Source organism: Ornithodoros turicata, unplaced genomic scaffold (assembly GCF_037126465.1).
Source record: "Ornithodoros turicata isolate Travis unplaced genomic scaffold, ASM3712646v1 Chromosome99, whole genome shotgun sequence".
Lineage (NCBI taxonomy): Eukaryota > Metazoa > Arthropoda > Arachnida > Ixodida > Argasidae > Ornithodoros > Ornithodoros turicata.
The window spans coordinates 369,659-495,311 of NW_026999399.1; the positions used below are offsets into that span (position 1 = coordinate 369,659).

The 125,653-nt window shown below is 44.7% G+C and overlaps 1 protein-coding gene and 2 long non-coding RNA genes across 4 annotated transcripts; all 3 read right to left on the reverse strand.

Moving 5' to 3' along the window:
* Positions 1-26,935: 26,935 nt before the first annotated feature.
* On the reverse strand, positions 26,936-27,704 carry LOC135374684 (uncharacterized). The gene is made up of 2 exons (XR_010417070.1): positions 27,537-27,704; positions 26,936-27,415 (listed from the first exon to the last, which is right to left on the reverse strand). It is a non-coding gene; the product is annotated as an uncharacterized LOC135374684 (long non-coding RNA).
* A 9,442-nt stretch (positions 27,705-37,146) lies between these two features.
* LOC135374696 (uncharacterized) lies at positions 37,147-95,931 on the reverse strand. 2 transcript variants are annotated; one of them, XM_064607614.1, is made up of 10 exons: positions 95,598-95,931; positions 88,629-88,691; positions 87,455-87,606; positions 87,131-87,171; positions 74,405-74,522; positions 66,220-66,291; positions 65,082-65,211; positions 62,310-62,411; positions 57,994-58,026; positions 37,147-39,221 (listed from the first exon to the last, which is right to left on the reverse strand). In XM_064607614.1, the coding sequence occupies exons 1-10, from the start codon at positions 95,778-95,780 to the stop codon at positions 39,102-39,104; spliced, it is 1,014 nt and encodes a 337-aa protein (XP_064463684.1). In that variant the 5' UTR covers positions 95,781-95,931; the 3' UTR covers positions 37,147-39,101. The 2 variants fall into 2 exon arrangements, with proteins under 2 accessions (XP_064463684.1, XP_064463685.1); XM_064607615.1 differs by lacking the exon at positions 62,310-62,411.
* Positions 95,932-114,832: 18,901 nt separating this feature from the next.
* Positions 114,833-121,461, reverse strand: LOC135374681 (uncharacterized). The gene is made up of 3 exons (XR_010417069.1): positions 121,405-121,461; positions 121,308-121,334; positions 114,833-114,913 (listed from the first exon to the last, which is right to left on the reverse strand). It is a non-coding gene; the product is annotated as an uncharacterized LOC135374681 (long non-coding RNA).
* Positions 121,462-125,653: the final 4,192 nt, after the last annotated feature.

The following is a 125,653-nucleotide window of genomic DNA, read 5'->3' on the forward strand; positions in this document are numbered from 1 at the left end:
CCTCCCACTCCACCACCACCGCCACCACCACCACCACCACCAATTTGTATGTGAAAGTCAGACACAAATAATTGGTCCCGGGGGTAAGACATGCGACCACGCATCGTGCACACACATCTTACATAAAATGAGCAATACCGCAGAGAGTGACAGTAGTGACATACTGCGCTCAAGCGGAACCCACTTATACACAACCCTATGCCGGGGCCATGATGGGCCTTCTCGCACCCCGAAAGATTTGCAGTTAGAGGCTCCTATCATGCACACCAAAAGCATAATGATAAGTACTTTCAGGGTCATTATGCTGGTACCAAAACGGTTGTGCGGGGATCGCAAGATACCACAAAAGCGTCGTTCTTTATCATCGTCTATGGTGAAACGACAGTTCACTAAATCACGGAACGCTGGCGCCTCGTCAGTTTTTCAAATTTATTTCTCGATTCGCACGAAATGTTTCTCTCACTAGAGGGGTTCCTTGCCCTAAAGAGGTTATTGTCTGCAATTGAGCTGATTGTAGTGATATGACATGTGTAGGGAGGCAAAGTAAACTCTCCCTAATCAGAACGTGAGTACCTAAACAAATGCACTGATTGATTGATTGATTGATTGGGGCTTGTGGCGAAAAAGTGACAAAAGCCATAGAGCGCCAAAAAACAGTGGGCATATGGAGAAATCAATATGAGAGTAAAAATAAATTTAATGCTATGAATTTTGAGGTCACGCAAACATTATCGACTCAACATTACAAAATCCCTCTCCCTCTGCAGAAGTCCTTTAAAGGGTACCACACGACTTAAACAAATTGGGAGGAAGTAGAGTAGACAGGGTTTATGTGTCAAGTCGCTTGTTGAGTAATGTAGAAAATATTCAGATGATTGAGACCAATGACATCTCTGATCATAAAGGAGTTTTAATTGAGTTAGCAAAGGCGGGTCTTCCAGGCTCCCGACACTCCTGCCGCACGAACACCAAATTACTGCAGTGTCCAGAAATGCGTGCGGACACACATACCTTAATTCAGAGAGCGGACCGGGAGAGTGACGGTGCATATGATTGGTGGGTGAAACTCAAAGATGACATGTGGAACTGCGTGAGAGCAGGGGGCCAGATACAGGCCCATGAGAAACGTTTCACATACAAAGTTCAGGCACATCTGCATCAATTTCAGCAAACCGGCACTGGGTTTGTTCCCGGTCTGGCATTTTCTTCTGTAAGGTACTCGGCGGTGACGAATAAAGGTGAGAAGGAAGCTTTGCGCTCGCGAACGCTCCTTTCCAAACATCTTTCTTTGGCGCAGCCTCCAATGGAGGCTGTAATGGAAGACGAAAGCAGGATGACTGACACGAGACCAGGGTGGCTTAGCCTTGCCGGTGGTGCTCGACAAGTGCCTTGCATTGACAAGTCGCGGATTTACGTCGAGGTGTTGCACACTTCCAAACACCCAGCGTGCGCATTAGTACAGTACTCTCTGCGATGTGCCACCAGGTGATTCGTTCAGAGCCTTAGGTTTCGGCTAAGGTCTGAAGTCCTGCCTTGTCAATACAATACCAGTTTTGACGTCGTAAGACTTCAGGACTCCAGCTTCAGGACGCTGACACCCAGTTAGGGGCTGTCAGCGATTTTTATACAGCTATCCGGGAGTTGGAGTCCGGTCCCCCAGTCCCTTTAGTGCTGACGAAGCTGTCCTGACGTCGAATCATTGCGGGCTGGCTATATGCCCACCGCGTCAGAGTTCAGTAGAGTTCAGCGCCGTCTTCATATCCACGCGGTGTCCTTGCTCGTCTTCACGGATGTGTGAAATGGCCGAGCACTGTTTTAGGCGTTGCCACGTTCCCCTTTTGTCGTGGCATAGGTTAACGCAAGTATTTGAGCTCTCGACTTTTTCCTGGACCACTGTGCGGTTCCTAGAACCGTTGCCGGTTTCGCGAACTTAGCGCGAACGATTGGCTTCGTTAATTACGGTGGTAAACTTTCAAATTTGTATCCGTAGTTACCGGCTGGCTTTCGGTGACCCAGACTTCGGAGACGCAGCTATATTCCGGGCTGTTAGAACAGGTCTTCGTAGTCAAATCGCCAGTGATAAAGCACTGTACGGCCTTCGGAGTGCTCTTGCCGTTGGCTGACGTCTACTCGACTTTTCCGTCATGTTCAAGGTGAGTGGCAAGTCATGTTGTAGGCAGCTTGCTAGGACTGTCCTCCGCAGCGACTCCCCTGTGTTTCATAGTCCTCCTGCTTGATGACAATACACTTGTCATCCTGGGGATTGATGCGCCCAATCTTGATGTCAATATATTAATTGCGCACTGGGGGCCATACAATACATTACCTGCCGTGCTCGTCGGCAGTATCGCGTGTTGTGCAGTTTTCACTATAGAAGAAATTTTCGCTTAAAAATGTGGCTTTGCAGCGCTGTTTCCGGGAAGGTTCTTTCTCAAAAATCTCCGAAATTTGTATTGGCAGCAAGCCTCAGGTATCAAGTAGGCAATTCATTATACCAAATCATTCTTATTGGTAATTTATGTTATTGGTTTGTCATCTTCCCAACAGTTTGATTAACATCTTTGGGGCAAAGGAAGCCTTTCTTGCTCACGGAATTTCGGTGTTTCACGGAATTGTGCAAGCACCACCAGTTAACTCAGGCGTCGTCGTCGACGTCGTCGTCATCGCGTTCCGCTAGGCGAGCAGCGGTCACGAACTTTGTTAATCTAAACGCATCCGTCACACCAGCAAAGTTGGATGAGTGGCACTGATAATATGTAGCAGTCGCCAGGACCTAATTTCGTGTTTGCGGTGATTGCCGCGGTAACAGTCCCATCCTACAGTCACGTCACCCGGCTGTCCCTTCTGCGAGTAGAGGGAGTCAGCAGAACATGCTTTCAGTTTGTGTTTGTTGCCGGGTGCCCTGTGGCACCGTGTAGCAGGCCTCAATAGCCTGACGGATGTTGAGTGGAGCACAGTTCGTGGTCTGTACCCCCTCCCTGTCTCGCAGCGGGATAGGCGGCATTTTGCGCTCTTGGTGGTCAAAATCAACTACCAAGTGTGGATTTCACGCTGTCGACGAGTGCACGCGCAGGAGAGCCGCAGTGTGCAGAAGGTGATTCGGCTAGTTAACGCCGGTATTCGCAAAGTTCTTTGCAGGGAGCGTGCGGTGCTTGGAGGAGTTGAGTTTCACCGTCGCTGGATGACCTCTGACATCCTCTTCAGGGTGGACAATGGCAAGTTCCATGTTAACCTATGAGGTGTCCACATCCTCGTGTTGTTCTCCCACTTGCAGCTTTCCAGCGTCATGGACTGTTGCATGGCGAAACGGACACGTATAGTAATCTCTGAACAGCCTTAGTCTCTGGGCGAGAGTTGATATTCAGAATGTTGTTCGAGTCCATTTGAGATGCTGCAGGAAGCCTGCCCCTGTGGCCGGCCTTCCATTTGATGCCAATACACTTACAGTTGGCAATACAAAATCCAAATATGCTCTGGTCTCCCTTCAAATCCGCGTATTGATCTTTCGATCTTTCGCGGTGGAGGGAGGCGAAAGGGAGCTGGTCCTTCATATTTCGAGAAGGGCCCCTTGATAACGCGGTCCGGCCCCGGGTGGGCCGTGTCTTAGAATGCGCGGCCCATAAAAACTGTCGTCGGGGCAGCATCGCTTGCGGTGTTGTTTCCGGGAAGATTTTTCCTAAAAATCCAAATCGATCCTCTTGGCCCCTTGGGGCCCCTTGATAACGCGGTCCGCCTCCGTGTCTTGGAATGCAGTGTCTTTACGGGCCGTGTCTTGGAATGCGGGGCCCGTAAAACGGTCGTCGGGGCAGCATCGCTTGGTGGTGTTTCCGGGAAGATTTTTTCCTAAAATCCATCCATCAATCCATCTGTCCTTCATATTTGGAGAAGGGCCCCTTGATAACGCGGTCCGCGCCTGGGTGGGCCGTGTCTTTGAACGCGCAGCCGATAACAAGGTCGTCGGGGCAGTACCGCTTGCGATGCTGTTCTGGGAAGATCTTTTCTTAGATCCATCTGTATGTATCTCATTGAAATTAATTTCGTTGCATAATGTAAAAACCCCGAGACTAGGGAACACGAAGGGACAGACACAACACGAAGTCTTTTTGCTATTTTTTCATTAATTATGTGTCTCATTATTGAGATTAACACCTGTATATAGCCTGTACATTTAATTTTTTCGTCGTAACATATATTGGCCTCACCTGTCTTTCACGTTCACACATGTTAATTAGCACAGTAGTTTTAAAAAGACATGTCTTCGTACCACCTGTAATTACGCCACCCACTGAATAAATTTTTCCCAAACGAATTTGAGTGAATTCGGCACGCTCTTCATATTGGTGGGGTAAAAAAGTGACCTTTACTGGGCAACTTTCCGAGTTCAGTTCGCAAATATTTACATAATTAAACTTGGAGTACATGACATTCACATTAGGAAGTGGCAAAAACCTAATGAGAACAAATGTTGTTGACCGCATGATTGTACACTCTTAAAAATGAACTTTACCACATAGCACGCTCCTAGCCAACCATCATCCCGAATGACAACGTTCTCGCCCTAGATTTGTTGTAAACAGGAGGAGGAGCCTATTTTGTGCCGTGCATAATGGCACAAAATAGGCTCCTCCTCCCGTTTTCAACAAATCAGGGGCGAGAACGTTGTCATTCGGGATGATGGTTGGCTAGGAGCGTGCTATGTGGTGAAGTTCATTTTTAAGAGTGTGGCGTAGTTTTTTTATTATAATTCAATGACACGTTTTCTGGGACACCCTGTATATATGTATGTTTTCGTTTGTGTAATTCTGTTCATGATGCGATAGTGTTTTTATTTTGGCGTGTGTGTCCGTGCGTGCGCCAAGGCCAGCCGTGGAATCCCTTCCCGCTCTGGTGAAGAAGGTTCCTAGTGTCTGTGTTTCATATTTTCAGCACGTGGATGAGTCACACTTTGAGCCCAAAGCTATGTCTCTCCAAACGGCTGCAACCCTGAAAGATTTGGCCTCTGTAGATGTAAATGGTGTTGCGATTCCATTGGTTTCTTTGGAAACCAACCTCTCCGTAGTTACGGTGTCTAAGGCACGGGTTGGTATGGATAACGCGCACATTGTTTCAGAAAAAAAAAATAGTGCTTTCTTCCAAGTGAAGCAGTGTTTTTGAACCTCCAGCCTTCCTGCCGGACTCCTTTCCGTGTTCCACTGAGGCCAGAAGTCAAATTTCTTGGTGTGACTTTCGATTCCACTGGCATATCTAGCGTAAAGTGGCCACGAGTGTTTAATCGTTGTAGAGCTGTCCTGCGACAGCTTAAGTTTGTCGATTTGCCCATCAATTTTCGCTCTCATCTTCTTGTGGCCTGGTCGCTTATGGTTCATAGGAGTCGTTGCCACGCCGCCACCACTAATTAGTACTGCCATCGCTAGGCACGCGTTCTGTTTTCTCTGGGGCGTTTCCGTGGAGTGGGTCACGATGTCCCGCTTGCACGGTGCACGTGACCAGGGCGTTTATTTTGAGGCACAGGAGAAGGAAATGGGTTCATACGACTAAACAAATTGGGGGAGAGTAGACTTGACAGAGTATATGTGTCAAGTTGCTTGCTGTGTAATGTAGAAAATATTCAGACGATTGAAACCATTCACATCTCTGATCATAAGGGAGTTTTAGTTGACTTAACAGAAGTGGGGCTTCCAGGCTCCCGACACTCCTGGGGCATACACACCAAATCACTTCCTTAGAAAAAAATGTTTTCTTCTCTCTATATACATTCTATAAACGAGACCACTACAAATATTTAGTGTGTCTATTGAGATCCTATACACATTGTTTACACATTTGAATAGAGAACGAACTGATAATTGGCACACCACATTCTATAGAACGTGTATTTATTTTGACAAATGGACAGTCTATAGAAACATACTTCAGCCTGTATAGTAGATACGCAGCGAATATTAAAAATGGCAAGGATTTCTGACTAGAATGGCACGCTAAAAACACTAAAGCATCCTTTTGGCTTGTTGGTGACAGACTTTCATAATCTTAAAGAGCTAAAAACAGGACGAATACAAGACATGCACAACATCGAGCGCCCACTTTCAACAACTTTAATGAAAGGCCACATGGAAGGTGCTTGTAATCCTTGCAACAGGAACTCCCTTTCAGATAATAGAATGCTTTCCGAGCTAACACATATGTTGCCTGCTTTCTTGATCAGGCAGGCCTCCCAGATCTATCGGCTTTTTATGGTTTCCTCATCTCCATTTTATGGAAAACGCCACCACACCCGCACTCCCTCGTGTGTATAAACAAGTTACCTTGTTTACTGTTCTTACAATTATTACGTTCTTTTAAGAGGGTGCGCAGATATCTCTCATTTGCCCTATCTTATGTACCAGTGTCGCATCACGAACGTTACAAAGCACGAAGAAAGCTCGTTCCTTTCTCTAGATTCCTTACCACAGTAAATATAAAAATATAAATTTAAGATGTACATTTCTGAGTAGCTTGTAACATGTGTTCTACTTTAATCTTACTCCTCTTCACGTCTTTTTTTTTCCTTTTCCAAGACGAGAAGCAGCGACGCGAGGCTCTTCTTTATTGGTGCAGGTCAGACGCCGAAGGTTCCAGATGTGTAGTCTGTTTAACATGAAAAAAATGACCACTAATCGCCAAAAATGGAAAGTCACAACAATAGTCAAGGCAATAAAACTTTCAAACTAGCCGACATTTCACGTGTGAACCTTAGAAAACCGATCTCGAATTTCATTGAAATTTAAAAGAGATATTTGGGGACACTGAAGTTACTGTCTGCTGCGAAAATTCCAATTACATCGTGTAGAGTGTTATAGCTTTCACGTACCATTTTGCAAATATAAAAAATATATAATGCTGCTTCTTTTCTCTATCTTCTATACCCTGTTTTGTGAGATACCTGGGCCATTCCACGCCAAGTGATCAGGTGCCGCTCGACCCTCCCCCCTTAGAATTTTATATGATTGTATTTGGTGGCAGTAGAAATGTAGATGAATGGATGATGATGATGGTGGAGTTGTCCGTAGTGCCGTGATCCTATGGTGGTGGGTGGATCCAGATGATGTCAGCAGCAGTCCCGGACGGGTTCGGATGTGGACGTGGTCAAGCGAAGAGTCAGCCGTGGATCGATGAAGACAGCAATTTATTTACATGATGTCTCATAGAGACCAGACTTCAAGTTGAGATCCAGAATCCTTTCACCAAGCCAAGTTTCTTCTTTTAAAGGGAGCGTGGCGTCATGTCCCGCTCACATAGTGACATCACACTAATGACCAATAAACACATCATAAATTGGGGGCAACTCACTTTCCCAAATTAAATATCAATCACATCGCCAGAAACTGACGTGTGAAGGTCCCATCCAATCACGGGTTGTATAACTCCCGCAAATCACACGCAAGTACAAAATTCCAGTGATGGTAGTGAAAGTGTTATGGTTCCCGGGAAAGTGGGGAGGATTAGCAGATACAAAGGTTGGCCACGCTTTTCTTTGGCTGGGAAGTAGGCCGCTTGTTTCCTGCTTCGTGAGTCCACTCCCTAATCCACCAGCTCCGTAACTCTACGGCAAAAGTGACTCCCTATTGACGTCCGCAACTCAATGGGTATTGTGTGTTAACTCTGGCTTTCTTACATTGGGTATTCGCGGAACCTGGCCTTGGCTAAGTGGTGGCATACAGCAACACATGGAATCGTTTACATGTTCGGGGAAGTGACAAAATTAAAATAATCACAACGTGACAGTGGCTCCTTATGACTCCGAAAGGAACAGCACATAAATATTTTCTAATGAAATTGAGATGGGTCAACAGCCCGGAGGGAAGAAAGGGTCGGTACGGGCTTCTACAGCCGGAGTGAATGGCTGCTTTGTTAGAGTTTGGAGGGGATTATGTAAAGGAAGTGATCTTGGCTCCAGACCGGTTACAGAAATGGGAGGTTCACGAACGCGGGGACGAAACGGGACAACCGGCAAGAATTGGCAAGCGTTCCGAAAGATAAGGAGGTTAGTGGTTTTGTGGGGGAACCTCCAGAGCGAGCAAATATTTTTTTAAATATATATATTCGTAATACAAAGTTGTGGCATGCAATAAAGAAAGCAAAAAGCAGTGGCCATGCAGAAGATAACGGATGATAAGGGGGGCACAAGGGAATAGGTGTGAGCATATTTTTTTTTGTGAAGTGTTTCTAGGGTGCCTAGTGATTTGTTGATACCAGACGGGTGAGGAGCGTTGACCTTGCATACGAGATAAAACTCCCTATCACGTCTGTCACGTGTGGACCTGAACCCGGTTTCTAGAATATATAGTGTAATGTTGTCAAAATTGTGACCAGGAACGTTAAAGTGTTCGGCGACTGCTTTGGGGAGTTTGTTGGGCGTGTCGGTTCTGTGTCCGGTAAGGCGGTTGCTCATTTGTTGGCTTTGTGTCACCAATGTATTGCATAGAGCAGTCTCCGCATTCAATGCAGTGTATGACATTGGAGCTTGTGCATGTGAATGCGTGGTTAACGGGGTGGGTGTAATTGCTCATGGTGCTTTTGATGGAGTTAGCGTGTTGAACGTGCTTGCATGTTTTGCAGCGTGGGAGGTTGCAAGGTCATGTTCCAGTGCACTGGGCGTTCGTTTTGCTGATCTTGGCATTGACCAAGGAGTCTGCTAGGTTTTTTGCACGTCGGTATGTAACCTGTATTGGGTGGGTGGATATATTGCGAAGTCGGTCACTGCCTTGCACACGAATCTTTGGAGGACGGGCTCGTGCTTCTGCAGAATGGCTTTGATGTTTGGAAGTACGTTGGAATATCTTGTGATGAAACTTATTTGGCACGCGTCAGGATCTTTTCAGTGTTCCAGAACCTCGTTTCGACCAAGTGTGAGTGCCTTGCGACGGAATTCGGTTAGGAGGGAGTCTGGATAGTCCCTTTCGGCAAGTGTGCTGCAGAGTTCGACAAGCTTCTCATCATAATCTGTGTCGTTTGAACGAATTCTGCTCAGTATTACACTCTGCCCATTACGAATTTCAACTCACATTCGATCGAAACAAGGTTCTTGAACACCGAAAAGATCTTCACACGTGCCAAATAAGCTTCATCACAAGATATTCAAACGCACTTCCAAACATCAAAGCCATTCTACAGAAGCACGAGCCCCTCCTCCAAAGCAGTGACCGATTTAGCAATATATTCACCCACGCAATAACCCAAGGTTACATACCGACGCACAAAAAACCTAGAAGATTCCTTGGACAATGCCAAAATCAGCAGAACGAACACCCAGTACACTGGAACACAACCCTGCAACCTCCCGCGCTGCAAAACATGCAAGCACGTTCAACACGCAAACTCGATCAAAATCACTGTGAGCAATTACACCCACCCCGTTAACCACGCATTCACATGCACAAGCTCCAATGTCATATACTGCATTGAATGCGATGCGCAGACTGCTGTATGCAATACATTGGTGAAAGCGTCCAACAAATGAACAACCGCGTTACCGGACACCTAACCGACATGTCCAACAAACTCCCCAAAGCAGTCACCGAACACTTTAACATCCCTGGTCACAATTTTGACAACATTAAACTATATATTCTAGAAACCAGGTTCAGATCCACACGTGACAGACGTGATAGGGGATCTTATCTCATATACAAGTTCAACACTCTTCACCCGTCTGTTATCAGCAAATTACAAGGCACCCTAGAAACACTTCACAAATAAAATATGCTCATACCTATTCTTTTCTGTCCCCTTTATCATCTGTTATGTTCTGCATGGCCGCTGCTTTTCGCTTTCTTCATTGCATGCCACAACTTTGTATTACAAATATATATTTTAAAAAATTTTGCTCGCTCTGGAGTTTCCCCCACAAAACCACTAACCTCCTTATCTTTCGGAACACTTGCCAATTCTTGCGTGTTGTCCCGTTTCGTCCCTGTGCTCATGACCCTCCCATTTCTGTAACCGGTCTGGAGCCAAGATCACTTTGTTCACACAATCCCCTACCCACTCTAACAAAGCAGCCATTCACTCCGGCCGTAGAATCCTGTGCTGACCCTCTCCTCCCTCCGGGCTGTTGACCCACAATCCGCATGAACATTTAACACGTCACACCCAACCCTTTAAATACCATGTGAATGACGAGCATGGTGCCCAGAAAAAGAACAGTCTCTGTTCGAAATATCGGCGGCTCCTGTCCTGAGGCAACTCCCTTCCTATGGTCATAATTTAGTTTTACAACAGTAATTGCATCGGCAACCTCTTAGAACAGACAAAACAGGAGACACTATGTACTCTTGCTGTTTCAATATTTCTCCTCAATAAAATGAAGAGATGCATACCAACGGCACTGTCTCGTCTGCGTGGGTCAATAGACGGCTTCGGTGACATTCTCCTTACACAAGTTGGATTGCAATTCAAACAGTGATTTTCCAAGTAGCTCATCATCTTGGAACACAGCCCTTAGTAAGTTGTGGGCAAAGCTTAGGGCTGCTACCGCACCTATGTATGTAGCCTTTAGGCGTTCTAGTGTGTTGATGCCAACATGTACACCATTCCCAATGCCCTCCTGCAGGTGGAGAAACACACTATTAGCTAACTATATGACTTTGACATTAGGGCAAACCCTGATGCTTGCATTCATCATGCACGAACTCTGTAAACACTACACCATTGATATATTATGTAACTTGTATACAGTGAAGACACATAGAAAACTGAAAAATTTGGACACACTGAGAACGTTTGGAGAAAAGTAGACTCTCATCCGGCATCATGCTGAATGAAATGGTACGCAGTATTCATAAAATCTGGAAAAGTAGGCAAGTTAACCCATTGAAAAGTGTTTCTTGTGTGCAAAGAAGGGTTTTGAGGACTACTGGCTATATGTTAAGGGGGAATCATTTTTTCATAAATCTATGGGCAATTTTCGTCAGCACAAGACACGTGAGCGCTGTAAACTGTCATCTTAAAATTGGTACTTGTGTGTTCTCTTAACTTTTCTCTAGTCAGTGACATATTTGTTAGGGTACAAGGTTGAGCCGTTGATTTTTAATAAATTAAAGTTTGGTGCGTCTCGACCATGTGCTGCCATCTCGATAGAGTGTCGTACACTAAAATATTTGCGAATTCGGGCTCAATACAAATCAGTCCTGGAATTCTACATGTGCCATTGACAAGTGTAAAGCAATGAGAACAGGCGTGTACTTTTGTTTTTACGATATTTTATGCTGTTTCTGAGCGGTGTGCGAACAAACTTTCTCTATTGTCTTGCGCAGAAGTGATTCCCCCTCAATACTAAGTAGGAAACAATACTAACTGCAAAACATACGAAACGAGAGAAATTCACAAAGCATCACCATTCTTGAAAGCTATAATACTAACATGAATGAAAATATAGTAGCAAACAGCACATCGGAAAAGATGTATCTCATGCTGGCGTTTCCTCCTCCTTTTGGCGAAGAAAAGAGGCATATTCTTCGATATTGAAAATTTGTAATATTCGTACAGTCCTAACTGCAATACTGAAGACAAATCGGCCATGAAGCAAAAATTTCAGATTACGTGCATGAAATGACAACTTACCGTGGTGGGGGCCCGACCAAGCTGCTGGCAGTACGGACCCACCTGCGGAGCTTTTTAATCATCTTCACAACAGCATCTGGGTGTAACAGTGCAGGTTAATGTTGCGAGCACTAATCAATGCCGCCATAGAGGGTGTCTCAGTTAAATCCCCAGGCTAGATAATTCGCGAACATGGTGCACCAATCCAAAACCTTTCTTTTTTTACAAGTATCTGTCCGATACCGCCTACAAGCTGTGCACCATGTGAATGAGTGGGAAGCGCTCATTATTTAAATAAAAATTCAAATGAATTTCGTCAAAAAAACATTATTTCTAAAGCAGGGTGCTATCTGTATTGAAATGGGTACTACCCCCTTTGGGACCTGCGGTGGACAACTGTGGGACATTTGTTCCTGTCATTAATTGGTTTCGGTTTACATATTTTTGTCGCAGCTGGTCGCGGAGAAGCACAAAAGGACACCTACTCCACTCACTTTTCCACCAATGAGGTATGTCCTTACACCAATGAATTACACCCTTTTGCACTTCACTGCGACCAGCCGCGACAAAAATATGCAAACCAAAACAAATTAATTACAGCAAGAAATGACCCGCTTCGGTGGCAGAATTTTCTCTAAAAGGTGTCTACTGAAGTTTCCAAAAGCGGTAGTGCCCATTTTAATATCGACAGCGCCCTGCTTTAGAAGTTTTTTTTTCACGACACTGATTAGAATTTTTATTTAAATAATGAGCTCCTCCCACTCATTTACACAGTGCACAGCTTGTAGGTGGTACCAGACAGATACTTCTAAAAAAATAAGTTATTCGACTGGTGCACCCGTTCGCAAGGTATTTAGCCTGGGGACTTAACTGAAACACCCGGTATAGCAGAAGCGAAATAAGTCACAAAAAGAGGTCATACCTCCCTGGGCCTTCTTGTCCTTCAGTTCGTTGTGTGTGCTAGCCAGTTCCTCCCGCAGCTGTACGTTTTCCTGACGCAGTCCATTGTTTTCCTCTTGCAGCTCTGCCAAGCCCTTTTTGAGTTCCTCCATTTCATGGTCATGATCACAGCCCCCTTCATGCTAATGCAAATGACACATTCCAGATAAGCATGTAGCGTGAAATGAAAAACATAGATTAATGTACCTCTTGCGTTTGCCCCTTCATTGTCATTGCCGCCAGTTCTGTGCACCTCGTTTCCATCTTGCGCTGATCGCCTATAAAATAATTAAGAGCTAGAACACTAAGCAAGTTCTGACAGATAACGTATGAGCAGAACTAAGCACTATGCAGTGGTAAATATACAATTCGTGTCTTAATAGCGGTGTGCCGATGACTATCGTGAATATAAAATGCTCCCTGGACAAGAATAACCCTTGGTTCATGCTGCGCCATTTCCTGGCCATGTCAGCCTCAAAGCACTGCATAAAATGCGAAACCAGCAATGCCAACAATATGGCCAAACATGGCAGCCATGCTGGCCTTCACTTATACTTATGCAATGAGGGAAGGAAGAAAAGAACAGTGCATATAACATCAAATGCATGAATATCTCACTTTTTACGTAACAATAGGAACGAAACTGAACTGACCGAAAGCTGGCGATGACTCCTCTCCGTCTTTCCAGACGATGTCGAATGTCTTTCCGACATAGCTCTGAACAAGGTCAGAGTCTCTTGAAAGTGGTCTCGCAGTCTTCACGTCGGTCACACAGACTAACGAATACACATCCCACGTGTCCTCGCTAACCCTTTGACTACCCTTATTAAAATTGATTTTTCCTTTCTTCAGACTTCTTGTGGACTTCTTGTTTCCTGTCTTGACAGTGTGTTGACTTTAACTTCTTGTTGATCAAGTCAACAGGAATTGCTATTGACATCGTTTTTACAATCTCTTGAACTACCTTATGTGTACCTTCTGTGGACAAGGTATATAGATGTCGCTGTTGACAGTTTGTGGACTTTGTATGCGCCTATGTAGGAAGTGCTTATTTCAACCGTTTTTTTTTTACATAGATGAATTCCGTATTATCAATTACTGCATTCTCAGACAGTAATGTTCACAGAGGTCGACCTCAAGGGGGCACCGAGCATCCCATAGGGAGGGGGGAGGGGTATATGTATATAGAGGCATACTGCTCTATTCATTGGGAGACAAGCTGGGTAATATGAGCAATTTCTGGGTATGTTGTAAAAAAACATGTGGGTGTACACCACTCTGGGAGGTGGATAGGTCCGTGTTATCGGCTCTCTAAACAAAGCGGTATTTGGATCTGACCTTATACTTAAATGTAGCAGCTTGAACGCAACCTTGCCACCTTTTAACTACATATTAAAACACTAAATACATTTTCGATGGCTTTGAAAAGACGGTTCCTCGTATTATTTATACTTCAGTTCAGTACACAATATAGTTCCAACTTATACGACCACATCAGGATCATGCGCATGCGACAGGTTTGCTGCACATTTTGATTCTGCGCCTCAGTGCCTCGCCCTCGCCTCATCACGAAGGAGTCATCGCCATTAGCATCATCGGAATGTCGTTGGGACGTTGGGACGGTTGCAACATGTTTCATTTCAGCGTTCGCTCGTCCATTACGGAACAAAGGAGGATATGATTTTGCGTCGTAAGAGGTAAGCTGTGTGATAGAAGTATCATGTGTCATCAAGCTTCATTTATATTCATACGATGACTGTTGTGCAGTAGGTTTTTGCTGTTCGTTTCAAGCAGCGGCTGGGGTCTTCGTCCCGTCAGGTAAGTTACAAGTATCAGTTCGTGGCCGGTGTTGGTTCTGCTAATTTAATTCTCGTTTTTGCAGGCCATAAAAGAACAAAGGAAGATATCATTGTGCGTCGTAAGGGTTAAGCTGTGTGATAGAAGTGTGTTATCAAGCATCACTTGTATTCATACCGTGACTGTTGTGCTGTAGGGTTTTGTATGTTTCGAGCGGCGGCAGCAGTTTTCCGTTCCGTCAGGTAAGTGTACAAGTATCAGTTCGTGGCCGGTGTTGATTGTGAACCAAATTTGTTGTTGCTATGACCATTCTACTCCGTTTTACTCACTTGTGTTTGAACATTACTAATTTGCGATTGAACGCCCTATTTAGACACAGTTCTCTCCAGCGCTTCAGAGACATCGCTTTCGCCGAAACTCACTGAATTTTGAAGTCCACCGTTATCGTGGGTCACCAGAAGAACTCAGACCGCAACCCGTCATTGACTGTCTATTGTGCCACGCGACACTGTGTGGCATAAAGCACGTGTACGTGTGGAATACTTCGCTACTGTGTGCGCGGAATGTTTTGTATGATTGTGTCGACACTGGATACCATTTTCAAGGTATGCATTTTCGGAATAAAATAGATACATATATAGTTTTGCAGTACTTAATTTCGTGTATTTTATGCGTGTTGCGATTGAGTGAACAATAGAACGGAGAAATTCAACTTCGCTAAAGTCACATAAAGTCCACAAAAAGTCTTCACATCATACGGGGATGGCGTTCTTCTTGCTTCAGTAAATCATGTATCTTCCTCGATTAAGAATAATATACCGAGTGCCTCACGTAACGGTCGCCAAGCCTTTTAAAAAAGAACGAAGGTAGCTTAGTGGGTGACGCCGACTCATTGACAGCTGAGTCACAACAAAGTCAACAGAGAAATTGAGATCACATATAACAAGACTTACACATGAAGGTCACACGAAAGTTGTGTAAAGTATATGGAGAGTCTACAGAAAGACCTGTTACCTTCCTGTGTAATTGTCAACAAGACTTAAAGTTCCATAAGTCAACATAAAATCAACATGTCAGGTAAACACAAGGCTAATAGAAAGTCTACTGAATGTCTGTGCTCTCTGTTGACTAAGTTTTGTAGAATGGAAACGAAAGGTCATCAGCCATATTTGTAAGGGTAGAATGTGAGTCATGACAAAGCAGACAGTGGGGCTACCTACACACATAGAACGAAAACAGAAAACGGGAATAGGACCGACAGCGGTAACCGTTCAAAACATGGCGCGGAGTCTGTGACTATCGGATAGAGAAGTGGCAGTCGGAACAACTACGACCTTAGCTAAGCCAATTTTCTTCGCAGCAAGTTCAACGTATCGCCAGTGGAGAATTTAGGGGGGGGGGGGGCGACCACCCCCCATACGGTCGTGTTCCCTATGTAAAAACCCTATCTCCTGGACGATGCTGCGCCGCACTGCACGAAATTTCTTTACGACTACCCCCCCCCCCCCATATCAGACCATTAAATCCACCCCTGCGTATCGCATGAAAGATAGTGATCCCATTTAATAGCATCATGATAATGCTAATAAATATAAGTCATGACGTTACCAGTGTTTTAATTATATTCTGGCGGTTTCTCTTGGTTTCGATGCTGCCGTACGCCGTACTTCTTTCCATTCCAACTGAAGCCAATTCGTTAAGCGCCGGTGTACAACAACTGTTGATGCGCCTTTTCTCGAATCTTTGTGAGAAGAATCATTCTGGCTCGAGGTGTCTGCTAACGACAGTCTTCGACGCAGATACAGAAAGTTTTTGTGGGACGATAGTGAGCCGATACCAGCAAGAACTAAAGTAAGGCAAAAGGAAACGAGCGCGTTCGGCGCGGCAAGACGCGCAAGATGACTCTGACAGCACGGATTCAAGGAGTGATGAGCCCAACGACTTCTCCGAGGATATATAGTTCTCCATTGAATCTGACGATGAAAGTGATGAAGATCATTGGCATTACCCATGCTGAGAACGTAAAAGAGGATGCACGTGAAATATGCGAGACACCTTACGACGAAGACGACGCTCTGCTGCACAATGAGGATGCGTGCTCACTACTTCATTACTCACACGTTAATGCTGTACGCTAATGATTTAATTAGTTGTATACATGTGCATGAAAATACAGGAGGCTCAACTTTTAGTGCTTTCAACTAATGGCGGTTACGCGAAGCGAGTTCTTTTCTCTTTCTTTTTGTTAGTTGACTGGGCTTAACTTGCGTTTTCGTTTTCTTTTTTCCTTTTTTGGGGCATAGGTGGATGAAATTTCACTGCTGGAAGCCGACAGCCATGACCATGACACAGAAAGCTTGTGTTCCGTAGATGTACCTTCTACCTCTGGAAGTGAGGACGACATCTTACTGTACATGATGAGGAAATGCAGGAGGAGCCAGTGGAAAGAAATGATCTGGTATGCTCATTTTCATGAAATTTGTGGCGTAGCTCTGGGAGCTAAAGCAGAGTAAATTTGCATATATCTGGTAGTTCTTTGCTAGCACAGTGTAGTATAACGTTGGGTATTCGAGGCAACCTACACTTGCTGTTTACGGTAGGGTAGAGTGGTGCCTGAGGAGGAACAGAAGTAGGAGATAACATAGAACGAGATATACGAGGAAAAGGACTTGGCGGATACCTAGACCATTTCTAGGTTATTGTTAGGTGTTGTAGCAACACCGGCACCACAGCTACGTCTGACAACATGAAGAGCCCCTCCGTCACTCAGCTTGCCCTGCAACACCAAAATAACAAGAAGGAAAGGAATCATTCATAAACATGAGCAGTTGTAGGCAGCTAAGTTTCTTCACACGGACACGTGTCAGTCATGTCATACAGCTTGTCCAGTCTTAGTACAATGCTATGAGTGTTAGCTAGCAAGTAAGATGCCTGTGCTGCTGTCTGCGTGTTGACAAGGTATATTTCTTGCTGTTTCAATAATGGCAACCTGATAGACATCAGAGTGCTGCTGAAGGGTTATACACACATAATGGTCGAGATAAGCAGTATATTATGTCTTTATTACAGCTTAATGAAGTGCAAGAATTGAAACCAGTTGCTAGAATTACTGGTAACATACGTTTGATGTGACTCTTGTTCGTGTGAGTGCAGGATCACGCGCTGTATGCTGGCTGCAGACTAACAAAAGGGGAAAGCCTGCTTTTGATTATGGGTCACTGCCTACGCCATCACTCAACAAAAGAGGCAACAGAATCCTTGCTCAAGTTGGTGGAGCTACATCTGCTAAATGACACGGCACTTCCAACGTCGAAGTACAGGTTCTTCACGGAGTTCGCAGCAGATAAAGGATGTAAAGTAATGCACTATTACTGCCCAAGCTGCATGTTCTACCATGGTGAAGATGTCAGCAACGAAGCAACATGTCCTAACTGTCAGACATCCAATGATTTAAAAATTCTAACAGACACAGGCTCATTTTTTAATACGTTGAGCCTAAAGGACCAGTTCACGGACCTCCTCCAGCACCAAGAGCTGCATTTTTCGAAGCGAACATGCCTGTCACTTGACGTTGGAGATATGACAACTAGCGCAGCGTACCAGAGCTTCCCTATGCATAAAAGTGGCCTTTCCATTACATGGAGCACAGATGGTGTGCAGCTCTTTAAGTCATCGTCGTACAGTGTTTGGCCCCTGCAGCTTCAGGTGAACGAACTCCCACAGAACGAAAGGTTGAAGCACATGTTACTTGGAGGCCTTTGGTTTCGCAAGAAAAAGCCTGACATAAATGTGTTCTTGAGACCCGTCGTGAAAGTAATGAAAGTAAAGTAATGAATGAACTTTCTACATCCGGTGTGACCTGGACTGATAACTGTGGTGCAGAACGCACGACGAGAGTATTTCGAGGACCCTGTTGCGTGGACACTGTGGCTAGGGCAATGGTGATGAACATGACGCAGTTCAATGGAGAATACGGGTGCGCGTGGTGCCACCATGCTGGTGATGTTTTGAGTAAAGGGAATGGCCATGCACGCGTATATTCTGCTCATTACCAACAGAAGCCTGTTTTGTACCGACGCATCCTTTCGAAGAAATGCATCTGTTGCTGAAGAAACGTGTGAGCCAAAATTTGGCGTAAAAGGTGTAAACATACTATTTGTGTTGTCTTTTTTCGCATTTCCTGGCAGCTTTGTGGTTGACTATATGCATGCTGTGTGCGCTGGCTTTGTCAGATACACAGCAGGCATGTGGTTTGACCATAAAGCAGCGTTTCCATGCCCAGCAAACCCGCGACCCTCTAAGGACATCCTCGCATGATACTGAGGTCCTGGTCCATCATGGATGTCCTAAAAATGTCTTTAATATAATAGATATCTAATAAGATATCTTTAAAAATGTCCGAATTTTATCCAGTGGGATGTCCGAGCAGTATGTCATTGGGACTTCCTGACAACATCCTACCTGGATGTCAAATTTAAATTGAAATGCATGCATATTTTTGTGCTGAAACTATTGCAGCTTCATAGCACATAACACAGTTTTGAACAGTATGTTGGAAAGGCAGGTCCATGGTGATTTTGAGCATCGAACAAAAAAGTATGAAATCATTATTGAAGCGCACATGGCAGGTAACACATCAAACAACCAATATTTCACGAAACCTGTTCCTCATATCATTGTTCATATCATCTGTTCACGAAACCAACATTGCGATGCATGGCCCAAGCTTACCTGAATTGAATGAGAGCGAATTACTTTTGGAATGTAGAAACACACATATTTCATGCTTCACTACACAAAAGTCTCGTACTCTGATAAAGTGCACCTATATAGGTCAAGTGACCAGATGTCCCCGGCTTTTTGTCCATTGTTTCTGTGTCCGAAGTTTGCAATGATCTGCTTGTTGATCTAACAAAAATACAGGGCCTTTATTTTTCTCCTTTACAGCATTTTCTAAAAGGCTGTGAGAGCAGCACAGATGCCGTTTTTGCAATTGAGTTATACGGTCTTGCGGACATCATCTGGAAGAGAGTATATCAACACAAGATGATTTAATACCTAAAATTCATTAATTAACTCTTTAATTAGGGAATTTTGGACAAAAGCGAGATAGCAGAATAGGAGTCGATCCTCGTTCAAAGCCATTCTATGTTTTAAAAATCCAGAAAAGAGCGCGTGCCGTGAAATATTCATCGCTGGATTTTGGTATGCAAAATGAGCAAAACAAAGAACCGCGCCTCAGACCGCATCATCTAAGCCGACGAAGGCTTATGAGGGCCGGAAAGCGGTTTATCTGGCCAGCATATCGGCCAACTCGAATCATCTCTATCGCTCCAAATCACGTGGCCCCTGACATGAACTGAGCGCTGTGCTCTCTGCGTTCCCAGTCACTGCGGTTTCGTGTGAAAATTCAGGGATGGATATTTTAACGCACGTGCGTGTTTCAGGATTTGCTAGACGCGGAATGGCTTTTAACAAGCATAGTCTCTCATTCTGCTATTGCGCTTTTGCCCAAAATCCCCTAATTAAAGAGTTAATTAATGAATTTTATGTACTTAGTCAACTTGTAGTTTTATACATTCTTCGAGAGGATGTCCGCCTGGTCCTATAATTCGATTGCAAAAATGACATCTGTGCTGCGCTCATAGCTTTTTTTATAAAAATTCTGCAAAGCATCAAAATAAACAGCCTGTATAGTACTTGGGCTCGTTGGAAATGTAATCACGCTAAAACTTTGGTATTCAATCTCACGAAGCTTGTCGTCCTCCAGCTCGGGCGTGATTACTTAGTATATGGGCTGTAGTTCCACAATCCGTGATAGCAATTAATAATGTTGAAATGCCTTGCGCTGAGTTGAGGGAAACATTTTGACTGTGAAACTACCCGCCTGCCAACTGCTGCAAAGATAGTGCAAGCATGAAACGGTGGGCCAGCACAAACCCCGCTTACTAAAATAATTGCTTACTACTACTGCTTTGAATTCACAGAGTTCTAGACGCCACATATGTGTGTTCGATGTTGTACATGGCGCTACAGCCCTGTCAGGTCGCACAAAGACGGTGAAAACATATTGACAGACGCACAGTAAAAATATATGTAACAACCTTAAAGATCACAATGGTGGTTACGCTGGGTGATCTCCCCCAGGTGAAAATCTGAACTGGAATCCGAAGTGGTTCCATTTGTATGCCAAAGTGGTTTGAGGTGGAATAAACCGTTTCTGGTTCAGAGTAAAGTGCTTCCACTTGATGGCCAAGTGTTTCCAACTGTTTGTTGGGTCAATATACCAGAAACATTCGCGCAGAGTGCCGAAATCGAACTTTGCACAATTTTCACTTGAGTTTGAAACCGAAACTTTAATGGGCTCGTCGTCGACACGAGGAGCAAGACCGAGCGCCATCTGCATAAGTACGTGTTTTGAAATGTCGTTGCGGTTGGTCGTCTGCACGGAGGAGAAGTAAGGAGAACGAACTCCGGCGAGCCGCCGTTGAGAAAGCGTGGTCTCGATTCCTCGAGTCAAGTTGTTGCCGTGGCGCGGCGCTCGCGCTCCGTCAGGTACTTGCTCCTCTGAAATAAGGTTGCTGTAATGCACTCTTTCAGATGTACTTGTGTGTCCAGTGGAAGCAGAAAAAAATGTTTTGATAAGTAAACACGCTTATCGTGTATCAAGGAACGATCTCTCCGTGAATTTTTCGCCTACAGTTTTTGTTAGTGCAAAGCGAGAAGCTTTTATTTCAGAATGCGGGGAAGCCGCCGTGAAGGGGGCTCCGCGTTGGCTGGACGGCTTGAATGTCTCCGTAAGCGTGGTGCTCTCGCAGTCAAGAAGCTATTCTCTCTCTTTTTTTTTTTGCGATAAAACACGACACCCGAAGAGCACAAAGGTTGTTATCCGACATCGTACAGGATGGTACGCGTATTTACATCACCGCCAACGCACGACCACGAAATGTACATTGATAATGGTTTGCACTGATCAGTATTAGTTCCCGGGAACACCTCGCAGTGTAGGGTAATGATATGTCATTGGGCTGGTTAATCCGCATTTGCATTCTAGCTGTTGCACGAGAGCTTTGTCGCGTATGCACAACGCTTTGGGAAACAGGAGCATTTTGTCGTAATTGTGATGCAGCCGCTGGGATAGAGAGTTACATATTTCGCATGCCACCATACACGAATACACAAAGGTACCAGAACGCACTTCTGTCGCAGGTTTTGCACACGCGCGGTACAGGATTCAGTGCATGCACTTCCTGTTTCTCGAAGACGATTTTCATCTTGGTGTACCGGGGGGGAAGGGGGGTAAATCCCATATCTACTGGAATTAGGGCTTTTTAGCTTTTCTCGCAGGTATGTATTGGTGGTGTTGCAGTGTATTGTTCCTTTTTTTTTGTGGTGGTGGTAAAATATCCGGTGCAACGCTTTGAGAAGCATATGCTTGTACAGAAGTAACTTGAAACTGAACACCAAAGCGATAGTGTATAATGTAGAAGTGTTGTTCAAGATTTCAGTGTTCGTCAACATAAATTCGAGACTAGATCCCGACTTTATTTTGCAGTTCGCAAAAAGCGAGCGATTGGCATGCATGACAAGATATAAGAAACTAAGTGCCAGAACCTTCGAAACCGCACCGTGTCCCATCATCAGAGTGTCCCGCCCCTCCTTGCCCCCACTCACACACACAAAGGTCTCTTAACTGCTTGACACGTATGGAGATAAAACTTTCTCAGTCCCAGCTTATGCAACGACCCACATAACGCGCGATTCCGGAAAGATCGCATCCGGCGACTTTCGATTACACAGCTTCTAACTTTCTTTCTTCCCTCCTGACTTTCTTTCCTCCATACCACTCAAATGCGTGGCTTTTCGGAACAACTTTTGCTTCCTGTTTGGTATATTAGCGTGTTAGCGCAGCGGTCAAAGTACGCGCGCACCTCAGGGAGAAGGGCACGATACCCGAGACGGCCGGGGAGAAGCGACAGAGGATTCCGTCGGAGGCATTCGACACTGCACCTTTCGCAATGTCAGACGTTTGTCTTACGTATTAAAGTTTCGTTTTTTTTTTCTTCTTATTTCCGATTCAATTTTTATCGGACAGGTACGTTCCATCTATGAGATAAAAACGAGGTAGCAGAAACCGAAAAAAAAGAAAAGAAAAAATAATTGTAGCTGACCAGAAAATATTAACTCGTTACTGGAGACACCGTTGTTTATGCTTATCAAACAAACATTCGTTTTGAACGCTTTTTAGTAGAGTATTCGAGCACAAACGGCGCATTGCCGTGCAGGCGATTTCGCGGAGCGAGTACCGGAGGGAACGCGAGCGCCGCGCCGCGGCCAACAATTGACTCGATAAATTGGGACGTCGTTTTTCAGTGGAGTTCGGTCTCCGTACTTCCCCTCCGTCGGGTCGCAGTTTTCGTCTTTCAACTCTTCAAAACGGGCAAAAACGGGAATATTTAGAATATCCGTCGTCAGGCACTGCATTATGTGCAACTGCTTGTGTTACAACTTCTGCACCAGCTCAATCGGAAAAAACTACAAGCGATGCGCAGGACTGCAATTACGCTGGTAAGTAGTAGTGATTCGACATTTATGTACATTTATCTCAATGTGTGGTTCTACTCCCCGTTATTACTATTGTTTAAAATATCGTAAATTCCAGGCTACCTGTTGGGTAAACTCCATGCCCTCCTGCTCATGCTTCTCTCCCATGCGGTTACTATTATTTATCTGAACTTTGTGTAGCCTCCTAGTGCTTGAATTGACTTTGTTATGAATTGTCATGTAGCTGGCAGTTTGTCATACAAATGGAGGAGACTTACAGGATGCTTATGAATCACGCAGAACAAGGGCCAGCGACTGAAGTGAGGTATGTGGCATATGATTGTTGCAGGAAAACATTTACGTGTACTTTTACGAAATGTTTTTCTACAGGTTTTCTCACTGAAACTGAATTCCCAGTTTATCGCTTCAATATGCACCACGTTTATGTAATTTTGTCCTCGGATGAGGCAAGAATATATCCAGTCTCATCTGCCACGAGGTGTCCTTCAGAATCAGGTAGGAACAGCAGCACTCCTTTCTGGCTGTTGTAAACTGTACTTTTTGCACGAAACAGGATTGCAGATACTAAAGTAGCAATGTGGGTAGTTGGTGCTGACGGCTCATCTCAAAGCAGCAACACAGGACAAGGACGACGAGTGAAAAAGCAGTAAGTTCTTATCACTCGTCGTTTCTGTCCTGTGTTACAGCTTCGAGATGAACAGGGCTGCCGACTGTTGGTAAGACCAAATTATCTTCACGTAAAGCAGCATTGCCACTGATGTGAATTTCTTCTTTTTGGTGATAACAATACATTCGGGTACAGGTGTCGTAGTACAGTCGGCTTGCGCTTTTTCTATCATTGACTCCAGACATCATTTATACCCGATTAACTAGCATACACAGGAGTGTTATGAGAATTGATCTGAGAGTTGCCATGTTTTACAGATGCGGAGAAAGATCACTTGCGCCACTCTCACTGCACCGCCGAATTTTATGGCAAGTCGAGTCCTTTCTTTCCACTTATTCGGCTGTCATAATGAACGCCACTTTGCCAGTGCTTCAGTTTTTTTCAGTAAGCAAAGCCAGTAGTCAGTTGTGACGTGGATAGGTGAGCATGCGGATCTGGCTAGTTCTAGCAGAGGGTATTATAGCTGTTGGCATTTCAGTATGGTGAACCCCTTGGCTCGGCCTCACATATGCAGTGCTGTTCTGTGAGGCCCGAAACGTAGCCAGTACTCAACGTGTTGTTTGTGTGGATTATGGCCGTCGCACAAGAGGAAGATTTTGAAGTAGCCTGTGTGTATGTTTCATATGAAATCAGGTTAAAACTTGGGCAGGTTGGTGTGACATACTAAAATCGTATGTTTCCTGGGCGCTGAGGAGCGTGACGTTGCGGGCAACGAGCACGAGCTGTACAATGACTGTGCAGTGAGCTTTATGTGTGGTCTCATCTTGCATCTGACCCAATATGCCATTAAGCGAAACAGAAAACTTTGTGACACTATTATGTTTGAAGTGGACACTGCGATAAAAAGGCGGCTACGCCACGGCAAAGAACGTGCATCAAAGGAATCAAGAACCGCTGCATCTCGCCATTAAATCGAGAACCAGGGAACTGTGTGCGACAGTGCGACTAAGTTAAGTCAAGAGAGAAACATTTTTAAGTGCAATATCAAGAGGTGCCGAAGATGTGTTCCAACATCAACCAGATAAATGTGTGTGACAGTGCGACTAAGTCAAGCCAAGACTGAAACATTTTTAAGTGCAGTATCAAGAGATGCCAAATAATCTGCATCAAAAGAATCGAGAGCTGAATATGTGTCTCAACATTAAATCAAGAGAACCAGGCAACGGTGTGTGACTAAGTCAAGTCAAAGTGAAAAATTTTGAAGTGCAATATCAAGAGTGAAAGTGTTTTCGTATTGCGCAGCATAAAATAAATAACTTTTGGAGTCTTGCTATGTTATGTTGCTTGCCTGTGCTGCAGATAGGCAAACTGATGTGCAAACAGAGTTGAGTAGAACAAACCGATGAACTGACGTACAGGCAAGCTAGTGGACAATCTATGATAAACATGCCTGAGCAGTTGGTGAACACTGAAGACTGCACAGGACAGCTGTCTTGTATAGTGTTTACCCATTGCTCAGGCTTGTTTAACATTTCAGCAAGTCTGTCCACCAGATGCCTGTATCTCTGTCATTTTATCAGCATTAGGGGCACGCCATGAAAGAAAACACAGTATGGGAGAAAGATCCATTTCAGGTCCGTGAAATGTAGTTCGGAACGTTATAAGGACGTTTTGAGGATATCCTGGGATGTGACCTTTGGCACTTTACCGGTAGTCCCACAGACGTCCCAGAGATGATAAGGGATGTCCGAAGGACGTTTCTAATGTCCGGAGCTGAACGTTCTGGGGACGTCCACAGGTCGTTGTTGGTTTACTGGGTATGGCCGCACATCTGCCGAGAGATACTCTACTTTTAACTTGTCAGGTAAGTTGGGCTTATCAAAAGTCAATGCAATGTTCCTGGTGGTGATATATTCACCACTCTGCGGATTTTAATTTTTCTCACGTCGATGACATCCTGGTCCTTTAAGTTTTCTAGGATTTCTTCCACAGGCACGTCAATCAGTTCTGATACTGCGATGACGCCCCTGCAAGTGTTCAGTGTTTTGTGCAAGGAAGCTGAAATCTTTTTACCTATCATCTCATGTGTGTTTAGAATGCGTTCACAGTCTATTTCGTTGGTGCATTTTACGAGAAGGTCGCCAGATCTGATGCGTTTGATTTCAGTAATGTTCTTAGACAGTGATGCCACTGCTTTCTCAATGAAAAAAGGGTGACATCTTTCCCAGTGGTGTGCTTTTCTCTTTCTCTGTATCTGAAGAAGAAAGTACAATGTATTTTGAAGTGAACTGTTTTGTTACTGTCCTGAAGGCTTCGGTCCGTGGACGCTTTGCGGCCACGATCTCAGTAGAAGAAGAATATGAAGCATGTAGGTTTGATCAATGAGTATTCCAAAAACGTCACCCGTATTTCATGCTCATACATAAGGGAAGGTCCCGGAGTTTGACAACCCATCTGCCAGGGCTTGACCAAGACCCCGACTGCCACCGTTCAAGGCTTCTGCCCTTCGCCTTTCATCCCCTCGGCACGGGTACGGATAACACCTTGGGACTGGGGGCTAGGCTCCGTGGTGGCGCCACTCACCAAATATCAGCGTACGCCCTTCTTAGACTTGCCAAGTGAACTAAGTGCTTGTCTGACATTTTTAGCGCTGCTCAACACATTTGCCACCATCGAGCAACTTGTGCTTTCCTCTTTTAGTGCCTATAGGATTAGACACTTCGAACTCGTCAAAATACAATTGTATCACAATTTCGGGGCTTTGTGCGTCCTTTCCAAATACCCTGTGTTGTTTGAAAAGCTCCTCATCACAGAAGTGGCTCCGAGATGCCGTGACTTTCATAGCATACATCGCGAACTCTGGAAATCAACTGGATCAGTTCAAGAATGGGAACATATGCATAGCTATCTGCTTCGCATGTGCCTGGTATCTGCGGCAGCCTGACAGTGGATGGTTCTACAAACCCCAAGCTTCGTTTCCAGTGGTTCTCTCTTTCACGCCTGCTATAAATGATCCTCATTGAGTTTTCACTGACTTCCGAAATTTCATTTTTGTATCTAAATAACTATTCAACCAAATCTTCCGATATCTCACTGATTGTGGACTCTGGAATTTGCCGGGCTTCTTCCACTTGAGCAGGAGAAAGGATAATTGATCAACAGCGCTCCACATGCTTGGTTCTTCGTCAGAGTGTCTTTCATTCCGAATCTCTTCCTCGACGTCGCCTGAATAATCGCTGTCAGCGTAGTCCTGCAAAAACGGTCGACCGCAAAATCTTGTTGTTCAGTGCCAGTGAAGAAATGCTTGTGGTGTCTCCTTGCATGTTTACTGAAGGAAGCATAACGCTTGAAACTTTGTGCGCAGCCCTCGAGACTACATATCCAGCCTTCCTCACTGATGTATACGAAAGCGAAATGGCGAAAAAGGGACTTGACAGATGCCCAAGCTCTTGCATAGCATTTTGTGCAGGTGTATGTATTGACCTCTGAAATTTACAACATAGGTTGTAAAGTTACAACATAATTTGTTGAGTTTCATAATTAACTAACAATTAGTGAAAGTTCCACATGTTAACTTGAACTTCAATAGACACAGGGACTCGCATACTTTGGTACCGGCACAGTCACAGGCACAGTCAGGAACGTCAGAACAGGAGGGGGGGGGCGCAAAGCTCCGGTCTTGCCCCCTCCCCCTTCCACCCACCAACTCCACCCACTGACGCCTATCACTGGAATTGCGAACTCTGCGACTTTCAAAAATCGTCGACGGCACGGCGAAGAAGGTTGATAACTGACATAAGATGCAAGTCCTGGCTTGATGACGATAAGTTTACCTATTAGTACGCTGTGGCGACTTTTTCGGGAGTTTTGATTCAGTATTTGGCACGTTGAGATGTTTCGGACCGCACATGTCGCTGGACGGGTATGCTGTAGCCAGAGAACAGTGACGAAATAGAAATATATGAAGACTAGTATGAGAAATGGTGAAGTAGAGACTCCTTCAGCAGGACAGTACTGCAAGTTAAAGCATGTAGGAAGACCAGCTTACCTGGAGGCAGGTAAATGATGCATTCACACTGGTATAAGCTTGTAACGGGCAACGTTAATTTCAGTCTGGGGACGACGAAGCAGGTAACAGGACGACGGGTCCAGTGTGTTTTTTCCCACCTGTCATCTGCTTCGTCGTCCTCTGTCTAACATCTCCTCTGCATCATGCATGCAGGTTCATGGTAACGAGTATGGCGGGCTAGAATGCTGTGCTTCTGTGCGCCTCGCTTTCCTCTTAGTCTCTCCACAGTCTAATCTGTAGCTTAGTGAAAATATTGTAAAGAAAAACCAAGAGTGTGAACAGGATGACTTCTGCTCTCCTTGTTGCATTATACATGCCGCCTCATTTTGCACAGGTGTTTCACCAGGATCGGCAAGATTTCATTGATCTTGAGCCGGACGAAGTGATTACCAAAAGCTGCAAAAATCAAGATTGCTCACAACTCCCAGATCACTACCGCCACCACGGTAAATTTCGGAATTCGTTTCATAATGTGGCTCTTTTAGTTTATATTGTTTTGAGATTTCATCATTGTAGCATATTACTTGAAGGCCACGTCAGAAGAGCAGCACGCAAGATTTTGAAGACGCAGCACCTCTGATGGTCCCGGGCCGACAGTAAAGCACTATTTCTGAAGCCTATGCACCAATTACTGCATGGTTATCAAAGTGTGCAACTTTTGTCTAAGTATCAGAACAAAGCTTACTTCCGGCAGTTTTATTGTTTTGAGTACCAAGTGTTGACATTTTTCAGGCTTGTAGCTTCCCTCGAGACAGCGCACACGCCGCTGCAGGACCCGGGTGATTATAAAAAATTCGTCCTTCCCGGCTTTGGTAACCAAGGAAGTGTCTTGTCAAAGGGTACTCCCATAAATGGGAAAACAAGACGCCACATCCTTTCAGAGCTGTTTCAAGCGTGTGTCAAAATCGGGTGGTAAGCCACGACAGCTTAGTCTGCCACCGCTGCTAAGTATGCTACTCGTATGCTATCAGCATTATGATTTCTTTTGCTTGTATCTATATCTTTTTACATTAAAAAAAACGCCTTTTTCTGTTCAGGTTTCCGTCTCCATGCCTATACGACAGGGCGCTTGATCTAATTTTGTTGAAGTGCCCCCACTTGATGGATACTATTGGAACTAGAGGGGTACGTTTGTTGTTCCTTATTGAGGAGTCATTTAATAGGACGCTGTCAGATTGATACTTCTGACTGCTGTAGAAGTTACTTACTTTACTTATGCTTCCTGTATCTCGCGAAACTTTGTTTATCTTAGCAATCGTGGAAAGAGAAGCTGAGGCGAAAGTTCAAAAATGAAAGAGCGAAGCTCGATCCAAGTGAGGAGGGAGTGAGGAACATTCGCGAAAAGCATACGCAGAAGACAAATCCCTGCAGAAAAGGAGAAGATGGGCCAGCACCAAAGATTGTGCGCTAAGTATCCCGCATATGTGTGTGTACAAACCCTCTCATTCCCATCGTGTTATATACAGGGTGTCCAAACTAACGCGCACAAACGGTTTAAAAAAAACGATGCGCTCCATGTAAATGAAAACCGCTGGGTGTAAACGCAAGTTGTGTTCCCGAACCACCTCTGATATTCTCATTGCGCATAACTAACTTGCAAACTTTGAAATTTTTCACTGTAGAGCTAAGGTGTAGATTGGAAAGTTGTAGAGAGTGTTGAGAAACCGCCATCGCGACCGTTTCCGTCTATGTACGCCCCCGGTTGGCGTTTTTTCCTGCTGACAAAGAAAGCGCGCGATATACAAGAACGTACATTGTCGCGGTACCCAGGGAGCCTTCACATGCGCCTGTAAAATAGTGAATTCACTCGATCTGTGCAAATGACATCTACAGATAAATTGGGACAGGCGACTGGTAATATTACCCTGCCCTGCAGTGTTCGTTCACGTAAAGCGTCCTGTCTTCGCTAAAGTAACCCCCACTTTCCTTGTGTTGCTTCGGAGTGTTCTGCAATGCATAAAATGAGTTGCTGCGAAGAACGAGGTACGCTCGTTAAATGGGAGCGCGTACCTCTGAATGGCGTCCCCTTCGCAATGCCCTCTGCTCTTTCACTGGGGCACAGCAGAAAACTTCACATAATAACGTGGACGTGGGCCCGGCAGACCCGGTGGGACGGGGCGGCGGGATGCGTTCCCCGGGCGCTTTTGTAAATTTGATTGTGCGGCGCTTACGTGACTCACTGAAATAACAATAAAAAATGCATGGTTCCTCTTGATAAACTTCCTCTTGGAGGGCTAATTTAGATTCAATGTCATGCTAAAAGTCACTTTAGTGCTCCTTTAAACCTGTTGGTGCAGTGTTAGTCGGGGCACCTTGTATAAATAACCACATGCAATGAAGTATGGTACAGCTATTTGTGCCGTCAGTTATCATTCACTTCTACTGAAATTGCGGAATTGTAATTTTCCCCCCACCATCTCCTCCTGAAGTTGTCTGGGCTGTGGTTAAGAGCCTCCTCTCGTTGCACGGAGAGCAACGGCGCGCTAAACTAGACTCGCGTAGGCCAGCAGGAAGAGATAAGAACGATATTTTTCTTGCAAAATGGAGTGACGTCGGCAGGTTCTATCTGGTAACTTAAACGAGCGAGCTTAACTGGACAAATTTCGGGGCTCTGTTGTGATATTTCATGAGGATAAAGCTAAAAAACGGATTAAATCCATATCAGGATGTGACAAAAGCGTAATAAGATTAAATGTCGTGGACCGTGGGCCTTTGCCGAGTGTACGTTTTATTACAACTTTCTGACGTTGTTACCAGGACATTCTGTAGATGCAATTTCAGGCCAGAATTTTTAGTGTACCACTTGTATGCTGCCATTTGCATTGCACCGACTGACACTGTTGCTTGTCTATCGTCTTTTCAAAGGAATAACAAGCAGTCTTCTGGCTGACCTTTCCAGGATCGTTGAATACGTTCTCCCTTGTTACCAATTGAAATCACATACGATCCGTTCGCACCAGTCTGATTTTAATTCACACGAAGCACATAACTTTATTTCAGAACATGGACAACCTTGAAATTGAAGGTGAAAATGGCACCACCATACAGCAACACCAGGAATGGTTACTAACATCAGCGCCCGAGGAAACGGACCACTACAAGGAAAGAATGGTGGTTACAGCAAAGGCAAGGCAAGAACATATCAAGTCCCTGACAGTCCAGGAGACGCTAAACATCTATCCATTCCTCAAGAGTCAGACAGCGGTTAGTATTCCTTGTCACGGGTCCTCAATGAGCTCTTTCCTCAGTTACAACAATGTGTATTCTCTGATTCCAGGCCTTATTGGAGTTCGAAATACAGAGAGGAAACTGGTTATGCCAATCCCGAGTGGGTTGACGACCGTAACAGCCTTCATTAATGAACATGGAAGAGAAGAGGATATCACTAGTGTACAGTATACAGGTAAGCGTAATTCGTTTTGCATAAGTACTACCGTGAGCATTCAGGGAACACCAAGTGTGTGGTAAACGGCCTCGCACACGACTTGTGGCGGCGCCCAGTGCACGATTTGAACAAGAAATCGGTCGACAGCGGCGATGTCGTGTTTTAATGTTACTTTTATGTATTTGCGACCTTCTGCATGGCGGGCACGAAGTCATTTACCCTCCGCTCGGTGTTCACGCTCATAATGCTCACGGTAGGACATCCACAAAAAAGTCATAGTCAGAAGCGCACAAACACACACGGACGAAGGCACGCAGACGAACAACTAGAACAGTGCGCTAGTGTTGTCTTCTGGCCTTCGTCCGTGTGTTTGTGCGCTTGTGATTATGAGTTACCTATACCAACTAGCCCACCGTCTTTCATGGCTGTATTCTATTAGCTTGCACAGCGCATATACTGATGTACGTCTGAGTTTTGACATGGTAGCTACTGACAACATAGTTTCTGAAACATTCAACACTACCCAGTACCAGCTGCGTTATCTATATTCGCCTTTTGTTTTCTGTGCCAAACAAATTGATCTTACCCCACACAGTCATGTCACGGCAGCGAACACAAGCATATTCGTGTGTTGGGACACTTGAACTCTTTCTTTTTCTGACCGCATAGCATGGTATATGCACTTACAATATTTATGCTGAAGTCGTAAATGTAAAACCAATTGCCGGCTCGCTTTATGACTTTCAGATGACACAGTTGCTGCAATTGCGCTGCGCTGTGGAGATAGCATGGATGCACTATTCACTAAGGTGTGTGCTATTTATTTCAAACTTTATTTAGCAATGGAGACCCACAATGTCACCTGCTTTCATTACCATATCTTTCTTTGTGCTATGCTGTGTAATACAATAATTTCAAAGCGACGTCCTACCGCTTCATCCAGTCATCCTGGAGAAACACCGCAGCTACGAGCTCTATGTTGACAGGCAGCTGGTCTGCGCATGTGACGGAGCAGCACAAGCCGTTTCTGCTTTTTTGCTACCTTTTGGATTATTAACATAATCTACCCTATGAAGGCACTTAACACATTAACATTTATTGAGATAGCGCTTGCTGGGCTCTCCGAAACAAAACCAAGGGTAAAATGTTTGGAATTCATTACCTTTGGAAACCATTATATGACAACAAAATAAATATTCTTGTCAAGTTGCCAAATACGTTTTGTAGTTTGTGCTTGCCATCGATCAATGATACATGGTTCGGGCGTGCGTTTTGGTGTTCAAGCAACAGTATAAAATAAGGTACTGCACAAGCATATATCAACGCTGATGCACGTAACAACAAGTGGTTGTCAAGGCACATCCCAAGCATATCTCATGTACACCATGGAACGCCCCATGTTACGTACAGCATGTTACGCACCATTTTGTACGCCCCAAGGGGAATAATGCACACGCTCGAAGAGGTATAATTTATGCACGTCTAAGATGTGCATATATACCTTCGCCAAGATATCGTTTATATACCCTCGGGTATTCATATATCCCTTTGCAAAGGTATAGTTTAAATACCCCTATATATTTATATATACCTTTGTCGAGGTATAATTCATATATATCACCAGAGGTATACTTCCATGAAGGTATAGACAGTATATGCCTTAGGCGGGGGTATAAATTCATGCCAGAAAAGGTGCGAGTTATTGCACGTCCGATTTATACCATTGAAAACCAGAAAACCAAGAAAATGACTTATGGCGTAGATTACTTAGGGAATCTTCGAAGACAGCTACACGTGGCTATTGAATCAGCAACCCATCCTTTCTGCACCCCACACAACCACCAACGTTCCAGGAACATCCTGTGGACGTTCGTTCTGGGACATCTGGACATCCTAGGGATGTCCACAGAAATCCCTATGACGTCTCGTGGACGTCAAATTTACTGCCAAAGTTGCATCCATAGATGTCCCAGGTCAGTCCAGTGGATGTCCTTACTGACGCTTCAAGGATGTTGTACGGTCATCCTAGCCCACCCTCACAAATGTGATTTACAGTGACTATCAACCTATGTATGTTGCCAAATTACATGCTGGCTCCACTGAACTACACCTAGGTTATTCGAGGAAGTATGCTCTAGTATTACACTCCTTATATACAGGACCTCACTTATCCTGAAACAATGCACAATTGCCGATCGGAATACTCCCAGACAATCATGTTTCTGTGTATAATGTTGTAATGTCTGCAATATATGTTTCGCAATATAACTGGTAGTACAAGACACACCAAAAGTCTTTAACGAATGTAGTCAAATTTATTCAGCAAACACATGACATCACATTCCTAGGAATGCCACTATAGCCTTGTGACATACTTCTATAAACTTCATGGAAGTGAGTAAACATCACAGCTTGTGCTAACATGAAGAAATAAATAAATAAAGTTCTTAGAGATTGTAATCATAAGGAACACTTCAATGAAGTAACTGTAACATAGTGCAGAATGAACTGTAGCTTGTTTATCACAGCTCGCTAAACAAAAAAGAAGTTGAAATTATGTGAGCATATAAGAACACATTTACAGATATACACTCTTAAAAAGGATCTTCGCCGCATAGCACGCTCCTAGCCAGCCATATTCTCACATGATATTCTTATCTGCCCTGATTTGTTGAAAATGGGAGGCGTACGCCTTTTTTGTGACACTTATGATGTTCATAATTGTCACAGAAAAGGCGTACGCTTCCCGTTTTCAACAAATCAGGGCAGATAACGATATCGTTCGAGATTATGGTTGGCTAGTAGCGTGCTATGCGGTGAAGTTCATTTCTAAGAGTGTAGGAAAATCACCACCCCATGACGGTACCCTACGTCATTTGCTTCTCTAAAACTCTACAGCCCAAGATAGCATTCTCTCTTTTATTGGTACAGGTGCCGACAAAACTTTATGGAACACGCGACCTGTGTATTTTTTCCTCGGTACGACACCCTAGCGGCAAGCGGAAGCTGGCGAAATCAGTTCAGTTCACTGCCTCAGAGGGGTGGACGACTGCGCTGTTAGCGACACAATGCGGTAGTTTCGGTATGATTACTGTTGTATGTGCCCGAGAAGTGAGCTGGATTTAACTGTTGTGCTCGTCAACAACTCGTGTTGCTACCAAGATTCATCCTTGTTATCACGATGATAGCGGCGAGCTCATTGTCTCAACAATCGTTGAATCACGTGTTGTTGGCGTGCACAACAGTAAAATCCAACTCACATCGCGGGCACATACAACAGTAATCATACCGAAACTACCGCTGTGTGTCGCTAAGAGCGCAGTCGTCCACCCCTCTGAGGCAGTGAACTGGCCTGATTTCGCCAGCTTCCGCTTGCCGCTAGGGTGTCGTACCGAGGAGAAAATACACCGCTCGCGTGTTCCGTAAACTTTTGTCGGGACCTGTACGTGTAACAATACTCCAAATCAAAAATTTCACACAAAAAAGCACAGTAGAAAGGAACACAGGGTGGACACTGTTGAATTTCATTTTATGTTTGCCACGTCTTGGTAGACATACTCCCTTCCGCTCTCGAAAAACATCTCTTACCCGCGTAGCACGCTCTGCGCCAACCATTGCTACGAATGATAGGGTTGTAGCTTCTGATTCGAGGACAGAGCGGTACGTACGCCTTTTTGTGTCAATTCGGATATATGATAATTGACACAAAAATTCGTACGCCCTCCTCTCTCTTGGAATTAGAGGCTAGGCCTATCGTTCGTGGCCATGGTTGGCGCAGAGCGTCTTATGTGGTGAAGTTCTGTCTTTAGAGTGTAACAAAGGAATTTTTCAAATCAACTTTTACGGTACAAGCTTCGCTTGATAGCACGCTCCCGTGCCTAGACAGGCTCCAACTGAATTTTGTCAAAAATTTCAATCCACTATTCACAGAATATCGGCTGAAAACATGATTACAATATTACATCAACAATAATTTGTCTTGAGGAGACTGAAGTAAATCTGACACAAGATTGTTACCAGCACACTCTTAAAAACGAACTTTACCACATAGCCTGCTAATCCCGAATGACAGCGTTCCCGCCCCTGATTTTGTTGAAAACCGGAGGCGTGACCTTTTTTGTATCAATTATGCAATTGATAAGTGGTACAAAAAAGGCGTACGCCTCCCGTTCCCACCAAGTCACGAGCGAGAACGATATCATTCGAGTTGATATGGCACTGATAGCACATGCTTAATGTAAAGCATGTAATCTACACACTCAACGGCCCACTTCCTCAAAGAAGTCAAAATATGCGGTTTTTCATTTACATTTGGCGTGAACGTACCATGTACAGCCGGGCTCGATTCTCTTCTGCCTTGGAAATCACATTGAGTACTTTGTGTTTCAAACTGTTGAACAGCAAACTGTTCGGACGCCATTCATCATCTCACAATCAAGTTGTTGTTCAGCACTCTCTGACGTCGACGAATAAGTTTCCTCAATCTCCTCGGCGACTGGAGGGACTGCTGAGAACACAATTCTCATCACTTTCAATCACCATGTACATAAAGGTCTTGATCTTGATCCCGTGAACAAGACGCACGACACTCGTGTTGCTCGCGTAGCGTATTCAGGGCGTCAGCCGAAATCGCATGGAGCCTTTTTTTTTTCAGCCCGTATAGTGCCTTCATGTACACACACCTTTTACCCTTAACTTTCGGCATCACGGCAACTTCGTGCACATTTAATAAGCCCACCTTCAAACTTGGAACAGCACAACGGAAAGAGCTACTGGAGAAAGCACGCCGGCACAGGCGAGCGGATGATGATGAGGAATGTCGGCGCTATTGTCGATATCCATGACGCTTTCTGCCTTGGTCGCGGCGGTGCAGTTAGTATAGCAGACGACGCTCAGCAGTGGACAGCAGGCAACATTTCTTGCTCTTTGACTCCAGCGAACCTAGCGTGTATTCCGATTTGATACTGTCGCAGTTGTATGCACATTCATTTATGGAGGTATTGAATAAATGAAGCTGGAGTAATATTTCTCGCACGACGCCAATCCAAACTGAACATAGCTGCTAATATGGGCAACAAAATGTTACATTATGTAATTTCAGGCATGTAGTTAATATTACCTGTGACCAGAATGCACCACTGTTAACTGTTAGCATACATAACATAAAACTGTTAGCCTCGTTGTCAATTTCAGGACACGTCCAAAATATATATCTACAGGACATCCAGGGGACGTCCCTCTTGCCACGTCACCCCTGGATGAATGTAGGAAATTTATGGATATTTTTGGATATCCATGGAATGTCACCTGGACATCCATCATGGATCTGGACGTTATGACAAAACATGGATGTCCTTGGGACGTTGATGGTTGTCTGGGACATTCCTTCTCCCCGGAGACTAAGCCTTGGGTACCACTAAAATTTTGTTCCTTGTCTGAGAACTCATCTGTTATTTGCGCCTCGTTGTCTGCTCAGGTCGTCAGTATGAACCAGCTAGTCTGCGCCCTTTCATTATCATCACGGGACGTGCCGGTTGCATTGACCTCAGCTCACTTGCTGATTTGCTAGCACTACCAAACAGTCAAGGTGATAATCAGCCATCAACTCTGATTGATATCGAAGCTTTATTGCAAGGCAATTGCACCAAATACTACACTACGTTTACACAGCTAAGCTTGAAACATTGCTTACAGGGTGGACTTCCTTCGTAGTTGCTTACGTTGAGCGGCAGATCTGAAATACTAAAATGCGCGGCAGTGCACACACGCGTACATTCTTATTGTCCTCTGCCGTTTGTCCTCGGCTTGTCGCCTGTCCTCCTGACTCAGCAACGAAATCACGACAAAGGATGTGGTATATCGAAAATATCTCGTTCCAGAACTGCGTATATTTATTACAAAGCGAGCTTCTCTGTGAAGCTATAGGTCGCTCAGATAAACACACTTCTGATATAGTGAACTAGAATTAGAGGTGTGCTGAGCGATGGATAGTACTCTCGCTACTAGATGGTTCCACATCTGTCTCGATCGCGCGCGACTGAATCACCAGATTTCCGCCGAACTAATCGTCACGTGACAGCTTCTGAGCCATTAGCTCAAGAGTATGTATTCTTTCTTGCATGCGCTGTGTTTCACCTTGACCAGGGCAGAGAGCCCCGCAAATGCCACACATACATGCAGTTTCTGAAATATGTTTTCTGTGCATTATCTGTATGTTAGCTCAACCAGTACGTTAATGTCGGTATGCGCGAGCTTCAATGACAAGAATAAGGCTCACGAAGCCAACTTGGATGTTTTTCAGTCTGCGCGGGGAAGCTGGCAGTTCATCATCCGTATATCACGCATTTAAGGAAGATGGATAGTCTGAGTGAGGCCTCCACTATTTTTGATCATCAGCATACAACATTAACGTTACACAAACAATCTTTAACAAAGTTTAACACCGCATAACTTCATTTAATAACGATCATCACATTTACAACAGAGACAATTGATACATTATCCCATCGCAAACAAACGGCTCAACGGCTGACTACTTATGCTTACTTATGCTTACGGCTTATGTCTATGAAGGTTAAGCATGACCACCTAAAGTATCGTTGACAGAAATAGCTCATCGCGGCGGACGCCGTCAACTCTTCATGACGAAAGATAAACATTGTTATCTGCTAGCAGTGACGGTGCCATGGAGGGACTGCCATCCCCCTCAGCGAGGAGAGCAATATATCGGATGTTTCAGTTAAATTCGCGAACCGGTGCACCAATCGAAGAACTTGTATATTTGTATTCTTATATAATTACATATGTTTATCTTTTTATAAGAATGTTCATTTGTTAAGTATCTGTCTGACCCCTCCTACAAGCTGCGCTGAATGAGTGGGAGGCGGTCATTATTTAAATAAAAATTCAAATGAATTTCACGCGAAAACATTATTCATGGCGCCGTCGCTTTCGATGTGGCTACTACCCCTTTGGCACCTTCAGTGGACATCTTTTAGAGAAAAATCTCCAGCCGAAGCGGGTCACTGCAGTAATTAATCAAAAGAAAAAGAAAAATGTGTTTTTATGTTCACGCGCAACCGTGCAAACGTTCAAGTGCAATGAACCACTCAATAAGTTTGTGAAGGGTACCTGTTATCAGGGCGCAAAACTATTCCACTAGTAAAACCGCGATCTAGCACGTTGAGTCTTCTGACACGGTCACATGAAATAGCTGCTTTGTGAGCTGCACAAGCAAGCTGCTTTGAAACAAAAAAAAAAAAAAACTTCTACACTGAAAATAGCCACACACTGGAACACTGAGGTCGTCGTAGTTCGAAAACAAAAAAAAACGCTTTGTGTGCGGCAATCGCATTTTGTCAAAGATCACGTGCCCGGCTTGAATCGAGGGGTACACGCCTGCAATGCTTCGCATAGACCACTAACACTAGTCCACCTTACTGCTGACGTCATCCGAGGAGAACACAGGTTTCCAAGCGGACGATAATGCTGGTGGGTGACGTCATAGTATCCTGCTCCGGACGAAACACCCTAGTACGGAACTTGCGGAACGGAACGTTTTTTTTCTTTTGCTCTTCGCATTTCGGTCATCATCATTGTCATTGTCATCATTTACGAATTAACTACCAGCGCAAAAAGCATTAGTTTGTTGTATTCGGCATCGAGAAGTGCTCCGTGTTCGGTGTGATGCTCACCTTTACAAAAAAAAAAAAAAAGAAATCCTTGCGGAGTCTCCCTTTAACCTAACCCAACCGAACCAGGTGTACAAGTGACAAGTGTTATTGCGTATTTAAAACGCGTAATGTGTCATGGTTATCTCTGTCCTGTCGTTCGCCTTGACATTCGCAAACCAAATTTAAAACCATCCGGATAACCTACACTTGCAAAGTAGTTTGACGGCACTCAGAGCGCGTGATGTAGGATAACCATCCAAGAATCAGCCGCGTTTTGAGTTGCCTCCAACTTTACGCAACCTCACGTTATAGCTCTTGTAGCACAGTTTGAACAATTATCGCACAAGTGGCAAATGAGCATCAATCTGTTATAGAGTGACATATTGAACAGCAATATTGAACACAAGACAGCGGCAGCAGCCACTTAGTCGAATCGAAGTACCAAGCACGACACGACCAGGTAATCTGGAGCAGATGAACGTCATGTCATGGATATTTAGCACAGGCATCCATTTCGTCGTAATGGCTGTCTGGTAGGTTCCAGTTACGACGGGACAGCGCTTTTATCTCGCTGTATTTCTTTCCACATTTCTTCAAGAAGCACAGCTGTAGGAAAAAAAGGAGAAACGATTATTGTTTAGCACGGAAAGTAGAGCGACTTTGTCCATTATGACATTCCGGTGACCTGTGACAATTCGTGCGGAAGCCAGACGGGGAGGTACCTTAATGATAGGCTTATGTAACATGCTACATCTCTAAAATCAGGGACAGAAAACAATTTGGCGCTGCACTCAGGAGCATCTGGCTACTGACCTATATTAGGGAGCACTCGGGTTTTCGCCAGACAGAGAGATCAGTGCACTAGAGCGATATTCGAATCTCTCGATGCGTGACAGAAAAGAAAGCTGTCAGTGCACTTTGCATTGAGCTTCAACTACGGGAGATTGCCTATCTAGAGGCTTCTCCTGTGTAGCCAATGTGCCCTGTATTCCCTTGTTCCCTCCCATTACCCTTTTATTTTCCTGCGGTGCACAGCATAAACTTCAGCTGTTACTCAGCGCCTATGTTGTGTCGTCGATGGTTGCTGCGCTGTGTTGTTGCGTTCATTAAACAGATCGCACCATGGACGTACACATAGATGAACGCCTGTGTCTGAATCCAAATCGCGGTCCAATAACGTGAATCGTATGAGAGTTATTCAACTTTAGACCCATCGTCAGTTCAGCTGAGTCGTTGAAATGAAAGCATCGGCACGCGAATTCTCTTTGTTTTTTCCTTTGCAAAAATAAACATACATGTGATATACGTAGAACTGTACATGAAGACATGCGACGTTGTCCAAACTCACTTGGATAGCCAATGACTTTCCCGTCGTGTATTGTGCGCTATTTGAGTACAAAATGCATCTCCGCGGCTATATGAATCATGAACCTTCGAACGTTTTTCTGTTTCGTGCCACGCAACCAGGGATTGTGACGGGAAACAGATGCTGAAACTATGAACGGTATCTACCTGAATTTCATCGGAAACAAAAATAGAAACAGAAACGATAATGGTTTCGTTACTAACACCAGAAACCGAAACAGAAACAAAAATGTATTTTCATTCGTCTTACCAAAATCGGGAACAGAAACGAGAACGGAGCCCGACACCGAAAGAGCTGAGGCACAAAAACAACCGAAATACATCCTGCAGGAACGGAAATCGTTACCAATATTTAATCACCAATGAATGAAAACAGTAACGAATACAATAAGCGGGGAACTTCGAGGGACAAAAAATGGAAGACTGGCTAGTCGCTGACGGCCGGTAATGACAAAAGCGGCAGTCCAGATTATATCAACATTTGACCAAGATTGATAGTGATGGATAAAGGTATGGAACAGCAGGCGTTTTATGAAAGGCATTAGCTCGGTAATAGGTAGTACGAGCTTGTCTTGGTAGAGCGACTGATTTTCAGTGAGAGACTTCAGTGGCAAAGCGTTCCACCGAACTTGCGTAAGATTAATGTAGAAAATGAAAACTAACTTCTTGTTAACACAATCATCCGTGATCGAAGCCATAAAATGACGTAAATTCGTCACGTTAAACTCGCATATATTGCTAATCAGCCTTAGATGGTGTTCCGCGGCGAGGAGAAAAATGTACAAGATAAGGAACAAGTCAAGCGCGCGAAAATTCTATTCTGCTCCGAAAAGGAGGTGAACACAACAGTGAGTACTGAACTGTACAAAATAGATGCCGCAGGGAATCGGAACCGACTGAATATGGAACCATCTTGCCCTGTAATAGAGTGGAACTCCTGTCGACCGCGCCATGTCAGGCACACAAAAAATTAATGACGGTGTCGCCCAGCTGGTCGCGTGATGACACAGTGGTGGTCCAGATGATATCTTCATTTGGCCAGGTCATATATCGATGAATAAAGGTGTGAACAGCAGGCGTGCTACCATAGCCGACTTTTATTCAAGTTAGACGTTATAGAAGATAGCATTAAGACTTTAGGTTCGTAAAGGGTCGAATTAAAGAGCTAGTACATGTCGATGCGTCGATTCTGGCCTATGAAGTCTAGTGGCCTAGTTCATCGCTTTTATGAACGCCACGGTGAAAGTGATGAAATGTCAGAGGCAGTGATGACGACGATGATGATGCTCACACAATGTTCTTTTCAGTAACAATCACTGCACATAACGGCAAAGGTGGCTTTCTTGAAGGCCAGCTAAACCATACGGATAGAGGTTAGAAGGAAAGGCGGGGAGGAAGACCAAAAGAGGAACTGAGGAAGGAGCTGGACGGAGCTCTAATTTCTCTGTGGGTGGCCGCAGGAAGGCATACCGAATCAGTCGAGGGAACGTAGCGTATTTTTAGCTGGTGAAAGCAGGCGCAATTTCGAAACCAATTGGCAACGCTTGCTCCGAGCTTCCATTGGCTACAGATTTTGTCACAGTGTGCTTCAGTCGAGGATCGTAGCCAAGGCTAGTTGAGGCAGTTGCGTTGGTGTGGCGGTGGTGGGGCAGTTTGGGATGTGGCATCCACCCATCGAGATTCAAACTTGTTCGACCGCGATCTGGCGGTAGTGGATGGTTCTCCTGATCATTTTCGAACTTCAGTTTCGCTGAGCCTCTCATTTTTTTTATATTCAGCCTCATCTTCTTAGTATTTCTCTGAAATATATTGAGCAACCAGGCTGTACTGAAAAAGTTGTTACATGTATTGCGCGTGTTCTCAGCAGGCAACCAAGGTCCCACGAACGTCCTCGGGAAGCACAGAATATTGACCCACAAAGGCGAAGCATTGCCAGGATTTTCCCATATTGGCTGAAACTTGACACAAAGGCTCCATATTGCCATGATAGGCAAGCCTGAGCGATCAAGACACGTAAACAAACACTAACACGAGGGCTCAAAACCAGCAAGACGTTTAATATATAATAACGAACTTCAAGAACATGTAGATGGTGCGTGGGAAGACAGAGAGATGGGGAATATGGAATTGAGGACAAAGTGAGTTGAAGGAAGGTCAGAGGAGCCGCTTGAAGGCCGGGTGGATAGATACAGACGACACACTAATACAATTGTCCACACTCTGTATGGCCAATGCTTCTCTCAAAAGACGTTTTCGCCTGTCTCGTTCCCACGCCAGCACCGCCGTCTGGGACCATAGCGGTTGACCAAAGGCGTTAAACGATCTAACCTGAAGTTGTTCCTAGAGAGGAGATGGACCCCCATCTCCTTCGACATAGCCTTCAAATTATGTGATATCTTGTGGTAGTACGGAACTACTACATTTTTTTCTCTCTTTTTCTTCCATTAAACATTTCGGGCGAACTTCAAACTGTGCAAGTAAATTGTGCTGGATTAGCTTAATCTCATAGCCTGCTCTTTGTAACTTGGCGGTCTGTAGCTTGACAGCACTGAACACGATTTGGAGTAAGACTTGGTCAGGGCACTGGTTATCAAGGAATTTATCAAACTATTTTTCACCAACTTAGAATGGCAACTCCTTCTTGGCAGAAGGGGTTTTTTACTTGAAGCACCATATTGCCAGCAGTGTAAGGTCAAATATAAAAACTTCAATTTCCCGTCGGTATGATGCTCACACTTTTGGCATACCCAAGAATTTTCCGATTGGCAACGTTGTCAAGAAGAAGAATTCGCTTCTCTTCGGTCAGTCCTCCGTCGCTCGGTTCGCAAACCTGCTGTGAAACGCCGTGAAGAGCACGTCCATTCATCAACTCTCTCCGTCAATCCTGCAAGTGTGCATCTGTCGTCGCACCTCACAGACCTTCTCTCCAAAACGCCAAAGTTCTGCCTTAAGAGGGCATACCAGCTCTCCGTCCCAATGTATTTCCTATGGAACATATCTTATGCTTTTTCTCGGTAACTATCGCGCAGATTTTGACGCGGGTGATTTCACAATAAAGAGGAAGACGGGATGAACAGAATAATGTTATTAGGTTTCTCATACATGTCGTATGTATTTTACGGCGACGTCATGAACATGAAAAAAATACACAATTTTCCCCCTGACTCTTTGGACAGGTTTTTATTAAACTTCTATAGCCATTTCAAAAAAAAAAAAAAAACGTTCCATTTACTTTCTCCCGATATGTTTCAGGAATTGATAGATCGTTTTTATAAAAAAGCATGAAATGTGAGTACGCAAAATCACCAACTAAAAGTCCAGTGAACGGCATCGTTCTGACGAGACAGCAAAACCGCGCGGACCGTATCCTTCCGCCGAGCAAGCGTGCGCGTGCGCACCGGACGGCACTGCTGGCTCCTCTCTCCTCATTACTTTCCTGGACCGCTGACTTAGGGCATGACCTTGGAGACCAGAACAAAAGCTTACTTAGCTGCTCGTAAAGGGATTATCGTCTGAGTCGGCATTGTCGCCAACAACCACAGGCCAACAACCGTCTTCTTTTTTCGGTGCGCGTATAGAGAATTGAGATGAGTTTATTAGCTTCACATGAAACGTCAATTTGCCCGATTTTGCCGGGTTTGTGCTTACTCAGACAACTGTCTCATAAGGCTAACGAGAATCTGCCGTATTTACGATTAGTGGAAGGCCGACTTTACAAATATTCCAGTAACGTTCAACATGACTGCCCTGTAATATGAGAGAACTGATGCTCTGAGGCTGGAACAACATAGTAAGGACAAACACACACAAAGCCTCAATTTGCCTATGAAATTAACGATGAAAGATGGAAGTCACTGAAAAGGTTAGCCAGCTGTAGGAGTAGGTGAAGAAGATGTGGGTTCGACCCCTACAGCTGGCTAACCTTTTCAGTGACTTCCATCTTTCATTGCCCTGTAATGTTCGTAATATTGAAACAGCGATCAAGAGGATTATACACAAATAAATGTTCCTCAGGATAACTGCATTTAGAACTGCAGGTTTCTTTGTTCTTCTCTTTCTTTCTTTTATTGATAGATTTATTTTCATTTTTATCTTATTATTTTTTCGTCAACGCTCCACGTGAACCAATAAGAAAAATCGATCAAGCGACCGCTGCACAATTATTTCCGCCCAGGCAATGGGCAACAGTCTTTTCCGGAACCCAAATTCACGTTCGCGAAAGAAGGAAAACCAACGACAATGCTCGATTGCTTGGTACGATGATATGCCGTGTTTAAAAGTCCGACATCACTATTTACCACACAAACTCAACAACTTTCGATGAAAAAATGGCTAGGAAGCAAGCGAGCTGGTGAAGATGATGCATGATGTAAAACCCTGAGACTAGGGGACGCGAAGGGACAGACACGAACAGCTGTTTTTGAGACTTCGTGTTTGTGTCTGTCCCTTCGTGTTCCCTAGTTTTTCGGGGTTTTACATCATGCATGAAATTTCGATGTCTGTCCAAGTCATTTTAGCGAACGAGAGCCACACTTTTGGCTGCTTAGGCTTAGCGGGGCGGACGCGACGGAACACCACATTAGGTAGTTGATTATTAGATTAGTAAAAGTTCGGTGTTTGCATTTTCATGTTCATGTTGTTTATTTTTCAACGGGGACTTCGATCACGTTATTTGAGATACGGCCAATGTTTCGATACCGGTTCCCTGGATTTTTCATCTTTCGACACTTCTTGCTGGTTCCGCGTTGGATGACCCAAAACCTGTACCCGTCGTTCTTTGCACCGCAAACAAAGGAAAGCCTTCTGAGGAAGATCAGGAAAAGCTCCGGGTCACTGGGGATTCGCCACTGAACTAGTGACTCTACGCTGAACCAGCTGAACGAAAGGTCTGGTGTAATGTGAAGTACCCTGCGAAAACCAAGGAGTACTGAAGTTTCCGGGTAATAATCAGCGCATTATGAGACGGAATTTGTGCTCCGAGACCTCCTCGCGTACATGAAGACGGAGTTCAAAGAGTTTTAGGAGCTTCCTTCTTCTCCTTTTTTATTTCTTTTTCTTTTTTTTGAATAGCTGTTGCTAAATGCAATGCATTTATTTAGACTGACTCAGTGTAAGTATTGAGCCTATAAAAGGCCGAAAATCATAACGTCGAACTATCAGAAATCCGAAAATCAGAAGGCTGAAAACGGAAAGGCCAAAGAGACACGGGGTGAGCACTCTAGTGAATGACCACTGAATGGGATAGTGTTGATTATGAAGTTTATAAGTTTTGTGGCTATTGTATTAGAAATCAAATAACTGGAATGCATAGCATTTCGTGCTCGCAAATAGACTAGCCAGCGAAGATGAAAAACAATAATGTACAACTTGTTTACTACGAAAAGAAAGTGCGTGGTGGGTAAAGTGCGGATAATTGTGCACTAAAAGCCCCTGAAATATAGATGCAAACCTAAATAGTCGATGAAGCACATCACAGCCGACCGAGTGTTATCGTTCGCTTTGCGGATTTGTTGAAATTAGGAGACATAGAGTTCTTTTTTTTTTCGTTTTTTTTCACGTATTAATGAATAATTACATCTACATTCCATTCAACGAACAACATTAAATGGATATAGTTCGCTGCATTAGTTCGCTAGCCATATCGTTCGCTGGATGCTTGTATTTCTCTACTGTCGGTGAGACACAGGTTTTACAGTTGTCCTTACATCTTTTTCTGTGCCGATGTTTATGGGTTATAAAAGCTCTACACCCACTTATTCAGTTGTTTCATTGCCCTTACAACTCCGCTTCTGCTGAAAATACTGTACATCAACATCAGTGTCTGGCTACCACCAACAACAAAAAAAGAACTATATATGAAAATACTAGTATTCCGGTCAGTGGCGTAGCTACGGGGAGGCTACGGGGGGCCCGAGCCCCCTAACTGCCACTAGCCGACCCACGCAAATAGTGCAAATCCGAGGAGAAAATAACATATGGGGGAGGGGGGGGGGCTAGCGTGACGATCGCGAAAGTTCTTACAGTTCATGGCGTCTATCCAAGCGGCACACTTGAATCGTTTCTAAAGTATGAGCTTTTCAAAATCCTTCCAATCTCGTGACACCACCTCATTGGACATCACAGTATAATCGTATTGTGAATAAGTCCGACCATACCCACGTTCAGCGAGCGTGAAGTCAGAGCCTCAGGATAGTGGGCATATGCGTTTACTTTCGTTGGTACGAATACAGAAGGTCATTGCGCTCAGTATTCTGTAGCACTCCTCTTTATAACAGAACGCGGCTACCATTTTCCCAACATATCTGCCAGAAATAAGTAGAAGGCAGCAGGACCTTGGAAAATCACTAGTGATGAATCACCTCGTGTCATAGTCAATATTTATTTGCTGATGGAGAATCGCTTCCTAATCTTACCGCGTTGTCAGTACTCAGCAAAATTTGCGAGAGAGGAACAGAAAGAACAGATGTAATCGGCACAATGCAAGCGGCGCAGCGGGTGCATTTATGTTCCTTGTTCAATGGTTTTACTATGCGTTAGCATCAATGATAATTTAAAAAATCCCGTCTCCCAACTTAAATAAATAATGTGATAGAGCTTGGTCGGCTATGATCCGTTTCCTCAGCTGTTCACAACGGCGCTCCTGTAATTTCCGGGATACGGCGAAATCGTCCCCAGTGGGAACCTAGTTTAGAACCGGGTCCTAGGTTAGTTTTCAGAGGTTTGGTTAGTTTAGGCTTGTTTTTGACAGTCCACCGTCCACAGTCCATCGCATCCTCCTCATCACATTATAACTGGATATTCCGAAATCCTAAGCTGTTATTTGAAGAAAAGTAATTGATAACGTACAAACATGAGTAAGAAACAACGTAAACAACATAACAGCATTTGATCGAACGCCGTTTGGTCGAACGCAGTTTGATCGAAGGCGTTTGAGCGACGCCGTTTGTTCGAAAGATGATTCTTCGAAGGGAGTTCGAAGCTCGCAGCGTGTCCTTACCACCTCTGTTTCTGTAACTCCTGACTCGAACATACGGAGCAGGCAATAAGTGTTCTCTCCTTCTTTGTTTGTTTGTTTCTTGCTTCTTCTTTTTTTCAGCTAAAGAGAGGAGGCCACTGGTTATTTGCGGACCTTTGTCATTCACTAACAGCACAGCCTTCTCGCTTTTTACTCTCTCCCATCCGAAAGGAAACTAAATTGAATGGAACAATGCGGAAGTATCCCGTGAAATTGTAACGGGACCCATTACTTCAGTCCCCACTTCACCTCCAGCAATGCGGTAGAGTATCGCGCCCGGCGATGAAACTCCCGGCCCATCATCCTGAAATAAAGTTGTTGTTATTGTATCCCGCGAACAAGTGGGACGCATACCGAAGAAAATGTCTTCAAGTTGGGAGCAGCCAATAGTCTGTGCTTCTTCTGGGCACCCTTTTCACTGCTGACGACAGGGAACGATGATAGTGATATGTACACGAAAGGCACCCGAAGTCTGAATGCTAAGAAGGAAATTTCGCCATTGTATAAAAAAAAGATATTCTATTAACAGCCATATAATACTTTAGTTCAATCTTGTTTAGAGTATGCATCTGCTCCCAAAAGAACCAATAAAAAATCAAACGACCGCTGCCGTTTCGATCAAACGGTGTTCGATCAGATTGTCTTGGACGAAATGCCCCGCGTTCGATCAAACGGCTTTCGTTCTTGCGGAGAAGATTTCTCTGGGCTTTTCCTGGGGATGGTTCTTCCCGGGGACATTTTTTCCGGGGAGGAAAATCCGGCATCTCGGGCAAGCTTTGAATATAGGAAACGACTTCTCGGTGATCATTCCTTCATTTGGCAACTAGCGCTCATATTCATCTCTGGAAACGCCAATTTTGTAATTGCATCTGTGTTGCCCTACAAGAATAGTGATTTTCCTGTCCCACATGATAAGGAGACCGAACTGCACTTTTTGCAACACTCAAACAAGAACCTGTTATGTTGTCAGGTGACCATTGTTAATATCTTTCTAGTCTGTGTCCTTTTATTTTTTGTCGAATCGTTCCTCTTGGCGTCCAGAAAAAAAAAGTCTGTTGGGAATATCGCGACTCCCTCTGGGAGGCCTCGCCGCTCGACCTTTCCGTATCTTCCTTGGTTGGCTCGACCTGAAGCCTTTATCGCCCTTCGCCTTCTTTGTACGGTTTTGCAAACTGGCACACCAAGGCGAGAAGAAGGGAGTCCCCTGTTACTGGGGGTTGTCGACTGACATCATTTTGCTAAGCCGATGTAATGTGAAAGAAAAACAAGAGGGAACATAGGGGAACGGATTACTGAAGTTTTCGGGTAAAGAAGTCTATTCTGCGATGAAAATTTTGAAAAGTATTTTGCACCAACGCCCTGTAAATGAATTCAAATATTTGATAATGCTTACTTACCAGAAATATACATACCAAAATGTCATTTTTGCATGAATAATAGAGTTATTATCAAGGTAAATTGCATGTAAGCGAGTACAAAAAAAAAAAAAGGGAATACTGTTTCGAGCACTAGATTTTCGTGACTTGCACTGTAAGTGCTGCGTGTTTATGGCCTAATTTACAGCCGCTGGTACATCCAGTTGAGAGCCTCCGAGATACCAACATCTTGGGCGAGCGTTGATAGCATATGAAAATACCTTTCCTTGGCCATTTCCTCATTTCTTAATTGGCAATCGCCTTGTCCTCAGACTCACTGCTGGCAACATTCGTTTATAATACCATCTGTGTGTGTACTGCCCATATTGTCATCCGTACTATCCGATCACACTTGTACGTCGGCATACAGTAAGTATGCACTAGTAAAACAATACGAAGAGCAACTAAAAATTACAGACAACATACACAACAACAACAACAAAATAAAGTACTTATATAGCAATAGGAGACACGCAAAAAGACGTGAATGTCTCGAATCGAACTGCGGGCCTTTCGTGTCAAAGTCCGACACTTTACCTCTCGGCAAAGAGCGCAAAGGGTGCGCGCCGCCTTAAACTCGCGACGTGAACCACGCACAATGGGGATTATTTCGCAGTCGGAGGCGAACGGCGTGATAAGGACGTCGACCGTGGCACCATCTAGAATCGAGAAAATCGTGAATCGGAGTTGTTCCCCGACTGGTATGGCCTCCTAATGTGAAACCTTCAAAGTTCGATTTCATCTCCGACGTGGACCTCATAGCTGCAATGTGGTTCCCAAACACATGCTTTCATTGAAAATTCGATTGCCAAGCTTTCCCAATGCACGGGTCCCGGCTACTGTGTCAAAATCCCGTTCTGTGGTCGCGGCACAGGAAGAGTTGCAGGCTAAAAACCTCGTCTTGCTTCAAACTGACAAATCTGGCCGTTTTGGTGTTCTCCCGAGAGAAGAGTTCTCAAAAAAGCGATCGGATGCGGTTGACGAGCTGTTAGTGCCTTTCATTGGGAACCTTCGAACATTGAAAAGGGATGTTTCGAATATTTTGAATGAAAACGAAATGTCAACCTTGGTAAAGAATATCAAAGGAACTGCGTCTTGCGCGTTCTCTTCAAAATTTTTGTTGAAGGACCATAAACCCAATCTACCCCTTAGAATTGTACTTAATGAAAATAGCACTTGGCAGAAGTTCGTATCAGCGTTCATCCAGAAATCATTGTCAGTTTTAAATGTACCCAACCCCTTAACTCTGAGAAACTCCGAAGAATTTGTCAAAATGCTTTTGCCATTTCATGGTTCTGAAATGTTCCCGATATCGTTGGATGTCAAAGATCTGTACTATTCTCTTAAAGGGATAGTCGCATCCGGAAGCGTGTTCCGGAACTAATATGGTCATGTTCCCTGTCGTGCATAATGTACGACGGCAAATTTTCTCCGCACAAATCCACTTGGTTGACTCAGAAACGATTTTTAAATGTTCGCGCTTCCGGCGCGCACGGCGATCCCCGCAAGGCGCCGACACTGGATGACGTCACCCGGATAAACCAACCATCAGGAGGCGCTCCTTCCCGCCGCAGATTCTGTGTGTGTCTGAGCGTGCGGCTGCCCCTTTTTCTTGTTGTCTTGTCGCGTTTGCTTTGAAGTACTTTGAACCATAGCGTGTGGCCTAGGATTTCACGCCGTTGACGTGCGATGTCACAGCCAGGAAACCGGTGCTACGTGCTCGGGTGCAGAAAGACTAACGCGAATCCCGAGCTTACATTTCACCGACCTCGCAATGGCGAAACGAAACGAAAGTGGGAGGCAGCGATCGCCAGCCACTACTGTGGTGTGTTCCAAGGATTGAATGTTTCACGGGTCTGTTCCTGTCATTTCGCCGACGACGCCTATTTTGGTGAAGAAGATATTGCAAGTTCGGCTTGGGCTACGGCAGAAACAGAAGCGGCTGAAGATTGACGCCGTGCCTACCACCCCTACCACATTCGATCAGGAACAAGGGCAGGAACCAGTAACGGAGGTAAGTGACAATTTTGCGTGGTCACAGCTATACGCTGCGATGAAAAATATCAGTTGTCACAGTAAACATAATCGCGAACACCTGGCCTCGCCGCCGATTGTAACGTCACAGTCACACCGGCTACTAATGTACACAAATTATTACAATGATTGCAGCATCCTGACGCAATAGTACGCGTACTCTAGAGAAAAAAGATTGGTGTGTTGTTGCTGTGCTAATTGTTGCCAGTATTATGCAGGAGTAACGTAACACTCCCACATGACAGCATTATTCTAATCTTATTGCAGCTAGTGGATGTTTCTACAGTTCATAGTGTAAGCCTGATGGTAGCATTCAGGGATGTGAAAGCATCGCAATCTGTGTTTGGCTACGTCCGAGACACTTGCATCAGTATTCTACTGCAGCCTTGTTGCTAATTTCTGGCTCTATTTCAGGCGGCTGCAAGCACGTCAATGGAATCAAGTGGATTTGGTATGTTTTGTCAAGCCACGAAAATATTGCAATTCTTTTTGCACGTCCCACAAAATAATGGATATGTACGAGCCCTGAAAATTGTAGAGTTCTGTAAAAGGAATCTTGTGTGATGCGGCTGCCAGCGTTTATAACGTAATGTCGACAGGAAAATAACTGTGCCAGTGAAATAGGGACCGCAAAGGGGAAGATTTATTTGCATAGTCATTTTTATATTTGTTATTGTACCTGCTAGGCCCTCAACATATTCTTTTGAGTGTTAACACTCAGGGCCATATTTCAGATGTAGAGGTCATGGCTGAAGCAAGTACTGGGGACCCACTTCACGGCGCATCTCACAAGGGGGTTGTCATCCCCTGATTCCAGGAAGAGGAACACAATGGACACAGACTTGCATAGCGTATTAGTACACCAGATATGGACCTGCCAACATGAACCCTCCTAACATCCCTGTGGCAGCGTACCTGTAACCGCCCAGACTTCACACCACATTAATGTAGAACCACAGCACAACATAATAAAATAGCTTATGTTTATTTGCCTCCCATACATAATGGGAGGCAAATAAACCTATGCTATTTCGTTATTCCCATTCCATCATACTCCACTGTACAATAAATCGATACAATTATAGGGTCATTCTTTATTCCCGTCACTACACCGCATTAGTGCAGTACAGTCTGGATTTGATGCCAGAGCTAATATTGCCACGTGTAGTAGTTTTTGCTGTACAGACGGGTAGACAGTCTGTTGACTGCAACTGGAGATACAGAGTGACAAGACAAAACATCCCCCACACTGCAATTACGAAAAGACGAAAATTGCTGCAAGACAAAAATTTTGCTGACATAGGCACATTTTGTGTAAATGAGCCCTTGGTCCCATCGTTGGTCCTTGCCTCCCATCAGAGGTTTTGGAGGATACTACAGGTGTGTGGTGTACGAATAGGTTTATCCGTACACCAGACACCAATAGCATCCTCCTAAACCTCTGATGGGAGGCAAGGGGGATGACCAAGGGCTCATTTACACAAAGTGTGCCTATGTCAGCAAAATTTTTGTCTTGCCACTACATGTCTCCAGTTCCAGCCATCAGTATGCACCAGCTTGTCTCTCTTGTCAAGACACCCTTGCTTCGACTGTCCTAACGCTGATAGCCTTGATAGGACGTAAATGGGAACTCCCTCCTGATGGCTCGGACAACGCATCCAGGAACCTGTCGTCTGTTCCTTGGACGAAGGTATCCCCAGACCCATCTCGTGAATGACGAGTATGCCGTGAACCTCAGGGAGCTGGAAAAGACAAATCCACATGAGATTTCTTTTTGTTTAGCATTATATCTTGTGGGCATTTGCATACCTGCCAAATCTCCCACAGTGTTGGGAAGACAATGGCCAGAACAGAAGAACAGACACTATCCCAACCTTGGAGTTCAAAGTCTGTGCATTCCTTTCTTAGTTCCGGGGTCTCCCGCATTTTGAATGTGGAAGGTTGGCAGGTGTGCAACATAGTACAACAGAAAAATGGTCCGCCTCTTTCAGGATGAACCCGATTCCAACAGCTAACTCCCTCCTGAACCAGCTTCCCTCCAATTCCGGCAAAATCCAATTTCTCCCAAAATATATTACTCTTACATTCTTCAGTAACATGCCCCCCCCCCCCCCCTTTATTGGCACCTCAAATGCTTCTGCTTTCAGACTTGTAAGACTATCCTTCAGAATTCTCACTGGATATCTGTCAATCAGAGTTTTGTATTGCCAATCAGGACATGGCTAACTGGCATAATTGAGAGCATATCAAGACTAGCTGAGGCGACTGTGTTGCTTCACTTTTCCTAATGGAATTGTTGGACCAGCATTCTGGTCGTTCCACGGCTGTCGGCCACGCTTATGATTTATGGGGGACAAACTTGTGTAGGCCAAAAAGCTGCTGAGAATAGCCGCCCCTTTTGTATACAACCCCTGTCCACTTTAGGTTCGACAATTTGCGTAACCAACAACACCCGACTAGCACCCGAGTTTACCCTTCCGAATCTTGATGGGAGGTCATTTAAACCGAAAAAATCATTACGGTCGTAATCATAGCAAACGGAAGAGCACTGCAGCAGGCTTACCTGTGGTCCTGGGGATTGAGTCGCCTAAAATGTTGATCATAGCGGCAGAATTGAGGCGCGTACACCACTAGAAGCTCCCTACGGAGGCAGATGTCCCTGAGTAATGGGTGTTGTGTTATGCACTGCACGGCGGCACTGTTGCACATTTCTACCACCCTGGCAACAGAATGGCAACACAGGCGCTCGTCGGGCTCCTGTGGGTCGCAGACTCCACACAGACACCTGCCGACAACAATTTCAACATTCTAAACTGTTTCGCACATCCGACGGCAACCATGCAAAGAGATACGTCACCTGAAAATGTCATCCCGCGGGTTAGCCGCAGCCACATCTCGTGCATGGTCGGCGGGTTCCAGAGGCATTGGGTCCGTAGAGTATAGGTCATCATCCAGCATTAACTCGTCGCCGCTACCGCTTACATGTTCGTCAGAATCTCCCCCAGACAGAGAAACATCACTCTCGTTTTCAGACTCCATGTTTGCTACCTTCGCCTTCGCTTCGCGATCGCCAAACAGGCGCGCGGCTCGCATTTACCCAGGGCGCGCGCTGATTGGCTTTATCCGGGTGACGTTTGCTCCCACTTTTAGAGAGCGAGGGCGCAAGGATTCCCGTTTCCTTTTCATCGGATTGCGCGAAAAGTACGCCGCGGATCGAAATGGTATTTTCGGGCCCATTTCAGTGCTCGGCAAGGAATTAGAATTCGCATTAGTTTCGAAATTGACCTCGGAGAATGCGACTGTCCCTTTAAAAAACCTTTGCTGTGAAACGCGTTTTGGATCTTTTGGTACGTTTCCAGTCTCACGCTGGCATAGCTATAAGTGATATTTTGGAATTGCTGAATTTGTACTTGAATTCTAATGTAACTTGCATAGATGGCGTTTTATACACCCAAAAGGATTGTGTTTTCACAGGTTAGTCTGTTTGCACCATTCCTATCTGAAATCTATTTAGGCTGCCTCGACTTTCATTTACGTGCTTTTGTAAATTCGTCTTTGCCTGACGCTGTTTTGGTGGCTAGATACGTTGATGGTCTGATATTTATGTCTCGTTCCCGATCCTGCTTGGTAGAACTGCAACGTGTGGCTCGTGAATCGTCCCCCAAATTAACATTTACGGAAGAGCATCCTGCCGACGGGAAATTGAAGGTTTTAGATTTGACATTACACTTCAAAGGTGGGTTATGCTGGCACTATGATGCTTCAACTAAAAAAACCTTTCTGCCTAGAAGGAGTTGCCATTCTAAGTTGGTGAAAAATAGTTTGATAAATTCCTTGATAACCAGTGCCCTGACCAAGTCTTGCTTAAATTTTGTGTTCAGTGCATTCAAGCTACAGACCGCCAAGTTACAAAGAGCAGGATATGAGTTTAAGCTAATCCAGCACAATTTACTTGCACAGTTTCATGCTCGCCCGAAAGGTTTAACGGAAGAAAAAGAGAAAAACGAAAACATGGCAGTAGGTCCGTACTACCACAAGATATCACATAATTTGAAGGCTATGTCGAATGAGATGGGGGTCCGTCTCCTCTTTAGGAACAACTTCAGGTTAGATCGTTTAACGCCTTTTTCGAAACCAGAGCCTGGATGTAATGCTGAACACAGAACCATCAAATTTGCTCCACGTGCAAAAAATGTTGTGTATAGAATTCCGTTAGCTTGTGGCTTTGTATACATAGGTCAAACGTCTCAAGGTTTTAACCAAAGGTTGGGCCAGCATAAAAACAGCCCAGATTCAAATTTGTCGGGCCACCTAAGGCTCTGTAATAATTGTCAACCCCTATGGTCGCAGACAGCGGTGCTGGCGTGGGAACCAGACAGGCGAAAACGTCTTTTGAGAGACGCATTGGCCATACAGAGTGTGGGCAATTGTATTAGTGTGCCGTCTGTATGTATCCACCCGGCCTTCAAGCGGCTCTTCTAACCTTCCTTCAACTCACTTTGTCCTCAATTCCATATTCCCCCTCTCTCTGTCTTCCCACGCATCGTCTACGTGTTCATAAAGTTCGTTATTATCTATTAAACGTCTTGCTGGTTTTGAGCCCTCGTGTTTGTGTTTGTTTACGTGTCTTGCGCATCGCTCAGGCTTGCCTATCATGGAATTTATTCACCAGCTAGCCTGCATTTACGCCATTTTGTCTATGCTCCATATTGCCAAGTGTGAGCAGTAATGGGGAAAATGTCGGTCGGCAATGTGGGCTCATATTGCAAAAATTCAACCAATGTGGGGAAAATGTCAGCAAGATATTACTCATGCCCATATAGCTCATGCGAACCCCCTAATAATGAAAATGCAGATAATGGGACGAACCCGTATTGGTACCTGTTCCAAATGGCGAAGTCGCACGGGAATATCGAAATTCGAAGCGTGTGAAGTGCCCTACTCAGCGCGTCGTTACATTCAATAACTTCCCGCAGACTATACACATTGCTCGAAACAACATATCTGGCAATGCCACTGTAATATGCACTGGAACTCTGCTGGTATACCTGCTGTAATGAGTCACCATCTTGCTTGATGACAATCGGTCGTAACCCCAGAATGAAACGAAGCGTTGCCAACGTCGTTTCAGCGAAATCGCGCTAATTATAGAGGGGCGTAAAAACTTTGTAGCGGTGACGAGGATGGATGTGCCTTTGCAATTTCGCTACACCTGCATTGAGTCAATGCCATGCCAACAATAATTCCGACATAATTTATTGTCAAATACTGTGTTTTTAATTCAGGATGTCAGCTCTGCTGTGATTACCTGCTACGTAGAGCTGTAAGGCCATTCGTCTGTTTCTTTAAGGATGCTACGTAAATGCTTTGCAAAGAGAGCAACACGCGAATACTATTTATTCACGCTGTATCGGACGCTCAGACAATGTATGTTTGCTTGCTCCCAACGCTATCGAAATACTACACAGTAAAATAAGACTTACAGTAAAAAAAAAAGATTGTATAAACATCCTACAGATCCGTATATCTCAGACGACATCCCCGTGATATTCGAGCGACGTTCAATGAGTGTTCATATCCTAGTCTCTTGGATAGTCCAGGAGCTTCCCCAGCATATATGAACTGCGCTTTATACATCGGAATGCAAACATCCAGAGCGTGATATTCTGTACACAGACATGTGCTGAGACATGTGTTGTTTACTGGGTAGAATCACAAGGTAAATGGCTTTGTGGGATATCCCCTACATGTCACAAAGATATCCGGATATTCAAGACTTTCGTGACCAGGTAGAGACGTTCCAGGGATATTAATCCAAAGAGGTACATTTCGTTGAATTTGAGAAACAGAGAATACGAAGAGGACAACACAGGACTCAAACCAGCTGTGAAGCTTTAATGCAGAGGGTACCGGAAAAGTGGATCGTGGAATATCGTTGTCTCTGGCAAGGCTCGCAACCGTAGGAAACCTAAGCAGTCAGAGCTATATTCTTTTTTTTTACAATTTTCTTCCCCACTTCGTTCCCTTTGTCCGTGTTTAGTATGTAACAGCAGAGCTTCAGGTAATTGTGCTTGTTGATTTTGCGAATGCGTTGCAACTGACAACTTAATGCGATAAATTTCCTCACGCCACTCGGCTCCCCAACGGAGAGTAACACGACATAAGTGCTACGTGGATTGGAGACAGACCCGCTTAGAGCCACAGATGTAGAACCGATAACCGTGGCTGTCGTACGATTTTTCTGTTGCTAAGGTGGTCGATTTCGAGTACTAGAAAGGCGTTAATAAAGCTAAAGAATCGAAAATATATAATTCATAAATAAAATAATAAAATAACTGAAGGACAAACTGGAATACTAAGTGCGAACTAAGTGGGACTAACGAAGGAACTACCCCTAAATTCGCACTTACTATGCTAATTAATTAATTTATTCTATCTTTCAACACGAAACAAAGTACAATACCATTTTATGTTTTAGCATTACAACTCCCGAGTTGGAAAATCGTGACAGTCTGATGGATGTGCGTAGCGCCGGAGAAAAACCTCTCCGCTCCCTTCCTCATTCAATACCGGCATTCCGCCGCATCAGTGATGCATTAATTAATCGTACTTCGATTTTTGGAGTGAACCCGTTCCCTGGGGTAGCAGAATTTTGTAGCAGAAATTGCGTGTGTAAATAGTGCATGCGTAGTTCAGTTGTTTGAGACACTGACAGTGGTCACACGCACACACACAAATACACACGCGCACAAATTGTTCATCAGTGTACTTGTTTCAAGTATTTACTGTTTATTTTCACAGGTGCCTGCAGTATCTTGGATGGCGTGATGAAAGAACGGCGGTCTGTCCATGAAGCGTCTGCGTGCTAAGTTGTGATTGTGAGATCATCCTATCAACTTGATCTCAGTCAACTCAGTAACTGTCTCAGTATCAACTACGTGGTGACTATCGACGTGGTGACTCTCTTGATGTTTCAGTGCCCTCTCGTCCTGGAGGTTTGATCCAAAGCAGGTCGAAGTCAGGGCTCGAGTATTTGCCATATTAGCGTATGACAGCCGCGTTGACAGATCCAGGAGATTGGTAGCGGACGAGTGCAAGACATTTTAGGCTATCCTGAGGGTTGTGTTACATGTCCATCACCTCTATATTTAGATATGAGTTGAAGGTATACTAGTCGAATGACGATTGAAGGACAGAGCGAGCTCTGGAAGGGACGACGTTTTTCAGACGCTTGAAACGGGTGCGTGAGCTGCAAGCTGTGTCATCAGAGATGAAACGGGCACTTCTCTCTAGACATAAAGAAGCTAGGTGTCTGCGTCGTGTCTGCCTGTGTCTAAGCGTGCGTCGTTTGGATTGTTTTTGGGGCTTTGATTAAAAATTTGGGATCAATGTCCTATAGTGCCAGCATAAAGCATTCAAGAGTGTTTGACGGAATGTCGAATGATGCAGCCAGTTTTCACGAAAGATTCTGGTGCTTTCTGTCAATCTATCTAGTCATGGCGTAGCTAATAAAGTTGGTTGTCCAATTAGAAGATAAACGTGCACGTACCGCATCGTCGTCGTCGAAGCATGCTTGTCCGGGCTGAAAGGCAACAACGAAATGTTAATCAGTTTTGTGTCGCTCTCGTTCATTTGGATCAGTTCATAGCACACTCAAGGGTACCAAGGAAATGTTTTTTCTGTTTTACAGAAAAACATTTTCTGTGCCCCATCGTTTGATAGATACATAATCATACAAAGATGGGTAGAAATCCAGCGAACCGGTGGAATGTAGGAAGGGAGTTGCCTCAGGACAGAAGCCGCCGATATTTTGAACAGAGACTGTTCTTCTTCTGGGCACCGTCCTCATCATTGGCATGGTATTTAAAGGGTTAGATGTGACGTGTTCCGTACGGAACCTTTCTTCCCTCCGGGCTGTTGACCCACAATTCGCATGAACCTTTAAACACGTCACACCTAACCCTTTAAATACCATGCCAATGATGAGGACGGTGCCCAGAAGAAGAACAGTCTCTGTTCGAAATATCGGCGGCTTCTGTCCTGAGGCAACTGCCTTCCTATAATCATACAAAGTTCGGCACCAACCCCTGATATGAGAACAGATAGGGTATCGATCATCGCATTTGTTTTCGTTACGACGCTACGCTACGTAACCCTACGCTGCATGACGATACGTCATCCGTAGACGTCTGCCGTGGCCATGGCCGTGATATCTCGCATAGTAAGCTTCCGTATTCGTGCTACATATTTACACCCTGCTACCCCGTTTAATGTAAAACTTCGTATTGGGTTCACATCGGAGCAAATGTACCCTGCTTAAATTGGGGTATGTGTGGGGGTGTATAGTGGGGTATTGGGGTATTGCGAAAATATTCTGGCACAGCGTCGATGTATTGTGTGTACCGGACTGTACTGAAAAAGCGTTCTGACATGTGTTCCCACTGTTCGACATGGTCCAGAACAGTTTTCAGCACACCACCAACCAAGACAGCACACGACATCGGGCCGATATCGGCAGCAAGTTGGGCATGTCGGCCCAACATATCCCTGACACTGCCAACCTGTGACCGATATACGACAGAAGTTGGCAATGTCGGCTCGATGTTGATGGAAAAACGCGACATCTAGCCGAAACTGCCAACTTGCGACCGATATCACGCTGAAGTTGGCAATGTCGGCTCGGTGTTGACCGAAACAAGCTACATGTAGCCGACAGTGCCAACTTGCGACCGATATAAGTTTGAAGTTGGCAATGTCGGCTTGATGTTGACCGACACCAGCGAGACGACGCTGACAATGTCAACGTGCGATTGATATCTCACAGAGATTGACAATGTCGGCTTGATGATCACAGAAACGAGAGACAAGACGCCGACACTGCCAACTTGCGACCAACATCCCACTGAAGTTGGCATCGTCGGCTAGATGTTGACCGAAACAAACGACATAACGCAGACACTGGCTTTCCATCGACCTACTTGGTGTCCCGCGCCAAAAGCAAGTAGGAAACACATTCGTTACGTTGATGTCGAGTTAATATTTGAAGCAATACCTCATTCGAGCCTTGTTTGTATGCGTGAGCGAACTAAAATCAGACACGTCACCTCCACCATTTTGATTCTGAGACGAGCAGGGCTCTCGAATTTGCGGAAGCTCGTAAGACATGAAATATATAGTATGTTTTTGTTTCGAAAGAAATGCCGGTACCTTTTGAAAGCTTCTTGCGCTTCGTTTTTTAAGGAGCTTTCGAACTTTTTTTCGTCTTGCTTTTGGTAATACCGCGCTCATTGCACGCCGTGGGAAATACGAGAGATAAAGAAAACCATGAGAAAATAAAACGAGTAATAAACAATGGTAGACATAAAACGTAGTTTCCTCGCAAACCAGTCTAACGTTGTTTTCATCCCTACGATGGCCAGCACACGAATAAAAATACAAAATTATGCTGGCGCAACATCGGTCACAAATCGGTAGCATGTCGAAATTTCATCGGCAGCATGTCCAAATGATATCGGGCCAATATCCTGACCCGACATCGGCCCAACTCTGAGCGGTGTTGCAAGCGTATGTTAGGCCGATGTCGGGAGTGTCGGCAGCAGCACATAAGGTTTTGCCAGGAGTTTCCCCGTATTGGATTAGACTTGGCAATAGGGACCCCATATTGCGAAGTTTGAGCCGTTAACGGGGAAGTGTCGCTAATATCGCCCTGTATTGCAAGTGTGCAATCCGTCCCAACGTCATTCTCTCGTATGTTTAGCGGCACATAAAATAACTTTGTTCTGTTTTTCTAAAAGCGTTCTGGAATTTTGACAGGACAACACCCAAAAAAGACAGCAGCGTATTCGTACGAACGGCACGATTGTTATCACCCAGCAAGAGAACACTGATCATATGTAATCCATGTGTTCCGCACATGGTGCTAAGGCGTCGCATCGCTAATGACGACGACGGTGTAGAGGAACTAGACGCCATATAACAATGGCACCGGGAAACAATCCGCGCCGGTTATGCTGTATTGCGCTCTTCCAACATTTTCACATTGCGGCCTCTGCCAACGCCACCTAGATACAGAAGGTCTGCTTATTACCTCCTCTCCCTCCTTCTCTACGTGGACACAAAGCCTGACTTCGTCTGATTGCGGTGCGCCCTGTTACGAATCCAATAACTCCGAAAACCTATAGACACGAATCTGTAGATAAAAAGAACACTTTCCACAAAGTTACTGACGATAGAAATATGGGACAGTTTTGAGCTTTATTTTGAAGTTTTCCTGTTTACTACGCCTGGACGGCAGTGGTTCATCTATGTGGCTACGACAGCTAAAAGCTTTGATTTGATTTGATTTTTTTTTTTGTGGCGCATTAGTGGCGTTATTAAGTTTTACCTAGGTACAATTTTTGTGCTTACTAAACCAGTGCTAAGTGCTGGGTTAGTAATTAAAATCACAGATCCTTTAAAAACTCGGTATCTCTAAAAAAACATGTATACCTTTTCAAAGGGTACAAAACTTTCATTGCCGAGCTGAAGAGCCGGGTGCGCAGTGGCAAGAAGTTTCTATTGCACGAAACAAAATGACGTTCACGGAGATGCTGGTAGGCTGGGCATACAATGAGGATGTGAAAGATTGAGAGTTGTTCCCCACAGTCACTGCATTCGGGACAGTCTACTTCCCGTAAGAGATATTCATGTGTTAAATAGGTGTGTCCCAGGCGGAGCCGACAGGATAGCACCTCATACAGTTGATTGGATGCAGATGGAGGAATAGGTTTTATAGTGCGTAATTTGTTGCTTGTCTGTTGGTTCCAAAAGCTCTGCCAGTGTCTGCTGCTTTTTAAACATATAGCCCGACATCTTTTGATGGAATGTCAAAGGGCGTTATGTCGCATGTTAGGGCAGCAGCAGCTGCTCGATCGGCCTTTTCATTTTCTGGTATCCCAACATGGCAGGGTACCCAGCAGAAAAGTAACCGATAAACTGTGTGCTTGCTAGGTTCCTTGCACGATAGACAATGGGGTCTTTTGTGCAATGAATGCTACATATAGTCTGTAATGAGTCAAAGAATCTGCGTATATGACTGATGATTTAATACGATTTTGTAAGATATAATTAAGGGCTAAAATTATGGCATACACTTCTGCTGTGAAGACAGACATGGTGACCTTCACACGATGTGACCTTGTAACAGTGCCAGTGACCATAGCGCATGATACCTCGGAAACACCCTTTGAACCATCAGTGTACTCTATGTGGCTGCCAAAGCTATCCTTTCGCACCTCAAATTCCTGTTGCAGTATTGTGTTTCACAGTTTCACGTTTGTTGTATCTGGAGAGGTACATGTTTGGAGGCGCTGCCATGGATGAGTTTTTTACTTGACTCAAGGATGATAGAGTTGTACTCTGGAAAGCCATAGTGATGAACTGGTTGTGACATTCGAACGCTAAAAGAAGACACAGCTGAATGCCTGTTCAAGAAATGCTGTCTGAACGGTGTGCCTTTCACACATTGATATGTTGATTCTTAATGCATATGAAGGAGCCAGGTAAAACCTGTGTTGCTCTAAAGACCACTGATTTGATTATATGTACAGCCATTGTATTGGCGAAGCTCTGAAAACTAAACGTAGTCCTTGGAGACCTACTGGACCCAGGATTTTAAGTGTTGATGGCCGTGCTGAAACGTACACAGCACATCCATAATCCAATTTGGAAAAAAGAGTGGAGACGCTCCCCAGGACCGGTGAAGCTGAAGGTTCGACCGGGATTTGCTACCGCCGTGAAAAACACTGTTCTGATTGGCTACGCCACATCCACGGGTGACAAGGCTTTATCCATCTAGATAGTGTTGACTCTGCCCTATGCACTTACAGTCTGCGGAGCCTTGCATGGACCAAAGAAGTTGGTGTCATACGTGTGTCCCGAAACCCCACACTGCGTGGTACACGATTTGCTCACTGTAGAGCCTTTGCCCTAGAACGGTGACAGACGAGACGTGTATTCATCACTCACCATATCATTGTCACACATCACACATGAAAATGACACCCATGAGCATTTTCAGTAAAGTTTCAGAATCAACAGCATTAGATGAATTTTAACGGGGCCCGGGTTTGGACTGAACTATAACGTTTTATTTTTAGTTTACTTCACGCTAGCGCCAGGACTTGACGCAGCGCCTGGCGCCAATTGCGTGCTTCGGATCAAGCCTGAAATCAAATGCATGTGATCATCCCTACGGCTATGAGTCTTTATTACTCGGCACCTTTTGTGGCACAGTTGTGTGGCGTTTAAAAGAGTATTCTACTTTCGGCATGGATATAAGGACGGTTCTCGCCGAAGTCGGCCTGACACGCAAGGAAATTCCCCTGTCTCGACGGCACAGTTGCAGCGTCCAATGTTGCTCCATAGACGAAAACGTGCTGGGAGAAGGCAATGCATTTAGGACAGGTCCTGGTCGCACGTCACAGCAAATGTCAACCTACACGTGACCATAAATATGGCCGCACCCGTGATCCGCTCGAAAATCGTTTGTAAATAGTCCGTTTACTCTTTTTGTGCACTGTTCCGGGCGTCTTTCGACCTCGGTAGTTATATTCATCCGATAATCTCGCACTAAACACTCAGTTTTCTACATGAGGTCTCCTACTGTTGACCACTTTCAATGATGCGATGGCGACCTACTATTACACACTGAGTCGATGCGATTGGCTTAAGCTGAGGGGAAATCTGCTACTATGTCTCGGAAGAAGCATTGACGTTGCCAAAATACGTTCGTCTTCTGGCATGAAGCCAATCGGAATATGTCGACAAGCGCTAAAACGACATGACCTCAAAATGATGTCTATGCTTTGACACCGTGCTTAATGTTGCGTCACGCGTGTTTCCTAACGTGGTGTCTAAGCAGAGGCCTCGTATTCTCCACTTTCGGGGCTCCTATCAAACGCACATGAAGGACACATCTTTCAGAGTGTTGTTATAGCTGAAACCGGTAGTACTCCGGTGAAGCGTGCTTTTCCTGAAGTGCCTTCAGGTGTAGTAAATAATGTACTGTTTAGTGTTGAGATCCGAAATAGCACAGATACAGTTGTGTTGAGAAAAATGATGTATACATGCCAGGAGTTTTGTTTCTCTGGTTGCGAGGCGAAGGATCCGCCTGAGGTAGACGACTTGCTTTGTGAGTGACGTATTCATTGTGTCAGTGGACCCAAGCAGCACACAATATTGGGCCCATATTGGCTGGTCATTGGCGATACGGGTCCAGTATGGGGCCTGTTTCGCCAAGAGTTTTCCCATATTGGATGAAAATGGACAATACAGGCCCCATAATGCCCACTTTGAGCCAATATTGGAAAAATCCTGGCGATATGGGCCCCATATTGCCCGCGTACACCCCATATTGACTCAAAATATAGAAAATTGTACGTACCCGTGTTGCACAAATGCCCAAGCAGCACGTCAAGATTGAACGTTGAACCGTGTGAAATACCCAATTCAGGACATCGTTACATCCAACAACTTCCCGCAGATGATACACATAGTTCGAAACTGTCAACGTACTTGGCAATCCCAATGTCAGGTTCGCTAGAATTCGACAACTCAACATTCCCCGTTCTGGAAATAGCCGCCATCTTCCTTCGCTATCCTTTAAGTAAAAAACACAATGTCTGATAGGAAGGGATGGCTCTTCTGTAAAATTAGGTGCTTTCAAGTTGCTGCAAGCCGTGTGAATTGCTCTGGCGTATGTCCGTCACCGTCACGAAAGTGTTTCGCTCCTTTGTAGTCTCGGAGCGGGTGGGAAATTTTTAGTTCACAGAATATTGCGATCCCAATGAAGGCTTCTGAGGGATCTTTGGCATTGGCAGCTGCGTGGGATTGCTTGTGGCCTTCAGCAAGGCGGGCGTAGTTGTTCGTTCTTTTTGGGCGATGCCGTGTTTTGTCTGCTTTTTTTGCAATCATGTGCAACGTGGATCAATTAGATCCGCAGAAATAAAAAAGCAAAGATCAGAGAAAAGTATTATCGGTGGTGAATATTATACAGGATAATTCTTTATTATTACACGAACTCCCCGTTGGTGATATTACAGAAATATTGGCAATATTGGCGCAAAACGGGCTTGCCAATATGTGCACCCCCATATTGGCAGCCCACATTGGGCCAATATTGGACCAATATTGGCGTGCTGCTTGGGAGGTATCACTAATCATATGTGAAGAGGACACCACGGCAATAACTCCACTAGGTTTGCAACACTGGGTTTCCTTAAACCTGAGTATCGGATCTATTCTTTGGTTCTATCAAGAAGCGGTCCGTCTGTAGTACCAGAGTACCTCATCACTAATAGTCTGCTGCTGAGACGCTTGGAGCTCGCACAATACTAATCAATCATTAATACGATCCATCGCTATTAAACGTTAATGCCGTCAATCCTCGTATCTTCTTTTCATCACGCGCGAAACAATTTCCTTGGAAATGCAGTTACCGGAAAATTCAAAACAAAGTATTTTCGCAGAAAAAAGTTCGCACAATCGAAAAAAACAAGCGTTCTATTACTTCCCAGCGCTACGACCTCGTTTACATTTCAACAATTTAAACAACACGAAAATACGAAATATATGATTTTTTCCCGTAGTGATGCTTACCGCTGTTAGTCCATCTATAAGAGCGCTCGCCTTACAGAAATTATCTACGTTGAATCCTACTACTCCTGAAAATGTAGGCGCATTTTGCGTGTCTGTCGTTGTGTAGCATAGACTTCTATTCAAGTCGTCCCTGTAAATAAACAAATTAGCTTCCAGAAATTTTCGTACAGGCAGAGTAGGTACGCTATTGGAAAAGAGCTGTCCCAAAACAGGAACTAAGATGGCCATCTTCAACACTCTCGGAGCTAATCACCATTGAGAGACATTGTTCTGACTTCTTAGTAGTTGTAAATGCGAGCCGTATTTGCGTCTTCGTGCTAAGCGTCTATGCTCTGCTCTCCGTTGAGGGGCATCAGGCAAGGGCACCAGTGGGCTCTGCGACTGGGACAGGCAACATCTGTTGCCTGAGTTTTTATGAAAACAATGCGGCTATTCAGCAGCCTTCCTTTCATGTTGGCACTCCGACTCAAGACTACATGCCATCATTCCCATCATTCCATGTCTACCTTCGAACGGTATTGCTTACGCGCAGTGTAGAAAACACGTAGTTTATACGTTAATGTAAGCACCTTCCCCCTTCATGGAGGCCAACTGTCCCATTGCGAAGGTAAGTAATCGTGATCATAATCATAGTTCGAAATTTTTTGTCGCCAGACAAGTGCGATCACGAGCGACGCGAAGACGGTCGCGTCTGTGGATTAACGTTGTCCACACGTTACTTTTTTTTTTGCTTTTTTCATGTGCCGAAATCTCGGCACATGAGACACCAGATTTAATGTCAGTCGTGGAAGACTGCGTTCTTCAGCAACTTGTGCCCTTCCAAAGAACTTACCATCGTCATCGGCCTGCTTTGAATCTTCCCAGATAACCAGAAACGTCTTATGAACATCCATAAGACGTGTAGTCCTGGATATTGTGCACGTGTAATAGATATCCATTTTAATCCACTGGATATTCCATGGACGTACTATCAACATATAAAAACCATCCACACCGGAGTTCCTCAGCGATTTGTACCCTTCCAAAAAAAGTAACCAGCGTCATCGGCCTGCTTAGAATCCGCTATCTTTGGATCGGCGCTTTGGATACGCTACCGACTCATCCGCTGAGAGAAGCCATTATGAAAGGTGACCCTTACTTATATGCAGGGATGAGATGTTGGTAGCATTGATCAAGATGCATGTCATCGCATTCACTCGTGTTCACTATCCTGCAAAACGAGAGTCATATGGTCATGTGAGCTTATTGACTGCCTCTGAGACTTCGTGGCGCACATGTGGCAATCTCCAACTGCTGCAAGCGTACAATACTTTCACGTACATTTAGAGCGTCTTGCTGAAGAAAATGACTTGAAAACAACGGCAATCCCGAAATGTTTAGCGTAGCGGAATATTTTTGTGCATTTGTTTTCTTCCTTCTCAAATATTTTCAAATTCTTCCCTGCGCGCATGATACTGTGATGATGCGTCCACCTGTACGTTGACTTTTCTTTATTTTGTTCATTTCGGATCTTCGGAGACCCGTCTTTCTTTCTTTCCCCAATGTGAGAGGAAGAAAGACCACACTGTCGCCTCTTGCGTCCTGGAAAAAATATTATCAGAAAACAGAAAATGCAACCCAAGGTAAGGGCAGTTCAGATAGAGTCACCCCATACACACGCTTTTGTTTTATTTCTGCAAGTTAAAGCTCATCTTCGATGCATGAGGCGGTACTGTGCTCCTCCACCCTCTCACACTGGGGGTGAAGAAAAGACGCGTCTCCGAAGATGCGCAATGAACAGAAAAGAAAGAACATCAAGAAAAAAAGGAGTTCCTCCACAAATTTTTCGCGGACTATGTACCGAACGGATTCTTTATCAAAATGGTAACGATATGATGTCACCGTAAGGAACAGATGTTCTCTTTTGGGACAGCTTCGCAGCTTTTTCAACGATTCTTAGGTAATTAGTCGCTTGACGGTTGAGCAACATATGGCCAAGAACGCCGCCGGCCCAGAGAGAATAGTGAAAGTAGCATGCCTATCGCATATACATATATATATATTGCATATATATAGAGATAGGGGAGAAAAGACACCAGAGATTGAAGTAGGGAGTAGGGGAAAGTTATTTATTAAGCTGGCATTTAAACTAAGGGTCTGGGGAAGTCTACGTTTCGGCGGAAGCTCCGCCTTCTTCGGGACTGAGAGGAAAATCTCTGTACAAGGTCTTTTAAAAGGTTACAAAAGTGTCGTCACAGTTGGTACAATTCCACTGCGAGGCAGTCGTTAGTGAGTCATGTTCTGGAAGATTCCGGAAGGTTCCTGGGTCATCGGCCGGGGAGATTACGTGTCAGAGCCTTGGGTCGCGCTCGTTGAAAACCTGTTGTCCGGGGTGTTCTTAGAGTCATTGTGTCCAGCTGTAAAGAAAAGAAGAAAAGAGGCAGCGGGCACTCCGAGGACATACAGAAAAAAAGTTATCCGGATATGCTTCTTACAGTTGATAGCACTCCTTTATCCTCATTTATTAGAGATTAGAATTTGTAGATCAAGTACGATTCGCGTTGCTCTCTGCAGCGATCGGATGTGAAATTTGACTCTAAAATAAAAAGTGCGACGTTATTAATGGAATGACCGGGTCGACTAAAATGGCGAGAAACCGGGAGGCTACCTTTTTTCGAAACATCTGATCGGTGGTTATTGAATCGAATCCTAAATGAATTTTTACTTTGACCTACATATTGCGCGGAGCATGTTGTACATTGAATGATATAAATAATGTTACTGGAGTTACAGTCAAAGTCGCCATTGATTTTAAGGGAGAAGTTGGAGTTTGTACTCTTGACCGCTGCCGTGCTTTGCATTGATTTGCATATTTGGCATCTTTTACCATTGCATGGATGGCATCCCGCCGTAGGTGTTAATGGTTTGGGAACTTTGGAGTTGACTAGTCTATCTTGGAGGTTGCGGGCACGTCTGTAGGTAACTCGTGGCTTCTCGGCAAATATTTGTCGTGTCCGTTCAGATTGCAGAAGGATGCTATGGTGGCGGTGGAGGATACTGTTAATATTACCCGCGCCTGCACCAAATGTAAGAACAAGGTTTACGCGGTCGCCCTAGGGTTCGTCGTTGCGTTTACCGAATAAGTTCCTCCGGTCTGTTTGTCGTGCTTTGGACAGGGCGTCTCTTACTAGACTTACGATTGACGAAGGTCTGCTCTAATTCCGCGAGGTTTTTGTTTAGAACATCGTCGTCCGAGCAGATCCTCCTGTATCGGAGTGCCTGGCTATAAGGAATGGCGAGTTTAGTATGGCGCGGGTGGCAACTGTTAAAGGAAAGGTACTGCTGAGCATCAGTTGGCTTTCGGTACAGGTCAGTGGAAAAACCCTTCTCGGTTAAGGTTACTTTTACATCTAGGAAATTAACAGTCGTTGCCGAGAAGGAGTGGGTGAACTTCATGGCGGGGTGTACCAGGTTGAAATCGCGAATGAATCCTTTGAGATCTTCTTCGGAGTGTGGCCAAAGCATGAATATGTCGTCCAAGAAGCGTTTGTATAGACTAGGTTTTTTGTCGCGCACGGCTAGAAATTTTTCCTCTAGTGCACCCATGAAAATATTTGCGTACGTTGGTGCCATCTTGGTTCCCATAGCTGTGCCATTTATTTGTAGATAGTGGCGGCCGTCAAATTCGAAGTTATTATTTTTGAGGATCAAGTTGAGTAGAGTTGGTAATACAGATGGGTCAACCGCGCGATCGGAGTACTTCAGATACGCCGCCTCCGCTGCTAGCACGCCATCCTCATGTGGGATGTTAGTGTAAAGGGAGGTAACGTCTAGCGTTACAAGCAAGCTTGCATTGGGTGGTTCACATTTGCTAAGTATTTCGAGGAAATGGTTGGTGTCCTTAATATATGAGGGTAATCGGGGCGGTATATCTTTAAGGAGGTGGTCAACGAAGCTAGAAATTTTCTCCGTGGCGGTGCCGATTGAGGAAACTATAGGTCGCCCTGGGTTTCCTGGTTTATGGATTTTCGGTAACATGTAGAACCTGCCTGGTTTAGGGTTTTGGGGGGCTAGAAATTCATATAGGCAGGAGTCGATTATTTCACGCGCTTTTAGGGATTTTAGGGTTTTGGTGATTTCGGCAGCTATCTTATCTGTTGGATCACTGTCAAGCGGCTCATAGAACGTGTTACAGCCCAGTTGTCGGAAGCCCTCGTTAAGGTAGTCCTGTTTGTCCATCACTACGATTGCCCCTCCCTTGACTGCCCTTTTGATAATGATATCGCCACAGTTCTGTAAGTCGGAGAGGCTGCGCTGCTCAGCTGCTGTTAAATTTGGTTTAGTTTTGCGGTTAGATGAATTGTTGTATGCGTCAAGTACATCCCTTTGAACAGCCTTGATGTACATATCCAGGGCTTTGTCGCGGTTGGCATCGGGTGTGAAATCAGAAGTTGGTTTAAAGGGATTCGGATTGGAGTTAGGTTTGTCGAAAAAATATTCTTTTATAGGCGCATACGTCTTGCGAAATTGTCCAAGTCAAGATGGAGTTGGTATTCATTTAGTTTAGCGTTTTTGGGGCAGAATGACAGACCCCGATGGGCGTCGGATAATGTCGTGACATTATCCGACGCCCATCAAGAAGAATTGTCAAAATTTTGCAGGTCCCGTGAACAGCTCGTATCGAGAACTAAACACAAAAAACTTGCCAGGGACGGAGTCTGCTCACCTATTTTAGCTGATAATAATGAAACGCCTCCAGAAAGTATCTCGGTAAATAAACACCCGGTCACCTCTACTCAATTATTACTGCCCCAACTTCAACGTGATCATGATGGTGAATTGGACGGTGCGGCCTCTTCCGTCCAACAACGTGTAACTGTATCACAAAACGTTGTGAACTTGTCATCCCGCACCCTCACCGACTCAGAATTCTCACTTCTGAATCGGGGTCTGTCATTCTGCCCCAACAACGCTAAACTAAATGAATACCAACTCCATCTTGACTTGGACAATTTCGCAAGACGTATGCGCCTAAAAGAATATTTTTTCGACAAACCTAACTCCAATCCGAATCCCTTTAAACCAACTTCTGATTTCACACCCGATGCCAACCGCGACAAAGCCCTGGATATGTACATCAAGGCTGTTCAAAGGGATGTACTTGACGCATACAACAATTCATCTAACCGCAAAACTAAACCAAATTTAACAGCAGCTGAGCAGCGCAGCCTCTCCGACTTACAGAACTGTGGCGATATCATTATCAAAAGGGCAGTCAAGGGAGGGGCAATCGTAGTGATGGACAAACAGGACTACCTTAACGAGGGCTTCCGACAACTGGGCTGTAACACGTTCTATGAGCCGCTTGACAGTGATAAAACAGATAAGATAGCTGCCGAAATCACCGAAACCCTAAAATCCCTAAAAGCGTGTGAAATAATCGACTCCTGCCTATATGAATTTCTAGCCCCCCAAAACCCTAAACCAGGCAGGTTCTACATGTTACCGAAAATCCATAAACCAGGAAACCCAGGGCGACCTATAGTTTCCTCAATCGGCACCGCCACGGAGAAAATTTCTAGCTTCGTTGACCACCTCCATAAAGATATACCTCCCCGATTACCCTCATATATTAAGGACACCAACCATTTCCTCGAAATACTTAGCAAATGTGAACCACCCAATGCAAGCTTGCTTGTAACGCTAGACGTTACCTCCCTTTACACTAACATCCCACATGAGGATGGCGTGCTAGCAGCGGAGGCGGCGTATCTGAAGTACTCCGATCGCGCGGTTGACCCATCTGTATTACCAACTCTACTCAACTTGATCCTCAAAAATAATAACTTCGAATTTGACGGCCGCCACTATCTACAAATAAATGGCACAGCTATGGGAACCAAGATGGCACCAACGTACGCAAATATTTTCATGGGTGCACTAGAGGAAAAATTTCTAGCCGTGCGCGACAAAAAACCTAGTCTATACAAACGCTTCTTGGACGACATATTCATGCTTTGGCCACACTCCGAAGAAGATCTCACAGGATTCATTCGCGATTTCAACCTGCTACACCCCGCAATGAAGTTCACCCACTCCTTCTCGGCAACGACTGTTAATTTCCTAGATGTAAAAGTAACCTTAACCGGGAAGGGTTTTTCCACTGACCTGTACCGAAAGCCAACTGATGCTCAGCAGTATCTTTCCTTTAACAGTTGCCACCCGCGCCATACTAAACTCGCCATTCCTTATAGCCAGGCACTCCGATACAGGAGGATCTGCTCGGACGACGATGTTCTAAACAAAAACCTCGCGGAATTAGAGCAGACCTTCGTTAATCGTAATTTTCCAACCAGTCTAGTAAGAGACGCCCTGTCCAAAGCACGACAAGCAGACCGGAGGAACTTATTCGGTAAACGCAACGACGAACCCAAGGGCGATCGCGTAAACCTTGTTCTTACCTTTGGTGCAGGCGCGGGTAATATTAACAGTATCCTCCACCGCAAACATAGCATCCTTCTGCAATCTGAACGGACACGACAAATATTTGCCGAGAAGCCACGAGTTACCTACAGACGTGCCCGCAACCTCCAAGATAGACTAGTCAACTCCAAAGTTCCCAAACCATTAACACCTACGGCGGGATGCCATCCATGCAATGGTAAAAGATGCCAAATATGCAAATCAATGCAAAGCACGGCAGCGGTCAAGAGTACAAACTCCAACTTCTCCCTTAAAATCAATGGCGACTTTGACTGTAACTCCAGTAACATTATTTATATCATTCAATGTACAACATGCTCCGCGCAATATGTAGGTCAAAGTAAAAATTCATTTAGGATTCGATTCAATAACCACCGATCAGATGTTTCGAAAAAAGGTAGCCTCCCGGTTTCTCGCCATTTTAGTCGACCCGGTCATTCCATTAATAACGTCGCACTTTTTATTTTAGAGTCAAATTTCACATCCGATCGCTGCAGAGAGCAACGCGAATGGTACTTGATCTACAAATTCCAATCTGTAATAAATGAGGATAAAGGAGTGCTATCAACTGTAAGAAGCATATCCGGATAACTTTTTTTCTGTATGTCCTCGGAGTGCCCGCTGCCTCTTTTCTTCTTTTCTTTACAGCTGGACACAATGACTCTAAGAACACCCTGGACAACAGGTTTTCAACGAGCGCGACCCAAGGCTCTGGCACGTAATCTCCCCGGCCGATGACCCAGGAACCTTCCGGAATCTTCCAGAACATGACTCACTAACGACTGCCTCGCAGTGGAATTGTACCAACTGTGACGACACTTTTGTAACCTTTTAAAAGACCTTGTACAGAGATTTTCCTCTCAGTCCCGAAGAAGGCGGAGCTTCCGCCGAAACGTAGACTTCCCCAGACCCTTAGTTTAAATGCCAGCTTAATAAATAACTTTCCCCTACTCCCTACGTCAGTCTCTGGTGTCTTTTCTCCCCTATCTATATTCAACATCCTGGTCGTTCGAACCTAAATTTTGTAGCGTATTGCATATATATATATATAGAACAAATAGGTTAATATATCAGACGGCTATGAAGTTGAATAAAAGTGAAATAATAAGACTTGGACTACAGATTACAGGAACGTTAACAAAAACTAATTTATTTAATGGGCAATGTGACACATAGATTAAAAAAAGAATGGTCGACGTTTCGACAGTGGCACTGTCTTCATCAGGACAAAAAGAGACTAAAAGAGACAAAAGAGACAAAAAGAGTCAGGACAGAAGAGAGAGAGAGGTCTGTCGAAACGTCGACCATTCTTTTTTTAATCTATGTGTTAAATTGCCCATTAAATAAATTAGTTTTTGTTAACGTTCGTGTAATCTGTAGTCCAAGTCTTATTATTTCACTTATATATATATATATATATATAAAGCAAAAAAATAGCCGAAGCTCTGTAGCTGCACGTTGAGCATATGTTTACAATTTGATCGTGCACTCCCAGCCAGGGACAGCTGTTTCGCTCTACTTGGAGCTCGTTAGCCTGGCGCAGCGCCAGGCTGACGAACTCCAAGTAGAGCGAAACATTGGGAACCGCATTATTACAGGACGTCTTACCTTGCCAAAAAAGGCCAAAGTTTTAAGGAAGTGTATACCGGAAGTCGCACTGTGTAAGCCACAAGACAAGGGTGTAACAGCTGTGTCTCAAAAACGCTATATTCCTTGTGATGAAATTAAGGAGGTGCATCATACCAGAGCATGCTGGTAGTACAGTTCGGATAATCGTCCCAGTCGAAAAAAAGTAAAGGGTCCAATTAGAAAATTTTCAATTGGATCAAATTTTCGATCAGTTGTGCTTTTCCCACACATTGGACTGAAAATCAATGAACCTATTCAAGAAGCAGTTCGTGCTCCCATTGCATGGCCAATTGGAGTTCAAAGATGAAATATCTTTGCTGAAGGCAATGCATGCGTTACGGATACGTATTCTTGTCGCCCGCATTGCGTTGAGAAAACAGTTTTTTACAACGAAACACAACAACAACTTTGTAACAAGTACAATGATGTATGTAACTACACAACACAGGCTGGCGTTGTGTTGTTACGTCGCGTCCTTGTCGTTGTGCTTATAAGGAAAGATGACTGCAGTGCGGGTAAACCCGCGGATAGCCGCGGGTACCCGCGCAAGTTTGTTATTTTCGAGTACACAATTCCGTGTCATCGCGGGTTGCGGGCAAGGTGCCGGTAGACTCGCACTGCCTCAGCGGATTACGGAGGTATACCCGCAGTACCAGCAGGCGCAGAACCAACCCGTTGGATTGGGGTGTATGACCCGATTCATTCGAACATTTGGCCCAAAATACTTTACAAGACGTTCCACATCCAATTCGTCATCTCAAAATAAAGTTGTTGTTATTGTTTGCCACATAGGGCTAACTTCGGCTATCTTTCGACACCAAGACTGGTACACTTCGCATGAGTAAGCTGGCAACCATGTCCGCAGTGGCCACAGCGTACGCGTTGGAAAAATGGCTCGCTAAAGGAAGGACATTGTCCTCAGTATCAATAACTCATTTCGTGCCGTCACGATCATGTGGCATATAATTCATATATGAGTACGCATTGGGCTGCGGGTATATCGGCTGGTATGCGGATAGGCGTCGGGATGTTCGGGTACGGATGCGGGTTGTGCGGTTGCGGTACGTGTGCGGGTACGAACTTTCGTGCCCGCACTCATCACTACCTATAAGGTCATGCTTCGTCGTCATGGACCCCATGGGCAAGCTTTTCTACGCATGTCCTCTTATGTGTATAGTGTGTACTTAGTGTATACTCCACTGAATTTGCGTATTCCCGCATAAAAGACGTACCTGACCAGGGTGTTGGACCACATACAATGTGTAACAGCTAGGTAGGAAAAGGGAGGGTCGTAGTAGATGTTGGGCAGCAAACGTCCTCCACAGGGTCCTGTTTTATCTTCGTACCAGTCTGAAACAAGTCAGCACACTTAAACAATGAAGGACACAATGAAGATATCATGATACTCTATCGACCACAATCGAAGAATCACATATTTCTGTACTAGAACGGCCCGGCAGAGACAGCCGTTGCAGTTCCGCCAGCAATTCACTTCGCTAGACACACCTTGCCTGACCCAGACAGACTCTGCAAGCTCTACAGTCTAAATCCTGTGACGGACATGTGCCAGTTAAAAAAGCTCCCTCAGAAAGTGCAGCGGGTACACAGCCGTAACCGTCTGGAAACAGCGGTAACGGTAATCAAATAGCAAGCCCAGCGAACCTCATCGCCAAATTTCAGCAGGTACAAAGCCGTCACCTGAACCTCGTACTGGTGTGCTTGTTGAATAATGCGTGTGCCGGCTGAATATGCGTGACTTCGATGGAGCGTACTACGTTGCCCCACGCTCCTCCGGTGAGGAGTGACATGGCACAACGTATTCTCCCGCAGTACGTTCCTTCCCGCCCGCTGTCTGCGTTGCAACCTCGCTTTTGAGAAGGATGACACCTTGCTTTTTAAGTACAGGTCTAATGTTTTTTCAGGGTAAGTCAACCTAGCTGTGATGCATCGTACGACACCTGCGTTTCACTCGTGTTTGACAATCGAAGTACATTCTGTTGCAGACGGTGGACGCATTGCAAATGGCGGCAGGAGAGGATCGACTGCATCGGTGAAGCGACGATGTACATTACAAGCGAGGTTAATAGTCGAAAGATGAAAGTCACTGAAAAGGTTAGCCAGCTGTAGGGATCGAACCCACATCTTCGGGATTACCGGTCCAGGGCTCTACCAATTGAGCTAAGCTAACACGCCTCTCCAGCGACTTTCGGGGTGCGTCATCTGAAGAGACGACAAACCAGCCACTCTCTCGCACTCATCCTCCTTTCACTCTTACATTTTTGCTCACCGATACACACATTCATACGACGGAAATCGATGCAAGGGGCACCTGTTGAACAACAGATAAACTGATGTTCTGAGGCTGGAACAACACAGAAAGGACATATACAAACAAAGCCTCAAATTGCTTAAGAAATCAACGACGAAAGATGAAAGTCACTGAAAAGGTTAGCCAGCTGTAGGGATCGAACCCACATCTTCTGGATTACCGGTCCAGGGCTCTACCAATTGAGCAAAGCTAACCTTCTTTCCTTTCGTTATAGGTGACCGTGGGACTGTATCGATTACGAGGAGGTGAGTTACAAAATGGAATACTATTCCAGCATTAACGTTGGAACAATACCAGCGTAATATTCACTTCGGTGTCTTTACAGGTTGTTTCCTGTCTCAACGGTCACACATACGCGTTCAAGATTGCAACTGCTTCTCACATGGAATTGGTGTCTGTTGCCACTTGTTGGACAATTGTTCCTCGGTCATTTCGTTTGAGGAACTGTCGTGTTCCGTGTTCGAAGTTTCGAGGATTGTGTGTTCGGCATTTGGAGGACTGCCTGGTGCATCGGATCATCGGATGGGTTGTGTGCCCGTGCAACGTGTGCTCCATATGTGTGTGTTGGGATTAGTGAACCGTGTATGCTTTCCATTCGGCAAAGGATTATGTACTGGATGCAATTTAAAGGTATGTGCAAGCCAATAAAATTTGGTGTTTCATGTTCGATGTGCTTGGAGCATTTTCTGCTTTTTCTTTTTTTGCGAAGCGTGGAGGTCATTTTTCTGTTAGGGAACTCGAGAGGCGCAATGTGTTTCGCGTATTAGGGGGTACAAGTAACCCTTCGATACGTCCGGTACACTGTGGCTCCTGGCGTCAGCAGGGATGTCGTACCGGTTGCTTCAGGGAGCATATGGCACCCGCAGCTCTCGCAGGCACCGCGTGCCCCTTGAAGACATCTGGCACCTTTTTTTAATAAAAATGTGCCAGTTGATCACACGGCAGCTATCCGTCACTGGGTTTAGAGTGTAGGCAACATTTTTGCATTTCAAATTGAAATTAGGAACTGAACGAACTTGAAGATGGCCACTAGCACCTTTGTAGTGCTACTGAACACTATCGAGACCAGGCCAGGTCAGAGCGAGAGCTCGGGCTGAGCGAGACAAGGCTATTTATTATTCGCGCCTTGATGTGATGGCGCTGGATATGCCGCCACACCTTCAAGTAACGGAGTAGTGCGAGAGGTCAGTGAAATAGTTGCTATCTGTATTTCATACTTTCATTTTATTCTATTTCTATTAGGATGGAATTAATCCGAAACAGGAAGGTTGAGAGGTGATCCCAAACATTTCTCTCTCCCAAGGCCACCGCGTACAAGCAGTATACCCAAGCAGCTCCTGCCTGCTCAGTGACATATATAAATGCTTTCAAACATGAGTAACCCGCACGCTTCTCTCCACCACTACGTGGACTTTTGCCTCTACTCCAGACTACTACTCCAGACTACGTGGTCTTTTGCAGTCCGGGATGAGTTCTACGCTATGGAGGGACGTGACGTTTAAAATTTCCAGCCAATAAACAGACTTCATTATCAGCTGTGAGGCGGATTGGTGCGTTTGCTTCTGTAGAAGTACATTTCGCCCTCCGTCGTTCTGAAATTCAGCGTCATGACATCTCTGACATCTCCGGCTCGACTAAACAATACTAAGCGCCCAATGCCGAGGCGAACGTCAATAGTTGGGCTGGCGCGATTCCCACCCGGTACCTCTCAGATACAACGTCACATGGGCAGCACACTAACCACTGAGCCACACGAGATGGTGACGCGATGCCGCGTGGTTCAATCCAAAGTACGTCAGCCCAGTCGTCCGAACCATTCGAAGGTGACCAAGACGACGACCCATCGCTTACCTGAGATTCGGGAACTGTAGCGCCGTATATTCATTCGCGCTTGCGGTGTTCTGCGTGCTAGAAAACGTGGTGCAAGTGTGATAGCTAAACTGAATGCATTTCTTTTCCAGTTTGATGTTTGAACCGTTTAGGGCTTGAATGTAATATCATTAACATTCATCTAGTCAATTTCCGTAAGTGAAGTAAAATCATTCGTGGAACCCTTGATTATAATGGCAGTTTGGTTTCCGAAAGAACAGATCGACTGAGCTGGCTGTTTTAGTACAACAACAACTTTATTTGCGGCCTTGGAGGCCGCAAACATACAGAAAGGAACCGTACTAATAAAACACTGAAAAGAAACTCATTACTCTGGGAATTTTTATTGATTTCAGCAAAGCATTTGATTCGTTTTCACACAGGATACTATTACTAAAACTGTCGCGTTGTGGAATCCGGGGCCCGACACTTTCGCTGTCCTCGTCATATTTAGATAATAGGCATCAGAAGGTTGTCATTAATGGCTAGTCTTCTGCACTGCAGCGCAAGGTAGCTTATTTGGTCCTTTGCTCTTTAGTGTTTATCATACCATATAGTTTATCATACATGCCGACGATGCGAGCATCTTTTTTCACGGTTCAGACCCTGACGGGATAGTCACACATGCAAATGAGGTACTGGAACGGGTAAAGTATTTGGCTGATCCTAACTGTTTGAACACTAACGCCAGTAGAACTAAGGCGGTTTTCTTCAACGCAAAAACAAGTTCAGCCCTCAGTAAATCTTAAAATAGATAACACAGTTGCCGACATAGTAGGAAATGCAAAACTCTCGGTGTAACTTTTTCTTCTACACTACTACTTTCTTGGTCATTGATGACGTGCATTCCAAGGCATCGCGATTCTTTGGTTTTCTGTATAGATATCGTAAGCATCTAACCAAACGAGTTATGCTACTTTAAAACTCATTATTGTACACACATTTTAACTACTGCTTCTTGGTATGGGAACAACGAAAATGTCCAACCTACATAGGTTGCTTGTGTTGCAAAATAAATTCCCCCGAACTTTGGATCGTCCACCATATAACCACACCACAACTGGTTTGTTTGAACGGTACTCGCTGATTATTGTTAATAACCCGTATCGATATAAACTTTTGTGTTATTACCGTACTGCTCATAAAACGTCCTTAGATAATATCTTATCACTAATTGACCTCAAAGAGCATAGTTATTCTTATAATAATCGCGCCAAGAGGTTTCGGCATATCCCCCGATGAGAATCAGATATGGTGAACAGAGTGTTCATATATATTGCCTTGCATCTTGAACGAGCCCCTATTGATTCATTTTGACAGTGTCAAAGAAAGATATTCATATTGCATGCATTTATAGTTTACCTTCCACGGATGCTTTTCGTCTCGCTTAACCAATGTCATTTTGTACGGGAGCTGTGAACCCGTCAAGTCGTTACTGCGACTTTTTTTTTCAAGGCTCCAACCACGACTTAAAGTGGGAATAAAATTCATTCATTCATAATTGGTGAGGAAAGCCCCAAGTCAAAATGACGTCAAGTGAGATCACAGGGTGGAGCTAAAAAGCGACAGAGTGCATTGAATATGTCATCCACATCCAAGCGCCTTTCGGATTTCAGCGATAATAAGTACAGCGAGCTTTCACTGCATAAGTTGCGCTGATATAATGCAGAGAAATGCACACCTTGTTTTACTGCCCCTTTAGAGCAGCATGGAAAGCGGGGAAAAAAGTTCACTGCTTGACCGCGTTGAAATACCCAAAGACATTGCGTCCTATGCGAACGTTTGATTCCCCCGCTCGCGCGAACCTCTCCGCTTAGTTTGCGCCACAGAGGCGCGAGACGTGACTGCAGTTCCTTTTCCTACGTTCGGCCTTCGACCAGTAAAGGCGTTCTCTCCCCCTTACAGGCTCGTCCCTTCAATCGACTATATCATGTTCCAAAAGCAAGACGCATAAAAGCTTCTACATTGCCTTATCATCAACCAGAGGCACCTAAACAGATCACCTTTCGCTCATCATCCGTCCAGTAACGCGCTCTGAACACAATAGAAGCGACCGCAATGTCATTTCATGGCGTTCTGCGGCCGCTATACGCCGGTGACGCCGCGTGAACTGGAGTCCGCGGCGATATTGCTGGTTTGGAAATCCGCCACTGAGCATCCCAAATGGTCTGACCCTCCATAGACCACAATATGCGATGTGGCTTCGACCCCTTTTCAACAACCGTTCAAATTAGTTACAGACAACGTGTGAGCCTATACAGTTTGAGCATCAGCGCCAATTTCGGAATTTCAGTATTGGGCTGACCACCTCGGTAGCTCAGAGGCTAACGTGTTGACTGGCTGAGCCCAAGATCTGGTTCAAACCCGGCCGAGTGGGGCAGGAATGTGGGGGAGGGAACATTGCAGTAGTAATTATACAACCCAAGCTTTACACAGAAAATCCATGGCAAGTATTGCACTTTTTACTGGAGGAGGAGGAGGAGGAGTGTCGTTGGGAGGAACCCGAGAGGTCTGCCTGCCTGATTAGGCGGCATGTTTCTCGGGAAGGGAAAGATGGTGGACAGGAGGAAAGGGTGAAGTGGAAGACCGAGCGGAATCCGCTCGGGGGGAGGATAGCTGCGTCCATGGGCCGACTTCAGGGGAACTGTGCCGGCATACGCCTATTACACATCTGAGGGAAACCCAGGAAAAACCCCAGACGGCACAGCCGGCCCGCGGATTCGAACCGCGGACCTCCCAGTCTCCAAGCGCACGCGTTACCGCTGCGCCACCGGAGCTGGTGACTTTTTACTTTCAATTATATTAAAATATTTTTACTTAAATTTTTTAAACTTTTAAATTGTGCAAAATCTAACTCAATGCAATACTTGACGTGGATTTTATATGTATAACTTGGGTTGTAGAAAAAAAAACTATATAGAAAGGAAGCAGACAGTGGGAAAAAAGTTATTTGAAAATCAACGACACCATCTTGAAGAAATCACGCCGGTGCGGGCGACTGGGGCACGACGGTTGCAGAGGCAACACACCAGATGGTGCCAGCATCGTAGCTCTCTGCGAGAAAGACAGAGAACAACAAAGTACTAGCGGCAAGTAAAAATGGCAGCACTGCTCAACAAGTCTAGGCATGCAAGAGAAAAGGCCTAACCACAGCGTCACCACACAACACTACACTAAACAAGTCTAAACATGTGCGTACAGCGAGAAAAGGCATAACACGAGCATGGTAAAAAAACAAGCAAACGTCGGTAAATCACTCACCTTTTTCTCCTGCGGCGACGGTGCGACTGCTCTATCCGAGAGCCACTCAGAAACTGAGAGGGCGCGGGGACTGGGTGTTAACTAAACTGGGTGTTAACTTAACTGGGTGTTAATTAACTGGGCGGAAAATTGGGTGTTAAAAATGACTTCTGTGCTGCCTTAAGAGATAAAACAGTGCGCCCGAACCGCGCCCCACGCGAGCCGCGCGCGGGCCCGTTCTCGCTCTCGAGTGAGCGCACTGTTTTATCACTTAAACAGCAACAGAGCTGACATTGTAGTACCCTCGCGATAAATATTATATTCCGGCGACAGCAGAATGTATTCAAAAAGGCTTCGGGTGTGTGTGTGTGTGTGTAAGGCCAGGCCAAGGCGCGTTGATGGGAGCGCACTGCTCTGTTGGGTACCCAAACTTTCAGCCAGCGATGGTGAATGATTATTTGATTTGATTTTATTTAGAGTCATTATTGGCTCACCTATTTAGTGAAAGCCTATGAACACATGTTAAGTGGTTTAGTTTAAAAATGATGAGAGCTACAGTGTGTAGCGAATGATGTTCACATTTACACGTTCTACTCTATAGTATTCTTGCAAAATATATGAGTGCAAGAAAATGAAAGGAAAACGAAGTGAATTCACTCCTGTATAATGATCGCTGCGCAGAAGCACGGCACCGTTTTCTTCGTGGATGTATAGCGAACATGCATTCCTTTCTTTTTTTTGGTTCGCGCCGGCCGAGTGACGATATCCTATTACACCTGGAACGAAGACCTATTGTTTTGCGTTCGCATATATATATGTGCCTTCTTTTGACGATGGTAGGATGATTATTGATAGGATTGATGACAGGATCATTATTAGGACCTGAGGAATAATATGGATTTATGTGGTTGTGAAAATAGACTGTGTTTGTGAGTGTGAAAATGTGAGTGTGTGTCTGTGTGTCTGTGTGCTGGGACCCCACTTGATAAGTAAGTGCTATCTGTTTGCCTTTTCGTGCGACACGAGTGATACATTTATGTACTATCGCGTGAAATAGTTGTTTAAAAAATAAGGGCAGTCGCGTTTGCATTGCTATATCTAGGATATCTAGGATATCTAGGATAGGACGAGCGTTTTTAATGGAATTGCCTCGCGAACCTGGTGAAGTCTGTTTTGGGCAGGGTATTTTATGAATGCCCGACGCCGGTCCTGTTGTTGGAGTTTTGTTAGTATGTATCTGTCTGTGACTGACTTTATGGTATTAAGCTGTCGGAGTAGAAGTGACTTTCCCTGCTCGCTTAAGATAAATCGTGTGTCCTTTTTCTGTGCTTTCTTCACGCAGGGACAATGCAAATGAGTATTTAGCATTACGCAATAATTATCTGATAGCAGAAATGAATGTCTTTGTCACAGTTTATTAGCCTGTGCCTCGTTATTTTATTTTGTTCTCTTTTCTCTAGCTATGCGAGCAGAAGTGCGTGTAATTTTTTGCTGCTCTTTTCTTATTTTCTCTACGTTTACGCAGAAGAAAGCCTCCTGGTAAAAGCTGAATATTGTTCTATCAGTGGAAGTGGGGTTGTTTGTTTGATTTTGTTGGGTGTTCGATATCTTGATGAAGTAAGCAGTGCTTAATTTTGCAGTCATGGTTTTTTGAGCAGAAATGCTGGTATCTGAGCACGGAGTAAAAAGTCCTATGTTTCTCTGCTCCCTAAGAAAATTTGTGCGTCATTTTCCAAGCAGACCGCGTTTAGTTTACGCGAAATAGAAAAATGAAGTTCCGTATGCTCTATGATTTTCGGTCGCAGGCTTAAGCCCTTTTCCCGATGAGCAGTATTTTGTATGCGATGTCGCATGTCTGAACTTGTTCAGTCGTGTTGCAATATTTACCCTTCACTAATATCTTTTTGCTGTCATGTTGTGCTAGCCGCGTAGCAATAAGCGGGGATTCTCCGAATATTCCTGAGCGGTTCGACCTAAGCTTTTTCCCTGCTCACTTAAGGAAATTTGTGTATCCCTGTCCTGTGCTTTCTTTACACAAGGGTAATGCGACTGGGTATGTGGCATTATGCAGGAATTATCTGGTGGCAGAAATGGGTGTCTCTCAGTTTAATAGCGTGCGCTACGGTTTCTTGCAGTTACAGCTATTGGGACACAAATGCGTGTAAATGTTCGCATTTTTTTTCTTCTTTCACTGCTTTTACTCAGAATGTAGGTAAGGGGAAAAAGTAAGCATCTAGGTAGAGCAGGAGAAAGCCGCTCGGCAGAGGAAATTTGTTTTTTGTTATATGTTTTTGAGTGTCAGTACTCACTTTGCTTGGTATGTTGATGGAGTAAGTGTATGCAGGAGTAAGTATTTGCGCAGAAATGCTGGTATGTGAGCGTGGAGGAGAAATTCCAATAAAGCACCACTCCTTGTGCATTCCTGAGCTGCTGTGTGTGCGGGCGTGCTTTTTTTCCTGGTTTACGACGTCATCATGGCATGTTGGGGCTTCTTTAGCAGTGTTGCAATTTTACCCGCCGCTATGATCTTGTTATATTGTGTTAGCCGCTTAGCGATGTCCGGTGACTCTGCTATTATTCCTGAGCACTCCGTCTTAAGCCTTTTCCCTTCCCGCTTAAAGGAATTTGTGTGCCCTCGTCCTGTGCTTTCTTTACGAAGGGACAATGAGGCTGTGTATGTAGCATTATGCAAGAATTATCTGATACCAGACATGAGTGTCTTTTTTTTAGTTTATTAGCATATGCTTCAGTTTTTGAAGCCAAGCACAAGTGTGCGCAATTTTTGCTGCTCTTTCCTCAAATCACTGCTTTTGCGCAGAAGAAAGTCGCATGCTAAAGCTGAGTAGTGCGTTTCTCTGCTTGTTTGTTAGATGTTGTTAGGAGCTCGGTATGTTGAAGTAGTAAGCTGTTATAGGTATTCGTGCAGAAACGCTTGCATCTGAGCGCAGGATAGGAATTCCTGAAGCACGGCACCCTCAGTGTAAATTAATTATTTTGGATGTGAGTCTGTTTCACTGCATGACAAGGCTGAAATGGGAAGAGAGAAAAAATTGGAGTGCTTCATTAATAGCGATGCACCTAATAGGCCAATTATAGTTTCCATAGAAAGTAGAATTTTAATAGGCTCCTAAAATTATAGTTTTGTTGTAGTTTTTCTAAACTGCAATGAAATGATCATTAATATGGTGGGAATGCAATCATGTTCCCGTAAAGGCGTTGTGTCTAGTCCTCCGTCGAGCGCGAATAGGACTTTGCCCCCGGCTTTCGCGCCTTTTTGCTCGCAGGTGTAGCCTCAGACAACGAATGTGTGACCATAGAAAGGGTCATGTATTACACAAACCTGGTTATGATATTGAGTGGTCTCACTTATTATTTTAAAAGGGCAGTGGTAGTTTACTGGTGTTGTGATTCTAATGACCATGATGAGCCTTTGGGGGTGAAAATCGCTAATATGCATGGTGTTTTTTTTGTGTTGAATTTTGTTGTGAAAATGAACGTTATGAACAGTCGGACAAAGGAAATAACCTTGCGATTCAATAAAGAATAGGAGTGTTTGTCTTTGCCACTGTCTTCTTCAGGCAGGATGTGATGATGTCATGCAGTCTGTAGCAATGCATTGACCGTTACTGGAAAAAAGTGTAGCAATCGAAAAATGGTGTGTGTTGTCCTGGACGGATTTATGATCAGCACTGTTTTTGAATAAGAGGAGTCCGTGTGCTTAGAAATACTTTGATGCTGGTTTTCTTCTTTGTTCAAGTGTTTCTCTTTGCTTCCCCCCCCCCTTGTTGTTTGACAAACATGCGCTGACATGCCCTGACCTGTTCTGTCATGTTTTCCTTCTACATGTAGTTTTTTTCAGAACGAACATTCTTGACCATGTCGATAGTGCTGTCTTGAATGGGAGTAGTGCTATCCTAAATAATTTTGCGATTCATTTAGTTCAGAGAGTAACCAGACGGGGGACAGGTGCATGGCTTTATCCAGTCGAGGAACAAAGCGACATTATTCAGTTAGCTGCCTTTCTCTCGGAAAGGATGGACATGTCTCGATTAGCTCATTGTATGTAGCCATTGTAGGTGTTAGGATATTTTGTTCTTTTGCAAGTCTAATTTAGTAAGACTTTGGTAATGAAATGCTTAATTCCTACAATCACCTCTCATGTATGGTGTTTTTCTGCGATAGATCCCAATGCAATCATTATGGTAGAATAAAGGAAATTGGGATAGTGATTCAATAAATAACAGGTCCCCTGTCTAGAGCGTACGCGTCCTCGAGCCACGCAGCTGCATGATGACGTATACCGCAGCACTATTGCTTCACGTGGACCCCGTTCAGAGGAGCATTAGTGAAAAAAAAACAGTGTAGGCCTGAGACAATAGGATGACGTCACGACCAATGAGCATAGCCTGCAGGGGGTGCAGGGATTCACTCTTCGACACTGACGGGTGTGGACGCATTAATTATGTTCCTAGCAATTCGTTGGCCGTTAGTGGAAGGGCGTAGCTTCGGTGGGGTTCTGTCTGCTTCAGATGGGGTGCCGATGTGTTGTTCATCACTGCTGAATCGTGCATTTTGTGTCGAACGGATTTACAATGAGGGAATGTAGTGTACGTGTCCGATGGTGGTGAGTGTTCACTCTGTTCAAGTGTTTTTCTGTGTTTGCTTTCCTCTGTTGCCCGGCAGTTGTGCGATTTGTCCTGATATGCCCCGACATGCATGCTTTCCTTTGTTGACGCTTTGTATTTTTTTCTTTTTGACAAGGAACATTCTAGTCTTGACGATGTCGATAGTGCTAGGCTGAATGGGAATAGTGCTATTCTTAATAATTTTGCGATTAAATTAGTTCAGAAATCAACCGCAAGAGGGACAGATGCATGACTTTAGGAGGAGAAAAAGCATTACGATTCAGTTCCGTGCTTGGCTGTCGGATGGAGTAGGCGCATAGTTATGCGCTCCTTGTTACCCGTACTCTGTGTTGATTTGTTGAGTGTCTAGTCCTCTTCTTAGCCATTGATGGAGTTACGTTTTAGGATATTTTCTTCTTTTGCAAGTCTAATTTAGTTAGACTTTGGAATTCCTACAATCACCTCTTATGTATTGTGTTTTTCTGCAACAGTTCCCTATGCAATCGTTATAGTAGAATAAAGGACATAATCTTGGGCTAGTGATTCAATAAATAACAGGTTCCGTCTAGAACGTACGCGTCCTTGAGCCACGCAGCTGCGTGGCTCAAGGCACGCGTACGTTACCGCGTAATACCGCGACACTATTGTTTCAGGTGGACCTTGTCCAGAGTAGTATTACTGAAAAAAAAAAACAGTGTAGCCCTGAGACAATAGGATGACGTCACGACCAATGAGCAACGCGACAAGACGTAATACCGCGACACTATTGTTTCAGGTGGACCTTGTCCAGAGTAGTATTACTGAAAAAAAAAACAGTGTAGCCCTGAGACAATAGGATGACGTCACGACCAATGAGCAACGCAAGAAGAGGGCGCAGGAATGCTCTTCGCTCTTAGCCTCTCGTAGGTGGTCACCGCGGAGGGCGCTAAGGTCGCGCGGGTATGCGTAGCTGCCGCGGCGCGGCGTCCCAGTCAGTTGCTCGTTGGCTCTCGCGGAGAGGAGACGTTCGCTCGGTTGCTCCGCAGTCGCCGCGCCCGCTCAGTTTCTGCCTGGCTCTCGGATGGATGGCTCTCTCATCATCGCCGCAGGGGAAAAAGGTCAGTGATTTACCGATGTTTGAGAGTTCTTTTAACGTGCTCGTGTTAAGGCTTTTCTCGCCTTACGCGCATGTTTAGACTTGTTTAGCTGTGTCCAGTACCAAGCCTGTTGACTCTCGTTTACAGTCGTGTGGCTAGTGGTTCCCGCCTTGTGTTAGCCGCGTAGTGTTGTGCGGTGACGCTGTGGTTAGGCCTTTTCCCTCGCATGCCTAGACTTGTTGAGCAGTGCTGCCATTTTTACGTGCCGCTAGTACTTTGTTGTTTTGTCTTTCTCGCATAGAGCGACGATGCTGGCACCATCTGGTGTGACGCCTTGCAACTAGGTGGCTACCTGCCTCTGCAACCGTCATGGCTCAGTCGCCCGCACTGGCGTGGTTTCTTCAAAATGGCGTTGTTGATTTTCAAATAAATTAGTTCTCACTGTCTGCTTCCTTTCTATCTAGTTTTTTTTTCTACAACCCGAGTTTTACATAGAAAATCCACGTCAAGTATTGCATTGAGTTAGATTTTGCACAATTTAAAAATATTCAAAATTTTAAATTTAAAATCATTTAAAGTAAAAAGTGCAAAACTTGCCGCGGATTTTCTGTGTAAAACTTGGGTTGTATAATTAATTGTTGTATAGTTAATTGGTTGCAATAATTATTAGTTCTCACTGCCTATAGCACCATGCGTCGGAGGTCGGGATGCCCAATATGTCGCCGTATTATAGGCCGCCAAGCCCTACATGTAACATAATTGGCCCAATATTGTCCCTGCTAAGGTGTGGTTATTACTTGCTCTGCCTTGTATACTTACCCCAACTAGTCTGTTTAGAACCTTCCTTGCTGAGGAGCTTTCTGAAAACGACACACGTTAAGTTTCGATGGAGCCATTTTGATGACCATTAGCTGACTTTCGCACTGAAGATCGGAACTATAGCAGCACACCAGCAGAATATATAAACAGAACTATAGCTTTGGTGAAAACCTAGATAGTAAGCACGTTGAACAATGGGCAACTGTTTATGCTAAAACACATTCTCTTGCATTCGGCGTGAAACGACTTGCATTGAATTTTCTTGTAAGGGGTCTGCGATCTAGGAGAGGCATCTTGCGTCGTGTGTTATTCCCTCGAACTCACCTCGTAAATACGTAGACGATGTCGGACTCGTTGACCCCAGGGTATTCAACTATTCTTCCCTTAAGTCTCTCAGAGGTTCTCTCTGAGTCAATTGACTGAAACTGTCTCCCAGGAATTTCCACGAGGTGGTTTCTTTCCTGTTCCTCATTCAGCTGGAAATACACACGGTTAACAAAGTCATGCATGTGTCCCTATGTCATGAAATTCCGTTGCTTTCAATATTTATCATCATCAGTGCCGCCAGTGTGGTCGCTCCGTGACTTAGGCTCAGATTTTTTAATGGGACTGTCCTTCCGCTGCTTTCGTTTTTTTCCTGAGGAACCCACAAAGCTACTCTCGACAGAAGGTAGTCTTCTTTACCTAGTTGAACTCGGCTTCAGTTTTTCTGAACTGCTTCCAGCAGTGAGTCTGATTGCAAGAGTACAGAGCATAACTTTACTAACCGCGGCTTAAAGACAAGCCATCGTCCTATATTTTGAACCTAAAAATGTTTAGAATTGCACTACATGGGTTTGAGAATGGACGATTGCAAGAAATCAGAGTGCTGAATGAAGCACGCGTTGCGCCATGGGAGCTTATTGAACTGAGAAAGACAGAATTGCCGATTGTGTTTCATTTTCGATGACTTTGACACGTGTTAACTTTCACGTAGTAAGGATACCCAAGCTATATCCACTCGGTGTATGCTGTCAAATGTAGCAACATGAACACTAATACGCCATAACAGATGAGGCAGTGGTCCTGCTTGAGCCAATAATGACCTACAAGGCCCTGCTGTAAAACAAGAAAACCGATAGCGTGTCGACGGAAGGCGAGACTTGAAACGAAATGTAGCTCATCAGCAACATTTGTAAATGCGGCCCTGTAGTGTCTGCGAAAGTAATACCAAAGGGGAAGGACTGTCTGAAACTGGGTGGGTTCTCTGTCGGAGCGAAACACGGGTCGGAAACGAAAGTAGCCTTATTTTTGCCCATTAATGATGTACTGAATTTGAAACACAGAACACTGCGATATCAACGCCCCTTGCAAACATGTTCCAATAATTTGTTGCTGCTATGAAATTGCCTTGCCCTCAACCTGGTTTCATGACAGGACCTTGGCTCAGTGGTTGCCCTCTGTATGAATAGGCCCACTAATGCTAATGCATGTCTGGAAGCCGAGTATAAAATCGTACCACATAGGTGTCGTATACTTTCATCTTCAGCTTGATGTCATTTTCTGCAAAGGCTGCATTGATCTGGAACATAGGAAGAGAGATAGACAGTGTCCGTTAATTCGTATATTATGCAGTGTTTTTGCCATACCCGTCGAATTTTGTCATACGCGTCGAAATTCGTAGATTCGAGCTTCGTAGATTACATAGCGGTAAAAATTACAGAAAAGAATTACCTTCGTCCAAGAATAAGTTCCAACAACATCGTATAGTGTGGCTAATGGCGAGTTCCACGCAGAGCGAAAATCATTTTTCCAACCATTGGGTGGGGTTTAAGCAGTGTTGTACAGCTTGGGGAAAAGAGTGCACGGGACAGCACCGTGCCGCATGTCTACATTGCAGTGACATCAAAACAGGAAACAAGGGCGGACACACATACTGATACATGAATAGAATAGTCAGTCACCCGTTTTTGACTGGGAGGTGTTGGGGTCAAATCCTACCGCCGACTGTTCTGTCTGAGGTTTTCCCGGGGTTTTCCTGAGACTTTCCAGTTCCCCCTGAAGTCGGCCCAGCACGCATAGTAACTCCCCTGCCCCCAACTTCTTTATGCTATTCCCTGTTCACCGGTCCACATCTGTACGCCGCTCATAGCCACAGTTGCTTCGCGGCGCTAACACGGAACAACAAAAAAGTTTCATATTCGACCTCTTCCTGGTATAATGCAGACGACCTCTGCGATGAAGACATGCGCCAGTGCCGTGCATGTCAACTATTGTCTCAAGCTGTACATGGCAGTACCGGACATGGACATATACAGTGGTGGCTCTGTGTTCAGTTTGTGAGTAGAGATCTCGCAACGTTGCAACATTTTCCGCTGCAAATATGGGTAGCTGTGGGCTCTCTCAGCGACTTTCTGCAAAGCACATAACTGAAAAACAGCAATGAAGCTTCCTTTTGAAGCTTGAACTTTCGCGTGTTGACCACGAGAAAGCTTTTAATTACGTTTTGGAATGCCCGTTATCATTTTTGAATTGTCCTCTACTAGTTGACCTGATTTTTCCGGGTGACCGAGGTGTACCTCATCTACTTCATAATATGGAAAATACGGGGCACCCAGGACTAACGCGATGGCAATCCTTGAACTTCAACAAAACAAAACAAATAAAATGCGAGGACACCTTGAAATTGCGTGTAATGCTTTGCCAATATGGGTCAAATGTAGGAGCTTACTAGAGAGGATTACGCGCTGCGGGTTTGGCATTAAAGAGGCCATGAAATGGTTAACGCGAAATCTAAGTACTCCGCAGGAAATCGTTCTCATGATCCATAACTATCGTACGACACGATCGACATTTACCCGTATTCAGTACAATGGAGGCGCAGTTACCAGGCAAAAAAAAAAAAAAATAGCGGTGCGTGACAGCCGGATAGATGCCTTCGAAACACCAGCTAAACAGCTGGCTAACCTTTTCAGCGAGTTTCAACTTTCATCGTTGATTTCTTTGTTCATGTGGTCTCTGTAAATCTTTGTTCCTGCTCTTGTTAATATTGTACTGTTATTAAATTACTAAGGTTAAACATTTCCCTATGTATTCCGTCATCGCTCTTAGACTTGTTGCGGCGAATCACCTCATCCCATTGTCATTCATGTAGTCGTTCTTAGGCAACTAATAAATCAATGAATGCATTTCAAGGTTGCATAATACGGCAACTGTTCACCTTCAACCGGGAAACCAAGTAAGTGGTCATTTTTATCCTGTGGTTTATCCCAGATGCCCTAAATCACCATTTTCCGGTTGCTACAGCAGATGCTATGCCCGAGAACACGCACGATCCTCATGACGTCCTCACAGTGTCATCATGTATCGAGCTGTATCCCCAGAACGTCCTAGGGATAACGCTCGTGGACTGTTCTTGAAGAGTAATTCAGATTCGTCCTGTGCCCGCCCCTATAGGTGGATAGCGGGGCGAGTAATGATACTTCGTTTAATTTACATGCTCAGACTCCCTAACACATTTGTTCTGTTTTGCTTTTTCCGGCCGATCCTGAGACATGATAGACATTTCTCTTAAATAAAGAGTATTCCAACGTACAACTCTCTGGCTTCAAAAAGGATGACTGAGGATACATGGAGCATTTATCGTGGAAAGTACAGCAACGCGCGGTTATGTTGCACTGCAAGAAACATAGACATAGTGATCCAGAGCTAATACTTCGATCAATTCCTCGCTTCGAGTATTTCTTTTTTCTTTTCGTAATCGAAAGAAACATGTACAGCTCACCCTTGGTTTTGTGTCGCAGGCGAGCAGGCACTCGAATTTACGGTTGGTCGAGTTCTAAGCAATTAATAGGATCTGTTTTGGCTTCGGAAGAGAATAACACTGAAAACACCACTTGGCGCTTGTTTCTGTGTGACTCCTTGCTGCCCGTCCTGTAAAACTTTGCAGCACTTTTTGCACCTTATTCCTTTTTATTTTATTCGACAGAAGGACATGTCTCGTTCGGGTGACACTCATGAATTTTTGAATTGTGTGAGCGAGAGGTTACTACAATCTGTTAAGGGAAGGGAGGAGAGCGTAGCGTGAGCCTGGGAGAGGAGATGGTAGAGTTACCGTAGTGCATGCGTTATCCCATAAACCTAAGAAGATTAGTCAGGAGCAGGACGCGTCAGTGGTGCAGGCTTCATAGACGGTGTCGAGTTTTTAACGCCCGTGTTGCGGGAAGAAGCATGCAGGGGATTTTGTTTAGTGCAGAACAGTAGTAGTGTACTAGATACAACTGTCGTGTGGATGATGCCATATTGGCCCGCTGCGAGGTGGGTGAATGACAGATTAAGAGAGCATGCGCTTGGGGTTCGGTCGGCCCAGTCTGGCCATTGCGTAGTTCACTGTGCCGCTGCACCTGTGAGCCGGATTGTTGTATGACCTTCAGCGTTCTCAACGACTCTCTAGCGTTTGTTAGAAACGTATTACGTACACGATTCGTTAGAAGTAGAAATATTTCTCAGAGAACCGAGAGGATGGCGGGTGAAGATCAACGGCATGTGTTAATGAAGGAGTCTCTCTCCAGTGGGTACGACTGTAATATCAGCTTCCAGGGCTGTGTTACCTGTTACTTTCGACAATACCAAAGCCATGTAGGTACCGCAATACGTGTTTGAGCGCGCCCGCAGACCGTGTATCACCAGAAGCACAACCGGAACCATGTGGACTCGGATTGGATTAGATAAATAGCGTAGTATGGCTTGAACTGACTCGATAGTCGACAAAGCCACTGTTGTTAGGTGGACGCGTGAGCTAGGGTATCGCAAGTGCAAGCACGCACTTCTGTTTTAGTATTGTTGCTGTTCAATATGGGGGGATAATTGGTGCACAGCGGCGCAGGAAATTAAATATTTTGACTTTTTTTAACAGGATGTGGGAGGACATCGCCCGGGCGCAAAAATGCGCAATCGGCTCAGAAATCATACCCCTGCAAATATGTCTGCAAAAATGGTCAAGAGATATGGAGCGGGGAGAGGAAGTCGCATAGACAGCTCTTCAGAAGAGAATATGTCGGCCGATATGTGATTCATTGAACTGTTAGAAATGAACAAAACACGGAAGAAAACTCCGCACCAGACAAGGTTGTTTTACGGTTTTGTTTTTCGCTTCCCTTATGGTACAGTTATTCCCCGAATGTTGAAGTAGAAAGAATAATCTAGTGCAGAGAGGGAAATCTGCGGAACATTCAATTAGGACAGAATAAAAAGACAAACGAAGTCGCGAAGCACCCGGGGCGAGGACCACAGAGAGACTGACACAACCTGCCTGACACAACCTGCCGTCGACACAATCGCCAATGCTATGCGGAATTTTTTTTCATTTCATTTCATTTATTTCACCTTAAATGCCCATGCGGGCTTTACATAAGGGAGTGGATAAATTGACAAAATATGAACATTTACAAACATGATGCAAACCTGAATTTACATGAAAAAAGAAAAATAATAATTCAAAATAAATGAGAGCCACAAAAAGTACACCGTACATAATAAGCCATTAATGCAAAAAAAAATATGAATCCAAAAGTGAACATCGTAGTAAAAACACATTAGCAAAGGAGATATGATGACAACTGTGAGCCAAATGAAGCACTGTCCTGATATGTTTAATAGTGATTCGGGTAGACCATTCCATTCGCTTATTGCGAGAGACAGAAATGAGTTAGAGTAAGCTAATGTTCTGCATTGAGGACGTCTTATTTTGTATGGATGATCAATGCGAGATGACACGTAGTCAGGCGGTGTTATGAGGATGTCCTTAAGGAATGGAAGGTGATGGTAAATTCTGTGCAGTAGTGTGAGACGTGCGACCTTGCGACGGATGTTAAGTAGAGATAACTGAAGACTAGATTTCATTTCTGTTATGCTGGAATGACGAGAATAATTAGAGCATATGAAGCGACAGGCATGGTTTTGAACACTCTCGAGCTCACGCGAAAGATAGTCTTGGTGAGGGTTCCAGATGGATGAGGCATATTCTAACTTACTGCGGATGAGTGATTCGTAAGCCACTTTCTTTACTGTGATGGGAGCATGTTTAAGATTGCGCCTGAGATCGCCGAGGGTTCTGTTAGCGTTGGCGGTGAGCTTGGTTATGTGTTCCTTCCAGGACATATCAGAGGTGAAGGTGATTCCAAGATAAGTTAAGGAGGTTACGGACTCAATGGGGAGGTCGTTAATGTAATAAGCAAAGCTAGGAACGTTTTCTCGTAAAATGAACGACCTTGCACTTCGAGCTGTTTAGTTTCATTTGCCATCCGGAACACCAGTTCTGAACGCGGCGAAGGTCGTCCTGAAGCAGTGATTGATCGGAGGAGTTAAGATATTTTTCTGTAAATGACACAGTCGTCGGCAAATAGACAGACCATCAGGTAGATCGTTAATGAAGATCAAAAAGAGGAGTGGGCCCAAGACAGTTCCGTGGGACGCCTGAGATAACGCGTGACCCAGGGGAAGAGCAATTATTGACAGATGTGTATTCATGTCTGTCATGGAAATCGCGAATCCAAGCAACGACGGGCGGGTTTATACGTAGGCGGGCTAACGTGTAAAGTAATCGTTCATGAGGCACACGATCAAAGGCCTTGAAAAAGTCTATAAAAATGGCGTCAGTTAGGCAGTTATGATCCATGTTGAAAGTAGATTATTAGAAAAGCTAGATAATTGTGTCTCACACGAGAAATTTTTGCGGAATCCGTGTTGGAATGGTGAGAGAAGGTTATTAGTTTCCAAGAATGATATTAGGTTTGAAAATAGGACGTGTTTCATTATTTTTGAACAGACATTAGTAAGGCGAATGGGACGATAGTTCGTCAGCTGGTTACGTTCGCCAGATTTAAAGATCGGGGCGAGCTTGCCTACCTTGCAGTCGCTGGGCACGGCTTCAGTTAGTAATGATTGGGAGAAAATGAGGGACAGGAAGCTACTGCAGGGGTTTTTAATGCTGTTGAGTACTTTTGCGTTAATGTCGTCAATACCTGCGGCAGAGGGCTTTAATCTGTCAATGATATTCACTATTCCATCAGCATTAATCACGACGGGTGGCATCATTTCATGAGTAAGAGGAGGGAGAGACGGCACAGAAGACGCGTCCTCACGCGTAAATACAGAAGCAAAGAACTTATTAAATGCAAGAGTTTTTGTTTGTTTGTCGATGGTCTCATGGCAAACAGTACTCGTGTTAGTCTACATGACCGGAACTTAGATGATGAAGGTAGACATCGGAGTTTCTGCATTTCTCGCTTCGTTTATGGTCAGGAAGCCGGTCATTAAGACAGCGGGAAGTCAGTTGCACATATATCGTCCTACAGGAGAAAGGGTGTAGAGTAGACGGCATTCTTGCAGTGCGGCATATACCGGTTGTTTCACGAAGGTCTCCAGGCTTGATAGTTCGTAAAGAGGTGGGGCCATCGAAGAAATTTCTTTTTCGTAAACATGCTTGGGACATGGGTCATCAACTGAGTCGTGAGCGGATCATATGGACACGCTCACTAAGTAGTCAATCATCCTAATTTTTAAAGTTTACTTTGCACGCATTCAAGACAACTGTTTCCCGTATCGGCACCTTCAGCGAAACATATTCAAAGAAACAAAAAACAAACGTGTCACGTTCATATAGAATGCCAAGCATAGCAATGCGTATCTTGCTGCTGTTCCTAATCTTCCGTCGCCCCGTGTTATGTACTAATCGGATGAACACGACATAGACAGCCGGATAGCTGATTGAAAGAGCACATTGGTGCACTACTCCGCGCAAGAAATATGTAAACCGAAACCGATTAATTGCTCGAAAAAGTCCTATGCGTCGACGAGTTTTTTTTTTTAACGAATGTTTCTCGCTGAAGGTCCCCATACATAAAACAGATATACCGTAGGTGTGTGAAATAAAATTGAAAAATGGGATGTGTATTTTATTCGTGAGAGTATGCAAATGAGCCGCTCACAACTCAGTTCACGGCAGATGTCTTAACCAAAAAGAAAGGTCCGCTTTGGTACCACCTGTTTACGAATTATTCAGCCGAGGTCCTTTCGTTAAACACCCTGTAGAGCAGACGCATCCCTGCTACACCTGACTTTAGGTACTCTGGTGTTTTTTTGCATAGTGGAGGGCGCGTATTTGGCTGGGTAATCACCATCATCATCATGATCAAATCAAGTTGTTTTCCTGAAACGGTAGGACAAGCAGGACAATCACCCAGCAAGTAGAATGCATCCTAGTGGATGAATTCGGGACAAGTTCATTTTGTTGAGTTTGGGGTCCGGTGAACCTCAGGAAGTGGACTCAATCAAGTATTTCGTATCCATTTGCTTAAAAAAAGTACAGAGTTCTATAGCTTTCACAGCAAGCTCTATCATGAAGACAACCTCTCCCACAATGTGAGAAACATACCTTCTCTCTACACATTCCCACCATACGCAGTACGTACATCTATTTCACACTTACCATGTTAAGCTGGCTTTGTGCATATATCAGGAATTGTTCCTTCGATATCGTACTGTAGCTGCGGTCACCGACGAAGAGGACTGTGATAGGACGCGTTTCAGCCAGTTTAGTCAGTTCTTCGTCGGTCAGGGGACGCCTTGTAGCTGTAATTGAATATGAAAGCATCAGTGGCACTCTGCTCATATTTACGTGTTACTCTAGCTCCTATTTGTTTGTCATGTTGAAGGTTAAGTGCGCCTCGTGAAATGGATTCAATGGGAACTGTGTGGGGCCAACGTGCATAAACAGTTGTACAGCAGCACAACATTTGTACTCTCCCGCCATTGGTGCAGGATTCGTTCTTATGCAGATATTAGGATTTTTATGACCGGAAGTGAATTATGAGTGAAAATAAAATTTGGTATGAGTTACATTGATGCGTTAATTTGATGGAACGGACTACAGCTAATCGATATCGATTTCTATTGCCAAATAGTAATTTTTCAGTTCATTCACTTTTTGCCATCGTCTTACCAAGTGATCGGTATGTTTTGCGTCTAAAGGCGCATAACGGGTGGAGTGGTGCTAGCCGGCGATACTGAATGGTGCGCGTTCCCAACCAGCGCACGTCAAAGAGAGAGACAGTATGGGTGTAGTGGCACGAAAGCGGTAAAGGGAAAAGAGCGCCATAACTATGGTGAGTGTGTGAGAGATGAGGATAAGAGAGAGAGGGGAGGATGACGATAACAAGTGAGTGCGGCAGTTAAAAGCTATCTACAATTATGAGCAATGAGATGATCCAGGATAACAGATTTACATGATGAGTTAGATGACAAAGACTAAAAGCGGGGCAATGCTGAACATCTACATCTGACACGAGTCAGTACGACTGAGATTTTCGAGTTTGGAACCGCACTGCGAATAACTTCATTTTAATGAATACTATCAGTCAAAGTTCCTTGCTTCATCTGCTACTGCAGACGTTCGTGTGCTACTCAGTCTGTGCAAGCATCTGCTGGGACTTCGAGGCTCTTTGTGCAACGGACTTTTGGCCTTTAGCCGGAAGAGATGCCTTCACGTGTGCCTCCTTCATTTTTGGAAACACACCAGTTGTCGATTGGACAATTCGTAGCGATTCTAGGGAGCACAGAGTGTCACGGTTCGAGTCTCGTTGATCCGTCCGCAAGTGATGAGAGAAGTCCCATCGAATATTTCCAACAGACGTAACCGGGCATTAAAAAAACGTGTAAAACTTTGAAGACGAAACGCCAATGTCTTTGCATGCAGCGGTCCGGCGTAACATTAAGCGAATACAAAAATAAGACTCTTGCACGTTCCTTGCTTTTCACGGCTTTCATTACCACTTTACAGGATCAGCGACTCAAAGCTCGCTTTGCTCAACAAGTGTCGTTGGTATCAATAATGCCTTACGTATCGCCGAAGCCTTTCTCCAGGCAGAACGAGAGCCTCGTCAACGCGAACAACACCCACATCAACACATGTAAGTAAAGTGCCAAGTGCCGATATTCGGGAACACAAGAAATGTTCCATTGTCGAGTGTTCCTGTAGTTTCACAAAGGAAAGCTGTACAGTTGGTTTCTAAATGGTACATAGCCAACGCGTGTGCAGAAGGGAACTTCTCATGCGTTATATGGCCGTCGACAGGTAAGGACTAGAAGTAGGACGAATCCACAATTTTACCAATCCGAATCCAAAGACGGTTCTGCGACTCCACCACGCCTACGATTCTAGAATCTACTTCGTAAATGTAAACTATGACGTTGTTTCATCGACTGCAGGAGAAACTCCCGAGTATACATTGTTTCAATAAAAGTAACAAACGATCAAAACCGAAATCATATTGCCTTTAAGCGTGTAATGGGAGAGTTCCTTCCTGAACTCCTTCAGTCCAGAACAATTCAACCACACACCACACAGATCTATTTGGTTTTCTGTGGACACCGGAGGCGCAACCTTTAAAAATATACAAATAAATGTGCTTCGTGGATCGAAATGCTCCTATTCGCCGTTTTGGGCACTGGGAATCGAGGATTCGGAGATTCTATTGGTCCATCCGTTGCGAACACTGTGACGACTTTTCGAGATGAGGATCAAGTATTGGCATAAACGCCACCGCGACAGAGGTTCGACTAATGGTCGACACACTATTACTGTGTAATATAATGGAGGGATATATGACTTAAGCTGGGAAAGCTGAGCCTAGATCCCACTGCTCAATAACTCTCAACAAAGTCACTTCCTAATCATTGGATGCCGTTGAAATGTGAGGGTTTGATGGAAGTAGCAGACTCTAGTTCATCAACTCTGCAACTTGAAACGCTCTTCAACGGCTTCAAAGGCGTCAGTAGAGGTCGAACATCTAGAACAAGCCGCACAGGCAAAGAGGTTTCACCCATCACCGCAGATCGCCTTGACTTTTGCTAATATGCCAGCCCCGGAAACCGTGACCGAGCTCTGGGCGTCCATTTGTTTTGTTGGGTACTTCGGATAGTGAAGAGTACTGTGAAGACGTTTCCGAATCTGTGCTCAGCTTTGATTGTGTTTTTGAGGAATTAAGAGATTTCCTTTCACTTAAATTCGCTAAAGTGCTTCAGGATAATAGGCGCTATGTCCCGCCTACCGATCCTTCGACACACTTGGACCCCAGCAAGACCGTCTACTTGGCGGAGGATGCACTTTCGATAGGCATTGGAGCGGTGATCTACTACAAGATTAGTGGCAAGAATCAGTCATTCGTCCATGTTTGGCAGACAACAGAGAGTTGTAGCAGGCCGCTGGTAACGTTGGTAACGTGGTGGTGGTGGTGGGGGGGGGGGGGGCGGGGGGTCGAGGTAGCTTGCCGTTGTTGGCCGCACTCAAGTAACGTGGCTTGCGTCGACTCGTGTCAACCGGAACCAATCAGTGGATGAGATTCTAAGTCACGCACTAGTGCGATTGGTTCCGATAGGCACGATAACCTTATCAACGGCATGTGAGTGAGGTGTGTGAGTGAAATGTAAGAGTGAAAGGAGGACGAGTGAGAGAGAGTTGCTGGCTTGCTCCTTCAGATGACGCACCCTGGAAGTCGCTGGGAAGGCGTGTTAGCTTAGCTCAATTTGTAAAGCCCTGGACCGGCAATCCAGAAGATGTGGGTTCCATCCCTACAGCTGGCTAACCTTTTCCGTGACTTTCATCTTTCATCTTTGATTTCTTAGGCAATTTGAGGCTTTGTTTGTATCTGTCCCTTCCATGTTGTTCCAGCCTCAGAACATCAGTTTCTCTCTCTCGTTCAACAGGTGCCGCTTGCGTCGATTTCCGTCGTATGAATGTGTGTATGAGTGAGCAAAAAATGTAAGAGTGAAAGGAGTGAGAGTGAGTGGCTGGTTTGTCGTCCTTTCAGATGACGCACCCCGAAAGTCGCTGGAGAGGCGTGTTAGCTTAGCTCAATTGGTAGAGCCCTGGACCGGTAATCCAGAAGATGTGGGTTCGATCCCTACAGGTGGCTAACCTTTTCCGTGACTTCCATCTTTCATCATTAATTAAGTATACCATTTTAGTTGGCCATCGAACACTGATACGACCGGCTAGGAGAGATATCCGAGAGGCTTCGTTTTCGTTTCTTCTTTCTCGCTCTCTCCTTTTCTCTTCTTTTTTTTTGGGGGGAGGGGGGAGGGGGAGGGCTTATTAATACCTGAAGACAATTTATGATACAGCTATAGGATGTCACGCTTCCTCGCGAACGCAGGAGCCTCTCTAGCGAGGAAAACGCGATTGTAAAAGGGGGACACTTGGCCCATTCGTATTATAACACATTACTCTGCTCTCTTTTGGTCACAATAATCCTCGTTGCTTTGTCAATGTCATCTGCATTTTTTAGATAATGTAGATTTGTCGTTCACCTCGAAGCTACAACAACAACAACAAAAATAAAAAAACGTAAGAAATCACGACTTTCTGTTTGAGTCCGAGTTTGATTTGCGATTATCTGACGACTTTCCGTTGCTGTGACCTCTCAAAATGTATCTATCAAAGTCCATCATAATAAGCGCAATTTCAGACAACGAAAAAAAGAAAAATTTCGTGTCTGCGTTCCTGTCTTTTATTATCCATACTTAATACAGCTAACGCCGTAGTGGATCAAATCTCTTGCAGCCTAATGCCGCGTGTTTTTCGAGAGCCGTACTCCTGGCTTTTCGTTTCGTCTGTGGAGAGGGTGCTAGCAGGTGTGCTGTCTTATCAGCGTTCTTCTGAAGATTTACAATCTTGATCCAGCCGTACATGATCGCGCTTTCAGCGGTACTGCGGTTTCAGATCGCGCTTTCAGCAGTTTCTGTAGGTGTGAAGAACAGTATATTGAATGCTTCATAAGCTACTGCGTGCACCACGTAAAAGTCAGTTGTGTAGCATCGGTTGCTAGTACATATGACTCGAATAAATACGAATGAAGCACGATGAACATTTGATTTACACATCAGAGTCTTCATGTTGGGAAAAACTTCGCATGGCTGCATATGCGATCACAATGTCCTCCTTTAGCTTTGAAGCCAAAATAAACCGGGGCACTTCAAACCACCTTACTCAAACTGTGACGCAACATTTGCCTCAGCTTGTCGTCGTCTGGACCTTTGGACGTCGTTCCCGATTTCCGTTCTTAGCTCACCTCGCGTCATAGAGTCCACATCTAACATGCGTGACACGCGCTGTTCGAGTTCGTGTTCGACACTTAAACATGGCCTCTTTCCTCTTGTCTCTTGGATGCCACCTTCTTCCCAGTACGTGACGTCACGTTTCTGATATCTCCTAGCCTGTAGCGCTGATGAATTTTCTTCTATCCTTTAACATATATTTTAGCCTATCCCATGTTGCGTCCCATTAGTTTGTTCGCCGACTATGTAGGTTCTCTAAGACACAGTTTTTCTTTTCTAGTCCTTGGCTAGAAAACCATCCTAGTCAGCGCTGCTGCATGTGGCTCATCGCGGCGTGATGCGAAAAAAACATGTATATACGGGGTCAAGCTCTCCTGTCCGTACCCCTTGCATTTGGTTCCAGATCTAGAAACTTAGTTAGGGCGTTTAACGTCTTCTGACGCAGATCTTTCCCTGCAGTATCTTGCTTAAATTCTTTTACCACACCTCTGAAAAGATCCCATAACTGCAGGGGCGCCGCTAGGCAATTTTTCAGGGAGGGGCAAAAATCTCGGGCCCGATCGCCTCTGCACAGTCCCCTCGGGATGGGTGCCGTTCGACAGCTCTCTTGAGCAATTATTCCGAGTACCACCAGTGCCATCAGCAATTTATTCTCATAAATTTATTAATGATAACGCAACGCATGCCTTATTATGTGGCTGGAGCTTTCAGTGCTTGGACACCGCAGCACATTTGCGAGAGGTCGTGTGCTGCGAAAAAGAAAAGTATGAGAAATACGGCGGGAACTTTCAGAGATGTGCAGCCTTCGCCACGTAGGCAGGGCTCTGGCAAAGTCACAAAACGAAAAAAAAGAAAATCATGAGTCAGGGATGGGCAAGTGCCCCCCCCCCCCCCCCTCCCCTGACGGCGCCCATGCGTAACTGTGCTCGTTCATCTCTGGTGTCCGAGGAGAGGACCAGGGTCACAAGGCGTGGTAGATTCTCAAGAAGTAAATCGGCATTCTTTCCTGTTAATGATGTGAATTAAGGAACTTCCGTTTTGCTGTCCGCGATCAGTCTGACATTCGCACCAGATCCATTTATAATGTCCACCAGCTTTCTCACGAACGTGTCTTTTCCTTTCGGGTGGCACACTTATTAGCAGTGTATAGCAGTGTATACGTCCTGCATTTCCAAGAGCAGGTTTTCAAGAAGCCGCTCGACTATTCGCACCTTCATGTGCAAAACATCAGGGACAATGAAGCGGGGTTCTATGAAGAACAATGGGGGATGCCGCACTAAGTTTTTCATGTTACCATACATAACCTCAATCTGCGTCGGCTTTCTACTCGCCGAATAATAACTTGTGAGTGTTTGTTTCACAAAATTGATTATCATAATAATTCCTAAGAGGATCGTTAATCCTAAGAGCTTATATGCATTCCATTACCGATGCCAAACGATTTAAGAAACGTTTATGCGACCGCTGGGGGGGGAGTGGGGTGACGTAGGAATTCGAGCGATCTGCCTGCCTACACTGGCGGCACTTTGCTCGGTGAAGGGACGAAGAGGGGGAGATGAAGTGGAAAGCTCACGCGTCTGGCTGACATGACTGTTGCGCTTCATAGTCATTTTTCAATTTCCACGGCGTACGTGTTGTCATTGTTTGCTCTAGTTGACCAAACTGTTTCATGTACTTGTTTATTTACCTCCACGTATCTGCGCAATTTTTTGATGTGGTTGTAAATGTTGCATGCTGCTTCGTTAACATTGTTCTACCAAGTGTTAACCTCCCGTTTGTATTGCCTCATGGCCGCGAGGGTAAATAAATAAATTAGTCTGTAGGTCTTACAGCACAACAACCGTCCACCTTCCGCGTACAAATTATTTGCGAGCGATAAATCAGCTTCTTTTGCGGGACTCGCCGATGCCACGCAACTACTGAAGTTTCTCTCTCTCTCTGTTTCCTTATTTATTTTTTTCTTACAGTGGCCGCTCACCGGCCACTGCTGCACGGCTCATGATGTACTGCTTGCGACATACTTGTTTGATATCTCCAGCCCCCGTAAAAGCGGATTACCGAACCAAGTTGCTGTGCTACCGTCGCCTTCGCCTCACTTCCGTTCCCCTGGTGGCGGCGGGGCTGCGCAGCGCCACCAGACGGGAGAGATGACGATCCGATAACCACGCGTCGTCTGCTAGCTCCAAATGCGTCAACGGGGCAGCGCTTTCCTCGGAATGCGGAGTGGAATGGGAATTGTAACTTGTTTCCTTTTGTTCCTGTTTACTGATTTTAAAACATAAGTACACCGAAATTAGGCCACATTTGAGCAGTTCCTGCGGTCGTCAGGACTTTTTGTAAAAGGTGTCACAGTAATGCAAGGGACCACGGCTGCACCGTGTAACTGGCACAAGCGAGGGACTACCTCATTTTATTTACTGGTGTTATGTGAAGCAAGCAAGCCTTGCTTGCTGGCTAGGATAAAAAAAGAAATAATAAATTTATACAAAATGAGGAAAAGAAACGCTGTGGAACACGGGACCTCAGTAACGCGGTGGTGCCCCTCCACTCTCAATCACTGCGCACATTCGCCTGGGCAGGGAAGCGTAGAGGGCGGAACAACACCTTAGGAACAATCTAGAAAGTGTTGATAAGCTTATCAACACTTTCTCGATTGTTCCCGATGTGTTTTTCCTGAGGTGTTCTGACCATTCACTGGTCCATGCATTCGCACTCCGCATTCGGAGGAAAGCGCTGCCCCGTCGACGCATTTGGAGCTAGCAGACGACGCGCGGTTATCGGATCGCCATCTCTCCCGTCTGGTGGCGCTGCGCAGCCCCGCCGCCTAAAGTCCCTCGATCGCTCTTTGGGAAGTAGCGACAACCCTTCCCTCGCCCTCTTTATTTTTCTCCCTTTCACTCCTCCGCCCGCCATGTTCTTCCCAGGTATCGACGCCGGTTCGGTTCGCTGATACATTGTCTTGCTTGCCGCATGTTAATTTCACTTCAGCAGACCGAAATTTTGTGTATGTGGGTGCGTTTTGAATGCTAAACGTCCTTGACTTGTTTTTGAACTCCCAAATCAGAAGTAGGAGCATGCCGCTTAGTGTTACAGCATGACGAAGAACCATTCGGCTGTGCAGTGAAACGCTTGAATGAAAACCAAATGAAAACGTCTTCGAAGGAAGACTTCTCATCTATTTCTCGGAAGTGCTGTTTGCCAGTCCTGCACGACTCCGTTTCCTTGTTAGGAAGATAAAAAGACAAAACATCTGGACAAGCATGACCGATAGTGACTCTCTGTAATGCATCTGCTAGGGAATTGCAACTTAGCCTTTTCGTTCGTTTCTTTTTTTTTTTTCCAGAATCAAACAAACTTCAACCTCAACTACACCAAACTTTTTTCATTTTCTGCACAGCGTCTTGTAAGGAGGTAGCTGTTTCCAAGTAATGCCTCGGTTTACCGTAATTTTTCCCACTAATGTCCCTATGCCTGGCTACTATAATTTTCCCACCCTCAAGTATAAGGGAAAAAAACACACAATTTGGATTTCCTGCTAACACAGCTGCAAGCCTCATGCTGACTAATTGGAACGGCCCTGAAAAGGGTATTTTTTTCAGCGCGTGTTGTCATGTCAGGTTGTTCTTGTCAGGTTGTCACAATCGGGTTGTCTTCATAGGTAAACTTAACCATCTATAGGTGTTCTTATTAGGTTTTTGCCACCTCCTCATGTGAATGTCGTGTAACGTTAGTTTAATTATGTACATTTTTGCGAGCTTAAGTCGGAAATTTGCCTAGTAAAGGTCACTTTTTTACCCCACCAATGTGAAGAGCGTGTCTAATTTAGTCAAATTAACAGGCACAGCTTATCACGTCCGACTTTCGCTGGGATAATGCTTTCCCTCTCCCAATTTTAGGAACTGTTACTTTTTCTACTATCACTCTGTGGGCTGGCTTCGGAACCTCCTTTCGTCGCACTCAGAGCGATTGCGCTCAAAAAGCCATCGCGCGCTATGGTCCGGTGCTCCGAAAAGCATGATATTCGGCTATTTGTTCCGATGGGATAGCTCGTGAATATCACTGTGAATTATCATGATTTGGAGTGAATTTGGCACGCTCTTCATATTGGTGAGTTAAAAAAGTGACCTTTACTTGGCAAATTTCCGAGTTCAATTCACAAATATTTACATAATTAAACTTACATGACATTCACATTAGGAGGTGACAAAAACCTAATAAGAACAAATGCTGTTGACCGCATGACTCTAGGTGGTGTAGTTTTTTTATCATAATTCAATGACACGTTTTCTGGGACACCCTGTATATATCTGTTGGCCGTGTGATAAATGGTTTTCTCGAATTCTTTAACACGTGGGGAACGTCAGCAGAGAAGTAGAGACGGCGGCTTGGGTCACAAGGATGAAGACTATGACACTTGTGCTTTTCGTTGACTTGAAGTTTTTTCCTCCAATCTTGTGCAGCCACGCCTTCCGCCTTGCTACTTCTTTACTGCTTTTCCCCATTGGAACGGCAAACATTGCCTGACCTGTTTCAGGACGACTATTGCACCCGAAGGCACAGCAGCCAGTCATTTTCAGTCGGTGATGATAGGCGATTCAACGCGATAGTTCGGCCTTCAAAAACTACGCGCAAAGAGCACGAACGCACGAACTGAGCGAGGAGCGAACTTGGGAAGATCATGGCGGACGGAAGCAAAGCGACACGGCGGAAGTGGCGCAAACTACCACGTGAGCACCTTCGACCAACGAACGCTCCCTGTCGGCGCCGCAAGGGTTGTCGCTACTTCTCAAAGAGCGATCGAGGGACTTTACCGCCGCCACCAGGGGAACGGAAGTGAGGCGAAGGCGACGGTAGCACAGCAACTTGGTTCGGTAACCCGCTTTTACGAGGGCCGGAGATATCAAACAAGTATGTCGCAAGCAGTACTTGTACGGGCATCAAGCCCGGAATTATTTTTATCTGGATCTTGTAGAGTTGCCCGCTTCATCACGGCTTCTGCGTTAACCACATGACAGACAGAAAGGCGAGGGCGATTACAGCAGCTATCAACGAAACCCGTGCACAAAAGTTACGACTTATCATATTGTTTTGTTTGATTTTAGTGACTTTTTTTTTTCCTTCCATACTTCATCCAATGAAATCATTCCTTGTTCATCAAGATATCTACTGGAGCTGAAAGCACTGCGGTCTTGTCTTGAGTAGGAAGTATGCTAGGACGTTGCCAAAGCTTATTCACTCTGCGCGCGTTCTTGCTATTGTTCTTGTATGCAAGAGCTTTTTTGCCCGTATAGCTCTGCGGCTGAGAATTCTGGGAGTCTGCGACTGGAGTACGAACAGATGGGCTTTCCTATATGTCTTCAGACTGCCTGTACGCCGTAGAACGAATAATTGCAAGAACGGTAATCCATATTCTGTAAGAGAATATGCAAGGAATATATTACACATCTGTGAGAAACTGGTGGACATTATAAAGGGATCTGGTGCGAACGTCAGACTGCTCACTGACAGCAAAACCGAAGTTGCTAAATTCACATCGTTAACAGGAAAGAATGTCGATTTACTTCTTGAGAATCTACCACGCCTTGTGACCCTAGTCCTCTCATCGGACAGCAGAGATGATCGAGCACAGTTATAGGATCTTTTCAGAGGTGTGGTAAAAGAATTTGAGCAAGATACTGCAGGGAAATATCTGCGTCAGGAGACGTTAAACGTACTAACTGTGTTTCTAGATCTGGGAACCAAATGCAAGGGGTACGTACAGGAGAGCGTGACCCGTATACGCATGTTTTTTTTTGCATCACGCCGCGATGAGCCACATGCAGCAGTGCTGACAAGGACGGTTTTCTAGCCAAGGACTAGAAAAGAAAAACTGTGCCTTTAGAGAACCTACATAAATCGGCGAGCAAACAAATGGGACGCAACATAGGATATGTTAAAGGATAGAAGGAAATTCATCAGCGCTACAGGCTAGGAGATATCAGAAACGTGACGTCACGTACTGGAAGAAGGTGGCATCCAAGAGACAAGAGGAAAGAGGCCACGTTTAAGTGTCGAACTCGAACTCGAACAGCGCGTGTCACGCGTGTTAGATGTGGACTCTTTGACGAGAGGTGAGCTAAGAACGGAAATCGGGAACGACGTCCAAATATCCAGACGACCCGATCCAGACGACTCGATCCAGCTGACGCAAATGTTGCGTCACAGTTTGAGTAAGGTGGTTTGAAATGCCCCCGTTTATTTTGGCTTCAACGTTAAAAGGAGACATTGTGATCGCATATGCAGCCATGCGAAGTTTTTCCCAACATGAAGACTCTGATGTGTAAATAAAATGTTGATCGTGCTTCATTCGTACTTATTCGACTCATACGTACTAGCAATCGGTGCTACACGATTGACTTTTACGTGGTGCACGCAGTTGCTTATCAACCAGTCAATAAACTTTTCTTCTCACCTACAGAAACAAAGATGTACGAATGAAAAAGACGCGATGGCGAACAACACAGTCCCAAGCAGTTCTATGCTGAAAGCGCGAGCATGTACGGCTGGATCAATATTGTAAATCTTCAGAAGAACGCTGATAAGACAGCACACCTGCTAGCACACTCTCCACAGACGAAAAGAAAGCCAAGAGTACGGCTGTCGAAAAACACGCAGTATTAGGCTGCAATAGGGATAGATTTGATCCACTACGGCGTTAGCTGTATTAAGTATGGAAGATAAATGACAGGAACGCAGGACAAACATTTTCCTTTTTTTTTTCGTGGTCTGAAATTGTTGCTTACTTTGATGGATTTTGATAGATACATTTTGAGAGATGGGAACAACAGAAAGTCGCAAGAAAATCGCAAATCAAACTCAAACTCAAACCACAGAAAGTCGTGATCTCTTAAGTTTTTTGTTGTTGTAGTTTCGAGGTGAACGACAAATCTACATATCTAAAAAATGCAGATGACATTGACAAGGCAACGAGCATTACTGTGATCAAAAGAGAGCAGAGTAATGTGTTATAATACAAATGGGCCAAGTGGCCGCCTTTTACAATTGCGTTTTCCTCGCTAGAGAGGCTCCTGCGTTTGTGAGAAGCGTGACATCCTATAGCTGTATCATAAATTGTCTTCAGGTATTATAAGCCCCCCCCCCAAAAAAAAAAGAAAAAAGGATCGATCGAGAAAGAAGAAACGAAAACGAAGCCTCTCGGATATCTCTCCTAGCCGGTCGCATCAGTGTTCGATGGCTAACTAAAATGGTATACTTATTTAGCTTCACTAATTTTCAAAGATGGACCCAATGACAGCATCGAAGCCCTTGGAGTCATTGTACATTCTCTATGACCGACACAATGGTGTCTATAATTATGAACCTATCCTCGATAAACTTGGTTTGACAACGTCAGCACATCGTAGAACCTCAGATATCACATTTTCCTGTGCGAAGTAGTACATGTCGTCTTAAGCTGTCGCTGGTCTATTTTCTGCCGTTCATTTTAGTTCTTTCTTGTAGTTGCTTCCTTCCTTCATTATCTTCACATAACGTTCCACGAGCAGTGGTGTAGGGTACGCACCTCCGCGGTGAAACACCCCATCTCATCGTCATCATTTATGGTTGTTGTGCCGTTCACTCCGACCACAACTCTATTTTATGTTTTGTTTGATTGCTCACAGTTTAGCAGATACCAACAGACTTCGTAACAGCCATAATGTACACACGTTTGCTCTTTATAACAACCTCAACGATGTCAACAGCTGTCAAGTTTTTAGTTTTTTATATCCTATACCCTTACCACGTGATGTTACACACAAATCCGTATTGTTATTTCTTATTTATCTTCTCTTTTAGTCTCTTCTGCGCTGAGCCATTTCCCATACCTGTGGTTGCGCGTGGCCTTGAACGTAGGCTTCGCCGCAACGTTCTCGTCCGGCGATGGAAGGGCTCCTTTACAGGTTCAAAATTTGGAACCCGAATGGAACCTTGAAGATGCCACTATTCATGCCCAAAAATTGCTCAAAGCTTTGTCCTGGCAGAGGCAAGATGCAATTAGAGAACGAATTGCAAAGCGCTGCCAGCTGAATATGTAACACGCGCTTTTCGTTCTAGAATACACAGGCTCTATGGAAGTCGTTTTAGGTGAAGCCTGCTTAACGTTTTGTCCCTAATTCTTGGGCATGCAGGCAGTGCAATTCGAATGGTCACGATACATTCGTGCATGATTCATTGCGGTCACGCTGCGATGCGGTGAAAATGAATCTCGTGCAGGATGTCTGGCAAGACACATGGTCTCCTTCATTTGAATACCAATCCTCTGCAGGTATATGCTCGAACGCATACCACATCTCACGTTGTTGCACGAACGATTCCATTCTTGCAGTTGCATTGAAAACAGCAAACAGGCCCACATGAATGTCAGTGTTGAACTTGTGCCGAATTTATCGAGCACATAATCACAATTTCACGTCGAAATTGTTGTTCAGATAAGCTTCCAGTTGTTGTTTCCGTCGTCCAGTATCTACGGGCGTTACCTCGGGCGGAGCCATGGGACGCCCGGATCATAGCCGGCTGCCATAACTGACTTTTCTCCAACAACTGAAGAAACCCCCAGGAAAGTCAGAGAAACCCTCACCTTTCTTCCAGTCAGAAGAGCGACTCTATCTACGTAGGAGGGCAGGTTTTCCAAATCTTCGTCACAAAAATGGGTGCGTCTATCGATTGTTTTGGTTTCACTAATTTTTCGTAATAGGAAGACAAAATTGAGAAACTCATTTTGCATGAACGAGGAGGTGCATTTCGGGTGAAGTTGGAGTTGTTCGTTCTGTGTAGAGAACAAAGGCGCGATCCGTTAGGCATTTATGAGAGATGCATATGATGCAACCAGTAGCGCTCGTGGGTAAAGACAGATGAATTGTCTTCCACTGATGTTGGAAGCGCACTTCCAACATTAAATATAAAGTACCTAACGAACTAGTGCAAGTGATGTACGTTCACTCATTATGAGCTGTTCCTTAAAAAAATTTATATACGACGGAGCTTGAAGTGCAGTTCCTATTGGTGAACGATATTGAAAGTTAGATATAATGTTGCAGCATTTTCTAGCTTGGAGGAAAGCCGTCGTGCTAGCAGCTCAGTATGTCTTACTTGGTCGTAGTTGTTGTAGTGGTACTTGTCGTAGACGAAGTTGTTGAAGACGGGCTGTCCGCGGAGGCCACACCACTGGGAGGATCATACTGTACCCCTCCGTCGCTGCCACCGCAGAGTCGTCAGCGCCGCCAGCATCGCCAGTGTCGCCCACCGGATAAAGCTGTTAAAGGAGCACAGAAAATGCTTCCGTCACGATATTCTTTTCAAACCAAGCATTAACATGAATACTAAAACGCACCACGCGAAGTTATTCACTCGACAGAGCATACATATCGCGGGATTCCATTTTGAAAAATCTGGATGTCCCCATCCTTCATCCTTGCCGTTTGTGTACATTCCAGAATATCTTACGTATACCAACTCGCCAACCTCTTTTGTTATTGCCCTCATTCGTTGAAAACGGGAGACTTAAACCTTTTTTGTGGCAATTATGGACAGCATAAGTGTCACAAAACAGGCATACACCTCCCCTTTTTAACATTCATGGCAGATAACGATATCATTCCAGATGATGATCCACTTTAAGCTGCGCTGAAGTTCGTTTCTAAGAGTGAACGACAAGATTGTTCTTGGCTTGCACCATCCTGCTGGAAATAGTAGACAACGATCTCATTCGTTAATGAGATTCAATCAGAAACCAGACTGCCAATTCGTTCAACTGTAAAAGGCCGACTCCTTCTCACTGACTGAGTTGGAAGTTATGCAGGGAAGCTGCCTTCGCGAAACTTTGCCCCGCCGTGTTGTGTGGAGAATAGTAGTAGGAGGAGGGGGGGGGGGGGGGGTCCAGGCTTTCGGGCGGTCCAGTTAGCAACATGGACCTCTGGACCCTGTCCTGAGCCCTGCGCGTATTTTTTCCCACACCCAGCAGGCGGCGCTCGGGTGGAGGCTCTTACCGGTGGGCGGAGCGTGGCCGGAGGGCTGCGTGCGCGCTTACCCGCTCACATTTTTTCAGCCTGGGCCGACTTCTTTCGCCATTTTTCAATCTGTGCCGACTTCAATCACAATTTTTTCCCGCTACAACAGGTGAGCGTTTAACATGCAGAGACATGCAAAGGATAGCCATACACAAAAGTACAAGTGAAATATATTATTGAAGTCATTAGTGTCGAGAATAATGTTATGACTCTGTGTGAAGGAGAAAAACTTAGCCAAAAAATCTGATGCAATAGCATTGAAGGGGTATCACATTTTTTATTAGTGATTATCACGCAAGTTTTCAATTAAGCAGAGGAGTATCACATTTTAATCAAAAAAGATATTTTAATCAATACGATTACAATCAAAATTAAAAGTTTTATTATAAAAGTCTAACATGACCACCATAGTGGATCTTTAATTACAAGTGCCGATAGATGTAGTTAATTGTGTACAGCAGAAAACCCTGGAAGACCATGGGGACAGGAACACAAGCGAAAATAAAATCTATAACCCTACAAAGAAGATTTTCTTAATCAAAACAACAGAAGGGAGAATAATCTATTATTTTTAACTGTCATAAAATCATCCTCGTGACTTAATCTAGTCGAACCCCATACAATTTTCTTTCTAAGAGACACTACAAACATTACTTTGTTTTATGAATCCAACACAGAAAATATATTAAAAAATGAACTTCACCGTGTAGCACGCTCCTAGCAACAACCAGCTATAATAATATCTGCCCTGATTTGTTGAAGACCGAGGCGTACGCCTGACAGTTATGAACATTTTCGAGCGCAATAGGAAAGATAAGTCCAACATTACACAATTAATCAATTTCTTATTAGTAATGAGCATAGACATACGGAAATAACGAGAAACAAAACAATCAACCGCTAATAGAGAACCCAAAAACACATCACGTAGACAAGAGGGTACATGCAGGGAAAATAAATGAAAACAGAATCTATCAAAACGATAAACATGCACGGAGGAATAGCAGAGAAGACACTTTGAACGGCACAAGATGATAATTTAATACAGCACAGAGCTAACACTGAATAGCAGAGAAACACTCTAAACGGCGCATTTGCCAACGTGTAAACAACAGACAAGAAATATTATTGAAACAAGATCAACAGCTAATAGAGAGCCAAAATCCAACACGTAAACAAGAGGTACACAAAGGATAAATAGTTGAAGAACAATCTAACAAAACGAAACATGCGCGAATGAATAGCAGAGAAACACTCTAAACGGCGCATCTACCAACGGTAAACAACAGACACATGCAGGAAAATAATTGAAAAAGAATCTATCAAAACGAGAAACATGCACGCATGAATAGCAGAGAAACACTATGAACGGGCACATCCATCCACACGTAACCAATGAAATAATGAGAAATACAATCAATAGCTAGTACAGAACCAAACATATGCACCAAAGCAAACAAGAGGTACACAGAAAGAAAATAGTGAAAAAAAGCAATCAATCAAAACGATAAAACATGCACGGATGAATAGCAGAGAAACGGTTTGAACGATGCATCTGCTAACAGTAAGCAAACACACAGGAAAAATAATAGTGAAACAAACTATCAAACACTACAATTTGAAATTGAAATAATATATCTTTGAACTATCATAAAATCAACCTTGCGAGCTAACAATATAGAATTTTCATCCTACTAAGGCACTATAAACATTACCTTGACAAAGCTATCCAAACACGCAGCACAGCTATGCTTTACACAGTACAACCAGACTCGAGACCGGTGGGGGTCACCTCTCCCTACCTGCGATGTTCGCCTCCCGACTTGTCACAGAGATATCTACATTCTCTCACAAGCATTGAATGAACATTTCGAAGACGTACCCCAAGCAGCACAATGTACTGAAAGTAAAGTGCAATAGGGGGGGGACGGTATGTGTGTTATCAAAGTTCTTTAGCTGAGATTATTTCTCGTTTGCTTAGATAATGTTTCTCTAAAACCAGTGTGCACTGACATAAAAGTCTATTCATAGATTTTTTGCGTGCTATTGTTTTTTGATAAGAATTCTTATTGTGTTCTTGAGAGTCGAATAATTCCAATGTATATTTGCGATCAATAAAAAAAAATCGTCTCTGTACACCCAGTCGTAAGAATATTTCCTTTGGGAGGAAAGAATGTGAAAAAGATAGATTTCCCCAACCACAGTTGACAACAGATTCCTCGCTTTGGGCTGCATAGATGGAGAGTGTGACCCCACCGGGCTGCATAGAGGGGAGAGAGGTGACCCCACCGGGTCTCGAGTCAGGTTGTACGTGTAAAGTATAGCTGTGCTGCGTGTTTGGAATAGCTTTGTCAAGGTAATGTTTATAGTGCCTGAGCAGGATGAAAATTCTATATTGTTAGCTCGCAAGTTGATTTTATGATAGTTCAAAGATATATTTATTCCAATTTCAAATTGTAGTGTTTGATAGTTTGTTTTACTATTATTTTCCTTGTTGTTTGTGTTACATGTTGGCAGATGCATCGTTCAATCGTTTCTCTGCTATTCATCCGTGCATGTTTATCGTTTTGATTGATTGCTTTTTTTTCATTATTTTTCTTCTGTGTACCTCTTGTTTGCTTTGGTGCATATGTTTGGTTCTGTACTGGCTATTGATTGTATTTCTCATTATTTCGATTGTCTACGTGTGGATGGTGTGCCGTCATAGTGTTTCCTGCTATTCATGCGTGCATGTTTCTTGTTTTGATAGATTCTTTTTCAATTATTTTCCTGCACGTGTCTGTTGTTTACCGTTGGTACATGCGCCGTTTAGAGTGTTTTCTCTGCTATTCAGCGTTAGGCTCTGTGCTGTATTAAGTTATTCATCATGTGCCGTTCAAAGTGTTTGTCTGCTATTTCGTCCGTGCATGTTTATTCGTTTTGATAGATTCTTTTTTCATTTATTTTCCTGCATGTACCTCTTGTCTACGTGATGTGGTTTGGTTCTCTATTAGCGGTTGATTGTTTTGTTTCTCGTTATTTCCGTATGTCTATGCTGATTACTTAATAAGAAATTGATTAATTGTGTAATGTTGGAACTTATCTTTCCTATTGCGCTCGAAAATGTTCATAACTGTCAGGCGTACGCCTCCGGTCTTCAACAAATCAGGGCAGATATTATTATAGCTGGTTGTTGGCTAGGAGCGTGCTATACGAGAAATAATAGATTATTCTCCCCTTCCTGTTGTTATGATTAAGAATATCTTCTTTGTAGTGTTATAGATTTTATTTCCTGTCCCATGGTCTTCCAGGTTCTCTGCTGTACACAATTAATTACATGTACCGGCACTTGTAATTAAAGCTCCAATATGGTGGTCATGTTAGACTTTTTATAATAAAACTTTTAATTTTGATTGTAATCGTATTGATTAAAAAATATCTTCTTTGATTAAAATGTGATACTCCTCCTGCTTAATTGAAAACTTGCTTGATTATCACTAATAAAAAATGTGATACCCCTTCAATGCTATTGCATCAGATTTTTTTGCTGAGTTTTTCTCTTTCACACAGATCATAACATAATTCTCGACACTAATGACTTTAATAAATATATTTTCACTAAATATTTTCACTAAAAACGGGCACACCAGCCCTTTAAAGTACACCCTGCCGGTATAGTTGGGTGGCTGGAACCACGTCACCAAGTAATCAGTCAGCCAAGACGCTTTGCTGTGTTCCCAGCGCGACATATACGAAACTGCTAAAAACGGGCAGACGAGCCCTTTAAAGTGCACACTGCGTGTACGTGGGTCGATGGAACCATATCACCAACTAATCCATCAGTTCAGGATGCTTGACTGTGTTCCCAGTGCGACGTAGACGAAATTGCTAAAAACGAGAACATCAGCCCTTTAAAGTGCACCCTGCCGGTAGCTGGATCGCTGGAACCATATCACTAGTGCCTTCATAACTTGCCCACGTCTCGTAAGCGTCATTTAACCTCATTTCTGAATGCACTCACACTGACCTCACACCCCTCAGGCCTCACCAGTGACTTCACTCACACAGACCTGGCGCCCCTCAGACCTCATGAGTGCACTCACAGGAGGTCTCATGAGGGGCAAAACCTCATGAGTGCACGCACAGGAGACTTCGTGAGGGTAAGACCTCATGAGTGCACTCACAGGAGACCTCATGAGGGTAAGAACCTCGTGAGTGCACTCACGGATGGCCTGATCGCGGGCTTGCCCTCACTCACCCTCACCTCAAAGGCATGAGGTGAGGGTGAGGGGCACTCATGAGGGCCCTCATGAGTGAGTTCGCCCAGCTATGCTGGTAAATGGTACGGTGATATTATACTGAAGCTTGTGGAACAAAACGATACAGCGATACAGCTTTAACTGTCTTCTTTCATAATGCTATTTGACTAGGTTTGTACGATTATATTTCACGCGATTTTAATTCTTGCCTGAAGAGCACCGCTCACATTTCTGGACATGGCTCCTCAAGATGAAACTCACGTTATGTCTTGAACTAATCACCGCGGGAAATCGACTATAGCCTCTCACACTGAGTTGTCATACCTGTGAAAGCAAATATGACAGCCCCACCTATCAACAGCAAGCCCAGCGCAGCAACGGATATTGCTATCACTCTCTTGTTGGAGCTGCAAGGAAATCAGATTTCTGAGCAAACAACATTGTAGGTAGCACTACCCTGAGGGTATAAGGAGGAAACACGTAGCCAACAGACCCGAATGGACAAACAGAAACAACCAAAATTATAATATGTTCTACAAGAAGACCCTACGTACGTGCAGGTAGATTCATCGACAGCTGACTAATACAAAAGTAGTCACGGACTTGTTTGTTCATAATGACACGGGTTGTGTCATCTCTCACACTTAATCCAACACACTTAACATAACCTGGCGTTGGATCCAAATGCTAAGGCAGTCTGAGCAAAAAAAAAGAAAAAAAAAAAAGAAGAGTGTTTTTTTTTTTTCAACTTTCGAACAATGTTCGCATAACGGATTAGTGATACAGCATTTACTTCCCCCAATGTAAATCTTGCTGCGCTGAAGAACAATGTCTTTGAATGCTTTAGGTGACAATTTTTCCTAGAGGACTGCGGCATGAATGATGTGATCTTTGAGGGTTTGTGACTTACACCCTGGAAGTGTGCTGAAAGCTGGGCGGAGAACCTGCTTTTTCAAAGGAATGTAACACTTCGTGAAAAACGGGGTCATTATACCTATGCAATTCTGCACAAGTGCATGCCGTGGTAGATGATTCAGTTACAGAATTGCTTTCGTGGAGTGCCTTGCAGTAGGTAACCCGGGTGTTCTAGCCAGGTAATTTGTTGCCGAACTGAATTCTTAAGGATATGTAGATGTACACTAGCTTTCTTTTCAGAGCAGAGTGTTTCAGCAGGGCGTCAAAACGCTATTGTTCACTGGTTCAATGCGACAACACAGTCCCGAAAGTAAGGCTTTCGAATCAACCCTGCCGTGTCAAGAGAAGGGCTTATTCCAAAAACCATAGGGGAAAGAATTGGGGCCGCCCCCCCCCAATATTAATTACAAAATTTCTCTTTCATCTTACTTCTTTGCTCATTAAACACTGAGCTAAATTCATTTTCAATGTTTGTCGTCAGGTACACAATATACCGAGCACGCTGCTTGCTTTGGATCAATAAAGGAGAAATGATCAGTACTTACCCTCTTGACCTAAAAATTCCAATAATAAACATATGAAGTCAATGTGCTAACACGTACGAGGTTTTTTTTTTTTTTTTGTAGGTGTCGTTACTCGACTCATGTTCACAAGCCTTACGGTATCACTGTTGTCAGGAGTACAAAAGATTTGACTTGAAGCTAGGGGGCAGGAACTATGATGGTTATTGGTAATGCCTAAATGAATGTGTGTGTGAGGGGGGTCATGAATAAACAGTACCACCTATCAACATACAAAATTTGATTGCTCCCATTTTACTATTTCTGTGTTATAACTGATTTGTTCTCGCCATTTGGGTATTTACTTATTTCGTTATTTACCAACGGCTGGGAACTCTCTCACCACCCGCAATTTTAGGCCATCTTATGCACAAAGCCACACTTGCTTGTCCTCTATCCATATTCTTTGTGCCAGTAGGGAAGACCCGAGCTCTGCACGACCCGACTTTTCTTGGCCCGACCCGGCCTGCGTTTCCCTGTTTTTATGCTGTCCGACCCGGGCCGATGACTCAGCGAATACCCTAGCATTTCCAGCCGTAACTTGTACATTTCTAGCGCCTATCAACCAAATTTGTAAGTATATTTATAGAAGATAAGGTCACAAATATATAAGATGTGTGGTAGTTCCTCCCACTCACTAAGCTTTGTTGACGTGATTGTGAAATATGTGAGGGGTCTGAAACAATGTGAAGTGACTTTGAGAAAGATCAAGATAACATCACATCACATAACGCAGTGTGCTTGTTTTTTGCAAATATATGAACAGAAATGACGCCGGCACGGATATGAACTAATGATCATAATAATACACTAGTAGTCCATTCTTTTTACGTCCTGCACATATCCCAGGAATACACAGTATCAGATAGTTTTCAACGTCACATTGTGGACGTACAGATGCAGTCCGGTAGACGTCTTGGACATATGCGATGTGCGCAACTTTCCCACGACGCGCCTGAGATATTTCTGGTTTACTGGGATTCTAAGCCGCAAGCAGAATTTCTCTTAACCATTACAGAAGATTCGGTTTCTTATCGTTGCAAGCAACATTCAGTAAGAGCTGACATTATTGTCTCACACTGATCTCGCACAGTGTGTAGATTGAAGATTCCTGCGAAAATATTAGATGTATTAAATGCCACCTGTCGAATAAGCTGAGCCACGCAAGGCAAAAGAAGAAATCGGAGCAGAAACTGTCTTTGTGCCCGTGTTACTATTAATTATACGTATTTGCTAACAAACTATGCTAAATGTACGCGTATTTCCAAAATTATACAGGGACAGTTTTGGTTCTCTTTCCTACACTAGCGCTCAAATTTATTTTTGAATCTTTATGTAACGGCCTTGCGGGTACTTGAGGTACTCACATCAATAAACAAGTCAATAAATAGCCCTATACATAAACACCCAAAAGAGATATAATAGCAATGTCCGTAAGACATCCCACCTTCTGCACCTCATTGTCTCCGTAAATGTTCGTCAGATGTCCAAGCGGACTCCCTGTTTCACTCACTTGAACCTGACATAGGTTAGATATTCAAAGGACTGCATTGTGTTTTTGAGGTTTTGTATAGTCATCAATAGCAGAAACTCAATCGGGAACATGGAACATGGTTGCTTTTACGAGTTGGGCGGTTATCTCTCACCAGAAATATTCTCGTAAGACGTAACATATTTAACTTTTTCTCTACGTTTACAGGCAACAACCGTCACCATACACTGCATGCCTGCTCCTGCACGGTACATTTTACACATGACCGACTGGGGGAAAATCCTATATCACCGACGCGATCACCAGTCTCACATATACTTATTCTTCTTGCATCAAGTACTAGCAGTCTGTAATCGGGGTACGCAGAAGACAGCACAGTGCGCAGGACTTCGAACTAAAGAAGAACACACTGACATAATACTTATCGTTCGTTCACACTTCCTTACATAATCGCTGTTTACTCTGATCGCGGTTGTCTAGTGAAACAAACACACAATGTCTGCTCTTAACATTCAGGAGCTAGTAACCATACACATTCAAAACGTGAAATAAAACGAACTATTGGCTACATATGACGTCTGCCGGTCTGACAATCGTGATATATAAAATTTGGAGGCGTACGTTAATAGCACCTATCAGTGCTGGTATTTCATCATGCTTTTTCTAGGGGAAAACTTATTGAAAGTTGGGCTCCCGCAAGGTCAGCAGAAAGAACGGCGTATTAATCACTTGAGAGTCGAGGAAGCTCAGAGAGAAGTAGGTCAGGGCAACTGCGAGTCCAAGTCACTTTGATGGCTAATGGTACAAACCTTTGGATACAGCGCTAATTTATCCTCTACGGTAGCTTACAGCAAAGAAACGCGGGTTAATAACCTGGTCCGGCTATTCCGGTTACATATGTCGTCACAAGGCGCGTGGATGTGTTAAATAAAGGGTAACAACACACTATCTGGAAAATAAATAATTTGGCGAGAACGAAAAAAAATGCATATGTAGATTTGCTTTCAAAAGATGTTACTTCAATCCTACTGGCGTGTCTAGAAGGTCGACATTTACACCTGTATACCACCGTTCCTTCATCTCAACGTACTATTCTCGGTAGCATACATAGTTGGGACCTGCTTTTGGTGCGGGATTAGCACTTAAACAAGTTACTCGTGTCTATCAGCTCGCTATATTCCACAAAATCTAACTGAAACGCATTATCCGCTGTAGCAATGCAACCGTACCTGAAACCAAAATTGAATAATTCGTAAGCAGGTGGCACCATCGAATTATTTTTGGTAAAGATCCTTGGGACATCGGTCAGGAACTGACAAGTGAGCCACTCATTTGCTCACTGATTATATAAAAATCTTAAATGTCTAATTTTACGGGACCTTCGTTTTACGTATGGGGACCTTCAGCGATAAATATTCTAAGAAAAAAAAAACACGTCGACAGTTCGCGATTTTTTTAGGAATTGATCAGCTTGTGTTGACATATTTCTTTCGCAGAGCAGTGCACCGATCCGCTCTATGGAGGAGCTATCCGGCTGTCAATTTCGTGTTCATCCACCCGGTTCACATACGGGGGCGACGGAAGATTAGGAACAGCTGCCAGAGATGCTTTGGTGTCTTTCCTGTCCCTTATCAAAGTGACTGGTGAACAGCGCTTGCGGTTCTGTCGTTCCGTTTGCGAGATAACGTGCTATCATCATGGATGATGACGTATGCACCTCGAGAGCTGGACTAGTCGGGTAGAGGAAGACCAAGCGTCTCTTGCGATCTCGGGGATTGGACACCCCCGCCTGGTGTGCCAACCAGGCGAATGAACACGAAATTAACAGCGGGATAGCTGATCCAAACACCGAATCCGGGCTCTACTCCACGCAAGAAATATGTATACCCAAACCGGTTAATTAGTCGAAAAAGTCTAAGTGCCGATGTTTTTTTTTATCTTTAGCTTTGAATATTTTTTGCTTAAGGTCCCGGCACGTAAAACAGTGCTTCCTGAGACACCCTATATAGTGTGGGTTAACGAACGTAGTTTTCTTGTGTGTTTTGCAGCTTCCATCAGTGACCGTTTGTTATTTTGTGTGCAAGCGCTAGCTATCGTCATACGCACGGGCTTTAGTTTTGGTACAAATACAGATTGAGCTCATTGGTTTATTCGTTAGTGTTCCCCAAACATATGGATGACCAGCGATTACAAAATTGGACACTCGTTTTCGGAATACGGGAAGCATTGTTGGTAGTTTTATGCGTCTGGCTGTCTCTTGTTTTTTAGCATTCTACGTAAAGGGAAGCCTTCAAGTGCATTCCTGAGCACCTACCCTTAAAAGTGCATATCAACGTTTCTCTCGTGCTTTTCCACGAGGTACTCAACTATTCAACTTTAACAGCAGTCATCAATCTGGGAATTACGATTGTTTTTTGCTCTGTCTCGAAGAGGCATTTTTCGTGAAACGCCACCGTTGACAAGCTCAACATGCCGAGTTATCAATAACAATATTGTTGGGAAACGTACGGGGAAGGAATGACTCCAGCTGGAACACACGAAGGTTTATTGCTCAGACTGTTGACTAGCCAGCGAAACGAATAAAACATGCGCGAAGGAGCAGAGGGTGGTCGGGGAAGAGCATCGTTGTCTTCCACAATTCTTCCACTCCCCGACATGAGTAAAAGACATGAGTATTAGCTCGCCTATACTGCAAAGGGTACGACCCCTAGGTCTTGAAAACGGCGGGCAGATGGCATTGCGGAGCTGTACTCCCGAGTCCACCTACGCCAGAAGTGAGCAAATATAACTTCACGGCGCTGGACGGCGCTTCTGTCGATCAGGGGGTTTGATGGAAATTTTGGTTTGTCATCGAAAAATCTGGGAGCTGTGAAAAAGCTGGAAGCGAGAGAAATCTCGGGGGGTCATTGGAAGGATAGGTCAGAGGGCGTGAATTAATAGTGGCCTCGATTGCTCCGGAGATGGTAGTGAGTTGCCAACTAAAGGAAAATAACAGGCGCGCAGGAGGAGGACAGGCCAGAGGCTGGGCCCTCGCTGTCTTCCGCAGTTCTTCCAAAGACCTTCATGGTGTTTTGTAGTTACACACGTTATGACGGTTCGATGGCTTTTCTTTTTCTTCCCAATACATGATTCCACTGAATTCTTCCATTGTTTTCTTCATTGACAGATACTAAGCGTTTGATATCGGAATCGTATGCTTGGCTTTTAGGTATCACACGATCCAGTAAAAGTATAATACCTAAAAGGCACAACAACAACAACAAATAAATCATGACTATGGCCTGGGGTGATTCACCGCTTGAGAGCAGTCCTAAAAGGCACACACACTCTTCATGTATGCATTTTACGATCTTGTAAATGGTCACAAGTAAATGTAACTGTATTTATGCGAAAAAAAAAATAAACAACGAAAGTGTGTATTGCGCTCTTCATATATTTGAATGCAAACTAAATAGGTAATGCATCTAATGGTTACTTTAATATACTTGTGCTATGTGCTTTAGTACCTTTGTAATGTGGTACTTCGTACTACTTATGCGGGACACTTGGCCACCACTGCTTTGAACTGACTACGTTAAAATACGAACCCCACAGGCAGCCAATAAAGTACTACAGCTCACATGTTGTGTATTCTAACAGTTGGTCGTTCGGCGCATATTACATCTGTGCAAGGGATGTGTGCGTATCCGAAATAGATGTTAACCCTTATTTTGCCGACGGTAATTAGCTTGGTCAGGTCCGAACGATGTATCAACGCGCGTATCTCATATATTTCTAAAAGAAAGGATGCGCATGATCTGTTAGACAATATGAATTCAGAACAGAACATGTTACCTGCTCCTGCAGCTCCGACCGTGCTTTCTGCAAGTTCAAGAAAATGGTCATATAAAGGGAATCCGTTCAACACATTAGGCAGGGAAAGAGAACTTACGCGACATCTCGCTCGCCGACTCTACTCCACTCAAAGAACTCATGGAACTCGCGTCAGCTGCAAAAGAGAAGACATAAATGAGTTTGGAGACCGTTGTCTGGCACAAAGATTCACGAAAAAAGAGAAATTGTTGTGAACAAGTTCGGCAATTTTGGTTCATTTTCTTCAGTGTCGCATACGTGCTTCAAGAGTGGAGATACCATAAACGATGTCCTTCTAGAACAGAGCACATCAACACTCCCGAAGAAAACGATGCACAAATGGTATGTCTTCTCCCATGGGATCTACCGTTTATCAGTCAACACAAATGCAAATACAGCTATTCACTGTTTCTATGCCTGGAATAGTGGCTGCACACATTAGGAGACCCGTGTATAACTACAATGTTAATCGACCGTAATACTTTATTCACATTTTCGCGCTAGAAATGTAACGCCCAACGTCCGCCGTATGTTTCCGCGCTCCCGACTTCTCAGATTGTTAATCCGTCTTCATCCGTGATCATTCCACCATAATCTTACAGTAGACGTTGACGACAACAACGAGAGGAACTTCGAACATGAGGTATACCCACGCGTGGCCAACATCTGTCCCAGACCAGATCTGAATCTGATTGTTGAACTGGAATAGGTTGAAGTGGTACCACTTGGAGTGGTCCTTGTTCGATAACAGTTCAACTGGTGCAAATTGCAACCGCTCCCAGTCTGAACTGGTACCCGTTGAAACTGGGCATGGTCGTAAACCTGATTCTTAAGGTGGGATCGGTTGAAGTGATCCCCGTTCGATAATACAATTACAGGTAGACATAGTAAGAAAAAAAAGTACGAACGGACGCAGCCGTTTTTCTAAACCGTCCTCCTTTACCAAGGTCTTGGGTCGCATTTTTGTATTAAGGATACATGTCACGTTTTCATTCTATTTGTTCTCATCACAAACATGGTCACATTGGTTGCTCGTCTTGAAACTCAGTCTGGTAATCCCGTATGGAATGTGGTTAGATACTTGCTTGCGCTTGCTTCCTGCAATACTGATGTTGTACGTTAAGCGCTCGAATCAATTACAGATTGATTGTAAGTTGCTAAGACGTATGCCTCGCACCGTTGCAGGAGAGTTACGCTCCACTTTAGACAAGGTGCGGGTTGTGCGTGAAATTTGCTAATTTTGCCAATGATTCTGGCTGTTACCGCGATGTTCCCAATGAAGGTTGCTGAGGGATGCTCGCATATGTTTTCTATGATGGGTTGTTCTATGTGACTACCCGGATCCCAGACCAAGCGGGATATTACTATTTCACCATCGCCAGCAGCCGATGGCAAAGTTGCAGTATCTACACAAAAAATATAACAAATTGTACGAAAGAAAAAATAATGACCCGTAATATGATGCGTTCCTGTTGCCGTGCTACATATTGAAGCCAGTTAAAACAAGACTGGTGTGGCAGTTACTATACGTACAGATCATTCATATTTGTCACTGGCTCAACTTGCAACACTGGACCAATATTGTCAGTTTCATTGGCACAATATCTGTCCGAGTTGTACGGCCTATATTGGAGCAATGTAACTTGTACTGGCTGCCAATGTTGGACCGATATTAGACCAATGATGGTGTACTGCTTGGGACAGATCTGGAGGACAATTAGAGCTCTGAAGGATGCGCCCCCACAAAACAATCCTCTCGCGGCATTGGCTATCATTAAGGGTGTAGACGAAAACATGCTACCGACAGATTTCTCCGTCGTCCTGACGACACCGGCGGCCGCCTCGACGACAGCGGTACACGGCGGTTTGTTCAGAGCATGATGACATAAATTCACCAAGACAGGCCTCGGCCACCGGAGGTTATGGACCGCGACTTACTATAATCGAGCTGAAGACTGCGTTGAAACTTGTGAAAATCACCTATGCCGCACTGCCAAACCTTGACGAGCGATCACTCCAAGGTCTGCTTCATGTTTATAATACGTCTTGGCGACAGGGTTCCGTACCTTCTACCTGGAAGGAGACATTAGTCGTGCCTATCCTGAAACTAGGCAATCCCTCAAACGCTCTATCCTCCTTTCGCCATGTGAGCCTGACAAGCTCCATGGGAAAACTGATGGTGAGAATGGTTTTGCATCACGCGACTGGTGGCTCGAAGAAACAAGGTGTGTTCCCTCATAAATTGTGTGTTCCCTCATTTCCTCGCCACCGAAGCTCCACTGATCCAGCTCTCGACGTAGTCTCTACAGTCCAGCATGCTCGTGCTTATCGGCGGATTCTTGATTGGATTTCCTGGACATCAAGTGCGCATATGATATCGTCTCGCACATTTGTGTGCTCCACGCATTTTCGTTTTTTTTTTACTATGTAGTCGACTCTTCAGCTGACTCCACGATTTTCTTACGAACCGAACTGTCGCTGTCCGCACATCCCACGGCCAAGTGCTCTGTTGATCAATGCGTACCCCAAGGAAGCAGGAAGGCCGATCGATAATTCCTCGCAAAGTAGTATTCTCTATCTATACCGATGACGTTGCCTTTTGGACAGTAGGCAAGTCACGACCAGCCATTCAACGCGGTTTGCAGCTAGCTTTAAATTCCATTCGTACCTCTCGCGACTTGGAATGTACCTTTCGCTCGAAAAGTGCGTCGAGCTCCTTTTCAGCCTCAAGGATATGGAAAATTTCCTAGAGTGGGTCGGTGCAAAGAACCTCGAGCCTGTACGTTCCCATCGCTTCCTTGGTGTGGTCCAGGACGCGAACCTGCGTTGGGCTCGCCACATGGAGCACCTTGAAACCAAAGTGCAGCGATGGCTTCCTGCAATTCAACCTCTTTCTGGCTTAGGATGGGGGCAGTGATCAACGCTACCTTCTAGCTGTTCAGACGGCTTTGGTGAGGGCGACTTTGCTTTACAGCCTTCCAATCAGACACATGACTTGTACAACGCCGTTAAATACCCTTTGGGCACTGTTTGCCCCAGGCCTTCGTTGCTGCCTTGGAATTCCAAGAATTGCTGTAACACGGCAAGTCCTAGGTGAAGCTGGTCAACTCCCGGTGGAGGTCCTTCGTGAGCGTAAAACGTCTCGACACTTCTTACGTTTGCGCGCGCACATTCCCCGTCACCCACTCCTCAGAAAGTTTCGGTACTGTCCTGAAAGTGATTTCCATCGCGTAGCGCAGAGGACACGCAGGGCTCTCACTGACTTCATAGCTAAGGACGTCTCACCCCGAATGTCCCCTGGTCTCTGCTTGTGCCACCCACCTGTGCACGTCTTCCGGACCTCTAGGAACGACGAGATCAGGTTCCCCCACAAGTCCTTCGAGATCACTTTTATGATCAGGTAGACGCGAAGTTTTCTACGTCTGCCGCAGCATGCACCGATGCCGCATCTCAAAACTGCAAGTCCACGTCGGCATATGTCATCCCATCCGAAGGTGCAGTGGAAGGACGTCAACCTTCGCATCAAACCTCATCAACAGCCGCGGAACTCATGCCATGAACTTTCTGCAGCATATCGTTCACTTTACCCCACGGGATTGGGTCGTATTCACTGACTCAACATGCGCACTGCCAGCAAATGAAAATTCTGGCATCCGAGGCTCATCCGCGCGGTTGATTATGAACGTGTGAATGGCTTACAAACTTGTCCATGAAGCAGGGCACAGGCTGGTTCTTCAATGGGTTCCAGCCCATTGCGGTGTCAAAAGGAATGAAGAGACCGGCAGCACCATAGAAGCAGCTCTCTCGTCTCGGAGACTGACGCGTATTGCGCTGCTGAGAGGAGATCGTCGGTCCGTACTTCGACGCCTCGTGACTTTTGCTGCCCGCAAATGGACCGCTGATATTGTCCCCCAGCCATGCTGAGCAGAGTTCATCCAGCGCTCACTTTCCGCATGCCTCGACATATCTCTCGTCAACATGCCGCATTAGTTGATCGAATGCGCCTCGATGTGGCTTTCACAGCACAGTGGCGTTGCCGTTTGAGGCAAGTTTACTCTCCCCACTGCAGTCACCGCAGTACTGTAGAAGATCTAAGGCACATTCTTCATCATTGCGCACACTAGAAACCTTCTCGAACCGTACTACCCGGAACCCCTAACGAGCTAGACTTTCGACCCCCTCTCTCACAAAATTGATTGGTCCCTGGCCACATCCAGCCCGCCAAAGCTCTGCCCTCATAGCTCTCTTCACGGTTCTGGATACCATAGGACTTGGGTCCCTATTGTGAAGGGGCCCATTATTTCATTCCCCGTATCACCACCAGCAAA

What these genes read in the sequence shown, in the direction of transcription:
- LOC135374696 (XM_064607614.1), bottom strand. Translation starts at nt 95,780, where the DNA reads ATGAGCAGAGTGCCACTGATGCTTTCATATTCAATTACAGCTACAAGG. An exon ending in TTCTAAACAGACTAGTTGGG is followed by an intron (nt 74,523 to 87,130) that starts GTAAGTATACAA and finishes GACTTGTTTCAG; the next exon opens with ACTGGTACGAAGATAAAACA. An exon ending in GCTTCGACGACGACGATGCG is followed by an intron (nt 39,222 to 57,993) that starts GTACGTGCACGT and finishes TTTTTCCTACAG; the next exon opens with CTGTGCTTCTTGAAGAAATG.